At 42.8% G+C, this 113,398-nt stretch overlaps 3 protein-coding genes and 1 long non-coding RNA gene across 4 annotated transcripts; 2 read left to right on the top strand and 2 right to left on the bottom strand.

Annotated features, from left to right (window-relative positions):
- The first annotated feature begins 7,880 nt into the window (after positions 1 to 7,880).
- LOC123730523 (uncharacterized) lies at positions 7,881 to 31,656 on the top strand. Its single transcript, XR_006761979.1, has 2 exons — positions 7,881 to 8,163; positions 31,179 to 31,656. It is a non-coding gene; the product is annotated as an uncharacterized lncRNA (long non-coding RNA).
- Positions 31,657 to 39,516: 7,860 nt separating this feature from the next.
- gdf-8 (myostatin 1b) lies at positions 39,517 to 43,595 on the bottom strand. The gene is given in 3 exon segments (NM_001123634.1): positions 39,517 to 41,004; positions 42,210 to 42,577; positions 43,106 to 43,595. Coding segments are annotated over 3 exon segments (1,122 nt in total). The 5' UTR covers positions 43,479 to 43,595; the 3' UTR covers positions 39,517 to 40,623.
- A 1,484-nt stretch (positions 43,596 to 45,079) lies between these two features.
- Positions 45,080 to 47,453, top strand: cssa25h2orf88 (chromosome ssa25 C2orf88 homolog). The gene is made up of 2 exons (XM_045707703.1): positions 45,080 to 45,633; positions 46,976 to 47,453. Exon 2 carries the CDS (start codon positions 47,174 to 47,176, stop codon positions 47,441 to 47,443), a length of 270 nt encoding a protein of 89 aa, XP_045563659.1. The 5' UTR covers positions 45,080 to 45,633; positions 46,976 to 47,173; the 3' UTR covers positions 47,444 to 47,453.
- A 14,692-nt stretch (positions 47,454 to 62,145) lies between these two features.
- On the bottom strand, positions 62,146 to 109,760 carry hibch (3-hydroxyisobutyryl-CoA hydrolase). Its single transcript, XM_014173027.2, has 14 exons — positions 109,603 to 109,760; positions 103,612 to 103,654; positions 103,201 to 103,332; positions 102,095 to 102,179; positions 101,883 to 101,963; positions 101,589 to 101,641; positions 85,015 to 85,093; positions 76,686 to 76,831; positions 76,164 to 76,250; positions 73,406 to 73,464; positions 65,789 to 65,870; positions 64,213 to 64,335; positions 63,960 to 63,993; positions 62,146 to 63,768 (listed from the first exon to the last, which is right to left on the bottom strand). Exons 1-14 carry the CDS (start codon positions 109,632 to 109,634, stop codon positions 63,653 to 63,655), a joined length of 1,152 nt encoding a protein of 383 aa, XP_014028502.1. The 5' UTR covers positions 109,635 to 109,760; the 3' UTR covers positions 62,146 to 63,652.
- Between the last annotated feature and the right edge of the window lie 3,638 nt (positions 109,761 to 113,398).

Below are 113,398 nucleotides of genomic sequence, written 5' to 3'. Positions count from 1 at the left end.
TGGCCCTGTCCGGGGTATCATCGGATGGGGCCACAGTGTGTTCTGATCCCTCCTGTCTCAGCCTCCAGTATTTATGCTGCAGTAGCTTATGTGTCGGGGGGCTAGGGTCAGTCTGTTACATCTGGAGTATTTCTCTTGTCTTATCCGGTGTCCTGTGTGAATTTAAATATGCTCTCTCTAATTCTCTCTTTCTTTCTTTCTTTCTTTCTTTCTTTCTTTCTTTCTTTCTTTCTTTCTTTCTTTCTTTCTTCGGAGGACCTGAGCCCTAGGACCATGCCTCAGGACTACCTGGCATGATGACTCCTTGCTGTCCCCAGTCCACCTGGCCGTGCTGCTGCTCCAGTTTCAACCGTTCTGCCTGTGGCTATGGAACCCTGACCTGTTCACCGGACGTGCTTGTTGCACCCTCGACAACTACTATGATTATTATTATTTGACCATGCTGGTCATTTATGAACATTTTAACATCTTGAGCATGTTCTGCTATAATATCCACCCAGCACAGCCAGAAGAGGACTGGCCACCCCTCATAGCCTGGTTCCTCTCTAGGTTTCTTCCTAGGTTTTGGCCTTTCTAGGGAGTTTTTCCTAGGGAGTTTTTCCTAGCCACCGTGCTTCTTTCACATGCATTGCTTGCTGTTTGGGGTTTTAGGCTGGGTTTCTGTACAGCACTTTGAGATATCAGCTGATGTACGAAGGGCTATATAAATACATTTGATTTGATACAGTTTACAGCCCACCCGTTCCTTCTGAGAGAAAATAGGCCTTTATTATTGTTTAATTCAAGCTGTTGAAAGGTCTCAAGGATTGTCCAATTCGATTTAACAAAGGTTGGGGCCATTGGATCAGTTAAGGTCATAGTTCACAAATAATTTAGAAATGTCAAACATAAGAGCTGGAGTAACAGGATTATGGTCAATTATTTCTGACAGAGTTGCTATGTCAGTATTGGATTAGCAGTGGATGAGACAGAAAATATAAAATGTTACCCCAAAATGTTTCCACCGTATGCAACATGTTAGAGTTGATGAAGGGATGTTTGTATTCTCACATGAATCTTGTCTAGGTGCTGACTTGGGACCAAATTCCCCCTGGTGGAAAGCGCTAAATAAATCCAACCTGTTATTATGAGTCATAGTTGTAATCCCTTGCCATCAATTACGGAGGGGCAAAATTCCAGTTAAGATTCAAAGACCACAGATTTACCATTTGTATTAGCTTTTTGATAGCTTTCCAATGTTTCTATTTTTTGGTCAATATGTGTGTACCGGTATTCTTTTATCTGGGCTTTATTTGTAAATCGGGAGGTGGCAGAACACAATTGATCATGGGGGGGGGGGGTGAACCGGGGGGTTCTGAGGTACTGGAACGAATGAAAAAAAGTGTCAAACACAACATAGCAGCACAAACAGCCAGGTAGCCTACTATATAGTTGTGCTGAAATGGACAGCGCTCTCCGGTGCTGATTAAAAGACAATTTATGCTTGATCCGAAAATGTGGTCGAAGGCTCCATATGGAGGGTGTGACGCAATTGCGGAGCATCCGGAGGCATGCAGAGGCCAAAATAAGTTCTGTACTCATTCGCCGTGTGCCTCCCAAATTGTGTAACAATGCAGAGAGCTCCGTATAGCTGTGCATTAACATGATTGGTTGATGGTAGGTGGGGGCGGGAAGTCCTATATAAACACAGACTCACTTCCTTGACAACTTTCTTCATAAAAGCGCTGCTTAACAGCTCTGCGCTGCTCTGCAAAGCGCGAGAAGTATGAATGCCCTGACTTCTGCAGAGGCTGTATCACCGTAAATGCTGCACGACTAATGCAGATGTAGGATTGACCATGCAGCGCCGCCTTTTATTCACAGCATTTTATACTGAACAAAAATATGAATGCAATATGTAAAGTGTTGGTCCCATGTTTCATGAGCTGAAATAAAATATCCCAGAAATCTTCCATTGGCACAAAAATATTATTTCTCTCAAATGTTTTGCACAATTTTGGTTACATCCCTGTTAGTGAGCATTTGTCCTTTGCCAAGATAATCCATCCACCTGACAGATGTGGCATATCAAGAAGCTGATTAAACAGCATAATCATTACACAGGTGCACCTTGTGCTGGGGACAATAAAAGACCACTCTAAAATGTGCAGTTTTGTAGCACAATACAATGCCACAGATGTCTCAAGTTTTTTTAGGGAGCGTGCAATTGGCATGCAATTGCAACAAAATCAAAAGTAACAGTCAGTATCTGGTGTGGCCACCAGCTGCATTAACTACTGCAGTGCATCTCCCCATGGACTACACCATATTTGCCTGTTCTTGCTGTGAGATGTTACCCCACTCTTCCACCAAGGTACCTGCAAGTTCCCGGACATTTCTGGGGGGAATGGCCCTAGCCCTCACCCTCCGATCCAACAGGTCCCAGGCGTGCTCAATGGGATTGAGATCCGGGCTCTTCACTGGCCATGGCAGAACACTGACATTCCTGTCTTGCAGGAAATCACACACAGAACGAGCAGTATGGCTGGTGGCATTGTCATGCTGGAGGGTCATGTCAGGATGAGCCTGCAGGAAGGATACCACATGAGGGAGGAGGATGTCTTCCCTGTAACGCACAGCGTTGAGAGTGCCTGCAAGGACAACAAGCTCAGTCCGATGATGCTGTGACACACCGCCCCAGACCATGTCGGACCCTCCACCTCCAAATCGATCCCGCACCCGAGTACAGGCCTTGGTGTAACGCTCATTCCTTCGATGATAAACGCGAATCTGACCATCACCCCTGGTGAGACAAAACCACGACTCGTCAGTGAAGAGCACTTTTGCCAGTCCTGTCTGGTCCAGCGATGGTGGGTTTGTGCCCATAGGCGACATTGTTGCTGGTAATGTCTGGTGAGGACCTGCCTTACAACAGGCCTACAAGGCCTCTGTCCAGCCTCTCTCAGCCTATTGCGGACAGTCTGAGCACTGATGGAGGGATTGTGCGTTCCTGGTGTAACTCGGGCAGTTGCTATTGCCATCCTGTGCCTTTTTTAAATTTATTTCAGCTTTGTTTAACCAGGTAGGCAAGTTGAGAACAAGTTCCCATTTACAACTGTGACCTGGCCAAGATAAAGCACAGCTGTTCGACACATACAACACAGAGTTACACATGGAATAAACAAATATACAGTCAATAATACAGTAGAGAAAACAAAGTCTATACAGTGAGTGCAAATGAGGTAAGATAAGGGAGGTAAGGCAATAAATAGGCCATGGTGGCGAACTAATTACAATATAGCAATTAAACACTGGAATGGTAGATGTGCAGAAGATGAATGTGCAAGTAGAGATACTGGGGTGCAAAGGAGCAAGATAAATACAGTATGGGAATGAGGTAGTTGGATGGGCTGTTTACAGATGGGCTATGTATGTCCCGCAGGTGTGATGTTCGGATGTCCCAATCCTGTGCAGGTGTTGTTACACGTGGTCTGCCACTGCGAGGACAATCCGTTGTCCGTCCTGTCTCCCTGTAGCGCTGTCTTAAGCGTCTCACAGTACGGACAATGCAATTTATTTCCCTGGCCACATCTGCAGTCCTCATGCCTCCTTGCAGCATGCCTAAGGCATGTTCACACAGATGAGCAGGGACCCTGGGCATCTTTCTTTTGGTGTTTTTCAGAGTCAGTAGAAAGGCCTCTTTAGTGTCCTAAGTTTTCATAACTGTGACCTTAATTGCCTACTGTCTGTAAGCTGTTAGTGTCTTAACGACCGTTCCAGAGGTGCATATTCATTGGTCACTGAACAAGCATGGGAAACCGCGTTTAAACCCTTTACAATGAAGATCTGTGAAGTTATTTGGATTTTTATGAATTATCTTTGAAAGACAGGGTCCTGAAAAAGGGACATTCTTTTTTTGTTGAGTTTACATTTGCCCATACTCAGCTGTGGGGCAAACAGCCTAACAGCGCAGAAGACAAATGAAACAGCCAGGTAGCCTACTACACACTGAGTGTAAAAAACATTAAGGACACCTTCCTTATATTGAGATGCCCCCCCTCCCCCCAACTTTTGCCCTTGAAACAGCCCCAATTCGTCGGGGCATGGACTCTACAAGGTGTTGAAAGTGTTCCATGTTGGCCCATGTTGACTCCAATGCTTCCCACATTTGTGTCAAGTTGGCTGGATATCCTTTGGGTGTTGGACCATTCTTGAGACACACGGGAAACTATTAAGTGTGAAAAACCCAGCAGCATTGTAGTTCTTGACACAAACCGGTGCTCCTGGCACCTACTACCATACCCCATTCAAAGGCCATTCTCTGAATGGCACACATACACAGTCCATGTATCAATTGTCTCCAGGTTTAAAAATCCTTCTTTAACCGGTCTCCTCCATTTCATTTACACTGATTGAAGTGGATTTAACAAGTGACATTAATATGGTCTCATAGTTTTTACCTGAATACACTCAGTACAATGGTACTAAAATGGACAGCGCTCTCCAAGGTGCTGATTAATTCCAAGCATTTTAGACGTCACTGCAGAACACTCACCATACGCATATGCCCACATACACAGCTCTGAGCTTTACATGCCCGAACTTCATATATAATTAAGCAATAAGGCCCAAGGGTGTGCGGTATATTATATACAATGCTACGAGGAGTGCCTGGATACAGTCCTTAGCCGTGGTATATTGTCCATATACCACAAACTCCTGAGGTGCCTTATTGCTATTAAAAACTAGTTACCAACGTAATAAGTGCAGTAAAAAAAATTATAATCATACCCGTGTTATACGGTTTGATATACCGTGGCTGTCAGTCAATTAGCATTTAGGGAACAAACCACTCAGTTTACAATTTCTAATAAAATATGTCAATGTAGAATACAGCAGAACACACATATCAAAATATATAGGTCTGCCGCTTGCCTATGTGATGATATGAAGCGCATATTCAGATTAACTTCACAGTACAGAACAAGTTTGTCAAAAACAACATATGTGCCATCCTTAGTTTTCCAAAACCTCCCACAAGACAGCCATTCACTCGTGTTTCTTCTCCCAGTTTTTTTGCCGGTGTTTCTGCCACATCTTTGTCCTTTAGCAATCCATGACCTCACATAAGGGGTTGAATTTGGTCAGGGGTAGGCCAACAAGGTTCAGAAAAAGTTGTCCTGATATGGTCAAATTCTAATTTATTGGTCACATACACGTGTTTAGCAGATGTTATTGTGGGTGTAGTGAAATGCTTGTGCTTCTAGCTCCAACAGTGCAGTAATATCTAACAAGTAATATCTAACAGTTTTACAACATACACCCAAAATACACGTAAATCTAAGTAAGGAATGGATTAAGAGTGTATATATACACATATGTCAGAGCGACATTGGACTAAGATACAGTGGCATAGTATACAATACACTATATACATATGAGATGGGTGACGCAATATGTAAACACAATTTAAAAGTGAGTAAGATACCGTAGAATAGTGTGGAGTGCAGTTTATACATATGAGATGAGTAATGCTAGATATGGAACATTTATTAAAGTGGCTAGTGATCCATTTCTAAAAGTGGCCAGTGATTCCTAATCTATGTCTATAGGCAGCAGCCTCTGATGTGCTAGTGATGGCTGATTAGCAGTCTGATGGCCTTGAAATAGAAGCTGATTTTCAGTCTCTCGGTCCCAGCTTTGATGCACCTGTACTGACCTTGCCTTCTGGATGATAGCGAGTGAACAGGGAGTGGCTCGGGTGGTTGATGTCCTTGATGATCTTTTTGGCCTTCCTATGGCATCGGGTGCTGTAGGTGTCCAGGAGGGCGGGAAGTTTGCCCCCGGTAATGCGTTGGGCAGACTGCACCACTTTCTGGAGAGCTTTGCGGTTGTGGGCGGTGCAGTTGCCGTACCAGGCGGTGATACAGCCTGACAGGGTGCTCTCAATTGTGCATCTGTAAAAGTTTGTGAGGGTTTTAGGTGTTAAGCCAACATTTTTTTGCCTCCTGAGGTTAAAGAGGCGCTGTTGCACCTTCATCACACTGTCTGTGTGGGTGGACCATTTCAGTTTGTCGGTGATGTGTACGCCGAGGAACTTGAAGCTTTCTACCTTCTCCACTGCGGTCCCATCAATGTGGAGGGGGGGCGGGGGTGCTCCCTCTGCTGTTTCCTGAAGTCCACGATCATCTCCTTTGTTTTGTTGATGAGTGAGAGGTTGTGTGGGGGGGGGGGGCTGAGCACACACCCTTGTGGGGCCCCAGTGTTGAGGAGCAGCAAAGAGGTGTTGTTTCCTACCTTCACCACCTGGGGGCAACCCGTCAGGAAGTCCAGGATCCAGTTGCACAGGGCGGGGTTCAGACCCAGGGCCTCAAGCTTGATGATGAGCTTGCAGGGTACTATGGTGTTGAATGCTGAGCTATAGTCAATCAACAGCATTCTTACATAAGTATGCCTCTTGTCCAGATGGGACAAGGAAGTGTGGTGGCGATTGCATTGCCTGTGGATCTGTTGGGGCGGTAAGCAAATTGAAGTGGGTCTAGGGTGACAGGTAAGGTGAAGGTGATATGATCCTTGACAAGTCTCTCAAAGCACTTCATGATGACAGAGGTGAGTGCTACGGGACGATAGTCATTTAGTTAAATTACCTTTGCTTTCTTAGGTACAGGGACAATGGTGGCCATCTTGAAGCATGTGGGGACAGCAGTATGTAATGGGGAGAGATTGAATATGTCCGTAAACACACCAGCCAGCTGGCCTGCGCATGCTCTGAGGACGCGGCTAGGGATGCCATCTGGGCCGGCAGCCTTGCGAGGGCGAACACGCTTAAATGTCTTACTCACGTCGGCCACAGAGAAGGAGAGCCTACAGTCCTTGATAGCGGGCCGCGTCGGTAGCACTGTATTATTCTCAAAGCGAGTAGGTGTTCAGCCTGTCCTGAAGCAAGATGTCGGTGTCTGTGATGTGGCTGGTTTTCCTTTTGTAATCCGTGATTGTCTGTAGACCCTACTACATACGTCTGGTGTCTGAGCCGTTGAACTGGGAATCAACTTTGTCCCTATACCGACGTTTAACCTGCTTGATTGCTTTGCGGAGGGAATAACTACACTGTTTGTATTCTCCATCTATCCACGGTTTCTGGTGGTGTACAGTGAGGTGCATATCAGGTTAATTTGAGAAAATCCCATCTTGCATTCTGCACTGGGGATGGTGCTAACTGTCACAAACCGCTCTTTCAATCCATCTGGAATGTCTCCTTTACCTTTGGTGTCCCTGTACTGTCTGTAGGCCCACTTGGAGTGTCAATTCCAAACCGCTGGCAGAGAGATTCTCTCTCTGTTTCCCTGTACAAAGTACCTTCAGCTCCTCGATGAACTGGCATTGTCCTGTATTGTTCACTGCCTGTCCTTGAGAGAACATTCTAGCCTCCAAGTTCCTCGCCAAGCTCTCAAAAAACTCCCTTTGATTAAGGACTCTTTTGCTGGGTCTTCCGCCATTCAGTTTGACGCCTTGGAAAGAGTTCTCCTGAGTTCCTGTCTGGCTGAGTTGTGTGTCAGCCTGGCTGCTGTGCCGTTGCACTGACCACCCTTGTTTCTCTGAAGACAGCCCTGTGTGCATTAATAATTGTGCGGTTTCTCTTTTGCAGCTCGAGTGACAACTCAGTTATTGAAGTACATTACACAAGGCCTAGATTGTTAACGCATGCGAGGATATGAGCATAGCAAGGCCACTATAGCTCTGACGAGTCACGCCGTCGCGGGAGGCATCCTCAGCTGCTGTGTTGAAATGCTTCCAAACAGTATCTACAGTTCTAAAACTGGATGCCACCCATCTAGTGTCCAGGATCCTGCCAAGTTGCACAGCTGAATGTCTAAACTATCTACGCACTGCCTCAGCTACATTTGGTTTTTGTTAGATACGCAATAAAGTGCATATAGTTTGTCCATCACTATTTTAAAATGATTGATAGCTCCCATCTCTTTTACCACATTGCCTGGAGCCTGGTTGCTACTTCACTCTTGCGTCCCAGCATGACAGGCACACCATCATACATTATTCCAATGAGCGTTTTGGATCGAAAGTTCTCAGTCAACTTCACACCCTCTAATGCAGATAACAGATTACGGACTAATCCCTCTGCAGATAAATCATCCAGTTCTACAAGGTCAAAACATTTTTTTGCAGGTATGTCCGTATTTGCCAGCTGAAGTCTGATATATACAATCAAGGCACTTTTCTTATTCAAACTAGTAGCCTCATCCAGCATTAAGCTGATTTTGGGAGCGCCCTGTACTATTCTTTCAAATAGTTTTCGCTTCATTTCGGATTAAATATGTTGCTGTGTGTTGCAGCCAGCGTTATTGGAATGGAGAATTCTCCCCATGTCAAGTCCATTTAACTCCTGACAGTTGATTTCTTGCTTAAAGTCATGAGCGGGCCTGTGACGTTTAGCCTCCTTTGTAAGCTGTTCGGAAAACTCTTGTAGTGCCAATTTTTTTTTTGAGTGTTAAGTATGACATCTGTTAAAGGGCAGCTCCACCACTTTTCAACCTCATTTTAATTATCTCCAGTACAATACCAGTGTCTGCATGCATTTCTGCATTTTGTAGAAAAAAAATAGTACGGTAAAATGATGGCTACCTTGTCCCGGACCTGCTGTTTTTTGACACTCTCTCCCTTTACCGCACCTGCTGTCTCTAACTCTGAATGCTCGGCTATGAAAAGCCAACTGACATTTACTCCTGAGGTGCTGACCTGTTGCACCTTCTACAACCACTGTGATTATTATTATTTGACCCTGCTGGTCATCTATGAACGTTTGAACATCTTGGCCATGTACTGTTATAATCTCCTCCTGGCACAGCCAGAAGAGGACTGGCCACCCTTAGAGCCTGGTTGGATGTCTAGGTTTCTTCCTAGGTTCCGGCCTTTCTAGGGAGTTTTTCCTAGCCATTGCTTGCTGTTTGGGGTTTTATGCTGGGTTACTGTACAGCACTTTGACATCGGCTGATGTAGAAAAGGGCCTGACGAGATCATCAAAAGTTTAAACATTTTAAAAACAGTGATATTCAAACATTATGAGATTCTCAGTGATGTGGGGAGCAAGAAAATACCCTCCCTCTGGCAAGAAAATCATTGCAGGTTTTGAAAATCACTGTTTTTTTCTTACTTTTAATCCTACCCTGTGATGTCACAGAGAAGCGTTTTTCTAGAAACGCTCAGTTTTCACATTTGTGACCCGTTTCAGGAAACTAGGCATATGTTGCGGGTCACTACTTCACAGGAGAGCCGTTTGAACATAACCTTTTTTTTTTATCCAAAATGTATTTTTGGGCAGAAATGTCTTCTCGAACATGTGAACTTTCATGTGCCTTAATAACAAACTTGTATGCCATCTGTAAATACGAATACAATTGTTAAATCAAGAGCCTAGTTGGTTTAGCCACAGAAAATTTAAGCAACCTTCCCACTGGCCATGATTGGCTGAGATAATGAGTGGGCTGGACATGCCGAGAGATGAGTTTGAATTGGTCTGCCATATAGCACGCTTCTGTCTATTTGAGCTGGTCTGTATTTCTAGGTAAACCTGTCTAACGGGGCTTTTTTTTAAAATGTATCGCGTAGTAAAACTGCATAAGCCTAATGTCAAGTTAAAGTGTACTGTTAGCTAGCTAACGTTACATGTATGCTCTCCACTTTCTGGAGGCCCGAGTTTTGAAATCAGTGGAATTCGAGTATGATAGCAAAGTAGATGGAGAAAACACCTGTCTCCGGATTATATCTTCAAACTAAGGGCAACCATGGCATCTGACAGGAGACCCATCCATCCATGATGTATACGGGTAAGATAGTCCAGCTAGCTACACGTTTCTAATTTTGACAGAAAGTGGTTTTATTTCAAGTTAGTGTTCTGTTAGCTAGCTAACGTTACGTGTATGACATGTCTTAACAAAGGACTCCACTATGTAAGTATCCATTTCAATAGAATATCACCAACAACTGTTGATAGGTGTACTAGCTGGTAAATTTGCTCTGGCTATCTACTCTGATTTCAGACCACGGGTAAGATATTCTAGCTAGCTACATTTTCAGATATTACATGTTTCTAATTTTGACATACACTTTAACTTGAAATGAAAAGACTATTGTTAGCGAGCTAGCTAATGTTAGCTGGCTGGCTTGCTAGCTAACGTTACGTGTATGATCTTATTATTCGTATCTCAGAGCCATTTGCTTGACTAGTTATAGCCTTATGTTAGCTAGCTAACATTGAACTTGGTTGGTTAGCTACCTGCAGATTCATGCAGGGTAGTAATGTCATGAGTTGGGATTGTGGTTCATTGTTTACCTAGCTAGCTAGCTACATATCTATTAAAAGTCTGTCTTGTTTGAGTGTGCCAGAGCGCAGAATAACTGATGAATATACGAACGCTCAACACCCGTTGAATATTGCCGTGTCAGTAAGCGTCGACAAAAAAAACGTAATTCAATTGTTACCAGCAACACAGTTAGTCACCAACGCTCTGGATAACATGAAAACAGCCTAACCAGCTCTGCTAGGGCGAGGAAAATGCTCAGTGGGGTGTTCTCTCATTTGTGTCTGGAAGTAGCTAGCAAGCTAGCCAATGTTAGCCAGTTAGCTTGGGTGCTTGACTGCCGTTATGAGGTCAGACCGTTCGGATCAACCCTACTCATTGGCCAGTGTGCGCTCTGGCGAAACGCTCTGAATTTACGAATGGACAATCTGACAGCACAGTTGTAGTCACCAACGCTCTGGGTAACATAACAGCCTAACCAGCTCTGCTTGGACGAGTAATGTTCAGTGAGCCGTTCTCTCATTTGTGTCTGGAAGTTGCTAACAGGTTAGCTTGGGTGCTTGACTGCTGCTGTTAGTACAGAACGCTCAGATCAACCCTTAAATAGATGGGTGGGGCTAAAGCTTAAGAGGGTGTGAATGATGCTGAATGGGTGTCGACAAAGAACGGCTCTCCAGTAGTAGTACCAAAACATTCAAAGGCAATTTTCTAATAAGTTTATGAACTTTCAAAGCAATATTACTTTCCCTTTGTTCCTCAACTGTAGTGTGTGATATACCATGTTGTAGCTCTGGATAAAAGCAGAGACTCAATGTAAAAAAAAAAGCTTTAAATTTGACATAAGACCGATTTGAGCCAGTTGGTCACATATGTAGACCCTGCTTTGGTGCTGGAGATAATGAATATGCGGTTGAAAAGAAGGTGAATTGCCCTTTTAAGGTGTCCTCTTTAGCTTTGTACAATGCTTGCTGCCGCTAAATGGGCCTTGGTTTGGGCATGTTCAGCTTTCTTTCTGAGGGCTCTTTGTTTTCTTGTAATATTGGAGGTTACTGTACATTCCACCCACTCTGTTGCGAGTTTCATCCCTCCAGTCTTTTCCGGACCCAAGCTCCCTACCTTTTTGCATGTTGTACAGCCCAGCCTCGAATTTTGCATGACAGGCCAAGGGTTATAGTTTTGCTTGTTCTCGAACAGAGCCTCCATCCAAATTGAACCGGGTCCGGGGACTTCATTGGTGGATGCACTATCCTTCCTGTTTCCCGTTCCCGCGAAGTCGGACTCGCTAGTAGGCCTAATAGCAAGTGGAGGTGCCGTGGTGATACTGAACTGGCAGCATTAGAAGCGCTGTTAGCTAAGGCATCTCCATCAGGGGCAGCTTGCCTCTCACTCCTTTCCTCTGGATCTGGCAGTTCTTTGGCTTGATTCGGGTTAGATGTTTCATCTTTCTGTGGATTTTTGTTATTGAAAAAGGTCATTAAACTAGATAGCCTCCTTTCATAACAATTGATAAAAGGCAATCTCACTTTTCAAATTCAGAATTAACAGTAGACTAGGGAGACTGCTAGCTACCCTAGGCTACATGACGTGATTGCGTAGGGACCTCTTCACTAGGGCTTTAATCAGCTTTTTGATATGCCACACCTGTTAAGTGGATGGATTATCTTGGAAAAGGAGAAATGCTCACTAACAGGGATGTAAACAAATTTGTGCACAACATTTGAGAAGCTTTTTGTACATATGGGACATTTCTGGGATTGTTACTTCAGCTCATGAAACATGGGACCAACTTTACATGTTGCCTTTTATATTTTTGTTCAGTGTAAATCATGCCATGAGAGGTCAAATCTGAGGGGTGCCTGATCCTATTCCAGCAGATTCCAATTCAAATAAACCACTGGTTTTAGCGTTTTTCATATGACGTCTGCACATTTTATCTGTACTGTAATGTGTATATTTGTAAAATTGTGTTTGTGTTTGTATAGAATAGTCTCAAATGCTGTGAATGCCTGCGAAAGCTCAGCCTACTCCCCTCCCCTTGTCCTTGTCTGACCTTATTTCGCCTTGCGGTTGAAAAGTGCACACAAGGCCTTCTCCAAATTCAAATCCTGGTTGTGTTGGTGCCTGTATGGGTCACCTCAGTTGACGTTGGCATTATGCCAGGCACTGTGCCCTCACAGTGGGTTTGTACCACAGTGTGCAGGTGAACAGAATGGCTGCCCTTTAGAGAGGGAAGAATTTCTGCCAATCCCAGCAGGTGGGTGTGAATGTTAGTTGAGGTAGCCAGGGTGTAGAGTGCCAACGGTAGCTATATCAGATAGATATATTCTGGAAAGAGTAATGTAATATTGCTTGCATGTTTGGCCATAGGAAAAGATGAAAACTGGTTTTATAATGACCATAGTGACCATGACCATGTTCCATCTTACAAAATTGCTGAGTGGTGACTTGTTGCTTGTTGACTCAAATTTGATCTCTTGCCAGTGCGGCCCCTATTACATTTGCTTTCCTTTGGCCATGTTTTTCCTCATTGTTGAGTGATTAACACTTAAAATCATGCAGTGCACAGACCTTTCAGGGGGCAGGTGCACAAAATGGAAAAAAATAGCCAAAGAGCTCTATTGTCATGTCATCCAACGAATGTAAATGCCTGGAGTTTGCTAAACATAATTGGCACTTGGATTGGAACCGATGCAATGGTCAGATGATATGAAAATATAGTTCTTTGGCCACGCACACCAGTGGTGTTTTTGTCGAAGTAAGGATGCATAAGCAGAAAAGAACCCCATACCAACTGAAAAATATAGTGGTGGATCTTTGATGTTACAGTGTGTTCTAAAATTTTGTTATGATACATCCTTATTCTAAAATTGAATAAATCGTTTTTTTTTCTTTTCTTCTCATCAATCTATAAACAAAAACCTAATAATAATGTTGGTGCATTGGGGGTTCTTGGGGGTGGGAATGGAATTCATTGTATTTTTCTTCCCACAGTCCCCCCGACTGTGGGAGGGGTCTAGAATGGTTGAGGGACAGCTATTGGGGAACTGTGGGGGGGATCTTGGAGGGTTCGGGTTCACGTTTTTTCGCCTGGTGGTAGATCGGTCAACATGCCCTTGAGCAGGGCATTGACCCTGGATGCTTCTGTGTGTCGCTCTGAATGGAAATCTGTTGGATCACTGGTATGATGTAGTTGTTGAGTGGCTTCACTGCAAGTATATTGTATGTTTCGTATATTCAATAAATAAAAAATACAAAAAAATTAAAAGACAATGACGAGCAAAAACAGGTTTTTATAACATTTATAAAAACCTGTTTTTTGCTTCATCATTATGGGGTTTGTTTATAGATTGATGAGAAGGGGGGAAAACAATTTAATCAACAACAACAAAAACAGAACTATCACATTTACAAACAGTACCAGTCAAAAGTTTGGACACCTACTCATTCAAGTGTTTTTCTTTATTTTTACAATTTTTTACATTGTAGAATAATAGTGGACACATCAAAACCATGAAATAACACATATGGAATCATGTAGTAACCAAAAAAGTAGCCACCCTTTGCCTTGTTGACAGCTTTGCACACTTGGCATTCTCTCAACCAGCTTCACCTGGAATGCTTTTCCAACAGTCTTGAAGGAGTTACCAGTTATGCTGAGCACTTGTTGGCTGCTTTTCCTTCACTCTGCGGTCTAAAATCATCCCAAACCATCTCGATTGGGTTGAGGTCGGGTGATTGTGGAGGCCAGGTCATCTGATGCAGCACTCCATCACTCTCCTTCTTGATCAAGTAGCCATTACATATCCTGGAGGTGTGTTGGGTCATTGTCCTGTTGAAAAACAAATGATAGTCCCGCTAAGCTCAAACCAGATGTGATGGCGCATCACTGCAGAATGCTGTGGTGGCCATGCTGGTTAAGTGTGCCTTGAATTCTAAATAAATCACTGACAGTGTCACCAGCAAAGCACCATCACACCACCTCCATGCTTCACGGTGGGAACCACACATGCAGAGATCATCCATTCACCTACTCTGCATCTCACAAAGACACAGCGGTTGGAGCCCCAAATTTCTAATTTGGACTCTCCAAATACTACCGCTGCACCATTGAGGGTGTCCTGACTGGTTGCATCATGGCCTGGTGTGGGAATTGCTCCGTCCACGACCGCAAGGCAATCCAGCGGGAAGTGAAGATGGCCCAGTACATCACTGGGACCGTGCTCCCACCCATCCAGGACATCTTCTCGAAACGGTGCCTGAAGAAAGGCCCTCAGAATCATCAAGGACCCCACAAACCCCAGCCACAAGCTGTTTGCTCCCTTATCGTTGGGCAGACCATATTGGAGCATGAGGTCTGATACCAACAGGCTCAGAGAGTTTCAATCTACAAGCCATCAGACTTCTGAACAGTTGAACTGGACTGACCACCTGCTTTGATTCTCCGCATCTTAGCACAGATGCACTCATTCACGCAGGCAGATACAGACATACACATTCATGCTACACACACACTGCTACCAGACTCTTATTATGATTGCTAAATACTGCAAAATTTAAACACTTGTCACTTCCCCAAAACACGTTGAAATATTGGGAGTATAAATTGTGCCTTCCTGTATTATACTTCTGCTAAAATGTTTATTCTATTCTAATGAGACATGTACTTTATGTTTGTGGTCTTCTATTTTATTGTCTTATTGTTGTCTTACTGTCGAGAAGGAACCTGCAAGTAAGCATTTCATTGGACGGTGTATACCGTGTTTATCCGCAAATCCGACAAATAAAACATGAAACCTGAAACTACACTGAACAATAAATAAAATTATATATACAGTACATTCGGAAAGTATTCAGTGCCCTTGACTTTTTCCCCATTTTACGTTACAGCCTTATTCTAAAATTGATTAAATCGTTTTTTTCCCCCTCATCAATCAACACACAATACCCCACAATGACAAAGCAAAAACAGTTTTTTTTACATTTTTGCAAATTATTTTGAAAATAGAAAACTGATATCACATTTACATAAGTATTCAGACCCTTTACTCAGTACTTATTGAAGCACCTTTAGGAGCGATTACCACCTTGTGTCTTCTTGGCTATGACGCTACAAGCTTGGCACAACTGTACAGTGGCTTGCGAAGGTATTCACCCCCTTAGCATTTTTCCAATTTTTTTGCCTTACAACCTGGAATTATAATTTTTTTTGCGGGGGGGGGGGTTGTATCATTCGATTTACACAACATGCCTACCACTTTAAAAATGCAACAACAATTCACCCCCCCTCCCCCAACTCAATACTTTGTAGAGCCACCTTTTGCAGGAATTACAGCTGCAAGTCTCTTGGGGTATGTCTCTATAAGCTTGGCACATCTAGCCACTGGGATTTTTGCCCATTCTTCAAGGCAAAACTGCTCCAGCTCCTTCAAGTTGGATAGGTTCCGCTGGTGTACTGCAATCATTAAGTCATACCACAGATTCTCAATTGGATTGAGGTCTGGGCATTGACTAGGCCATTCCAAGACATTTAAATGTTTCCCCTTAAATTACTCAAGTGTTGTTTTAGAAGTACGCTTAGGGTCATTGCCCTGCTGGAAGGTGAACCTCCGTCCCAGTCTCTAGTCTCTGGGAGACTGAAACAGGTTTCCCTCAAGAATTTCCCAGTATTTAGCGCCATCCATCATTCCGTTAAATTCTGACCAGTTTCCCAGTCCCTGCCGATGGAAAAATATCCCCCACAGCATGATGCTGCCACCACCATGCTTCACTTTGGTGTTCTCGGGGTGATGGGAGGGGTTGGGTTTGCGCCAGACATAGTGTTTTCCTTGATGGCCAAAAAGCTCAATTTTAGTCTCATCTGACCAGAGTACCTTCTTCCATATGATTGGGGAGTCTCCCACATGCCTTTTGGCGAACACCAAACGTATTTGCTTATTTTTTCTTTAAGCAATGGCGTTTTTCTGGCCACTCTTCCGTAAAGCCCAGCTCTGTGGAGTGTACGGCTTAAATTGGTCCTATGGACAGATACTCCGATCTCCGCTGTGGAGCTTTGCAGCTCCTTTCAGGGTTTTATTTGGTCTCTTTGTTGCCTCTCCGATTAATGCCCTCCTTGCCTGGTCCGTGAGTTTCGGTGGGCGGCCCTCTCTTGGCAGGTTTGTTGAGGTGCCATATTCTTTCAATTTTTTAATAATGGATTTAATGGTGCTCCGTGGGATGTTCAAAGTTTCAGTAATTATTTTATAACCCAACCCTGATCTGTACTTCTCCACAACTTTGTCCCTGACCTGTTTGGAGAGCTCCTTGGTCTTCATGGTGCCGCTTGCTTGGTGGTGTTGCAGACTCTGGGGCCTTTCAGAACAGGTGTGTGTATGTGTGTGTGTATTATGTATGTATGTGTGTATATATATATATATATATATATATATCAACTAGTAATGTGACTTCTGAAGGTAGGTGGTTGCCCCAGATATATTTAGGGGCTTCATAGCAAAGGAGGTGAATACATATGCACGTGAATACTTTATGGCCACCCTACCATAAAGGCCTGATTGGTGGAGTGCTGCAGAAATGGTTGTCCTTCTGGAAGGTTCTCCAATCTCCATATAGGAACTGTGGAGCTCTGTCGGAGTGACCAACGGGTTCTTGTTCACCTCAGCCGGGCAGCCAGCTCTAGGAAGAGTCTTGGTGGTTCCAAACTTCTTAATTTAAGAATGATGGAGGCCACTGTGTGTTATTGGAAAGTTCAGGAAAACATAAAGGGAAGATCATCAGGCAATAATTGTGTGTGTAGAAAAAATATCTGCATTGCTTTCAACTGCAGTTTTGTCACAGTCCCTCTTCTAACATGGCTTGTGCGTCTTAGAGGGAAACAGAATACACATACATGTTCCTGAGAGTCTTAGCTTCAAGGAAGGGGGTTATTTAGCTCGAGCCAAAACCGTATGAAGAAAACAAAAACCACTCAGTTTGCCCCAACTGCTATTTGCAGATATCAAAGCTAACTCACGTAACTACGGTTCTATGAGCTAAGCAGCACATTGTTGACTACAGAACACTCAGTTTGTCTCCGCTGCTAATAGGAGAGATATTTCAGTTCCCAACATCAGCTTTTGTTTCCACATCGGACTGATGCCGATATAATATTTTTCATTTCTTATCAGGCGACTAAGGATGAATTGTGCATCCTTAGTCCAAACCTTTTTAAAATGTATTTTAACCTTTTAACTAGGCAAGCCAGTCAAGAACAAATTCTTATTTACAATGACGGCATACCCCAGCTAAACCCTAACCCGCCCTATGGGACTCCCAATCCCCACCGGTTGTGATACAGCCTGGAATCTAATCAGGGTCTGTAGTGACGCTTCTAGCACTGAGATGCAGTGTCTTAGACCGCTGTGCCACTCGGGAGCCCACAAGAGATCGTTAGGTGTTGTACTATGTTCGCGACAATACTCAGGAACGTATTAGTCTCAGCTCTGTAGAAAACACTTAGTTTATTGTGCTGAAAATAATGTATTCTAAAATGGACCTTAGCATATTTGTTATATTTTGTAATGTATTTCTCTATTTGTTTCTTACAGTGAGTGACAATTACTGATAAACATGGGATGTGATCATCCAGTATTTTAGTTGTGATGGTATTTTTGAACTCATTAAACAATGGGCTGTAAAAGAGCTTAATATTAGTGAGATGCTTACTATTCAGAGATACTCACTGAGTTAGACTTTAGATTTAAAAATACAGTTTTTACTATTGGCCTTGTTGACATATATAATTTAAAAATCAAAAACAGAAGAATCATTGACCCCACTGAAGATGCCATTGACCCATGAAATTGATGTGGTGTGTCTAAAAATTCTCCCACTCCTGCAAACTAGTGCCTTTTAATGCCATCACGGTGTGTACTTGATGCCCATAAAATGAAAGTAGTTGCTTCTCTGTGGTTGGCCCAAAAGTGCAGTCACAGCGAGACACCTCCAATTACCTTGCTGAAAATAAAGCTCAGATGCAGTAAGAATTTAACAGTTGGTGCCCTGTGGACATATGGTTCGTGGCTTTAAAATGTTTTGATCAACTCCACATGAGCAAGGTGGTGGTGGTTATCATGGGGTTTAGCACCGGAAACCTTAGGGTTATCTCTCCACACTTACTTAATATAGAACATTGTGTTACTATTTCCATTTACAACAATTTACCCACTTCTTTCTTATGTGTAGCAATGCTTAATATTTGTATTCCTGCAGTACTTTTCAATAGATTATTATTTTCTTGGGGATACTATTTAATAGCCCTGTTACCCATCAGTCATGGCGCCAAGTGGTGAGTTTATGAGAGAAGTGGAGCAAGAAGTAACTGACAGATCCACAGTGGAATAGATGTAGCCCTCTAATGCAATGTTTCCAAGTAGACTAAATCCTGATGGATCCTCACCTCTACACTTTGATGCCCCAAAGACATGTGCTCTGTGTTTGTCATTGGTGTGAAAACATGTTTGACTTTTATTTCATTTAGCTTTCTGAAGCTTTTAAAGCCAATCTTCATTCGTGAAAGGAAATTGAAGGGGGTGTTGAGTAGCTGAAAACCTTGTCTTGAGAGCATTACATTTTTCTACATGAAGTGTTGCGGAAAGCCTCTCAAATGCGGCCCTCCAAAACCACAGCAAATTGAGGGTTAACGTGTTGATTTGGCAAAATAAAGAAAATGTATCTTGAAGATGGCAAAGGACTTGGCGCCTGTTGGCAGTTGTCTCATGAGTATTTAAGAGCATTTTCAACTATACTGAACAAAAATATCAATGCAACATGTAAGGTGTTTGATGCTCTCAATTGTGCATCTGAAAAAGTTTGAGGGTTTTAGGTGACAAGCCAAATTTCTTTAGCCTACTGAGGTTGAAGAGGCGTTGTTGCGCCTTCTTCATCACACTGTCTGTGTGTGTGGACCATTTCAGTTTGTCTGTGATGTGTACACCAAGGAACTTAGAACTTTCCACCTTCTCCACTGCTGTCCTGTGGATGGAGGGGGGGGGTGCTCCCTCTGCTGTTTCCTGAAGTCCACAATCATCTCCTTTGTTTTGTTGACGTTGAGTGAGAGGTTGTTTTCCTGACACCACACTCCAAGTGCCCTTACTTCCTCCCTGTAGGCTGTCGCGTCGTTGTTGGTAATCAAGCCTACTACTGTTGTCGTCTGCAAACTTGATGATTGAGTTGGAGGCGTGTATGGCCACGCAGTCATGGGTGAACAAGGGAGTAGGCTGAGCACGCACCCTTGTGGGGCCCCAGTGTTGAGGATCAGCGAAGTGGAGATTATGTTTTCTACCTTCACCACCTGGGGGCGGCCCGTCAAAGTCCAGGACCCAAATGCACAGGGCAAGGTTGAGACCCAGAACCCTGAGCTTAATGATGAGCTTGGAGGGTACTATGGTGATGAATCATTAGCTGTAGTCCATGAACAGCATTCTTACATAGGTATTCCTCTTGTCCAGATGGGATAGGGCAGTGTGCAGTGTGATGGTGATTGCATCGTCTGTGGACCTATTGGGGCGGTACGCAAATTGAAGTGCGTCTAGGGTGACAGGTAAGGTGGAGGTGATATGATCCTTGACTAGTCTCTCAAAGCACTTCATGAAGACAGAAGTGCGTGCTACGGGGCGATAGTCATTTAGTTCAATTACCTTTGCCTTCTTGGGTAAGGAACAATGGTGGCCATCTTGAAGCATGTGGGGACAGCAGACTGGGATCGGGAGAGATTGAATATGTCCGTAAACACACCAGCCAGCTGGTCTGCACATGCTCTGAGGACGCAGCTAGGGATGCCATCTGGGCCTGCAGCCTTGCGAGGGCTAACACGTTTAAATGTCTTACTCACTTCGGCCATAGAGAAGGAGAGCCCACAGTCTTTGTTAGCGGGCAGCGTCGGTGGCACTGTGTTATCCTCAAAGAGGGCAAAGAAGGTGTTTAGTTTGTCTGGAAGCAAGACGTCGGGGTCCGTGATGTGGCTGGTTTTCTTTTTGTAGTCTGTGATTGTCTGTAGACCCTGCCACATATGTCTTGTGTCTGAGCCGTTGAATTGTGACTCCACTTTATCTCTATACTGACATTTTGCTTGTTTGATTGCCTTGCGGAGGGAATAACTACACTGTTTGTATTCTTCCATATTCCCAGTTACCTTTCCATGGTTAAATGCGGTGGTTCGCGCTTTCAGTTTTGCGTGAATGCCGCCTTCTATCCACGGTTTCTGGTTAGGGTAGGTTTTGATAGTCACAGTTGGTACATCTCCTGTGCACTTCCTTATAAACTCACTCACCGAGTCAGCGTTTAAATCGATATTTATTCTCTGAGGCAACCCGGAACATGTTCCAGTCCGCATGATCAAAACAATCTTGCTGCTATGTATGAATTTCTCATTGACATTCTAAACATAGAGTGGGAAGGATGGTAAATATAGCACATCATTTATTTTGGATTGGATGACTTTGTTAAAGGAGTTAGGTTACCGTTCTGCAAAATAGGTGTACAGTTGCCCCAGTTTCCAAATACAACCTGAGAAGTAGAGGCCTTGCACATTGGCACAGTGATGTGAGATTATATAACTTGTGATAATGTTCCATCTGGACAGTCCACTGTGTATAATGAGGAGCTAGTTTGCTGTTTGCTGTAAACGCAACATATAAAGTGTTTGTCCCATGTTTCATGAGCTGAAATCAAAGATCCCCGAAATGTTCCATATGCACACAAAAAAAACGTATTTCTCAAATTTTGGGCACACATTTGTTTACATCCTTGTTAGTGAGCATTTCTCCTTTGCCAAGATAATCCATCCACCTGACAGGTGTGGCACATCAAGAAGCTGATTAAACAGCATGATCATTACACAGGTGCACAATAAAAGGCCACTCTAAAATGTGCAGTTCTGTAACACAACACAGTGCCAGAGATGTTTCAAGTTCAGAGGGAACGTGCAATTGGCATGCTGACTGCAGGAATGTCCACCAGAGCTGTTGCCAGATAATTGAATGTACATTTTTCTACCATAAGCCGCCTCTAACGTCGTTTTAGAGAATTTGGCAGTACATCCAACCGGCCTCACAACCGCAGACCACATGTATGGCATTGTGTGTGCGAGCGGTTTGCTGATGTCCATTTTGTGAAGAGAGTGCCCCATTATGGTGGTGGGGTGGTATAGGCAGGCATAATCTTTTGACAACGAACACAATTGCGTCGATGGCACTGTGAATGCACAGAGATACCGTGACGAGAGGCCCATTGTCGTGCCATTCATCTGCCGCCATCACCTCATTTTTCAGCATTATAATGCATGGCCCCATGTCGCAAGGATCTGTACACAATTCCTGTAAGCTGAAAATGTCCCAGTTCTTACATGGCCTGCATACTCACCAGACATTGAGCATGTTTGGGATGTTCTGGATCGACGTGTACGACAGCCCTGTTCCAGTTCCCGCCAATATCCATTTTATTTATTTCAATCTTTGAAATTGTTTCTTGTTTTGTTTATATTTTTGTTTAGTATAATGCATTATTGGCTGTCTGTGACTGCGCTATGATAATTACTGCACTAACTATTAGTAATAAACTATAGGCTCAGGAAAACAACACGCAACAACATGTCAGGTGGTTTGAATGACAGCTGGTAAAATAAATCATGACTGACCTTTTTAACTGACTGGTCAGGTTCAAAAGATGATCATTTAATCCCCAGTAATCAGCCTGATACGCCCCCCCATGTGCCAAAGGCAGCACATATGGGGCAGATTCTGCTGCTGCAGCAGTTCTGGAAACGAGCGCCTCAGCATACCCACGGCTCTAATCGAAGTTTCAAACAAGGGTAAGGCAGGGTCCAGAGCCAAGATGATGGCACCTTGGGAAGGCTGTCAGCCCTCCTCCTGCACCCCATAGGCTCTTAAGAGAATCTTTGCCCTGCAGCAATGCTGAAGCCATCTGTGGAGTCACAGCAGAGGCCATGAAAACTAACATGTGTGCTGCGGTTTGACCTTTCCCTGTGGCAATAATAATATTATCATAGGATAAGCTATTGGGTGGCACTCCCCCCCGTGTTTGTATTGAGCATCAAATCAAAATCTAATTTTATAAATCACATGCGCCGAATACAACAGGTGTGGACTTTACCGGGAAATGCTTGCTTACGAGTCTTCCCTTCCCTAAAAAATAAAATATGAAAAATAGATATGAATGGGGGTGTCTCCCCCCTCCCCCCAGACATTCATGTGTCCATAAGCATGTTTCTTAGTTTAGTGTAATCCGGTTCCTTAATTGTATTTTGATTATTGATTCAGACTCAGATAAGCAAGCATGAGAGCAGGGATGCAGTGTCAGATTTAGCACATTGTAGTGTGGCACGTGCTTACACAACTATTTCACTGGTGCATCCTGGGATATTTGTAAGCATATCTGGAAGTAGTACTAGACAGCCATATTCGTAGTAATCAATATATTATAAGTTATGGTCCCAGCATTGGGGCCGATCAATGACAGATGGGTAACTGCAGAAATAAAGGAAACACCAACATAGTGTCTTAATAGGGTGTTGGTGCACCATGAGCCAGAACAGCTTCACTGTGCCTTGGCATAGATTCTACAATGGTGTGGAACTCTGGGGTCGCATCTGGTGTCGCAATAGTCTTCCACAAGAAATTCCATCATTTGGTGTTGAAAAACGCTCACAGCCACTGCTCCAGAATCTCCCATAAGAGTTCAGTTGGGTTGAGATCTGGTGACTGAGACACACACACTCCCTTTAAACCCCCTATCCTACTTTTGAGACACCTTTTTCCAAGTCACTGAGATCTCTTCAAACCATTGTAGCCAAAATAATGGGCAACTGGGTATTTTTATACACGACCCTAAGCATGATAGAATGTTAATTGCTTAATGAACTCAGGAACTCCACATGTGTGGAAGCACCTGTTTTCAATATACTCTGTATCCCTAATTTTCCTTTATTTTGGCAGTTACCTGTCAGCGCAGTTACCAAATGTTATTTGTCACATGCGCTGAGTCCAACAGGTGTAGACCTTACAGTGAAATGCTTACTTACAAGCCCTAAACCAACAAAGCAGTTTGAAGAAAATACCAACAAAAAAAAGTAAGAGATAAGAATAACAAATAATTAAAGAGCAGTAGTAAATAACAATAGCGGGGCTATATACAGGGGGTACCGGTGTCGAGGTAATTGAGGTAATATGTACAGTTGAAGTTGGAAGTTTACATACACCTTAGCCAAATTCCCTGTCTTAGGTCAGTTAGGATCACCACTTTAAGAATGTGACATGTCAGAATAATAGTAGAGAGAATGATTTATTTCAGCTTTTATTTCTTTCATAACATTCCCAGTGGGGCAGAAGTTTACATACACTCAATTAGTATTTGGTAGCATTGGCTTTAACCTGTTGAGGACAGACGTTCCGCTAGCGGAACCCCTAGCCAACAGCCAATGGCATCGCACGGCGCGAAATACAAAACCAACTAAAATACCACAATTCAATTTTCTCAAACAATCAACTATTTTACACCATTTTAAAGATAAGACTCTCGTTAACCTAACCACATTGTCCGATTTTCAAAAAGGCTTTACAGCGAAAACAAAACATTAGATTATGTTAGGAGAGTACACAGACACAAATAATCACACAGCCATTTTCCAAGCAAGCATATATGTCACATAAACCCAAACCACAGCTAAATGCAGCACTAACCTTTGATGATCTTCATCAGATGACACTCCTAGGACATTATGTTATACAATACATGCATGTTTTGTTCAATCAAGTTCATATTTATATCAAAAACCAGCCTTTTACATTAGCATGTGATGTTCAGAACTAGCATACCCACCGAAAACTTCCGGTGAATTTACTAAATTACTCATGATAAACGTTGACAAAATACATAACAATTATTTTAAGAATTATAGATACAGAACTCCTTTATGCAATCGCGGTGTCAGATTTTAAAATAGCTTTTCGGCGAAAGCTCATTTTGCAATATTCTGAGTACATAGCTCGGCCATCACGGCTAGCTATTTTGACACCCACCAAGTTTGGGGCTCACTAAACTCAGAATTACTATTAGAAAAATGTGATTACCTTTGCTGTTCTTCGTCAGAATGCACTCCCAGGACTTCTACTTCAACAACAAATGTTGTTTTGGTTCCAAATAATCCATAGTTATGTTCAAATAGCTCCGTTTTGTTAGTGCGTTCAGGTCACTATCCGAAGTGTTATGCGCAAGCGCATTTCGTGACAAAACATTTCTAACTATTCCATTACCGTACTTAGAAGCATGTCAGATGCTGTTTAAAATCAATTTTTATGCAATTTTTCTCGTAAAATAGCGATAATATTCAAACCGGGCAACGTTGTATTCATTCAAAGGCTGAAAGAAAACAATTGAGTAGTCTCGTGACTGCGCATCTCAGTCTCACTGTCCCCAGGCTGACCACTTACAAATTCTGCTGCTGTTCTTTGCCCAGAGACAGCAGACACCCCATTCCACTGTCTGGCGGCTTTAGAGAGCCAATGGAAGCCTTAGAAAATGTCACGTTACAGCACAGATGCTGTATTTTCGATAGAGATGCAACAGAAGGACAACAAATTGTCACACAGGGCACTTCCTGTATGGAATCTTCTCAGGTTTTGGCCTGCCATATGAGTTCTGTTATACTCACAGACACCATTCAAACAGTTTTAGAAACTTTAGAGTGTTTTCTATCCAAATCCAATAATTATATGCATATTCTAGTTTCTGGGCAGGAGTAGTAACCAGATTAAATTGGGTACGTTTTTTATCCGGCCGTGAAAATACTGCCCCCTATCCCAAAGAAGTTCAATTGTTTAACTTGGGTCAAACATTTCGGGTAGCCTTCCACAAGCTTCCCACAATACGTTGGGTGAATTTTGGCCCATTCCTCCTGACAGAGCTGGTGTAACTGAGTCAGGTTTGTAGGCCTCCTTGCTCGCACACGTGTTTTCAGTTCTGGCCATAAGTTTTCTATGGGATTGTGGTCAGGGCTTTGTGATGGCCACTCCAATACCTTGACTTTGTTGTCCTTAAGCCATTTTGCCACAACTTTGTAAGTATGCTTGGGGTCATTGTCCATTTGGATGACCCATTTGCGACCAAGGTTTAACTTCCTGACTGATGTCTTGAGATGTTGCTTCAATATATCCACAATCGGCCACTCTGATTAATTGGTCGACTTCTAGTACGCAGGCAGTGATGCAACCCATCAGGTTGCTCTCGATGGTGCAGCTGTAAATCATTTTGAGGATCTGAGGACCAATGCCAAATCTTTTCAGTCTCCTGAGGGGAATAGGTTTTGTTGTGCCCTCTTCACGACTGTCTTGGTGTGCTTGGACCATGTTAGTTTGTTGATGTGGACGCCAAGGAACTTGAAGCTCTCAACCTGCTCCACTACAGCCCCGTTGATGAGAATGGGGGCACGCTCGGTCCTCCTTTTCCTGTAGTCCACAATCATCTCCTTTGTCTTGGTCAAGTTGAGGGAGAGGTTGTTGTCCTTGCACCACACGGTCAGGTCTCTGACCTCCCGATAGGCTGTCTCATCGTTGTCGGTGATCAGGCCTACCACTGTTGTGTAATCAGCAAACTTAATGATGGTGTTGGAGTCGTGCCTGGCCGTGCAGTCATGAGTGAAGAGGGAGTACAGGAGGGGACTGAGCACGCACCCCTGAGGGGCCCCCGTGTTGAGGATCAGCATGGCGGATGTGTTGTTACCTACCCTTAACACCTGGGGGTGGACCGTCAGGAAGTCCAGGATCCAGTTGCAGAGGGAGGTGATTAGCCCCAGGGTCCTTAGCTTAGTGATGAGCTTTGAGGGCAATATGGTGTTGAACGCTGAGCTGTAGTCAATGAATAGCATTTTCACATAGGTGTTCCGTTTGTCCAGGTGTGAAAGGGTAGTGTGGAGTGCAATAGAGATTGCATCATCTGTTGGTGCTGTATACAAATTGGAGTGGGTCAAGGGTTTCTGGGATAATGGTGTTGCGAGTGCTACGAGTCGGTAGTCATTTAGGCAGGTTACCTTAGTGTTCTTGGGCAACGGGACTATTGTGGTCTGATTGAAACATGTTGGTATTGTAGACTCAGACAGGGAGAGGTTTAAAATGTCAGTGAAGACACTTGCCAGTTGGTCAGTGCATGCTCAGAGTACACGTCCTTGTAATCTGTCTGGCCCTGCGACCTTGTGAATGTTGACCTGTTTAAAGGTCCTACTCACATCGGCTGTGGAGAGCGTGATCACACAGTCGTCCGGAACAGCTGATGCTCTCATGCATTTTTCAGTGTTACTTGCCTCAAAGCGAGCATAGAAGTTATTTAGCTCCTCTGGTAGGCATGTGTCACTGAGCAGCTCTCGGCTGTGCTTCCCTTGAAGTCTGTAATAGTTTGCAAGTCCTGCCACATCCGACGAGCATCGGAGCCTGTATAGTACGATTTGATCTTGGCCCTGTATTGGCACTTTGCCTGTTTGATGGTTCGTCGGAGGCATTGCCGGATTTCTTATAAACTTCCGGGCTAGAGTCCCGCTCCTTGAAAGTGGCAGCTCTACCCTTTAGCTCAGTACGAATGTTGCCTGTAATCCATGGCTTCTGGTTGGGATATGTACGTACAGTCAATGTGGGGATGACGTCCTCGATTCACTTATTGATAAAGCCAGTGACTGATGTGGTGTACTCCTCAATGCCATCGGAAGAATCAAAGAACATATTCCAGTCTGTGCTAGCAAAACAGTCCTGTAGTTTAGCATTTGCTTCATCTGACAACTTTTTTATTGACTGAGTCACTGGTGCTTCCTGCTTTAATTTTAGCTTGTAAGCAGGAATCAGGAGGATAGAATTATGGTCAGATTTGCCAAATGGAGGGTGAGGGAGAGCTTTGTACGCGTCTCTGTGTGTGGAGTAAAGGTGGTCTAGCATTTTTTTCCCCCTCTGGTTGCACATTTAACATGCTGATAGAAATGAGGTCAAACTGATTTAAGTTTCCCTGCATTAAAGTCTCTGGCCACTAGGCGTGCCACCTCTGGATGACCCTTTTCCTGTTTGCTTATGGCGGTATACAGCTCATTTAGTGCAGTTTTAGTGCCAGCATCGGTCTTTGGTGATATGTAGACAGCTACGACAAATACAGATGAAAACTCTCTAGGTAGGTAGTGTGGTCTACAGCTTATCATAAGATACTCTACCTCAGGTGAGCAAAACCTTGAGACTTTCTTAGATATAATGCACCAGCTGTTGTTTACATAAATGCATAGGCCCCACCCCCTGTCTTACCAGAGGCTGCTGTTCTGTCCTGCCGATAGAGTGTATAACCTGCCCAGCTGTATGTTCTTAATATCTTTGTTCAGCCACGACTCGTGAAACATAAGTTATTACAATTTTTAATGTCCCGTTGGTAGGATATACATGCTTTCAGTTCGTCCCATTTTGTTCCCAGCGATTGAACGTTAGCTAGCAGGATGGAAGGCAAAGGCAGATTAGCCCCTCGTCGCCTGATCCTCACAAGGCACCCTGATCTTTTTTTCGCGAAATCTCCGTTTCCTTCTCCAGCGAATGACGGGGATCTGGGCCTGGTTGGGTGTCCTGTATTATTTCCCTCCCGTCCGACTCATGGATGCAAAAGGTGTTAATACTGTACTGTCATTTTAGCCAGCGCTAATTTGTAGTGTTGGTTCTTTATTATAAAATCAGTTTTACCAAGCAGGTCATACTATTAATATAAATAGCCTAGTTCCTACTTTAACTCATTTTACATCTATGTTGAATTGCAGTGTTAAAAGTGCATAGCTATTCTGTGTCCACAGCAGATAGCAACACTAGAAGTGTCAAGGCTTTGCTAAACCTAACTTTGCGGTCACAATCACAGTGTGCAAATCTCTGAGCCATCTTGTGCATCCAGGGACTATATACAAGTATCTGTCATTAATAAAGATCCCAGCAGCTGTCACTAATTGAGGGAAGGGGATTGTGGGAGAAGCTGGCATACAGTGGGCCACTGCACGTCCGAGTGGAGAAGCTTGCCAAATAAGACCTATTCCAACAGTGCCACAATGAGGCTCAGGGGTGGCAAGCTTCTGGAGCTTCGGATGTGTCAGGAGTCAGACTGTGTGTCAGGTGATGCTCTCTGTTACTCAGAGACGCAAGAGTATTTCAAAGAACAGCATTGGTGGAAGAATCCAATTATGTTCATTGTACTCCAATGACTTCCTAACGTTTAACGTAGGTAGGCGCAGTGACCATTTAAAGATGACATTTTAAGAAATACATTGACAATATCAGAGACCACCTGTGGAAAAAAGGCCCATATTTAATGATTTTGTTTGGCTATGGGATACATTTTTATTTAGCTTTTTTTTTAAATTACAACTTAGACATAGTGTATAATTTCCAGACCCAGATAGATTCAGAGCCACATCAACTCAGAGGTTATTTGTCTCCACCAGTATTAAATAACTCGAGCAGATTACCAATGCCCTGTGTTGTTATTCATCTATTGCTTGCTACAGTAGTATGATAAGATGCAAAGGAGATCCAGTGGCACAGACTAAACCCTTAAGCTTGTCCAAATGTTCTCCAATGGGGATACAATACAGGCTAATAAATTAAGAGGTTGTATCCATTACTGAACAAAGCTGACTTAACAGGGCCTCATTCATTTAACATATCATTTTTGGAAAACGCTCCGTTGTTCCAAGTACAATCAGAGGGGTGTGTATCATCCTAGAAAGTAGGGTCAGCAGTGCCCCCCGGCAGATGTAATAAAGTGGAGACAGAGCCAAAGTTAACTCCTTCATATGCACTCCTCAGCAACTTTGTCCAACTCACTGAATTTGACCCTCACCCTTAGGGGGCCTGTGGAACTTGGCAGCTTCCCCTACATATACATTTACTTTGGCCCTCACACTTTCTTCATTAACTTCATTAGCCTAAAATGTATGTGTTAGGACAACGGTAATCTTTTCCCAAGCACAATAAATGAAACATATTGAATGTAACTACTACAGAACCTGACAGCTTAGCTCTTGAGAGGTTCGGTTCAAACACCCTCTTTCTTGGCCACTGGAGGGAAGGAGCAAAATGTTTCTATGTAATTTTTTTATTTTACATTTATTTCATTAGCAAGTCAGTTAAGAACAAATTCTTATTTTCAATGACGGCCTAGGAACAGTGGGTTAACTGCCTTGTTCAGGGGCAGAACGACAGATTTTTACCTTGTCAGCTCAGGTATTCGATCTAGCAACCTTTTGGTTACTAGTCCAACTCTCTAACCACTAGGCTACCTGCCACCCCATGTGATGGTCTCCCTGTGAGGAGCCTGTCAGTCTTTTGGCCTTGACTTCAGCATTGCAGATATCAATTGTGTGTACATAATTTATAGATCTGAGGTAGACAACTGCTTAATTTTGAATACTAAATAAATATACTGCTCAAAAAAATAAAGGGAACACTTAAACAACACAATGTAACTCCAAGTCAATCACACTTCTGTGAAATCAAACTGTCCACATAGGAAGCAACACTGATTGACAATACATATATATATGTGTATGTGTGTATATATATATATGTGTATGTGTGTATATATATATGTGTATGTGTGTATATATATATATATATATATATATATATATATATATACATATACACACACATACACATATATATATATATATATATATATATATATATATATATATATATATATATATATATATATATATATACACACATATACGTATATATGTGTGTATGTGTATATATATATATATATATATATGTATATGTGTGTTCCTGGCCTACACACAAGCTGGTTGTTGATCATTAACACCATTTTCAGGTCTTGCCATAGATTTAACCCCTTTATGGTGGTTGGGCACACACAGCTGTCGTTGCTGGTCATCCAGGTATTTCTCGCACTACCCAATCCATCGCTGAGAAGTAATGGTGGCCCACCTTGGCGCAGGACGTCACTTGTTACGTCAAGTCCTGTTCCATATGTGTCCAAACCAAATCCCCCCGGAAAGCTCCAGCAGGGAAACTTCTTCCCCTTCCCATGCCTCAGTGTCCCTGGTCCCATCTATCCATTGACTTTGTTACTGATCTCCCCTCCACCATTTTGGTGGTTGTGGATAGATTTTTTAAATCCTGTCGTTTAATCCCTATTTCTGGTCTCCCTACTGCTCTCCAGGTCGCTGAGGCACTATTCCAGCAGGTATTATGGCATTCCGGAGGACATCGTCTCCAACCGTGACCCCCAATTCACATCACGGGTATGGAGAGCCTTTATGGAAAAGCTCGGGGTCACGGTCAGCCTCACTTCCAGGTATAGGCCTCAGTCCAATGGGCAGGTGGAGAGGATGAACCAGGAGCTGGGGAGGTTCCTGAGGAGTCACTGTCAGGACCGGCAGGGAGAGTGGGCTCGATTCCTTGAATGGGCGGAGTACGCCCAGAACTCGCTACGTCACTCCTCCGGTGTGTTCTGCCTTTTCAGCCGGCCCTGGCTCTGTGGACCCCAGGGCAGACCGAAGTGCCTGCGGTTCATGAGTGGTTCAGGTGCGCAGAAGAAGTGTGGAGCGACGCTCACATGAGACTCCAGCGCGCCGTCCACCGTCAAAAGGAGCAGGCAGACCGCCACCGCAGTGAGACCCCCGTGTACCACCCTGGGTATTGTGTCTGGCTTTCTACCAGGAACCTCCCATTCCGTCTGCCCTGCAAGAAGCTAAGCCCCCGGTTTGTGGGGCCTTTCAAGGTTCTCCGGAGGGTCAATGAGGTGACATAGGTTGCAGCTTCCCAGTGACTACTGTATCTCACCTTCTTTTCATGTCTCCCTTCTCAGGCAGGTGGTTCCTGGCCCCCCTAGCTGATGCTGACCCCCATGCCGTCAGATCTCTACTGGACTCCCGGCGTCGTGGGGGTCGGCTCCAGTATCTGGTGGACTAGGAGGGGAATGGCCCAGAGGAGCGGTAATGAGTTCCGTTGGAGGACATTCTGGATCCCAACATCATCCGTGATTTCCACCTTTGCCGTCCAGCTCGGCCCGCTCCTCTGGTTGGTGTCGTCCTGCGGCTAGTGCCGCGCGTCTGGCATTCGACATCACCGGTATACTATCCACCGGTCCTGGGATCCATCATTACGCACACCTGGCATCAATCATTACGCGCACCTGCACGTCATCATTATTACTTCCCCTATATCTGGCACTCCCTTAGGTTCTTTCCCAGTCACTATTGTTTGTGTTTCATGTCTATACTCTATTCGTGTTTGTTATATTGTTTGATGTTCCGTTTAATATTAAACTCACCACCTGCACTTGCGTTCTGACTCCCAGCGTATACATTACAACAGGCTTTCTTCTTTTCACTCGATAAGGTTAGTATTGTGGAGTAACTACAATGTTGTTGATGAATCCTATGTTTTCTCCTATCACAGACATTCAACTCTGTAACTGTTTTAAAGTCACCATTGGCCTCATGGTGAAATGAGCAGTTTCCTTCCTCTCCGGCAACTGAGTTAGGAAGGATGCCTGTATCTTTGTAGTGACTGGGTGTATTGATACACCATCCAAAGTGTAATTAACTTCACAATTTTTATTGTATTTATTTATTTAACCTTTATTTAACTAAACAAGTCAGTTAAGAACAAATTCTTATTTACAATGACGGCCCACCAAAAGGCAAAAGGCCTCCTGCGGGGACAGGGGCTGGGACTAAAAATAAATGAAATACACAATTAGGACAAAACACACATCACGACAAGAGAGACAACACAACACTACATAGAGACCTACGACGACAACACAGCATGGCAGCAACACATGACAACACAGCATGGTAGCAACACAACACGGCAGCACAACATGGTAGCAGCGCAAAACCGGGTACAAACATTCTTGGGCACAGACAACAGCACAAAGGGCAAGAAAGTAGAGACAACAATACATCACGCAAAGCAGCCTCAACTGTCAGTAAGAGTGTCCATGATTGAGTCTTTGAATGAAGCGATTGAGATAAAACTGTCCACTTTGAGTGTTTGTTGCAGCTCGTTGCAGCTCGTTCCAGTCGCTTGCTGCAGCGAACTGAAAAGACGAATGACCCAGGGATGTGTGTGCTTTGGGGACCTTTAACAGAATGTGACAGGCAGAATGGGTGTTGTATGTGTAGGATGAGGGCTGCAGTAGATATCTCAGATAGGGGGGAGTGAGGCCTAAGAGGGTTTTATAAATAATCATCAACCAGTGCGACAGGTATACGGAGATGACCAGTTTACAGAAGAGTATAGAGTGCAGTGATGTGTCCTATAAGGAGCATTGGTGGCAAATCTGATGGCCGAATGGTAAAGAACATCTAGCCACTCGAGAGCACCCTTACCTGCCGATCTATAAATTACATCGCCGTAATCTAGCATGGGTAGGATGGTCATCTGAATCAGGGTTAGTTTGGCAGCTGGGGTGAAAGAGGAGTGATTAAGATAGATGAAACCAAGTCTAGATTTAACTTTAGCCTGCAGCTTTGATATGTGCTGAAAGGGATATTCAATGTCTGTTTTATTTTTATTTTTACCCATCTACCAATGGGTGCACTTCTTTGCGAGGGATTGGAAAACCTCCCTGGTCTTTGTGGTTGAATCTGTGTTTGAAACTCACTGCACGACTGAGGGACCTTACAGATAATTGTATGTGTGTGGTACAGAGATGAGGTAATCCGGTGAAACACTATTATTGCACACAGAGGGAGTCCAAGCTAATTTTTACTCCTGAACTTATTTATTCTTGCAATAACAAAGGGGTTGAATACTTATTGACGCAAGACATTTAATTCATTTTTAAAACATCATTCCACTGACATTATGGGGTACTGTGTGTAAGCCAGTGACACAAAATCTAAATTTAATCCATTTTAAATTCAAGCTGTAAAAATGTTGAAAAAGTCAAGGGGTGTGAATACTTTCTGAAAGCACTGTCAAGGGGTGTGAATCCTTTCTGAAGGCACTGTCAAAGGGTGTGAATACTTTCTGAAGGCACTGTAGGTGACATTCCTCTTCATCCATTGGAATGACGGTGGGAGACATTCAGTTTCCGTGAGCCAGACTTTTCCTTGTCACCTTAGAGGAACATCTATCCTTCATCATTGTCAGTCCACAGCCCCCTGAGAACACATGCTTAATTGCCTTGGACTTTGGCTGTCTTTAAGATGAATTTATGTTAGTCACTGTCCTCTTCATAAACCAAGATAGATATTTAGACGTTTTGTGAACACGATTGTTGCAGATGATGGAGCTCTGTGATATCAGAGAAATGACAAAACATTTGCAATTTAAATTTTTCTTGAATGGATACCAACAATATCCCATCTGCCAACTTCCAGTAGCTTTACAATGCCATTAATCATGTGATGGTTTCACAGAGGTCAGTATATTTTGGTATGGGAGCGCTGATTCTTCCGCTAAGTGAAAAAGCAAGCAGCAGTATGGACGGGAAGGATAAATCATTGCAGCCTGATGACAGGCAGCTTCACATCTGGCTCCCATTGTTCCAGACTGGCTCCTTTTATTGCATTTCATTGGTTTCTTTGGACCCAGAGAGACTTTAACAGACAACCTTTCAGCTGGCCCCTGATTCTCGTCCTCTCCTGGTTATTTTAGTGATTACTACGTATCTGCAGGTATCTGGATTCCAAGCAGTGTGAGGATTGAGAGGCTTTCCAGGATTAAGAAGCTTTCCCAGTCTTCTCTGTGGTTGATTGGCCCATCTCTTGCTGCAATTTTATGCCAGTGTCTAACCTATCTACGTTGATTCAATTCATTACTCACACTTGCGTAATGAGTAACCTTGAGACCTGAATACTTGCTGGTTTGTAGGAGACCCAGGTTTGAACCCCACTGTCACATTGGTGCTGTGACCTGGACGGGTCTCTGCATGAAATGAAGTGTAGGTGGTTGAGTGGTTCACTTGTGTGATGAGTAACCTTCCTGAGACCTGAGGACTTGCATTAGCTCCCCGAGTCGCATTAGCACAGGTCTTAGCTCCTTTGAATCTGTGTCTGATCAATGAAGTGCAAAGTTGACACTTTGGCCCCTGAGAACTGGAGCTGACGCCCCTGTTTTAAACCATCTCATGTGCCACTTAGGAATTAGACAATGGGCAGTCAAGATTTCCCATACATAGTCACGAGATAAATAGACAGAGGATAAAATCCACACCAGTTACCAAAGAGCCAGAACAAAGTGCTTGTCCCTCTAGTATGGCTGCCCAAAAGTCTCCTTCACACCTGAAATAGTAGTGATTAGCCATTGACGACAACTCAGCCATTAGACATTCCCCAATCAGTTAGAGAACACATGCGAAGACTCGCAACACGGAAGGGTTTTGTCAAGTGCGACAGCTTCATCCTCCCTATCAACCTATGTACCTAACAAGGGTGTCCTTCCATCCCACAGAGGTGCCTGCCAGAGTGTTCCACAGATGTTTATTTTAGCAGATTCCGTATGTCTTGCACGTCTGCCGAAGGCTCCAGATGTTGGATTGTTCGTGGCCCTCTGCCCCATCTGGGACTGGTAGGAGGTGGACCAGACGAAGGGGAATCCTGAGCTGTCTCCCTAGCCACCTCTGGGGTTCCCCCCACCTCCCTTCCTTCCACTTTTCTCACTGTCACTTCCTCACCTGTCAAGCACGGAATGTTGTTGACAGCATCACTTCTCTGGAAAAACTAGCAGTGACAGATGTAGGAATGATTAGTCAAAACATTTCACGGCTGCTGTTCACCCCTGTTTGACACTGCTAATAATCACTCAAATGAAAGCTAGACAATCAGGGAGCATTAAAAGATCCTAAAACGATGGATAGAGAAAAAAAAACATTCTGACAGCAAGGAAATTGTTGAAGACCGAATGCAGCCCCCAGGGCAAAATAAGTTTGACACCCCTGATTAAGCAGCAGACCAGGAAAACAATCCAACACGTGCAGTATTATTGCTAACGCGACAGAGCAGTCGTGGAAAGTACTTAAGTAAAAATACTTAAGTTGTTTCTTGGGGTATCTGTACTTTACTTTTTTATAACTTTTACTTTTACTTCACTACATTCCTAAAGAAAGTAATGTACGGTTTACTTTTTCCTGAAACCGAAAAGTGTTACATTTCAATGATTTTTATTTAACTAGACAAGTCAGTTAAGAACAAATTCCTATTTACAATGACGGCATACCCCGGACGACACTGGGCCAATTGTGCGCTGCCCTATGGGACTCCCAACCACGGCCGGTTCTGATACAGCCTGGAATCGAACCTGGGTCTGTAGTGACACCTCTAGCACTAAGATGCAATGCCTTAGACCGCTGCGCCACTCAGGAGCCCCAAATGCTTAGGATAAAAAATGGTCCAATTCACACACATCAAGAGAACATCCCTGGTCTTCCCTATAGCCTGTGATCTGGCAACTCAAAAAACACAAATGCTTCGTTTGGAAATGATGTCTGAGTGTTAGTGTGACCCTGGTTATCCGTACATTTAAAAACAAGAAAATCGTGGTGTCTGGTTTGCTTAATATAAGGAATGTGAAATGATTCTGACTTTTACTCAAGTAATATTTTACGGGGTGACTTTTCACTTTTACTGGAGTCATTTTCTATGAAGTTATCTTTACTTTTACTGAAGTATGACAATTGAGTATTTTTTCCACCACTGCGACAAAGCAAAGTGTTTTTTGGAGATTCTATAGAAGGGTGCTGTTTGGAGTAGAGGTCGACCGATTAATTGGAATGGCCGATTAATTAGGGCCGATTTCAAGTTTTCATAACAATCGGTATTTTTTAAATATTTTTTAACTAGGCAAGTCAGTTAAGACCACATTCTTATTTTCAATGACGGCCTAGGAACGGTGGGTTAACTGCCTTGTTCAGGGGCAGAACGACAGATTTTTACCATGTCAGCTTGGGGATTCAATCTTGCAAGTTTACGGTTAACTAGTCCAACGCTCTAACCACCTGCTTTACATTGCACTCCATGAGGAGCCTGCCTGTTACGCGAATGCAGTAAGAAGCCAAGGTAAGTTGCTAGCTAACATTAAACTTATCTTATAAAAATCAATCAATCATAATCACTAGTTAACTACACATGGTTGATGATATTACTAGTTTATCTAGCCTGTCCTGCGTTGCATATAATCGATGCGGTGCGCATTCGCGAAAAAGGACTGTCGTTGCTCCAACGTGTACCTAAGCATAAACAACAATGTCTTTCTTAAAATCAATACACAAGTATATATTTTTAAACCTGCATATTTAGTTAATATTGCCTGCTAACATTAATTTCTTTTACCTAGGGAAAATGTGTCACCTCTGCAACAGAATCAGGGTATATGCAGCAGTTTGGGCCGCCTGGCTCGTTGCGAACTGTGTGAATACTATTTCTTCCTAACAAAGACAGCCGACTTTGCCAAACGGGGGATGATTTAACAAAAGCGCATTTGCGAAAAAAGCACAATCGTTGCACGACTGTACCTAACCATAAACATCAATGCCTTTCTTAAAATCAATACACAGAAGTATATAATTTTTAAACCTGCATATTTAGCTAAAAGAAATCCAGGTTAGCAGGCAATATTAACCAGGTCAAATTGTGTCACTTCTCTTGTGTTCATTGCACGCTTTTGCCAGTGCAGACAGTTTAGATATGGGACGATAGTTATCCAACTGGGACGGATCTCCACCCTTATGTAAAGGCGTGACATAGGCTGTTTTCCAGACTTTTGGAATGGTATTACTCGCCAATGAAAGATTTAATATATGAGTGAGTGGGGCAGCATTGATCTCTGCACCAATTTTTTTTAAATAATGGTTTAATTCATCCGGGCCAGCTGCTTTCTTAATATCAATAGATTTGAGTTCCTTTACAACTTCTGAAAGCTCAATCTCGGTAAAATGAAATAGATGAACCTGGTGGAAAATATGTGATGTTGGCATAAAGAATACTCAATGCTTTGTAACATAATTAATAATGTATTTGTGCTAACTACAGGATTCATTTGTGTTCATGAATCTCTTAGTCTATTTTGTAAAGTGTTACATCAGGTATTACATTGAACTAGATGTTATTTTTCGACAATCGTAAACATTGTGGAAAATCGCCATATATAATGTTGCCATTTTATTCATAACTTTCAATGGGGTGTTATTTGTGTGAATGTCATTTTATTACATGTTTTAATTGAATTGATCACATCTACCTCTGAGAATGATTTGGATGTGGCAGGATTTCTTAAATATTCTACCTTCCTACTACTATTTGTGGTCTTTCCTAGAACTTCCTTGCATTGCTATGTAGCCTATATGCACACTATTACAGTATAGGGCCCATGTAATGTGTAGAACTTGCTTCCTTAGATCTTTCCTTCCTGGAAATGCACCTGTTACGTGTCCGTATGCGTGAGTATGGGTGGCAGTGGGCAAGGGAAAGCTTTTGAAAAACAGATTGACTCTCAAGGAAAGCTGTTCTGTGAATCCACTGCACCCTTCTGTTAGAGTCCCACCTGACTGTCATGGCAGGCCTCCAACTCACAGCAGGAAAGGAAGTCACTCTGGGCCATTGCTCAGTTCGCCCTCTGCTGGGCGGAAGTGAAGCCTCCATGAAGCCATCAGTCCAATAAGTCATGCTGACAGAATGCAAGAGTTCACATCCTCTCATTAGACCGCAATGCCTTCTGACCACAAACTCAAGAACACACAAACTCACACACCTCCTGTTGCTTATCCATCAGTAGAAGACATCTGTTGAAAGAATAAGGGTGGATAAACTCAACTGAATGAGACATCCAGTGGGGTCTGAAATTATTGATACGCTTGATAAAATTGACAAACATTTCTGTATAAAATAAATTATTAAAATACTGAGCTATATTTTATGCTAAACATTTTGGAGAAATTATATTTTATTCTAATACAATTGCTCAGAAAAATAGTAATATCAAGTAATAATCATTTTTCTTCAAAATTATTGACACCGTTTTCAATACCTCACCTTGCGAGGATAACGGCACTGAGCCTTTTTCTCAAATGTTTTATGAGATTGGAGAACATGTTGGGAGGGATCTTAGACCATTCCTCCAAACATAATACTTCCAGATCCTTTTCTATCCTTTGTCTTCGCTTCTGGACTTCCCTCTTCAATTCAAACCACGTTTTCAATGTGTTTCAAATCCAGAGACTGAGATGGACATAACAAAATGTTGATTTTGTGGTCAATTAAGCATTTCTTTGTTGATTTTGATGTGTGCTTGTGGTTATTGTGCTGGAAGATCCACCTGCGGCCAAGTTTCTAGTGTAAAATTGTACTAGTATAAAATATTTTTTGGGTGCTTACAATATAGCTCAATCTTTTAACTACTTATTTATATGGTACTTTTTGCTCATCTTTATCAAGGCTGTAAATAATTTCGGATCCCACTGTACGTTATCCAGACTACTCTGATTATTTTATGTTGTTTTGATGATGAAACGAAATGGTAACACCAGGTGTGGCTGGGTCTGTGTGATTGGTCAGCTGAAAAGCACCATGTTGTTCCAATCATTTGAAAGGGTATGGTAAGAGCCATGCTGTTCCTTAGCCTGGGCACACTCATTGGGACCATGGATGGGATGGTTTTGTGGCTTGCGCTCTTTGACTAAATTGTCTGTGTAGTGGATGAGAAACTTGACTGTAGCATGTTGGCCAGAGTGTATCGGTGATGTCCCCGTCCATGAGATCTAAAGCCAATTGTCACTCATGGAATGACAGACCTGTCTCTTGCTCTGATGGCTAAGACAGTTGGCTATAAGTTGTGCTGTGCAGAACATTGTAAGTTTGAGCCCTATTTGGGGCAGAAAATAATGAACTATATTGCTGTCTATAATGTACCATGTTTATTGTATGCGAATTGGAACCGTATGGATAAATTAGTCTTCATGTGTTTATCACGAGAACCTTCCTCTTATGATTAGATTTACATGACTGAGGCTTGTGACCAAATGCACATGGACAAGAATGTTATAAATGACCTCTATATGATTCCACATGTCACTTGTGTCAGTCAGTACACATTGCTGAAAGAGCACATTGTTTAGAATGCATTCACATCCCCTAGTATTCCTTGTGCATTGAAATACCATTACCAAGCTATTGTATGAAATAACTGAACTTAACATATAAGCAAGCACCTTTATTTGTTTAACAGGTATACAGTCGCTATTGTAAAGTTTTCTTGCTAGTTTGTGATCTTATACATTTACTAACAGTGGTTTAGAAAGGCAACTGCTAATGGAAAAAATGGCATATACAATACAAATTAGCAAACGTATCAAAATCAGTTTTTACAACTTTTGTAGCAACCAATTCTTTCTATTGGTTTGCCATAGTGCAAACTGTGTTATTTGTAAGACAGAGTTTAAACGTGGTTTTAACATTCAAAATATATTTCTCTGTCTTAAACACATCTCAATGTGTAGACTGCACTCATTGTGCTTCCGATTCAAGTCCTCCTGTCCAGTAATGTTGATTTACAATAAGAATAATTCAAGTGAGTAGGGCAGTTCAGGCAGTTGAATGGTGGTAAAGCTATGATTAAAAGTTGAATAAGAATGCACTGTTGCTGTGTGTGTATATGGTGTTTATGGCATTGTGCATGAAGGCCAGTTCAGACTGAGTCCTCAGCTATAGTTTTCCAAGCCCTTTCAAAAGTCCTTGAGGATTCCCGGTTTCACTCTCAAACATTGCTTATATGATTATCACACCGATAGTTAAGCGTACGCTGTAAAAGCTTGGGGGGGGATTAGTCTATGTGTGTCAGACCTGGGTTTAAATATGATTTGTTTTATTTCCAATACTTAAGCTGCACTTGATTGAGCTTGCCTGGTTCAATGGAACCAATGGATTATTCCCCAAAGTGCAAACCCCACCCTTCTCCATTAAACGTTAAAGTATTTGCAGAAAAAAAAAAATACTATTTGAACCTAGGTCTGGTGTGTGTCCATGTCAAGTCCAACAGGCATTGTGTTCCTACATCCTTCTGACTTTAGGCCATTGTGGCGCGAACATGTGATTGGAGGAGAGAAGAAAATGAAAATGAAAAAAACTAACGAGACATGTCCGTGGTTGAAGCCTGCTCAGCGAATGGACAGGCATTTCTTTAGCCGCTAGTGTGGCTCTATTGCACTGTGTTCTGCAGAAAGCACTGGTAGTGATGGATGGATCTGTCCCAAAGTCCAGGGTGGAGACCCTGGCTAAGCCCCTCCCCTTGCCCAGCAGAACTCTCGCTCACGAGCAGCCGCAGCGGTCCACCACCATGGAGGGGATCTTGCCGTAGATGATCTGCTCTTTGCGGTTGAAGTAGAGCATGTTGATGGGGGACATCTTGGTGGGGGTGCAGCAGGGCCCCGCGGTGCCGCGAGGGTTAGCCTTGTTCACCAGGTGGGTGTGGGGGTACTTCTGCAGGTGCATGTACTCGCACTCACCAGAGCAGTAGTTGGCCTTGTAGCGCTTGGGGGCAATAATCCAGTCCCAGCCAAAGTCTTCAAAGTCCACCGTGAGGGGGTACCGGCAGCAGCGGGACTCGGGGGAGTTCTCATCACAGTCCAGGCCCGAATCTCTCCTGGAGCGCTTCGGGCCCTCCGAAATCTTCACCTCCATGAAGGGTTGCTGTGAGGACACAATACAGAAACATGACACATTGGGAAACATATTGGAGTTTGTTACTCCAATCTAATATTGCTGATCCTTTACATCAAGGTTTCAAACTTGGGTGTTGTGATACTTTGTGCCACTGAAATTATTGCATTTTTAAACACTACTTTAATGCTTGGTTTGGTAAAAAGTATTCTAATTGCACCAGAATGTATGTGTGTGTGTGTGTGTGTGTGTGTGTGTGTGTGTGTGTGTGTGTGTGTGTGTGTGTGTGTGTGTGTGTGTGTGTGTGTGTGTGTGTGTGTGTGTGTGTGTGTACATGTGTGTGTGTGTGTACACGTGTGTGTGTGTGTACGTGTGTGTGTGTACATGTGTGGATGTGTTTAACTATACTTGTATAGAAGTCCAGAAGTCCCCACAAGAATAGTAAACAAACAAATATTTGACCAACTGGGGACATTTTTGTTGGTTCCCACAAGGTCAAATGCTATTTGTAGGGGGTTTAGGGTTAATGTCAGAATTAGGGTTAGAATTAGGTTTAGGGTTAGGGGCTAGGGTTAGTTTTAGGGTTAGGAGCTAGGTTCAGGGTTATGCTTAAGGTTTGGTTTTCAGGTTAAGGTCAGGGTTAGGCTTAAGGTTAGGGTTAGGTTTAAGGTTAGGGAAAATACGATTTTTAATGGGACTGAATTGTGTCCCCACACGGTTAGTTGTACAAGACTGTGTGTGTGCGTGTGTGTGTGATAACAGAGGCTGTAGGCAATTACTCTGATTAGCACAGTCACACAGAAGACTTCTGGAAGTTCTGGCCATGTGAACAATGTGAATTTTTATGTAATCAGGTGATAGGACATGAGATTATTGGTGGCAAGGGCAAATATTCTGTCACAGATGAACTCCTTAAATTAGGTATGTGTGTTTATATTAAAGCTTCTAAGATATTTTAAAATATGAGCACATGAGAGCAAATCCACAGAGTGCCAAAACCCCTCTGATCAGTAGGTATCTATAAACAACTGGTATTTGAAGCCCTGGTTCTAAATTAGTCTGGTTACACAATTTGACACAAACATGAATTTGCCCTCTTGCCAAGGGTGTTAAATGTTGATATTGCATTATTATGCATTAATAAATTGGTTATGGATTACGTCCCATAGATCCCACGAGGATAAACTACAAACCTATTTGTAAATTGCTTCGATGGGAGATAAATCTAAACTCACCAGTCCTTCTCCGGCTTCAGTTGAGGTAACCGCCAGATCATTTCCCTTTGAGTCCAACGCATTAATCTCGATCCCCCAATTCGTGTCCGGTTGCCGCAGCCACACCGACAACACTTGTTTCACGTCGATACTCTGCCAAGAGCTGACTCCTGCATTCACGTCGATCTTTAGAGACCGGATCTGTATGTTCCTGCCCCCGTCCGTGACAGGGATCAGGCGGGAGATTTGCAGCAACACGGTGGTGACTTCGTCAGCTGGCTGAAGGTGCACCCATAGCTGTGCCCGAAGTATGCGGTTCGCCTGAATCTTCGAACTGAAGGAGAAAAAGCAACACTTGGGTTTCCCATCGATTTGGACGATGGATTCGGCTGGAGGAGAGAAATTAGAACTTGAATTATAATATGCAAATGTCTTATCTATTTTCTCAATTAAACTACATTTCTAAACTAAATTAAATGACTGCTTTTTTTTTGCGGTTGTATGTAACACAATTCACAATTGTGTTTTCGTTACCGAAACCCCTTGGAAAACCACTTTCAAAATATATATTTAAAGTTACAATGTCATGACACATTGACACAGCCTATATAGTTTTAAGAACCGCCACACAACAACAGAGCCACTAGCACCTCGTAAGATGGAACTCGGCTCGTACGTCAAGTTATATATTTGTTTCAAGTCAACATGAAATGACAGATAAGCAAATCATTAATAATTCCTATGAAGTGTCAACCTATTTCCAACATAGTGGTGCAAGTAGCCTAATACGGGATCAGACATGAAGGTGCGCTCTGTGCCCCATGCGTAAAAAAAACCCAGCTGAGCTCTGTTGCCTTTTCAAAGTTATTAAATTGAGACATATAGTGTTGCATTGAATAATAGCATATACAACTTACGTTCAGTGGCCATTGTCATGATTGTTTCTGTGATGGCATGTTCATCATCATCTTCCATAACTCCATCCTTATTGTCATCTCCAAGTACATCATACTGGTCAAGAAGTTTCTGCAAAGGTGGTGCCTTAGGCAAGAGCTGCTTGACAACATCTCGGCTAATATTGGGCGCGTGCTTGAGTCGCAGTTTGCTAAGAATTTGTGACTTGATGGCGTGTAATCTCATGTTTTTGATCTGCTGTCGGACCTCGCAGGTTGAGCACTGCTCACCGTCATCCGTGGCCGGGGATTGGTGGTGCGCCGTTTGATCACCAAGACCCATTGAACCGAAAGCAACCATAAAACTCAGAGAAATTAGAACCTGCATCACATGCATTATCTAAGGTGCGGAGTTTGCTATTTAAAAAAAAAAAATCCCAAAGTGAATATGTATTTGCGTGAAGGCGGACTACAGAGTTGCCTGTGTTTAAAATCAGGCTCTACACTGATAGGTGGCATACTTTAATTCGTCAGCCCTTTTTATACTGCAATTTTGGCCTCTCTTTTGTGTCGTCAAAATCGATGATTGGTTGGGCTGGCAACAATGAGTTTAACGGACAGACATCAACTGTATTTTTCTGTCAAACCTTAAAAGAGGTATGGCAAGGTTCGGAATAGTTTTGAGACAACTACACTATCAATCAAAGACAAGACTGTTCTGCAAATGGTCAAATAAAATTACGGATGCGGTTATATTGATTAATTGCATAAACTTAAATCCGCAGCCTGTCACCATAGGAACGCCACTGAGGAAATGCGTTTATTCCGCTCATCCCATCAACGCGACAGGGTTAAAATTAATCGGTGTTATGACTTCCCTTCATTACGATCAGTTAGTTATATGACCAGTCTGCCTAACTCTCTAAATCTGGTTCTCTCGAAAATGTAAGGTATATTAATTTACAAATATGACAAGGACCACTCTTTAGCCTATCTTGATATAGGCTACATGGAGTAGACCTACTTCTTTCTAAACTTGTTTCCAAATGCTAAGTTATTTTATCAATTGGCTATAGGATAGATACTATTGCATTGAACATTTATGGCGAAATGGGTTCTTCTGTAGGCCTACGATACTGTATTAAACTATAGGCTACTGGATATTGTTGTCTTGAGGTGTGTTTGTGCTTACTATTTACGAAAGCTTTTTAGTCCAGACATTTAGTGCCATCGTGCGGTTTATCAACAACAGTTGCAAAATTACGCACAAGTTATGAGATATTACTTTCCTTCACAAATAAACAGTAACATATGGATTCAAATTTAGATCAATGCAACCGACATTTAGAATATGTGTATGGCTCACAAGAGTCAATCAAATCGCCCACGTTATGCACATGTTACGCAGCAATATGAATGTCATGGCACTATGTTAGGTCAATGAATGGTTTAATTATAGCCTATTATCGTTATCGAATTTGAGACTGGAACCCTTATGTGAAAGAAAATGTACCATACTGTATTTACAAAAACATAAACGAATGTAACTAATGTACATTATACCGTTTTACGCACACTCGTCCAACGAGTTTTACAGTTTTACGAATTCGTCATATATATATTTTTTTTAAATGACACTAATTGGTTTTGAACATATCCGATAACTCATAACTGAAAATCTGACACAGTGCGACTGCAGTGGCTATTGGGAAAGCTCGCTAATATACCTCGTGCCATAATGGTCCAGACCTCTCGGCAGACGCATTGGTAGCCTTAGAAAGGTTTGATACAAGGAAGCTAAACGTGGGTACACTTCCATCAAAGGCAAGAGACAGGAATATAATCTATAGATAGATAGCATTATAGAAACAACTGACTATATTCCTTACTATAAACATTTCAATAGTCACTGAGGAGTCAAGCATGGAGCCACCATGCTCCACAAGAGGGTGATATTCTACAAGTAACAGTAGCCTGTGTGAACGCGCACAATTTATCTCCACAACCCGTTCTGCACTTTACTAACTGCTGTTTAATACATATAAGAAAATATGTCCTACAACTGCCTTCAGAACGTTGAGTCAAACAGGCAACACTTTCAACGATGATGTATGTAAAATCTCCAGCAGAATGATGGCAAGAAGAAGGTATAGTCCTCCATGTCCGACTATTCCAGGATTTAAGAGTTTAATTAAATCGATGTTTGTATTTAGTGGGATTACTGCACAATGTGGTATGGTGGAACATTGAATGCCCAGTTTGGTAACTTCGTGGAAATGTCGTGCTGAGAGAGAAACCTGACCAATGTGTTCGCTGCCTTGACAAGTTTCACGTTCAAGCCTTGGACGCATATTCGGCGGTTTGAGACGGAGTAGATACAGTCCGAGAGGCGGCACGTTTGGTGATTTCGGTTCACAAACCGTGTGGATGTATGACACTTCTTTATTGAAACGTGTCGTTCAAGAGAAAACGATGTGTTTTCCTACTGGATGAATTTGATATTCATGGAGGGAAACGCATCCGGTCCTACTTTTCCAAGAGTCTTCTTGAAGGTAGGCTCCCTATCCCACGCTTCAGCAATATTATATGTACCTATTTTTCTGGTAACTGTGTATGAAATGGACTAGACGCTACCTCTAAACATATGGTATATTGAACAGAAATACGCTCATGTAGGAATTCTCAGAAGCCTATTTCCAACGCTGACAACCATTTCGCCCTTCCTCCACCCGGGCTAGTATTTCTCCTGGACCTTTTATGTTCACATTTGAATAGTGACATTCTTCCATATATGCCTTTATTAATTCAATAAAGGTGGGTTATAGTTAAAGGTGGGGAGAGGGTTTCAAGGGTCGCTTCCCATGATATCAGGGCTAGAGTGACGTGCTTGAGATATATGTAACAGACAATATCCTATTTTCCCACAATGTGAAATGATGTGTACATGTAACAAAAATCTGGTTGACGTTTTATGGCTCAGCACTGTATTTAGGTAAGCAGTAGCCTCTGTCAAAAAGCACAAGCTACAATGGCATCATTTTTGCAGCTTCGGTAAAAAGCTCCTCCTATGTAAGAGATGAACAGGATGATATAATAGTGTGCTGCTCTGTCTAATATAAATAATCACACGCCCGCCGCTGTGAGTCTGGATCAGGAAGGACTGAGGCAACACACCAGGACAGATGGAGACTACAGCAAATAACATCAGTGTTTTGTGCGTTAAACCTAGAGTCACGTGGTCTATTTATGAAGACTGAAAAGACTTGAGGATGCAAACAACAAGATCATGGGTAATACATACAAGTGATGTTCAAAATAACTACTGTAAGCCCAAATAGCAGCTGTCATAGACTCACCTTTTCCCCAAAGGTCACTACAACTGCCTAGTCTAGGCTTTGTGTGCTAGGTGATACAGGTAACTGCCATGGAAACACTTAAGTAAATTAGGGATACAAAGTGCATTGAAAGCAAGTGCTGCCACAAAGGTGTGGTTCCTGAGTTAATTAAGAAATTCACATCCCATAATGCTTAGGGTCAAGTATACCAATTCTAGGCAGGCCATTATTTTGGCTACTGTGGTTATGCCCCCATAGGATAACAATGCCCCCATCCACAGGGAACAAGTGATCACTGAATGGTTTGATGAGCATAAAATCGATGTAAGCCAAGGTGCATCAAAGTTGTTCTGACTCGTGGTGGCTTCATGTTAGTGTTTTCCTTTATTTTAGCAGTTACCTGTAGCTACTGCTGCTGTGTGGTAATAGGGGTAATGATGCTAAGTCACTGTCTAAATAGTAGGCCTCTCAATTCTTTCCTCTGCCATTTGGTAATTTTAGGCAGATTCTGATGGAAAATAAATCACTGAAATCCTTTCCCTCTTCTCTCTCCTTACAGCACAGGGGAAGATATAAGTAGGGCAGCATAGGAGCATGGCTGACTGTCTGGACTATTTCAGCGCAGCTCAGTTCAGACAAGAATCGGCTTCCTAGCCGTCGCTTCTTAACCAGGGGCCAAGCCCCCCTCCGACACATTCCTCCTTCACCACCTTCTCTCTCCCCTCCTCACTGAGATCAATGCTCCATTATTTATATAATGGGATGCGTCAAATCCAAGAAGAGTGATCCGATCCAGTACGCCAACTCGGTGAAGGCGGACGGCAATCCTGGGAAGTGGCAGGGCGAGAACACACTGCTGGTCCACTATGAGACGGGGTCCGCGGTCGACTCTGCCCGGGTGGACCCCATCCTGCTGGAGTATGCCCAGCGGCTGTCGGAGGAGATAGTGGCCCGGGCCGTGCAGCAGTGGTTGGAGGTGGACAGCCGCTACATTGACATCCCCTACATTGAGTGTGATGTGCCATGAGGGGGGGGGGTGGGGGCCAACTGGAAAGGCCAACTGGAAAGGCATTGCCAGAGAGTGGTATTTCTGTTATGGGATTTACCTTGAACCTCTGGGGGAAAAGAGGACTACTGGATGCCAGACAGACAGACAGACAGACAGACATCACTCTCATTCAGGTTGAAACAATACACTACGAAGATCTACTAGCTGATGCAAGATGTTGATGCCATTCTATGGTCCAAAGCCATTTTTCTGTTTAATTCATACTTGGACAAAGACCTTGGTTAATCCTCTCATTTTCAATCCAGACCATGTGCTTGTCTCCATCGTTAGCTAGATGAGAGTTCCGAGCTGGGGTGTGTGATAGCTTTGTCTTGGGAGCCGATAAAGAAGAAGAGTATCATTGAATCCTGCTTTGAAAATGACCGGTTCTGCCTTTCAGTGAATATCTATCGTTTCCGCTTGACGCGTGCCATCCTGTGGCCAAATAGCAGGTCCGATGTAGGAAGTTATTTATTAGCACCTCAAATGGCCAATGTTTTTCACTTGAGATTTTTTGCTGGAGTCAGCAGGTACATGCCTCCCTCTCCATCTGTCTGCCCAGACAGAAGCTCCCAGTTCAGGGTTCTTGGATAATGGCATCCCAGGGGGCCTGTGGTCAACCAACAAAGGAGAGCTCATTATTCATCCTGCCCACCTACCCATTAAGCATGTCCGATGACGAGCTGCAGCAACCAAGGACCTGACAACGGTCACTTTGACGAAATGATGCTCTACGAACATGGCCGTGGGAAGATGTTTTGTGTTGGGGGTGCTGATGAGTATTTTTCTCCACTCATACAGGAGTAATAAAGGCCAAGTTCACTAATTATGTTTTTTCGATTTATCAGGGGGTGCTGCAGCACCCTCAGCACCCCTACTTCCTGCGGCTATGTTTAGGAATGTTTTACAGAGGTTCAGCACCCTCCCATTCTATGAATTTGAATGCCATTGACAATAGGACATCCCTGAGGGCTGGCTAAGTCCCCCATGCCTTGAGGAAATCAGGGCACTAGGATGGATTGACACACTTTTACTGGGACTTGGCTTTTGTACACAAAACGAGCTCCGGGTTCACAAATACATTTTGCTTTCGCCAAAATGTCTTGGGCCAAGCACCCTGGTTTTAACATACTGTATTCTACATAATGAGGAACTACTGCCATCAGCCCCATAGAATTTACAGCACAAATATGCAACTCTCAAAGGCCATGGTATTTTTATTGAGAGCAAATGGCTTCTCAAAATAGTATGATGCTATTTTAACAGGCCATAGACACACATACGCACAATGGAGAGTGGAGTTGTTTGGAAAAGGAGAACAACTGTCAAAGTCCTTAATGAATGGTAATACAAGCACAATACGTTTGATGGGCTTTCCTATGGCATTTATAAGATAGAAGGTCATATCAGTGGGTTTTAGTCAGTCATGGCAGGTCAGTTCCTACCATACCACAACTGATGTTCAAGAAGCTTTAAATGGCGGTTTAGTCAAGGCTGGGCAACGTACACAGAGCATTAAATCAGGGTGCTATTGTATACACACCACAAAGAACAAGTAGACATTATTTCACTGGAAAAGGACATTTGACGTGTGTATCTCAAGTAAGATTCGGCTGCTAATCCATTAGGTATGCTCAGTAAAGAAAATGGTAGTGGTGTGCTTCAAATGCTACCCCCGAAAATCCGTTACAGTTAAAAGCTTGAACCCATTCAATTATGTAAACAAATTGAAAAGCTTAGCGGTGACAATTTTCTTTCCCATACTGTACTCCTAAATCTAAGAACTGGAAGGTGGAGAGTTTAGACCTGGGGTGTCAAACTCATTCCATGGAGGGCCTAGTGTCTGCTGGTTTTAGTTTGTTTCCTTTCAGTTAAGACCCAGGCAACCAGGTGAGGGGAGTTCTTTACTAATTAGTGAAATTAATTCATCAATCAAGTACAAGGGAGGAGCGAAAACCTGCAGGGAATGAGTTTGACACGTGGCTTAGAAACAGAACACTTATCACTGCTTCAGCTAATGTTTTAAACAATTTACATATAACACTGCAAAAAACATAATGAATAAAAAAAAAAATCCAAGCTTGCTTTTCACTCGGATGAATTGGTTGATAACAAGTTATGTTTTACTATGCAGGAGACAGCTAGCACTGCATGCCATATATCAAGCCCCTATCATCATAATAAAACTGTGATAGCCGTCTATGGTAGTGGTGTTATCTCTGCCTTTGAAGCTATGTCAAACACAGAATTGAAATGCTTTGTATAATATGGTTAATGTTGCAGTTCACAATGCTTACAGCTTGAAAGAAACACAAAGGTATACCAACGCATGTACAAAATTAGGTATACCTGGATTCCTTCCTTCTAAATATTTCAATATCGGGAACAGTAACATCTTGTAACATCAGTCTTCCAGTCAAGCCTTTAGTTTGATTATGGGCAAAAAAAAAAGTATGTTGGGAGATCCTAATGCTTCTTTTTCCCCAGCATCTAAGGACTCATCTATATTTATATCATATACATTTAACCTGCAGCACTGTACAGGTCTGTAAATAAATCAATGACAAAAATGTGATGACAATAAAGCTGAAATCTATGCCTTCTACCATTAATAAAGTGACTTCATCTCTTTTTTTGAGAAAGGGTATTGGCGAAAGGGGGGGGGAATCATTTTTGGGTAACAATTTAAGTACCTTACTGTAATAGATTTCCATTAAAAGAAAATTTCTCAAGCACCACGCATCCCACTGTTGGCCTGCCTCTGAAGCTAAGCAGAGTCTGTCCCTGGATAGGAGACCAGATGCTGCTGGAAATGGCGTTGGAGGGCCAGTAGGAGGTACTCTTTCCTCTGGTGTAAGGAGATCCCAATGCCCCAGGGCAGTGATGGGGGGGACATTGCCCTGTGTAGGGTGCCGTCTTTTGGATGAGACTTATTGTAAGAGTAGGAGTGTTAACCCCGGTGTCCTTGCTAAATTTCCAATCTGGCCCTCATAACATCATCGCCAACTAATCATCCCGAGCTTCCTATTGGCTCATTCTTTCCCAATCCTCCCCCGTGTAACAATTCCCCAGGTCGTTGCTGTAAATGAGAATGTGTTCAGTCAACTTACCTGATAAAATAAAAGTGAGAATGTTACTAGGACTGTCTGGGAGTGGTCTGAGTGGGGAGGGGAAACTGATAACTAGCTGTTATGGGCAGAGAGGTTTGGACCAATTTACCGCATGGTGATGTCACCATGGAAAGCCAAAACTCCCACCCATGCAAATCTGCTGATTAGAAGGTCCTGTGTAGATTGTATTTTCAACTAGCAACTATCAAGAAATGACACTGATTTTAAAAAAAGCACACTTTTACAACGTTAGCTTCATTAGCACAATATGATATAAAACACAGGAAAACCTCATTTTGAATGCACTGTGCCTTTAATATATTATACAGTGCCTTCAGAAAGTATTCACCACACCCCTCGACTTTTTCAAAAAAAATTGTGTTACAGCTTGAATTTAAAATTGATTAAATTTAGATTTTGTGTCACTGGCCTACACACAGCACCCCATAATATCAAAGTGGAATCATGTTTAGCTAAATGAACGAAAATGTCTTGTGTCAATAAGTATTCAACCCCTTTGTTATGGCAAACCTAAATACATTTAGGAGTAAAAATGTGCTGAACAAGTTCCATAATAAGTTGCCTATACTCACTGTGTGCAATAATAGTGTTTAACATGATTTTTGAATGACTGCCTCCTCTGTACCCCACACATACAGATCATTTGTAAGGTCTCTCAGTCGAACAGTGAATTTCAAACACAGATTCAACTACAAAGACCAGGGAGGTTTTCCAATCCCTCACAAAGAAGTGCACTTATTGGTAGATGGGTAAAAATAAAAAAAAACTGACTTTAAATATCCCTTTGAGCAAGTTATTAATTACACTTTGGATGGTGTATCAATACACCCAGTCACTACAAAGATCCAGACGTCCTTAATTGAGTTGCCAGAGAGGAAGGAAACCACTCAGGGATTTCACCATGAGACCAATGGTGACTTTAAAACAGTTAGAGTTTAATGGCTGTGATAGGAAAGAACTGAGGAAGGATCAACAACACTATAGTTACTCCACAATACTAACCTAATTGACAGAGTGAAAAGAAGGAAGCCTGTACAGAATACAAATATTCCAAAACATGCACCATGTTTGCAACAAGGCACTATAGTAAAATGGCAAAGCAATTCACTTTGTTTGTCCTGAAATACAAAGTATTATGTTTGGGGCAAATCCAATACAACACATTACCACTCTCCATATTTTCAAGCATAGTGGTGGCTGCATCATGTTATAGGTATGCTTGTAATCGTTAAGGACAGGGGAGTTTTTCAGGATACAAAATAAAAGGAATGGAGCTAAGCACAGGAAAAATCCTAGAGGAAAACCTGGTTCAGTCTGTGTTCCACCAGACAGTGGGAGATGAATTCACCTTTCAGCAGGACAATAACCTAAAACCTGGAGTTGCTTACCAAGAAGACAGTTAATGTTCCTGAGTGGCTAAGTTACAGTTTTGACTTCAATCTGCTTAGAAATATGGCAAGACTTGAAAATGGTTGACTAGCAATGATCAACAACTAATTTGACAGAGTTTGAAGAATTTTGAAAATAATGGGCAAATATTGTACAATACATGTGTGCAAAGTTCTTAGAGACTTACCCAGAAAGACTCACAGCTGTAATCACCGCCAATGCTGATTCTAACATGTATTGACTCAGGGTTGAGAATACTTATGTAAATGTGATATTTCTGTATTTCATTTTCCCCCCAAAAATCTAAAATATCTAAAAACACATTTTCACTGTCATTATGGGGTATTATGTGTAGATGGGTGAGAGAAAAAAATGTATTTAATCCATCGAACCAATCAATTCATCCCGACTACTTCCGAAATGGTCAGGAAGACCTGATCAATTTCAGCTATTTTAATCATCTACACCTTTTTAAAGATGTGGGCACAATCAGAATGTGGGCAAGATCAGGACACAGGATGCCAGTTAGCACCCTGTATAAATGGGGCCATTGATCCAGAGCATCATCCAAGGTTATTATCCAATAATGATCCTAACCCTTACCCTAGTCTCTTTTTTACCAGATCTCAACACTGCAGAGGAGGCGGTGGGAGGAGCTATAGGAGGACGAGCTCATTCCATTACAATGAGCTCGTCCTCTTTTAGCTTCTCCCACCAGCCTCCTCTGCAACACTGTATTCGCATTTGAGAATGGCTTGACACACTTAGGGCGGCTGGAATCAAGGCTACCTTTACACTAACCTAAACCAATTTCCATATAGCTATTGCCTAACCTTAACCTTTGGATCTGACGTCTGAATATCCACTACCTACGGTTTGAACTCAGATTTCATCATGTGGTCAACCCTTGCCTATGCAGATCCAACAGCTCCCTCTGCACCTGTATTATGTCCCTGTAACATTTATTTCATCATTAGATTAGCTGATAGACGGTCAGGTCCAGGAGATGTCTAAATGACTTAATGGAATTAATGGATCACACCAACTAGCTTTGATATAATGGTTCAGAAGCTTTAGGACAGGTTTCGTCAACTAGGTTTGGCCTCGGGCCAAATTTTGTCTGGGCTCATAGTCGGCAAGCCAGAACATAATTAACATATAATATTAGCACAATTAATAGGCCTACACTACAAATTCAACAGAACAACATTAACACGTCGTATTAGTACATCATTAATTCAGTGAAAATAACAATAATTTAGATTTGATTAAGCTCATAAAATCACCAATGTCTCTATTAAATTATTATTTTTAGTCCATTTCTCTGTGCGTTGATTGGTGGGGAAAAACAGGTCTGCTGTACGTAGCCTTGATGTTCTCCACCAACATCAAGGCGGTGACCCGATCCTGTAGGTTCATGCTCTACAACATTCGCAGAGTACGACCCTGCCTCACACAGGAAGCGGCGCAGGTCCTAATCCAGGCACTTGTCATCTCCCGTCTGGATTATTGCAACTCGCTGTTGGCTGGGCTCCCTGCCTGTGCCATTAAACCCCTACAACTCATCCAGAACGCCGCAGCCCGTCTGGTGTTCAACCTTCCCAAGTTCTCTCACGTCACCCCGCTCCTCCGCTCTCTCCACTGGCTTCCAGTCGAAGCTCGCATCCGCTACAAGACCATGGTGCTTGCCTACGGAGCTGTGAGGGGAACGGCACCTCCGTACCTTCAGGCTCTGATCAGGCCCTACACCCAAACAAGGGCACTCCGTTCATCCACCTCTGGCCTGCTCGCCTCCCTACCTCTGAGGAAGCACAGTTCCCGCTCAGCCCAGTCAAAACTGTTCGCTGCTCTGGCACCCCAATGGTGGAACAAGCTCCCTCACGACGCCAGGACAGCGGAGTCAATCACCACCTTCCAGAGACACCTGAAACCCCACCTCTTCAAGGAATACCTGGGATAGGATAAAGTAATCCTTCTAACCCCCCCCTTAAAAGATTTAGATGCACTATTGTAAAGTGGTTGTTCCACTGGATATTATAAGGTAAATGCACCAATTTGTAAGTCGCTCTGGATAAGAGCGTCTGCTAAATGACTTAAATGTAAATGTAAATGTAGTCCACAACTTTTTTTTTATGCCAACATTTTTAACCTCATTGAGCGTTCTGCACTGTGCTCTTGCAGTCATCTTTGCAGGACAGCCACTCCTAGGGAGAGTAGCAACAGTGCTGAACTTTCTCCATTTATAGACAATTTGTTTTACCGTGGACTGATGAACATCAAGGCTTTTAGAGATACTTTTGTAACCCTTTCCAGCTTTATGCAAGTCAACAATTCTTAATATTAGGTCTTCTGAGATCTCTTTTGTTCGAGGCATGGTTCACATCAGGCAATGCTTCTTGAAACAGCAAACTCACATTTTGTGAGTGTTTTTTATAGGGCAAGGCAGCTCTAACCAACGTCGCCAATCTCATCTCAATGATTGTATATATATATTTTTTCTTCTTCTAAAAACTCAACCTCAAAACACTTGTCTGCAACCCGCCTCACCAATAAAAAATCAAAAAAGTATTATTTACCTCAAATCTGAAATCCACAACAGAAGCTAGCCAGAGGTTGGCCAGTTCACTGGCTTGAAAATCTATCGCCAGTTTTGTACAGCGCGACTCAGACCAGAGCATACCGGAACTATTCTCTCTCCATATCCCCGGATTTCTACCGCAGGCTCTGGACATTTACACCTGGATCTTGCAGCTAGCTAGCTGCTACCTGAATGACTATTGGCAAACGTCGGTCCCGGAGCTAACATAAATTATTCCGGAGCTAGCCAGCTGAAGAGTTCCATCAGCCACTCCTGGGCTACAATCACCTATCCGGACCCGTTTTACTGCCGATGCGGAGCCCCATCGGGCCTTCACGACTGGACTACCGACGTTATCTGCCCGAGGGAGTTATCCAACTGGCCCCTCCGTCGCGACGTAACCTGAACGCCCATCTGCGGCCCGCTAATCGTTAGCTGTCTTATCGGCTGCTATCTGAATAGGTCTATCGGTCAATTTTCTTGGGCCACTATAATTATAACTATTTTGCCAATTTGACTGGTCCCCCCTACCACACGGAACCCCACTAATCTACAGACGGAAACGCACGAGGTGGCTAAAAACAGACCTCCCTCCATCTTCCACCAGCTTGCTACCTATGGCTCGGCTAGCTGTCTAATTCTCACTGGACCCTTTGATCACTCGGCTAAGCATGCCTCTCCTTAATGTCAATATGCCTTGTCCATTGCTGTTCTGGTTAGTGTTTATTGGCTTATTTCATTGTAGAGCCTCTAGCCCTGCTCATTATACCTTATCCAACCTCTCAGTTCCTCCACCCACACATGCTATGACATCTTCTGGTTTCAATGATGTTTCTAGAGACAATATCTCTCTCATCACTCAATGCCTAGGTTTACCTCCACTGTATTCACATCCTACCATACCTTTGTCTGTACATTATACCTTGAAGCTATTTTATCGCCCCCAGAAACCTGCTCCTTTTACTCTCTATTCCGGACGTCAAAGACGTCCAATCCTCATAGCTTTTAGCCGTACCCTTATCCTAGTCCTCCTCTGTTCCTCTGGTGATGTAGAGGTGAATCCAGGCCCTGCAGTGCCTAGCTCCACTCCTATTCCCCAGGCGCTCTCTTTTGATGACTTCTGGAACCGTAATAGCCTTGGTTTCATGCATGTTAACATTAGAAGCCTCCCTAAGTTTGTTTTATTCACTGCTTTGGCACACTCTGCCAACCCGGATGTCCTAGCCGTGTCTGAATGCTGGCTTAGGAAGTCCACCAAAAACTCTGAAATCTTCCTCCCTAACTACAACATTTTCAGACAAGATAGAACGGCCAAAAGGGGCGGTGTTGCAATCTACTGCAGAGATTGCCTGCAGAGTTCTTTCCTACTATCCAGGTCTGTACCCAAACAATTTGAACTTCTACTTTTAAAAATCCATCTCTCTAAAAACAAGTCTCTCACCGTTGCTGCCTGCTATAGACCACCCTCGGCCCCCAGCTGTGCTCTGGACACCATATGTGAACTGATATGTGAACTGATCTATCTTCAGAGCTCGTACTGCTAGGTGACCTAAACTGGGACATGCTTAACACCCCAGCCATCCTACAATCCAAGCTTGATGCCCTCAATCTCACACAAATTATTAATGAACCCACCAGGTACCACCCCAAAGCCGTAAACACGTGCACCCTCATAGATATCATCCTAACCAACTTGCCCTCTAAATACACCTCTGCTGTTTTCAACCAAGATCTCAGCGATCACTGCCTCATTGCCTGCATCCGTAATGGGTCAGCGGTCAAACGACCTCCACTCATCACTGTCAAACACTCCCTGAAACATTTCAGCGAGCAAGCCTTTCTAATTGACCTGGCCCGGGTATCCTGGAAGGATATTGACCTCATCCCGTCAGTAGAGGATGCCTGGTTATTTTTTTTAAATACCTTCCTCTCCATCTTAAATAAGCATGCCCCATTCAAGAAATTTAGAACCAGGAACAGATATAGCCCTTGGTTCTCTCCAGACCTGACTGCCCTTAACCAACACAAAAACATCCTGTGGTGTTCTGCATTAGCATCGAACAGCCCCCGTGATATGCAACTTTTCAGGGAAGTTAGAAACCAATATACACAGGCAGTTAGAAAAGCCAAGGCTAGTTTTTCAAGCAGAAATTTGCTTCCTGCAACACAAACTCAAAAAAGTTCTGGGACACTGTAAAGTCCATGGAGAATAAGAACACCTCCTCCCAGCTGCCCACAGCACTGAGGATAGGAAACTATCACCACCGATAAACCCACTATAATTGAGAATTTCAATAAGCATTTTTCTACGGCTGGCCATGCTTTCTACCTGGCTACCCCTACCGCAGTCAACAGCACTGCACCCCCCACAGCTACTCGCCCAAGCCTTCCCCATTTCTCCTTCTCCCAAATCCATTCAGCTGATGTTCTGAAAGAGCTGCAAAATCTGGACCGATTTTACCGACCATTTCGAATCCCACCGCACCTTCTCCGCTATGCAATCTGGTTTCAGAGCTGGTCATGGGTGCACCTCAGCCACGCTCAAGGTCCTAAACGATATCGTAACCGCCATCGATAAGAAACAATACTGTGCTGCCGTATTCATTGACCTGTCAATCACCACATCCTCATCGGCAGACTCAATAGCCTTGGTTTCTCAAATGACTGCCTCGCCTGGTTCACCAACTACTTCTCTGATAGGGTTCAGTGTGTCAAATCGGAGGGCCTGTTGTCCGGGCCTCTGGTAGTCTCTATGGGGGTGCCACAGGGTTCAATTCTTGGGCCAACTCTTTTCTCTGTATACATCAATGATGTCGCTCTTGCTGCTGGTGAGTCTCTGATCCACCTCTACGCAGACGACACCATTCTGTATACTTCTGGCCCTTCTTTAGACACAGTGTTAACAACCCTCCAGACGAGCTTCAATGCCATACAACTCTCCTTCCGTGGCCTCCAACTGCTCTTAAATACAAGTAAAACTAAATGCATGCTCTTCAAACGATCGCTGCCTGCACCTGTGCGCCTGTCCAGCATCAATACTCTGGACGGTTTTGAATCTGTGGACAACTACAAATACCTAGGTGTCTGGTTAGACTGTAAACTATCCTTCCAGACTCACATCAAACATCTCCAATCCAAAGATAAATCTAGAATTGGCTTCCTATTTCACAACAAAGCATCCTTCACTCATGCTGTCAAACATACCCTCGTAAAACTGACCATCCTCCCGATCCTCGACTTCGGCGATGTCATTTACAAAATAGCCTCCAATACCCTACTCAAACTGGATGCAGTCTATCACAGTGCCATCCGTTTTGTCACCAAAGCCCCATATACTACCCACCACTGCGACCTGTACGCTCTCGTTGGCTGGCCCTCGCTTCATACTCGTCGCCAAACCCACTGGCTCCAGGTCATCTACAAGACCCTGCTAGGTAAAGTCCCCCCTTATCTCCGCTCACTGGTCACCATAGCAGCACCCACTTGTAGCACGCGCTCCAGCAGGTATCTCTCTCTGGTCATCCCCAAAGCCAATTCCTCCTTTGGCCGTCTCTCCTTCCAGTTCTCTGCTGCCAATGACTGGAACGAACTACAAAAATCTCTGAAACTGGAAACACTTATCTCCCTCACTAGCTTTAAGCACCAGCTGTCAGAGCAGCTCACAGATCACTGCACCTGTACATAGCCCATCTATAATTTAGCCCAAACAACTACCTCTTCCCCTACTGTATTTAATTATTTATTTATTTAGCTCCTTTGCACCCCATTATTTCTATTTTGCACTTTCTTCTACTACCATTCCAGTGTTTTACTTGCTATATTGTATTTACTTTGCCACCATGGCCTTTTTGCCTTTACCTCTCTTATCTCACATTGTATATAGACTTATTTTTCTACTGTATTATTGACTGTATGTTTGTTTTACTCCATGTGTAACTCTGTGTTGTTGTATGTTGTCGAACTGCTTTGCTTTATCTTGGCCAGGTCGCAATTGTAAATGAGAACTTGTTCTCAACTTGCCTACCTGGTTAAATAAAGGTTAAATAAAAAAATACATTGTAGTCCAGGTTAGCTGACTCCTGACCCCAATTAGCTTTTGGAGAAGTCACTAGTCTAGGGGTCCACATACTTTTTCCAACCTACACTGTGAATGTTTAAATGATGTATTCAATATAGACAAGAAAAATAGTGTTATTAGTTTAAGCACACTGTTTATCTATTGTTGTGACTTAGATGAAGATCAGATCAAATTTGATGACCAATTTACGCAGAAATCCAGGTAATTCCAAAGGGTTCACATACTTTTTGTCTGTTATTTTCATGGAAATAACTTTAAAGAAGAGCTACTGGCACTGATTCCCCTCGAAGGACACGCCACCAGGGACATCCTATTCACAAAGCTGGAAGAATTGTTTACGCAGCATGGCCTGTCATTTCGAAAAAGTCAACTTTGTGTTCATTGATGGGGCTCCTGCTGTGGTGGTCAGACACAGAGGCCTGGTCAGCGGGTTGAAGGAAATCGCCCCAAAAATGAATGGCTTGCATTGTCTCATCCATCAGAGTGTGCTGTGTGCCAGACTAAACACTGAGCTAAAAGATGTGATGGATAAAGTCATACGCATAATCAACTTTATCAGGGGGACATCAAGCACCTAACATTGATTCTGTCACAAAAAAAAAACACAAAAAAAGACAGAGGCCACCCATGATGATCAAATCAAACTTTATTTGCCACATGTGCCTAATACAACAAGTGGAGACTTTACCGTGAAATGCTTACTTACAAGCCCATAACCAACAGTGCAGTTCAAGAAGAGTTAAGAAAATATTTACCAAGTAGGCTAAAATAAAAAGTAATAATAAGTAACACAATAAGAATAACGAGGCTATATACAGGGGGCACCGGTACAGGCTAGTTGAGGTAATCTGTACATGTAGGTGGGGGCGAAGGTACTATGCATCTCCTGCTTCACAACAACGTGTGCTGGCTGAGTAAAGGAAAATGTCTAGAAAGATTCTATGAGCTACATGACCAGGTTGTGGGTTTTCTCAGAAAAAGCTAAATGAGGGAAGTGACCACCTTCGTATTCTGGAAATGAAAGGAATTCCTCTCTAATGTTGCTTTTTTTTGGGCTGACATATTCTGTCACTTAAACGGGTTAAATCTGCAATTACAAGGAAGAGGGACAACAATCGTGGACATGGTGGAAAAACTTAAGGCCTTTACTAGGAAGCTCGAGTTCATCTGGAAGGCTACTGCATTTCATCACACTGAAGAAACGACAGGCAGAGGGACCAGGCCACAGCATTTTCAGAGGTGATGGAAGATTTCATCAAGCACCTGAGGGACAATTTCTCCACCAGATTAATTACAACAGATTAATTTACAAGAGCATGCCCAAGGATATCATTGCGTTTGTATGTGATCCTTTCACAGCCCGCCCTGGTGGAGAATTCACCTCCCTTGCTAAGAAAACGATACCCTCGCTGGATGAGGCCGCAAATCAAACTGAGCTGATTGAATTCCAGACGTCGAGACAAATCGGATGCGCTCAGGAGTGCGGAGTCATTGTGTGTGTTTTGGGTAGCATGCTCAGAGGAAAACACTAAGTAACCTAGTACTTAATAAATAGTCATATAGGCTACTAACATTATTGTGATTATTGTTAGTGCTTATCCATGGCTATTTTAGGTCTCATGCTGACAGTATTTTCTGTTCGTTTTGTAACAGGAGCAGGTTATGCCGAGACTCCCGATACAGACATTCAGACACAGACGTTGCCTTTTTTTCTTTAAATGATTGTTTTATGTAGAACGCTACCTTTTTGGCCAGTTGCAATTTTAAGTAGGCCTAATAAATAAAATAAACAGTCCTGTGAAAGATGCTTTTAAAAGTAACATAACTGGCTGAGGTAGGCTAAGTTATTTTATATAGACCTTGGCTCAGAAGAAATACTCCAATTAAGCCCTCTTGTTTTTTATTTATTTAACTAGGCAAGTCAGCTTGTTGTTTGTGAAGTCAAATTAAAATGAAGATTATTGTTGAAATGAATTACTCGACTGGTAGGTTTTCTCCATCTGTTGCTGTGCAACACTTGCATAACAAGTTAGCTATATTTTCAGCACCAGGCGGTGTTCACCTATTGATTGCGCTGCGGTTGCAGCTTTACATTTCGGAACAACAAAATGGTCTGCTGCCTGCTTTATTAGTTGACTGTCTCCTGCATTTGGCCTCCTCATTAATTAAGTTCAAATGTAACTTTTGCATTATTTAGGTAGTGCCACTTCTTTCTTGGGACATTGCATTTGAGACTTTTTGCATCTCTGGTCCAAGATTATAATATTTTTTTTAATGAAAAAAAATATTCATAATGCATTTGGGGGGCTTTGGCGGGCCAAATAATATTTGGGGAACCCTGCTTTAGGAGCTCAACGCTACAGGCTTTGTACTCAAAGCTGATGTTTAACATCCCACTTTAGAAATGGAATATCCAACTGGGTCTCATTTTACTGTAAATGTCCCTAGGTAATTCATACTCAAATATAAAACGCAACATGCAACAATTTCAAAGATTTTGCTGTTACAGTTCATATAAGGAAATCAGTCAATTGAAATAAATAAATATGGCCCTAATCTATGGATTTCACATGACTAGGCAGGGGTGCAGCCATGGGTGAGCCTGGGAGGTCATAGGCCCACCCATTGGGGAGCCAGGCCCAGCCAATCAGAAAGTGTTTTTCCCCACAAAAGGGCTTAATTACAGACAGAAATACTCATCATCCAGTTCTCCCCCTTTGATGATCCCGCAGGTGAAGAAGCCAGATGTGGAGGTCCTGGGCTGGAGTGGTTACAAGTGGTCTATGGGTGAGGCCGGTTGGACGTATTGCCAAATTCTCTAAAACGATAAAATTCTCTGGAAACAGCTCCGGCTTTTGTACCTTTTACACCGTTTTCGTTATATCCAAATTGGTAGTTAGTCTTCTCCCATCGCTGCAACTCCCATACGGACTCGGGAGAGGCGAAGTGCGAGAGCCATGCGTTCTCCGTAAAACCGTATAGCTGGCGACCAAAGTCAGTGTGCATGCACCCGGCCCGCCACAAGGAGTCGCTAGAGCACGATGGGACAAGGACATCCTGGCCAGCCATAACCCTCCCCTAACCCGGATGACGCTGGGCTAATTGTGCGCCACCTCATGGGTCTCCCAGTCGTGGCCGGCTGCGACACAGCCTGGGATCGAACACTGATCTGTAGTGACGCCTCTAGCACCTCGATGCAGTGCCTTAGACCGCTGCGCCACTTGGGAGGCCCTTCCGTTGGACATTCCTGCAGTCAGCATGCCAATTGCACGCTCCCTCAAAACTTGAGACACCTGTGGCATTGTGTTGCATGACAAAAGTGCACATTTTAGAGTGGCCTTTTATTGTCCCCAGCACAAGGTGCACCTGTGTAATGATCAGCTTGTTGATATGCCACACCTGTCAGGTAGATGGATTATCTTGACAAAGGACAAAATGCTCACCAACATGGATATAAACAAATGTGTACAGAACATTTTAGAGAAATAAGCTTTTTGTGCATATGGAACATTTGTGATCTTTTATTTCAGCTCATGAAACATGGGACCAGCACTTTGCTTTTATATTTTTCTTCAGTGTAGTTACATAGGCAGGGACAACGTAATTATGCTTTTATCAACGATGACGTCAAACAATTAAATCAAATGACAATTTTTACAATCGGGTTTTCATACACATCTTTATCAACATATGTCTTATAGAAGAGATTTTTTACAGCTATTAGTTGAGAAATTGTATCCAATGAATTGGACACTGAAGAGCGCACGATGAATTGAGAACTTCTGGCCTTTGCCATACAGTAATGCAATGAAAAATGCAACGCCGAGTGATCACTCCAGCTACATGACAAAGCTAAAAGGCATTAAGAATGACACCTGGCTGGTGCCTTTTGAAGGGCAAGTCCTAAACCATAAAAGCTTATCTCTGAAGCCAAGATAATTTCTGAGCCTGTGTTCTCCAGGAGAGTGTTTATGCTGGTTCATTGTTTACTTAGCAAACTTTGTGGTGGGTCTTTTAGCTACTGACCTAATTTCTCTCTGGGAGCCTGCAAGAGCTCTTAACTGTGTGCTGAGGGTTTGAGTGCTGCAAATGGGATTTCATATAATCAATGATTTGAGCTGGGTAGAGAAACGCAAAAGGCCAGATTCAGTCGAAGACACACGGCAGAAAAATTACTAAGCACTGCAAAATCCCCCCTTTCATAAAAATCCAAATTAGTTAGAAATTAGTCTGTACATATTAACGTGGTGTTTTCCCAGTCCAGGCTTCCAGCAATGTGTATTTGATTGAATCCCTAGGAAATGTATTGGAGAGACAGACTGACTGAAAGACAGTCATAAACAGGACAGTATGACACTCAACAAGGGCCATAACAACCACCTGACAGTACTCTCCCAAGTTATATGACACTTCAAACAGGACAGAACCTCTTCCTTACCCAGCTACCCACCGAAACAAACATTTTGTTTCTTGGCACCACCAACTGTACCGAGAAATATTGTTTTTTGCAAATAATACTGTACATCAGCACAGCGGAGATACTGTACACATTGTCTGACTCAATGTCTATATAACTGGTCAGGTATCCATCCAACTTTAGCCTTTTAGCCTGATGCTAGCTTTTGAGAAGTCATACTTGAAGAGTCCATTCAATTTGTTTAAAAATGCATTGCAAAATGGGCACAGTACTGTGGTGTGGTCTTGCCAATGTCCTGCTGTTGTGATAGGCCACAGTGACTGGTGTACCATGTCTGACGGCTGTGACCAACTACTCTAGAGTAGCTTCCTTTCTTTGTCTCCTCTCCAACTGTATGACCACTGATGGGTGAAAGTGGTGGCTTATTTCAACGATAAAGCTCTCAGTGAGAACATGGATTCTGATGAGTGGCCATGAAGGAAAGGATACAAGGGAAGGAAACAAAATTTAGGCAACTAGGACGTTTCCTATGAGAAGGCCTCATGAGCGGCAAGTGGTGTCCCTTGACCCCTTGTTCTATTCTATGGAGGTGTCCTTACAGCTTGAGGTCACGGTCCCCCAGAGACGAGAAGCAGTCCTCCACACTCTGTTCTGAAACCTCCTTCAGTGTGGATGGACTCCACTTGGGGCTGTGGTCCTTGTCAACCAGCACTAGGCACACAAAACAAACAAAAAACTAATTGCATACTGACAGAAACATCCTAATAACACAGAAATCCAAAAGGGACGTGGAGCAGTTTTTGCCAATTAGTACTCAATATCATTGTACAGAAATAAGAGTTCAATCTGTAAAATCTCAAAAGGGATTTATTAATGTGTTTTGCAAGAGTCAAACACCTTACCTGCCCTCACACCCTCGTAGAAGTCACTGCCCTTCTGCAAAACAACAAGAATCAAAAATCCTGACACATATATGCTTTAAACTAATAATACCAGGAGACGGGTACATAGCTGTTGAGGGTCTATCCTATTCAAAACCCAGTAAATGAGTTGCATTACCTTCAGATGGAAAAACTTTTAAACTAAGATAAAGTAAATCAAATGTGACGGGGAAGAGGAGGTAGTATTAAAGGCCTGGGGCCTTTCGGCACGTACCACCATGCAGGCCTGACTGAGTCTGTACTCCATCACCAGAACCTCCTGCAAACTCATGGCGCCTCCGGCCTGAAGCTGCTTGAAGGTTATCTTCAGCGATGTGGGAGACATCTTGGCGAGGGTCTGTGAAATTCACAAATACAAAAAAACCTGCTTAGCTGTAGCCCAGGTGGTTATTAGCCAGCAGAACCTAATGTTCAATACACTAGCAATTCTTTCATGTGATATTGTGAGTAGCCTATATCATTGTGGTCACCCACAATTACTGCCATTGCATTGATTAGTGTAACTCTCGTACCATAATTGGCAGTGACGAAATAAGGGCAGAATTTCCCTCCAAAGCCTGCATAGATACTTTAACTATTTTTCTCTTATTAGTGCCCTTGAACCAATTGTGCTTATGGACAGGTCTATACCAATTGCTGCACTTTCCACTCAGCAGTTACAACATCCAGCTTCATAAGGAGAGTTGCTTCATTATCATCTCTCTCTTTCAAGAAGAGCGGGCCCATTTCCTGTTTTACATAACCAGTGTCTTCCACCCAACTCATACACCAGCTGGATTCAGGCATGTTTACGATCAAGCACATCCTCTCTCATTAACGACACCATCTGTGAATAAAACGTGTGTAGACACTGCACATTATGAGGCGATCGTATCAGTTTTCTCCACACTGAATCTGCACTTATGATCACGCGGCAACAGGGATGGCAACACCGTACAATGTCATTTCAGGCAACATGGAAATGCGTCGCAATCCTTGTGTACATCTCTCTCACATGGCATCCAGGTTTACAGAGCATTAGCTTCCAATCAAACAAGGACAGCTTGGCTTTTGCCACTATTAAAGAGGTATTTATCATTCAGGATAAGGTTGTGCTATGGTGTTTGCCCAACAGGGGACTTTGGACAGAGAGAGATTGGGCATTTGGGAGAGATTGGGCATTTCTGACCCGATGGGACAGTTCGGTCAAGTGATCATCCTTAATAAGGGTGTTTTTTAGAGCCTTTCATTGAGCCACTGTGGTAAGCTTAACCATATTAAGGGCTTACAGAGTGGCAATTACTACTGTTAGCAGAGCCCTGAATGCTGGACTAACGGCCTGGGTTATGTTCTCATACTCTCAGACTGGCTGGCTAGCTGGGTTTCATTCACATTGAGAAGGAGAAGATAAGAGGAAGTCATTTAGGAAAGGGAGATCCCTAGTCAGTTGTACAACTCTCTGAATCAAGGCAGTTAACTCCTCTGAATCAGAGAGGGGTGGGGGGCTGCCTTAATCGTCATCCACGTCTTCGGCGCACGGGGAACAGTGGGTTAAGTGCCTTGTTCAGGGGCACAACGATAGACGTTTACCTTGTCAGCTCGGGGATTCGATCCAGCAACCTTTCGGTTACTGGCCCAACGCTCTAATTTAGAACATAGTCCAAAGACATTTCTACATAGCGACAGATTTAGTTCCTCTATATCCCCTCTCTCTGCTAGCCAAAGCTCCCACCTTACCTCCAGTTAGCGTATGTGTGGGAGATGGGGGATGGAGGTCGCGGTGATGCTAACTAGCTTGAGGCTGGACCCACCTCAGCTTGTTTCTGGGCGAATGGAGAGCCGTCTGTCTTTAGGTTGTGTACAATCCCCTCCACGCTGTTGGACTGGAATAGCCTAAGGGCCGCAGGAGTACAGGGATGAGACATGGTCAGTTGAAGTACATGTGGCTGAATGCACATCCAGATAGACGCACACACAATGCAGCACTCACTTGGTGTTTGTGAGGGGCTGCACATGGAATTTACAGATGGCGCTGCAGTGGAGAGCAGCAGTCTTACGGGCTCCTGACAAATTCTGCTATTTTGTGTGTTCTTTTACTCTGATCGAACCTTTTTTGTACATAATGTCTCCGCCATCATTTTCTATGACCGAAAACAGATTATCAACACTGGGACCCTTCGGGGGGGCAGGGGGGGTGTAGTCCCCTCCTGTACTCCCTGTTCACCCATGACTGTGTGGCCTCGCACGACTTCAACACCCTCATCAAGTTTGCTGACAACACGACTGTGGTAGGACTGACAACGATGAGGCAGCCTATAAGGAGGTCAGAGACCTTGCAGTGTGGTGCCAGGACAACAACCTCAGCAAGACAAAAGGAGCTGATAGTGGACTACAGGAAATGGAGGGATGAGCACGCCCCCATACACGTCGATGGTGCTGTAGTGCAGCGAGTCGAAAGCTTCAAGTTCCTTGGTGTCCGCATCACTAAGGAACTAACATGGTCCACACACAGCCATACAGGTTGTGAAGAGGGAATGACAGAGCCTCTTCACCCTCAGGAGGCTGAACAGATGTGGCATGGGCCCTCAGATCCTCAAAACGTTTGATTTATTATAAAAAAATAAAAAAAATACCTTTATTTTACTAGGCAAGTCAGTTAAGAACAAATTCTTATTTACAATGACGGCCTACACCGGCCAAACCCAGACGACGCTGGGCCAATTGTGCACCGCCCTATGGGTCTCCCAATCCCGGCCGGTTGTGATACAGCCTGGATTCGAACCAGGGTGTCTGTAGTGACGCCTCAAGCACTGAGATGCAGTGCCTTAGACCGCTGCGCCACTCGGGAGCCCAAGTCGAGTTCTACAGCTGCACCATTGAGAGCATCTTGACTGGCTGCATCCAGGATCTCTATACCAGGTGGTGTCAGATGAAGTCCCCCAAAATTGTCAAAGACTCCAGCAACCCAAGCCAGACTGTACTCTATGCTACCACACGGCAAGTAGTACCAGTGCACCTGGAACCAACCGGACCCTGGCCTGAACAGCTTCTACCCACAAGCCATAAGACTGCTAAACAAGACTGCTAAATAGCTAATCAAATGGCTACATGGATTACCTGCATTGACCCATTTCTGCTCTAACACTTGCACTGACTCTATGCACACATACTGGACTGTACCCAAACACACACACAAACATTCACACTAACCACCTACGCTGCTGCTACTGTCTATTATCCATCCTGTTGCCTAGTCACTTTACCCCTACCTACACTCTATATACAAAAGTATATGGACACCCCTTGAAATTAGTGGATTCAGCCATTTCAGCAACACCCATTGCTGACAGCTGTATAAAATCAAGCACACAGCCATGCAATCTCCATCGACAAACATTGGCAGTGGAACGGCTTTACTGAACAGCTCAGCGACTTTCAACGTGGCACTGTCATAGGATGCCACCTTTCCAACAAGTCAGTTTGTCAAATTTGTACCCTGCTAGAGCTTCCCCGGTCAACTGTTAGTGCTGAAATTGTGAAGTGGAAAAGTCTAGGAGCAACAACGGCTCAGCCAGGAAGTAAAAATGTCCTCGGTTGCAACACTCACTACCGGGTTCCAAACGGCCTCTGGAAGCAACGTCGGCACAAAACCTTTTTGTTGGGAGCTTCATGAAATGGGTTTCCATGGCTGAGCAGCCGCACACTGTACCGCACACTAAGATCAGCATGAGCAATGCCAAACATCGGCTGAAGTGGTATAAAGCTCGCCGCCATTGAACTCTGGAGCAGTGGAAATAGTTCTCTGGAGTGATGAATCACGCTTCACCATCTGGCAGTCTGACAGACGAATATGGGTTTAGCGGATGCCAGGAGAACGCTACCTGCCTCAATGCATAGCGCCAACTGTAAAGTTTGGTGGAACAGGAATAAGGGTCTGGGGCTGTTTTTCATGGTTTGTGCTAGGCCCCTTCGTTCCAGTGAAGGGAAATCTTAACGCTACAGCATACAATGATATTCTAGACGATTCTGTACTTCCAACTTTGTGGAAACAGTTTGGGGAAGGCCTTTCCTGTTTCAGCATGACAATGCCCCCATGCACAAAGCAAGGTCCATACAGAAATGTGACTGACTGGCTCAAATCGTTCTTATGTAGCAAAATGTGAAATTGTGTTTTTTTCTTACATTGGATAAAAGTAGAGACTCAGAGCTACAAAATCGTATATCATACACTACAGTTGAGGAACAATGGGAAAGTAATTCTGCTTTGAAAGTTGATAACTTGTAAACTCACTTTTGAGAAAATGGCCTTTGAATGTTTTGGTACCACTACTGGAGAGCCCTTTGTCTGCACCCATTCAGCATCGTTCACACCCTCTTAACCTCTATGGGCTAGGTGGGACGCTTTCGTCCCACCTACTCAACAGCCAGTGTAATCCCGTGGCGCGATATTCAAATACCTCAAAAATGCAAAAACTTCAATTTTTCAAACATATGACCATTTTAAAGACAAGACTCTCGTTAATCTAACCACACTGTCCGATTTCAAAAAGGCTTTACAACGAAAGCAAAACATTAGATTGTGTCAGCAGAGTACCCAGCCAGAAATAATCAGACACCCATTTTTCAAGCTAGCATATAATGTCACATAAACCCAAACCACAGCTAAATGCAGCACTAACCTTTGATGATCTTCATCAGATGACAACCCTAGGACATTATGTTATACAATACATGCATGTTTTGTTCAATCAAGTTCATATTTATATAAAAAACCATCTTTTTACATTAGCATGTGACTAGCATTCCCACCGAACACTGCCGGTGAATTTACTAAATTACTCACGATAAACGTTCACAAGAAACATAACAATTATTTTAAGAATTATAGATACAGAACTCCTCTATGCACTCGATATGTCCGATTTTAAAATAGCTTTTCGGTGAAAGCACATTTTGCAATATTCTCAGTAGATCGCCCGGCATCACAGGGCTAGCTATTTAGACACCCAGCAAGTTTAGCACTCACCAAAGTCAGATTTACTATAAGAAAAATGTTATTACCTTTGCTGTTCTTCGTCAGAATGCACTCCCAGGACTTCTACTTCAATAACAAAATGTTGGTTTGGTCCCAAATAATCCATTGTTATATCCAAATAGCGGCGTTTTGTTCGTGCGTTCAAGACACTATCCGAAAGGGTAAATAAGGGTGACGAGCATGGCGCATTTCGTGACAAAAAATGTCTAAATATTCCATTACCGTACTTCGAAGCATGTCAACCGCTGTTTAAAATCAATTTTTATGCCATTTTTCTCGTAAAAAAGCGATAATATTCCGACCAGGAAATCGTTTTTTTATTACAAAGAGAGTGAAAGTAAAAGCATGCTATCCCCTCATGCACGAGCCTCAGTCTAATGGCCCTCTGATGAGCACTTGCCAAACGCGCTAATGTGTTTCAGCCTGGGGATGGAATTACATCGTTCAGCTTTTTCCCGCCTTCTGAGAGCCCATGGGAGCCGTAGGAAGTGTCACGTCATGCCAGAGATCCCCTGTATTTGTTAGAGATGATCAAGGAGGGCAAGAAATTGTCAGACAGGCCACTTCCTGTAAGGAATCTTCTCAGGTTTTGGCCTGCCAAATGAGTTCTGTTATACTCACAGACACCATTCAAACAGTTTTAGAAACTTTAGGGTGTTTTCTATCCAAAGCCAATAATTATATGCATATTCTAGTTACTGGGCAGGAGTAGTAACCAGATTAAATCGGGTACGTTTTTTTTATCCGGCCGTGCAAATACTGCCCCCTAGCCCCAACAGGTTAAGCTTTATCCCCACCCACCTATTTAAGGGTTGATCCGAGCGTTCTATACTAACAACAGCAGTCAAGCACCCAGGCTAACATGCTAGCTACTTCTCCTGTCGGATGCCATGTTTGCCCTTAGTTTGAAGATGTAATCTGGAGTTTGCGCCATCTACTTAGCTATCATACTCGAATTCCACTGATTTCAAAATCCGGTCCTCCAGAAAGTGGAGAGAAACACTTTCTGTAGTTTTACTACAGAATTTAAAAAAATATGTAAAACCGCATTAGACAGGATTACCTAGACATACTGACCAGCTCAAATAGACAGAAGCGTGCTATATGGCAGACCAATCCAAACTCATCTCTCGGCATGTCATTATCTCAGCTAATCATGGCTAGTTGGAAGGTTGCGATCTTTTTCTGTGGCTAAACCAACTAAGCTCGAATTTAACAATTTTATTCGTATTTACAGATGGCATACAAGTTTGTTATTAAGGCACATGAAAGTTCACATGTTCGAGAAGGCATTTCTGCAAAAAAACGCATTTTGATAAAAATGAAGAAGTTCACGTTCAAACGGCTCTCCTGTGAAGTAGTGACCCACGACATACGCCTAGTTTCCTGAAACGGGTCACAAATGGTTTATCGAGATCGGTGTGGAAGAGCTTGACTGGACGGCACAGAGCCCTGACCTCAACCCTATCAAACACCTTTGGGATGAATTGTAACGCTGACTGCGAGCCAAGCCTAAAATCGGCCAACATCAGTGCCCAACATCACTAATAATCGTGGTTGAATGGAAGCAAGTCCCCGCAGCAATGTTCCAGCATCTAGTTTAATGCCAATGATTTTGGAATGAGACGTTCGATGAGCAGGTGTCCACATACTTTTGGTCATGTAGTGTACATGGCTACCTCAATTACCTCGTATCCCTGCACATAGACTCAGTACTGGTACTACTTGTATATAGCCACGTTATTTTACTTGTTTTTGTTATTCACTGTGTATTTATTCATTTTTACATTTACATTTTAGTCATTTAGCAGACGCTCTTATCCAGAGCGACTTACAGTAGTGAATGAATACATTTCATTTCATGCATTTGTTTTTTGTACTGGCCCCCCCGTGGGAATCGAACCCACAACCCTGGCGCTGCACACACCATGCTGGCGTTGCAAACACCATGCTCTACCAACTGAGCCACAGGGAAGACATTCCTCGTGTCACTACTTATATTTTCTTTTTTATCTTCAACTCTGCATTTTTGGAAAAGGACCTGTATGTAATAATTTCACTGTTAGTCTACGCCTGTTGTTTACGAAGCATGTGACAAATACAATTTGATAGATTTTTGTGGTTGCCCCTGACAAACTCACCTGATTAGTTGACAAGTTTGTAATAATACTTGGAAGATAAATACACAACGCAGGGGACGAGAGGACTAGGATTAACGATCAATGGGATACTTGTTATTTGACCATTGGCCAAGTTGTCCTGCAAGGACTTCTGATTTGTTAAACCCAGGCTAGGGTGGGTGGGGGTATAAGTGGCATCCTGTCCTTCGTTCTGTGGAGAAAAAAAAAGTGAAGGACAGGGAAGACTGAACGTCTACTTTTCAGCACAGCACCTATCATTTGTCCTGCTCAAATAGATCCATTTTCTCCCCCTGATTTGCTTTGGGGAAATGTGTTATTGAAGAATAACCTCAATTGCTAACAAATTGAATCAGGTGTGTTTGTCCAGGCCTACAACTCAAATGTGTGCTGTTAGGGGTACTCGAGGACTGGCACATTAAAGTGCCAGTCCTCGAGTACCCCCAACAGGGAAAACACTGACCTAGCGTATGTCGGCACCTGAATGTGTTGGGGTCACTCTTTCATTTCATTATGTGCAAAATGTTTAAAGCAATGCAACTACTCACTGAAAAAACAATTTTAATGAAATATGCACTTTCTTGGCACGAGACCAATGTTATAATACCTAGTGAGCAGGTGGGATTGACATCCATCGGGGCCTTAATTGTCTACAGTTAAACATCACATCAATCATCCTCTGAGAGACATTAGAAGGAGTATGTGTGTCAGTAAAACAGCAAACAGCCAAGGACAAATGTCAAAAATAGCCTACATTACACAACAGCATTTCATAACAAACACATACGGTAGACAGGGCCAGTGATGATGATAAGTGAAAATGAAGGGTGTACTCGATAAGAGGGCATATAAATAGCGACTAGGGGCGATCTCTTTCTCAGCTCAAAAGGAAGCGCTCTCTCTCTCTCTGTGCTGCAGGCCCCCAACTGTGTTAGCAGTGCACCAATCAATGATGTATATAAACCCTGGATTGCTGATGCTATGTATTGGCCAATGAGAGGCTTTGAAGCCACCGGACAGCCATACTGGCACTCCTCAGATGAAACAGTCCTCCATAGGAATTAATGGAATTCTACAGTATTTAAGTATTTGTTGTTGATGTGGGGAAAGAAACATTAGTACTTAAAAAAAATCATGCTTTAAGAAAATGTTATATTTTTTCATTTTATATTTTTGACATTTAGCTCACATAATTTAAAAGTATGCATTAAGGGGTCTGTAATAGAATACATTTGGTAAAAACATTTTTTTTACATCAATAAATGCATTTCTCTAGCTTCCAAAATATATATTTTTTTTACAGCGGTGGAGGAGTGCCAAGATGGAGGTGCTGTGGTTTCAAAACAGCACCCCCTGTCTGTCATCTAGTGTATATATATAAATCATTGGCACCAATGCTCAATGTAACAGAACCGTTTGTTGTGCAGTGTGCTTTAATGCTGTTCCTGGAAACGCACATGGTGTGCTGGCTTTTGTTCTAGCCCAGTACTAAAACATCTGACACCAGTAATTATCGAGCCCTTGATTAGATGAATCATGTGTGACATCATTTAGAGCTGGGCTGGAACAAAAGCCTGCACACCCTGCAGGTACCTAGAACCATGATTAAAGAACACTGCCGTCAAGCTACCACAGGGCAACTAACAGAGAGAAGCGTTTAATGCTAATAACAGTTGGCCTACTATGACTCAGGCTTACGTCCTGCTCCAAGGGCTGTGGTTACACCACGGCCCAATGTCCTCTAGGCCAGAGTGTGCCTCTGTCACACATGGACACATATTGTAAATCACAGAGAAAAGTAATTAGTGCTAAGGAAATGTTCTGTAGCTGTTTGGTATGGGAGGGAACACAACCTGCCTTGCCAGTGTGTTATTACAATAAATAGGGCTACACTCTGTAACGGGGCCATGCTTTTGAAGAGCTGGGTTTCATCTCGGGGTGTATGTGAGCACACAAGCAGAGGTGCATAAGCCAGCGGTAAAACAAGGACAGCGTTGGCAGGAATCATTAATCAGCGTGAAGACACTAGAAACGTCGCACTCGTTTTTAATACAATCTGTTCCTGGAGTCTGCTCACAAAGGTTTACAAAGGGACTTTTGTTCTCCAACATACTGTATTATAACTAGCAAGTTAAAAGCTGTATACACTTCTCTGACCCTCACCCAACTGGTTTCTAAATTGTGTGGCTCATGGCTTCGTCAGTTAGACCACCTAGGAAAAAAAGAATGGAGGCTGTGGTATTCAGAGGACTTACTTATCAATCAAGTCTATGTGCTGCTCAAGGACAAATGGTTTCTCTGCATCCAGACTGCTCTGTGGACAGAATTCATGGATATTAGTTAAACACATACATACACTTTCTCATTTTCACATTCTTCCTCTTGGGAGTGTATTACAATGTTAAGGACTGGCAATGCAGATATTGATGGCATTTCCAATTAATTCCATTTACACTTTGGGAAATCTCAGGCCAGTTGGCACAACACTACGCCACACATACTGTTGTGTTCAACTCCACCGGCTTAATGCAGGTCCAAGTTTATATTACCCCTGTATAAACCCACATAGGGGGCTATAAAAACCCTAGCCCTGAACACACCAAACCAAGGCATAGACCAACGGTACGTGAACACACACACAGTAGATCCTACATATATATGACTAACAACCCGATTAGTATGAAGCAGAACATTTACACAAAACGGAAAAAAAAGCAATCAAATGAAATGTATTGGTCGTGAAATGCTTGTGTGCTTGGCTCCAACAGTGCAGTAATATCTAACAATAAACACAAATCTAAAGAAGGATGAGCAATGTCTGAGTGAGTGAGTGATGGTGAGTGAGTGAGTGAGTGAGTGAGGTGAGTGAGTGAGTGAGTGAGTGAGTGAGTGAGTGAGTATGTACACAGTATATATGGGATGTATAGAAATGATGGACGGTATACAGATGTAGAATATGTAGTATATCTGAAGTATACGTAGGATAGAATAGTATATGTACAGCATTAGTTAAATAGGATAGGCTATGACTAGAATACATTATTATACATATGAAGTGGGTAAAACAGTAAGTAAACATTATTAAAGTGACCAGTGTTCCAGTGGAGTGCGCTGCGATTGCTGACGGTGCAGTTGTCGTACCAGGCGGTGATACAGCCCGACAGGATGCTCTCAATGGTGCATCTGTAAAAATTTGTGAGGGTCACAGTTTTTTGGGCCGCCTGAGGTTGAAGAGGTGCTTTTGCGCCTTCTTCACCAAAGTCTGTGTGGGTGGATCATTTCAGATTGTCAGTGATGTGTACGCCGAGGAACTTGAAGCATTTCATCTTGTCCACTGTGGCGCCATTAATGTGGATGGGGGCGTGCTCCCTCTAATGTCTCCCGAAGACCACGATCAGCTCCTTCATTTTGTTGATGTTGAGGTTATTTTCCTGGCACCACTCCACCAGGGCCCTCATCTCCTCCCTGTAAGTTGTCTCATTGTTGGTAATCAGGCTTACCACTGTGGTGTCGTGTTGATGATCGAGTTGGAGACGTGCGTGGCCACGCAGTCATGGGTGAACAGGGAGTACAGGAGGGGGCTGATCACGCACCTTTGTGGGGCCCCTGTGTTGAAGATCAGCGTTGTGGTTGGCCCGTCAGGAAGTCCAGGACCCAGTTGCACAGGGCGGGGTTCAGACCCAGGACCCTGAGCTTAATGATGAGCTTGGAGGTTACTATGGTGTTGAATGCTGAGCTGTAGTCTATGAACAGCATTTTTACATAGGTATTCCTCTTGTTCAGATGGGATAGGGCAGTGTGCAGTGTGATGGTGATTGCGTCATCCATGGCTCTATAGGGGCGGTGTGCAAATTGCAGTGGGTATAGGGTGTCGGGTAAGGTGGAGGTGATATGATCCTTAACTAGCCTCTCAAAGCACTTCATGATGACAGACATGAGTGCTACGGCACAATAGTCATTTAGCTCAGTTACCTTCGCTTTCTTGGGTACAGGAACAATGGTGTATATCTTGAAGCAAGTGGGGACAGCAGACTGGGATAGGGAGAGATTGAATATGTCCGTAAACACTCCAGCCAGCTGGTCTGCGCATGCTCCGTGGACATTGCTAGGGATGTCGTCTGGGCCGGCAGCCTTGCGAGGGTTAACGTGCCTAAATGTCTTACTCACGTCTGCCAGGGAGAACGAGAGCTCATAGTCTTTGGAAGCAGTGATGGCCCGCGTCGGTGGCACTGTTTATTTTCCTTCGAAGCGGGCGAAGAAGGTGTCTGGTAGCAAGACGTCGGTGTCTGAGACGTGGCTGGTATTCCCTTTTTAATTCATGATTATCTGGAGTCCCTGCCACATACGTCTCGTGTCTGAGCCGTTAAATTGCAACTCCACTTTGTCTCTGTACTAACGCTTTGTCTGTTTGATTGCCTTATGGATGGCATAACTGGACTGTTTGTACTCAACCGTATTCCCAGTCACCTTGCCGTGGTTAAATGCAGTGGTTTACACTTTCAGTTTTGTGCGAATGCTGCAATCTATCCACGGTTTTTGGTTTGGATAGGTTTTAAATCGTCAAGGTGGGAACAACATCTCCTATACACTTCCTGATGAACTCAGTCACCGTGTCAGTGTATACCGTCAATGTTATTCTCAGAGGCAACCCGGAACATATCCCAGTCTACGTAAGCAAAAAATCTTGAAGCATGGATTCCGATTGGTCAGACCAGCGTTGAACAGACCTTACCACGGGTACTTCCGGTTTGAGTTTCTGCCTTTAGGAAGGGAGGAGCAGAATGGAGGTGTGATCTGATTTGCTGAAGGGAGGGCCTTGTAACCATCCCGGAAAGGAGAGTAGAAATGTTTGAGAGTTTTTGATGCGCGAGTATCGCAGGCAATGTGTTGGTAAAACTTTGGTAGTGTTTTTCTCAGATTTGCTTTATTATAGTCCCCAGCTAAAATAAATGCAGCCTCAGGATAAACAATATACTACAAAGTTGGTTAGGAGCCAGGAACCAGGCAACCTACCCGTTTCTGATAGGAGTCCAACACTCTGGAGACGTCTTCAATGGAGGGAGTTTTCAGGTCCACCAGCTCCTTCTCAAGGGCTGCAATCTGTGGAAAAAGAGGGAAGAGAATGATCCATCTTGATCACAAGAGTTTACTTTGACTCATGATTGAAGACTTATGATTGAAGACTTTCACCTCTCCAAAATGGAACCCTCTCAGGTCAATATGATTTTCCTCAGTCGGGGCTACAGCTATTTGTATTACACACAGGTAAAATGTTTTTGTATTCAGGAAATCTGACCCCTGCTGCTCTCCTGCATCCGTTCAAGGTTGTAGTCCTACATGAACTCTAGTCCCTACTGATAATAGCCTCACACCAACAGTGTCTTGGCAGCTATAAAAAGGAGAAGCCATTTTGTGCCAGGAGTTTGTTGGCACCTGCAGACGTTGGCCATGGACCCACTGACTCAGCACCCGGCTCCCCACTGGAGCCCTGACCTCCCACCCTCCTCCCAGCCCCAGCCCTTAGCCCAGCAGTACCTTTTGAGACTCCACAAAGTGACTGGCAACTCCTGCTCTCTGGACATCGCGTCCTTTGAGGCGGAATCCCGTCAGGGCCAGGAAGAGGCCCAGCTGGCCCTGTAGCCTTGGCAGGAAGTAGCCACCGCCCACATCAGGGAACAGTCCTGGCAAATCAAGACAAATCAAGTCATGGTGCTGTAAATTAGATTTAAAAAAACAAAGCAGTGAAACATATCTAGTTGGGAGAGTGGTTGGCAACACGTTTCAGTCAATTATTGATTAGCTAATTAACCCAGTACAAATAGCAGGTGCAAATATGTTGCAATAAAAAAAAAAAAAAATAATTATATATATATATAAAATCGCAATAAAAATGAAATGTCATTGGTACACAATGTTGGAAGCTCTATCCCAATTTCTGGTAAATACAATAAGTTGAAAGGGCAGTGTGGAACCTGTCAATCTAGTCACAGATCCTACACCCACAAGTGACAAAAGGGCCAGAGATTTCCTCCTCAGCGAGGTCCTGGGTTGTTGCTGTGAGGCCCAGAAAGACTTCCGCTCAGTAATGAAAACACTAGCAGACAAACCTCCCTTGATACAGATGGTGTCTACAATAGCGTCTCTCAGTTGAGCCACTTCAATACATGGACAGCACCTGGAATCAAGCTGGTGCTAGTTGGCCACCAGAACAAGAGACTCAAACAGGCCCTTTATTAGACAGCTTTCCAAAAATCTGTAATGGAGGCTCAATTGTGGTGAGGGGTAAAGCGGGTGATGGGGAAGCGTCACTGTTCAGATCCTTGCCATAATCTGCATGTTATTTAGGAAACATTTCAAGGATGTCTCAAATTGTAAAGGATTTAAGTATTCCTGTCTTAAATTATGCAACGCGGCAATCGTTTTCAACAGCAGAGCAGATATAAAGAGAGCTTGGTTTCTCCAAGGCATGATGACGCTAGTGGGAGAGGAAGAGAGAGAGAGAGAGTAGGGTCAGGGATTAGAATCTCTGACCTGATTCTGGGCTGAAAATGTAATATCATAAATACCAGATTATAAATCCTGTTGAAGCCTAAAGCAAGGAGGGTTAAAGACAAACACAATCTCTTAATCCTATAGTGGAGGGGGTTAAGGTACTGGCGGTGGATGATGGGGGAGGGACGTCCAAGTGAAATCCCAGATCGACAGCACATACAGTGATGATATCTTAATTGAGCTGGGAAAGTCTAAACCCGTGTTAAAAATTGGCTTCCCTTTCTGTTTGGCTCTTATTTCTGGTCAAAATGGAGAAAGACTGTTCCATTATAATGTTTCTCACAGGTTAAAACAAAATCACTGATTCATTTGTGCTTCTCTTAAATTCTGGTCAATGTGCAGAAAGACTAGTGAGACTACTTGCTCTATAGCACCCACTCTGCATGAAGCATTCAGAGAAGCATGTGTGGACATTGGAAGGTGTCTGAGATAAATCGTTGGTCTTTCCTTGTCACTGCTTTTTGGATAATTGGACAAGTGATTACGAAGACACCAGCCAAGTGGACTGCAATGGTGGGATAAGGGGCAGGGGGTGGTGGTGAGAAAAGAGGATATTACTAGGCCAATCATCTCAACTGAGTCATTGATTGAAAGGGCCTGGGCGCGGTTGCATAAAACATCTTAAGTGACATTTTCCCCTCATCCGTTCGCTTAAAGTTTCCTTAACTTCAAGTCAGTTGCACAAAAAATGAAGGTGAATTTACCCCCTTATGCGAAAAAGTTAAGGGTGCCCATGAGGTCCCTTAAGTGCTTCATTCAGCATTGATATAAATGTAAACAGCATTTTAGGAGGTGAATGTTGCTTTCCTCTGCCCTAACCAGCTAGCTAGATCTATAGCTATCTAGCTACTTAGCTAAATGATGGAAAGTGCACAATCCATGGCTAGCTGGCTAATTACTCTGTAAGTTAGCTTGACGTGCTAGAAAGCGGTGTTTTTCCAACCTACTTTTTCCAACCTACACTGTGAATGTTTAAATGATTTATTCAATATAGACAAAAAAATACAATAATGTGTGTGTTATTAGTTTAAGCAGACTGTGTGTCTGTTGTTATGAATTAGATGACGATCAGATCTAATTTTATGACCAATTTATGCAGAAATCCAGATAATTACAAAGGGTTCACATAGTTTTTCTCGCCACTGTACGCCAGTGGTTCCCAAACTGTGGGGTGCGCCCCGGGTCGGCAAGGGGGGGCACGGGGTTCCACCTCCCCAAAATAATGTCAGTCATTGCATACCTTAGAGAGCTATTTATAATTTGTCAGAATTATCCAGCTCAACCAGCCCATGTCAGCTAATGTTTTTAGCTAGGTTTTTTAGCCTATAGATTTTGTTGTAATGTTTGAGTCACTCAATTAGGCATGGCAAAATGTGTAGAATTGCAGGAAATAAGCTTTAATCCTGCCAAGTTGTCTCTCCGCCAACAAGATGTGAACAGTTTGTGTCCTGAACAGTGCTTCTGCCCATAGAAATAAACGTGTCGCACAGCAAGGGGGGTGCGGGATATTCCCCAATGCTGGAAGGGGGGCCCGAGTGAAAAAGTTGACACCCCTGATATAGGCTACACATTGCACAAGCGACTCTCTTGCTTCCCCGTAATCACTAGTCACCAGCCGACTATTTTTGCTTTGCCCGGTAAAGAAAAACTGCTTTTCAAAATTTAAAACAATAGTATTGAGTTAAAAAGTAAAATAACAGTCTAGCTATTGGTCTCTCTCCCATTTAGTGTAGAAAGGTAGCATGTCTGAATTTGTCATCTCGCTCTACCCTCCCATTTCCCCCCTCCATCCCATACCCAGGTTCTGACAAGTGTCCATTTAGTTTTCACTCTGCAATAAAAAACCTACACAAATAGGGCCTCCCAAGTGGCGCAGCGGTCTAAGACATCACTTCAGACCCGGGTTCAATCCCGGGTTGTGTCGCAGCCGACCGCAACCAGGAGAACCATGAGGCGGCACACAAATTGGCCAAGCATCGTCCGGGTTAGGCAAGGATTGGCCGGTCGAGATGTCCTTGTCTCATCACGCTCTAGCGAGCCCGGAGCATGCGGGTTGGGCGCATGCACGCTGACTTCGGTCGGCAGTTGTACAGTGTTTCCTCCGACACATTGGTGCGGCTGCCTTCCGGATTAATCGAGCAGTTTGTCAAGAAGCAGTGTGGCTTGGCAGGGTCGTGTTTCGGAGGATGCATGGCTCTCGACCTTCGCCTCTCCCGAGTACATACGGGAGTTGCAGCGATGGGACAAGAATGTAACTACCAATTGGGGAGAAAAAGTAGCTGAGAGCCTGTTACAATTATGCAAATAATCTTCTGGTCAATCCGACCATTGGGCAACAGAAGGGAAATCTTTGCGTTACTTCAATGCTCACATGAAAATCTTCCCGCAAGCCCCCCACTAGTTGTTGCTAGGCAGATCCGGCCAAAATCAATGCGCCGATGTAGCAACAGACGAGCCTCAAACAAGCAGTACGAACGAGCAAAAAAACAGCAGTAACCAAAATCCCAAATCATTTGTTTTCCTTTCCAAAGTTTTTCAGCAGATGCTGCAGAGTGTGGCACAAAATAGAAAACACCGGAACATTCCCGGGAACTCTCAGAATGTTGCGTCTCTGGGTTTAGAAACTCTGTGCCTTTACCTAAGGAAAACATTTGAGGGGCTCTATGCAACGCCCTTTGGTAAGGGAAAATGATTCCTTAAGGTAAATCCCTAAAGGCCTGTTCTTAAAGTTCCTTTTACTATAACATCAAAGAAGAACCTTCCAAGCGGATGGAAGCAGTGTTGGCCTACCATTGGTGTTAGCATTCAAATGCAAGAGAAAGTGTAAAAAAAAATGAATTCAGTTCTGAGAATTTAAACTTGAGCTGTAGCTTTAAGCTTTGGCCCTTCCACTGTAGAGGTAGAGGGGTGAAGAGAAATGCACTGCAGCTTGTGGCTCTGGGCCAGAGAAGTGTGACCAAGCAGCAGGGTAGAAAGCCAGGCAGCCCAAAAGAGGATTATTCCCTCAGTTCTAGATAAAGTCTAACGCCGCCCGAGAAGCTGTCTCTGCTAATAGCTGGTCTGTACTGTCCAGTCACGCACGCACGGGTCTCAGTATGTGCAATTGAATGATTATCCTGATTGTTATTTTTCCTCTGCTGTCTTGCCAGTCCCGGGGCACATGCCATGTGTTCAAAAACGACAAAATATGTAGTGTTTTTCTTCTATGAAAAACTTACGGCTTTACTTCAGTGGTAGCCTATCCGGAAAACAATGGGACCCTTGGAAACACTCCATTACTTTCGAATTCAGAGTCGTAACTGACAATGACTGCTCCATCTCTAAGAAAAAGATAGACCTTGACGCGCGCGTGCACACACACACACACACACACAGCGAGAGATCAGAGAACTTCCAGAGACAGTCCCATCTCCAGTGGGAGACAGCCTCTCTGCAGTGAAGGACACCACGCAGCTCAGGTGGAGCACAGTCAGGAAGTAATCATTGAGACAGCTCAACCAGCACACGGACGTGTCCTTTTGTGTGTGTACATGTGCGTGCGCAAGAGAGAGACCGTTAACTTCGTGTGTGTGTGCGAAAGGGAGACAGGGACAGAGAGGGAGAAAGAGAGTGACTATATGTGCGTCTCAGGATGTGTATTTGTATGCAAGTGTCCGTGAAAAAGAGGATGTGTTTGGGTGTAGTAGAGTTGGGGCAATGTCAACCTTTGTCCTCCGCTAAAACGACAGTTGGGCTATAAAACGAAATTGAATGCAACTGGATGAATCATGACGAAAGATAATGTTGTTGAAAGCCTGGGCAGAGGCTAAGTGCAGGCAATGGCAAATCTTTTCTAATATTCCTTTCTGGTGGAGCAGTGACTGATGAGTAACGGGCTGTGTAACCATAGTGAGCTAGATGATAGGCCTACATTATGAGTTGGACAGTCTTCTAATCTCTCGTGGACTGATTCTCATGGACAGATGAAACGTTGAGAATCTGTCAAGGCTCAAGTAGAATTATGTGATTACGAATCACTGAGCTATAATAGGTTACGAGCAGCTGTAGTTCCTGGTTCTGGGCTTTCGTCGTTGATTATTTGGAGGAATCAGGATTGGGTGAAGGCAATGCTTAAAAATGGTGCAGTGATTTTGAAGCCCGTGTGTGGAGGATAAGCAGTTTCCACTACATTCCACAGCCACAAAATCTAAAAATTCCAGTTTTTTGTTGTTATTGTTGCTTTTTGGCCATGATAAACATAGGTGAAGGGAGGGGTTGGGACGAGAGATTCCGTTCGCGAGGGAGGAGACCTCGCTTCCTTCACAAAAGTTATTGGCCATTTTTGTTTCAACCTTGAATGGAGGGATTTTCCCGGCGCGCATGGATCATTTGTTGATTAAACTTGTCATTTGATTTTTCTATAGGCTATTGACATTGTCTGTTCTTTCTCATTAATTAGTCCTCTGGCTACCTTATGTTTCTAGGCTATTCAAATAAAATGACATTCATTGTTTGATCTGGAGAAAGCCATGAATAAAGTGTATCCTTAAGTCATATTCATACTGTAGCCTATCGAATGGCGAAATATACATTTACACACTATGAGGTTGGAATGATACGATGACAACGCCCTTTTGGTGTAACAGCCGTTTGAAAATAATTAATACAACAATAAGATAGTAAACCTCTGGCAATAAACAACACACTGACATCACGTACAGATGCATGCGACTCTTGGCGGCAGTAAGAAAACACTGACGTCCGCGACAGTAAGAAATCCATTGCCATCTGAAGCCCATTCAACATTCACGTTTTTATTACATTAAACTAAAATCACTTTTTTTGGGGTCCTCATACACTTACAATTATGTTCTGATTCTTGCTTCAACAGTCGCTGAGATATATTGGTTGTGATCTTAGCAAAAAAAATGGTTTTGCCTGTAGAAAAAGCTAGCCAAAGAGCCATTTTACTGGTGTAAAGTGCTCTTTAAGTATAACACAGTTGATTTTAGATAATGACACAAACATTATATTAAGCAGGATATTCATAAGAGACTTAAAATTCAATTATGATCCAAAAGTAATGTGAAATGCACTCCTAAGCAAAATGTAAATTGAGAAGAAAAAAAAATTGCTGGCGTTCTTTAAAAGAACTTGCTCGCATCGTCCTCGTGTGACAATGTTTGTAAACACAGAAAGGAGTCTATAATAGCTCATTTTCCATTTCCCCCTCCCCACTCAGACCACTCATAGACAGTCCAAGCAAATTTCTTGCTTGAGAAATTACTCTTTTAGACAATTTTAATTGAAAACAATCACATTAAGGTACTTAACTGTTAGCCAGAAATGATTTGATATTGAGATAAAAACGGCTGTATGGGCTATACCAAATGCCCATGCACTGACAGAGAGAGAAAAACAATATTTTCTGACTGGACATTTTGCGCTGCTTTGGTGGAATTCTCCACTCTGTCTGGTCTACATTCTCCTCTTGCGTTCTGTAGGCGATATGACATATTTATTGAAATAGGCTCTAGTAAATAGGAATAGGCAAATTACTCGGAATGACACTTGTGTGCTGCTCTCCTGTGCACTGCGAGACTCGAGTTCAAATAGGCTAAACCATCGTCTGTCACATCACAACGTTGTCACCATCGACGATGGCTGTCAATCATCGTTGACAGACAATGCTATTGTAATATCGCCCAAACTTAGTGCGTAGAGGTGATTGATACAGACCTAGCACACACCATCCTTCAGAAGAATTACTGACAATATACAAACTGTCACAGTCCAAAACATAAAGACATCTCAATTTGATTCAGAAACATGCACTGGGTTCAATATATGGCCCTCAAAGTTTGTGAAGATTATTTAGATTTTGGGACAAATGCCCTATAGCATGTGTACAGACTGTGCGGGTTCCAAAAGAAACAAACAATTCCAGCTTGCTTGCATGGAGTGGACAACCACCAGAACTAACTTAATTGCTGTGAGAAACCCTGAGATGAGACTAGCAAACGTAAGAGGGGAGGCTCATTAACCATAGAAGAAGAGTACCATTTCAGACATTATGCATCTCTATGGCCTATTACTACTGGGTCGATATACAAGATGACCCCTTTCACAGCAAACCACACTGATAATTACAGGCTAGTACAAAACCTGCCAAAAACACAGCAAAGCATCTGGATCGATTCAGAACATGCCCTCCGTCAATAACTATGCTGTTCATCTTTGTACAGTATAAGAGCGCCACTACGGCATCAGCCAGTATGGTGCGATTAGTAAAGACAATCATCAAAACATAACAGAGAAGCAAAGAAACTCCCGAAATTATCTGGGACACATTATCACGTGGTGCCATGAAAGCTTTCTATTGTTCATTACAATCGATCGTTTCAGGAAAAGTGGCCCATCTTCGACAATCGAGACGGTAAGGTAGAGTGTAAGGTGTCCATTATGCCTAGTGGAACCGTTTCTGGGCAACCTCACACCTGGCAACAAGGCACAAAGTGCAAGCGGGTATGAGTGACTGTCCGAGACCAATGATCGACACTGAGGCTCTGTGTGAGACTGGCCTCAAGCATTTTAATGACCGTTTGATTTGCGGTTGGCCACGTGGCGAGCATTCCTTCCTTCCATCGCAAGTAGTACCCACTAGGACCTAGTGACTAGGTGATCATTTCACACGGCATAACTTTATATTGTCAGTTTCCACATAAAACAGTATTGTCCTATGGTTCCCAAGGACCCCATAACCATAAACACTTAAAATAATAAGACTGATACAGCCAAATCAATTTGTGCACTTAGGTTTATATTCAGATTTTAGATACTTACTGTAGTTTGAACAAATAAGACAGATTTTGACCTCGGGGTTAAACAGGTAACAAGCTATTGCGTAATTAGCTAGGTGTTAAGATTTTTTTTTGCTACTAATTACTTTGTCACTTGATAAAGAAAAGCCACACACACTAGGAGCTTAGATGCAATAATTTAATAACCTAATAACCAACTAATTACTTTTTCACCTGAAGTGTGACCATATAACTGAGGAAATATGCTGCTTGGTGGTATGAGACGGTCAAATAACTTTTTCATGTTTACATAAAAACGGCAGAGAAACAGCTGCAGAACAGCCTGTTGGCCTGCTCATATCTGGCTGATGATGATGATGATGCTCTTCTTGCAATGCTTAAGTCTGCATGGCCCATTTATTATTAATGCACTGGAGCGACCGTGCAAAGCAAGGCAACACACTCGCAATAACATGAGACCAAACATGGACCTCGGGGGAAGAAAGGGGCGGATGCCAGTGCGTCCGGCTTACCGATTGCCGTCTCCGGCATAGCGAACAGAGTCTTCTCAGTGGCCACCCGAAACCGCCCATGGACCGAGAGGCCCACACCCTGAAAAGCAGAGACAGTGTTAGAGTGTGAGAAAGAGAGGGCAAATGAATTCATGATGACTAGAGACAGAGAGTGAGGCAAGAAAGAGGGAAAGCGAATAGATGAGAGAAGATGAGAAAGAGATGAGAGCAAGAGAAAGAAAGGTTAAGTGAGGGACATGCAACAATCCATCAATGGATATGAGTGATGTGATTGACGGAGACGTAGGTAACAGATTGGAAATGTAGACTGAGGTAAAGGCCAGGCTATGCCCTTTGACCTTCTGTGTGTGTGTGTGTGTAATGAGCCTCCTAGAGCACTAATGGATAGAATGGCGCTGGAGGGGATGGCTGCAGTTTAACGGGCTCCAAACCAACTGTGCTGTTTTGTGTGTTTGTAACTTATTTTGTACATAAATGTTGCTTGAAGTGGACAAAGATGTTTTTCTTTAATGAGTTTGACGCGAAGGATATACTGCTTCTCTGAGACCAGGCCCAAATCCCCGTCATTCGCGTTAAGACGGAAATACAGGGGGCGGCGATCAGGATGCCTTGTGAGAACTCGCTGGCGAATGGGTAACCCGCCCCTACCATCAGTTCTATTGGCCAACGTGCCATCACTGGAGAATAAACTCGATGATCTCCGTTCGAGACTATCCTACCAACGGAACATTAAAAACTGTAATATCTTATGTTTCACCGAGTCGTGGTGGAACGACGACACGGAAAATATACAGTTGGCTGGATTTTCCGCGCATCGGCAGGACAGAACAGCTACGTCTGGTAAGATGAGGGGTGGGGGTGTGTCTATTTGTCAATAAGAGCTGGCACGCAAGCTCTAATATTAAGGAAGTCTCAAGCTATTGCTCACCTGAGGTAGAGTAACTCATGATAAGCTGTAGACAATACTATCTATATTTTTCGTAGCCACCTATTTACCACCACAAACGATGCTGGCACTAAGACCGCACTCAACGAGCTGTATAAGGCCATAAGCAAACAAGAAAATGCTCATTCAGAAGTGGTGCTCCTAGTGGCCGGGGAATTTAATGCAGGCAAACTTAAATCCGTTTTACCTCTGTGCAGAGGGGGAAAAAAACTACCTCTAGACCACCTTTACTCCACACACAGAGACGCTGACCATAATGCTATCCTCCCGACTCCCGCTTACAAGCAAAAACTGAAGCAGGAAGTACCAGTGACTCGCTCAATACGGAAGTGGTCAGATGACGCGGATGCTACGCTACAGGACTGTTTTGCTAGCACAGACTGGAATATGTTCCGGGATTCATCCAATGGCATTGAGGAGTATACCATCTCAGTCATCGACTTCATCAATAAGTGCATCGACGACGTCGTCCCCACAGTGACCGTACGTTCATATCCCAACCAGAAGCCATGGATTACAGGCAACAGCCGCACCGAGCTAAAGGCTAGAGCTGCCGCTTTCAAGGATCGGGACACTAATACAAACACTTAAGAAATCCTGCTATGTCCTCAGACGAACCATCAAACAGGCAAAAAAATACAGGACTAAGATTGAATCCTACTACACCGGCTCTGACGCTCGTCGGATGTGGCAGGGCTTGCAAACTATTACAGACGACAAAGGGAAACCATGCCGCGAGCTGCCCAGTGAGCCTACCAGTCGAGCTAAATGCCTTTTATGCTCGCTTCGAGGCAAGCAACACTGAAGCATGTATGAGAGCACCAGCTGTTCCGGACGACTGTGTTCACACTCACCGTAGCCGATGTTAGCAAGACCTTGAAACAGGTCAACAATTACAAGGCCGCGGGGCCAGACGGATTACCAGGACGTGTACTCAGAGCATGCACGGACCAACTGGCAAGAGTCTTCACTGACATTTCCAACCTCTCCCTGACCGAGTCTGTAATACACACATTTCAAGGAGACCGTCATAGTCCCTGTACCCAAGAAAGGTAACCTGCCTAAATGACTACTGCCCCGTAGCACTCACATCGGTAGCCATGAAGTTGTTTGAAAGGCTGGTCATGGCTCAGATCAACACCATCATCCTGGAAACCCTAGACCCACTTTAATTCGCATACTGCCCCAACAAATCCACAGATGACGCAATCTCAATCGCACTCCACACTGTCCTTTCCCACCTGGAAAAGAAAGGAACATCTCATCACTAAGCTAAGGACCCTGGGACTAAACACCTCCCTCTGCAACTGGATCCTGGACTTCCTGACGGGCCGCCCCCAGGTGGTAAGGTTAGGCAACAACACATCTGCCACATTGATCCTCAACACAGGGGCTCCTCAGGGGTGCGTACTTTGTCCCCCTCCTGTACTCCCTGTTCACCCATGACTGCGTGGCCAAGCACAACTCCAACACCATCATTACGTTTTCTGATAACACAACAGTGGTACGCATGATCACCGACAACAATGAGACAGCCTTTTGGGAGGTCAGAGAACTGGCAGTGTGGTGCCAGGACAACAACCGCTCCCTCAACGTGAGCAAGACAAAGGAGATGATCGTGGACTACAGGAAAAGGAGGGCCGAACTCGCCCCCCATTCACATCGACGTGGCTGCAGTGGAGCAGGCCGAGAGTTTCAAGTTCCTTGGTGTCCACATCACCAACAAACTATCATGATCCAAACACACCAAGACAGTCATGAAGAAGGCACAACAACACCTTTTCCCCCTCAGGAGACTGAAAAGATTTGGCATGGATCCTCAAAAAGTTCTACAGCTGCACCATCGAGAGCATCACCGCCTGGTATGACAACTGCTCGGCGCTACAGATGGTAGTGCTTCCTGCCATCCAGGACCTATATAAGAATAATAGCGAAGACATAAAAACTATGAAATAATACATAAGGAAACATGTAGGAATTTTTTTTTTAAAGTGTTAAAAAAAACTGTTTGAGCCAATCAGTTGTGTCATGACAAGGTAGGGGTGGTATACAGACGATAGGCCTATTTGGTAAAAGACCAAGTCTTGGCAAATGGCAAAACAGCTCAAATAAGCAAAGAGAAACGACAGTTTGTCATTACTTCAATGGCCAGCAGCCCAGTATGTTGCACTGAAGGATGATTTATATACAAGGACCAAATTAGCTTGTAGTTAGGGACTTTTACAACATATTTGACCTCTAACTAGCATGAAATTGTGTATGAATCTATATTTCATGAAGTTCTGATTACATTTTTTTATAGAATGTGAAGGGTAAGGCTTATTTATGAAGTGTTGTGCGTGTAAACGGCCGTTGAAGGACATTCTCTTCTTGTTTGGTTCTCCGAGTCATTCCTATCGAATCAGGACACCAGAGATAGAGAAGCCATTAACAAATGGATGGAATAAGAGTTGTCTGTCTAGCCAGCTCTAACCAGGCTTTCCTCCGAAGTGGAAAATACCACCCATTGACATGGCTGTGCAGACTCTGGAGACGGGAGTGGAAAAGCAGATTCCCCCCACCAAGGTTCAAGGAGAATCCTTAACAGGATGGAATCTGAGGCTGTATATCTCTCGCCTTTTTATAACGACGGGAACTGCTGGTCGGAATGAAGAAGCATGAAAGGGAAGCGCTTCATTTAACATTCCATGAAATGAAATCATACCCATAAAAGTAAAGGAACAACATGATCTATCGGTACCACCAAATTACACATCCAGGGTACTCGGATTCCTGGGAACATAGGATTTGTCCCCAAAAAAAACGTGTCAAATACACAGTGTAGCCCAGGCCTAGCAAATTTCGTTCTTCACATTCTATGACTTCATCAGGAGTCACTGAGGTATTCTCATCTACAGTATATAGCTATTAATACTCTGCAGAAGTGTTTTTCCACACCTTTATAGGAAAAAACTTCTCCATAAAACACAATGAAATATCCATGTGGATGATAGAAGCGGACACTTCCCCAAAACAAATCACTGACTCTTTATTCCACTTTCACTCAGCTTTGCATCTTTACTTTAGTAGTTAAGTTGTAGTAGCCTACTGCTCACTAGAATGGCATCAGAGGCAAAGACAATTGCTAAGTCATCAAAAAGAAAGGAGGACCAAGGCACTCTTCATATAAAGAATTAAAATGCCTTTATTAGTATGGCATGTTCAATAGAAACAAGGTTTAAAAAAATCCAACGCGTTTCAGCTGCATGGCCTTCGTCAGGGAGTACAAAGAAATAATACAATGTCCTCTTTTTAACAGCTTTTCCAATTAGCCCTAATTTGAAGAGGGAGTGGTTACAAAATTGATTGGACACACCTAGTACGCAATACTATACACATAAAAAAGTGAAACACTGTAGCTGGTGCCATCACAAAAAAAGGAAGATAATACAACTCCAAGCTAGAGGCACTAGAACACCCAGCAAGGTAGTTCCAACCCTAAACATGTCTGGGAGAGATGTCAAGAACAAGAAAGCAATATATTCCCTAGTACACAACAAAACATGAACAACAACAACAGTCTAAACATAGCTGAGGGCAATTGAGAAAAAAGACCACTAGATGACAGCAAATGGACCTATCACAACCCTACAGGAATGGTGAGAAATCCAAATCTTCATTTAAACCAGGGTATTTAGTGGCCTGTAGTTTGTAAATCCAAAAACTTTCCCTTTGGTTTAACTGTTTAAGACGGTCCCCTTTTCTAATAGAGGCCGGGATATGATCAATACCCATAGCTTGTAGGGAGGCAGGGTTGCCTTGGTGTAAGGACTTATAGTGCCTTGCCATGGGGTAGTCGTCATTGTATGGCGTACTTGTGTTCCGCTAGGCGGTCTTGAAGGCGTCTCTTTGTCCGTCCAATGTAGAACACCTTGCAAAGTGGACATTCCAATCTATAGATGACATGAGTGGTTTTGCAGTTAATTAAATGCTTGACGTAATACTCCATTTTGGAAGCTGTGTCTACAAAATACTTTTTCTGTGCAATATTTCTGCAGTGGTTGCACTGGTTACATTTAAAAGAGCCCTTGGGTTTGTGCTCAAGCCAAGTTTGAGAGTCACCCGGAAGATAACTGTGTACTAATTTGTCATTTAGGGTAGGACATCTTTTAAAGCTTATGACTGGTGGCTCAGGAAAGACTTGGTGTAGTAGAGTATCACTTTGGATGATTCCCCAATTATTTTTAATGATTCTTTTAATGTTCTCTGCTTCAGTACTGTATTTTGTAACAAAATACACTCTCTCTGATGTATCACGAGGCACTCCTCTTCGCAACAAGTTCTCTCTGTCAAGTAATCCAGCCCTTGTACCTGCATCTTTTAGGACCTGAACGCTGTAGCCCCGATTCAAGAAGCGATTCTCCAATTCAACAGCTTTGACACTGTAGTCTGTTTCCACTTTGCAAGGTGTTCTACATTGGACGGACAAAGAGACGCCTTCAAGACCGCCTAGCGGAACACAAGTACGCCATACGGGTAGGCAATGACGACTACCCCATGGCAAGGCACTATAAGTCCTTACACCATGGCAACCCTGCCTCCCTACAAGCTATGGGTATTGATCATATCCCGGCCTCTATTAGAAAAGGGGACCGTCTTAAACAATTAAACCAAAGGGAAAGTTTTGGGATTTACAAACTACAGGCCACTAAATACCCTGGTTTAAATGAAGATTTGGATTTCTCACCATTCCTGTAGGGTTGTGATAGGTCCATTTGCTGTCATCTAGTGGTCTTTTTTCTCAATTGCCCTCAGCTATGTTTAGACTGTTGTTGTTCATGTTTTGTTGTGTTCAAGTGTACTAGGGAATATATTGCTTTCTTGTTCTTGACATCTCTCCCAGACATGTTTAGGGTTGGAACTACCTTGCTGGGTGTTCTAGTGCCTCTAGCTTGGAGTTGTATTATCTTCCTTTTTTTGTGATGGCACAGCTACAGTGTTTCACTTTTTTATGTGTATAGTATTGCGTACTAGGTGTGTCCAATCAATTTTGTAACCACTCCCTCTTCAAATTAGGGCTAATTGGAAAAGCTGTTAAAAAGAGGACATTGTATTATTTCTTTGTACTCCTTGACGAAGGCCATGCAGCCGAAACGCGCAGGATTTTTTTTTAAACCTTGTTTCTATTGAACATGCCATACTAATAAAGGCATTTTAATTCTTTATATGAAGAGTGCCTTGGTCCTCCTTTCTTTTTGATGACCAATTCACCCCCTTTACCAAAGAGCACCTTCTGTCTACCAAAATGTACTATTGTGTACCTCAGTAGCGCTTCCCTTCCTCCTTTTTCTACTAGACAATTGCTAAGTATTCCCTTTGAAGTCAACAAAAAGCTGCAGGATTTGACAATAGTTCATTACAATCCTCTGGTCTTTGTGTGGAATTATCTGACTATCCCCATTATCTGATGAATGCATGAGAGAGAGGCAGGCTAATCTAACTATGACTGAAACAAGGTTAAGGGATTTCCTTGTCTTTTCAACAGGAGTCTAAATGAAAATGAAAGGAAAACCCCCTAAGGAGAAACTAAGGGTCTCTGTTAGAGTCGACTCTCCCTAAATGAAACACACAGATAGTATTACAGAGACATTAACGAACAAGAAGGCTTTTCTCCGGGAGGTAGGTAAAGACTGCATACACACACAACTAACCAGGGCCAAATCTCAATCAATGAGCAGCCATTACTCCCAAGCTTTAGCCACAGAACAGTCCTCTCTGGTCTTCCCACAATATTAGAGCCTTTCAATAAATATGGAAATGTACCGCACTCTTGAGAAGGAGCTGAGTGCACTCTACCAGCCATTATTGTGGTGTAAGCACTTCTCACACAACCACTGTCTTGCTGTTTGAATGTAAGGCATAGATTTAATAGTGGCTTTCATAGTGTGACTGGTTTTGGATTCGGAGTTTGTGTGTGTGGTCTGACCTATCAGGATGATTCAATCCCCTATTTCACCCTTCAGACTATAAAAAGGCATACTTGCAGAGGGTTGTTAATAAGATTATCAAAAGATCTGCGCTTGATTGCGCAGAGCAACTCAAATCGTTAGTGAAGCATTGTATTGCATCAGTATTTACCTGTAATATTCTATTCAAGGGAGACATTTGAGTACCGTTACATGATGCGTCATCATGACATCGTCAGCTTTTTTCTTACTAGCTCAGACTTTGCTGATATCTACTTTATTGAGGGAAATGCACTTACTATGACTGCGGCGTGGTTTTCCCACCTAGCCGTCTTAAGATGAACGCACTAGGTGTAAGTCGCTCTGGATAAGAGCGTCTGCTAAATGACTAAAACGTCAACCTGACGTCGTCTTTCCTGTAGCTGTACATCCTCCGTTTACATAATAGTTAGGAGACACAGGATAAGGAACAGGGATGATCTAGCTAGAACGTCACTAAGATATTACCCTCTGAACGGAGTTGGGCATTCATCATGCCATGGCATTAGATCATCTGGTATTCATCACCTTCGCACACGTGCCAGCAAGCCTTTACATCACAAGGAAAATTAGCCTGGTGCTAACACGGCATCAGTGCAAAGTAACTGAATACAGTAAAGGATCCCCTTGGACACGGAAAGCAACGAAAACGTCACACTTACGTAAGCCCCTCTACCTGCTACTTTACTAACGCTGATAGGAAGGTCCTGATAAAAGACTCCATCTCAGGTAGCAATAGAGGGGGGGGACAGTTGTTAGCATGGAGCTTTATTTAGTCCCAATGGAAGGGCTTAGGTGTAGTCCTCATTCTGCAGCCTCACCCTAATCAGACACAGTCATATCACTACACGTGGGTTGTGTTCATTATGAAACACGGAGGGACTACATGGAGTTGTCCAATAAGAAATTCTCATTTACAGTTGAAGTCGGGAGTTTACATACACCTTAGCCAAATACATTTAAACTCAGTTTCACAATTACTGACATTTAATCCTAGTAAAAATCATGTCTTAGGTCAGTTAGGATCACTACTTTATTTTAAGAATGTGAAATGTCAGAATAATAGTAGAGAGAATGATTTATTTCAGCTTTTATTTATTTCATCACATTCCCAGTGGGTCAGAAGTTTACGTACACTCAATTAGTATTTGGTAGCATTGCCTTTAAATTGTTTAACTTGGGTCAAACGTGTCGGGTAGCCTTCCACAAGCTTCCCACAATAAGTTGGGTGAATTTTGGCCCATTCTTCCTGACAGAGCTGGTGTAACTGAGTCAGGTTTGTAGGTCTCCTTGTTCGCACACGCTTTTTCAGTTCTGCCCACACATTTTCTATAGGATTGAGGTCAGGGTTTTGTGATGGCCACTTCAATACCTTGACTTTGTTGTCCTTAAGCCATTTTGCCACAACTTTGGAAGTATGCTTGGGGTCATTGTCCATTCGGAAGACCCATTTGTGACCAAGCTTTAACTTCCTGACTGATGTCTTGAGATGTTGCTTCAATGTATCCACATAATTTTCCAGCCTCATGATGCCATCTATTTTGTGAAGTGCACCAGTCCCTCCTGCAGCAAAGCACCCCCACAACATGATGCTGCCACCCCCGTGCTTCACGGTTGGGATGGGTTCTTCAGCTTGCAAGCCTCCCCCTTTTTCCTCCAAACATAACAATGGTCATTATGGCCAAACAGTTCTATTTTTGTTTCATCAGACCAGAGGACATTTCCCCCAAAAGTACAATCTTTGTCCCCATGTGCAGTTGCAAACCGTAGTATGGCTTTTTTATGGCAGTTTTGGAGCAGTGGCTTCTTCCTTGCGGAGCGGCCTTTCTTCCTTCCTGAGCGGTATGACGGCTGCGTGGTCCCATGGTGTTTATACCTGCGTATTATTGTTTGTACAGATGAACGTGGTACCTTCAGGCATTTGGAAATTGCTCCCAAGGATGAACCAGATTTGTGGAGGTCCACAAAAAAAATTCTGAGGTCTTGGCTGATTTATTTTGATTTTCCCATGATATCAAGCAAACAGGCACTGAGTTTGAAGGTAGGCCTTGAAATACAGGTACACCTCCAATTGACTCAAATGATGTCAATTAGCCTATCAGAAGCTTCTAAAGCCATGACATCAGTTTCTGAAATTTTCCAAGCAGTTTAAAAGGCCCAGTCAACTCAGTGTATGTAAACTTCCGACTTCAACTGTACATCTTCCGTAACGACTATGACCCAGTTTTGGGAACTGTTTTGACCTCACTAACAGATTAATCAAACATCCGAATGCGAACCATTCCAGAAAAAGCATCTGGAGGTTTGGGATGAACACGGTCTATGCCTGATTTGATAGACTACAACGTCTGGCAGCCACCAGCAGTCCCTCCACATCCTAATAAAAATTTCAATGAACAAATGTCCAGAGAACTGCTGAAAAATCATGCAGATGTAGTAAAACAAGCAGTTCAAGGCCAGAAATATGCCGTTTATCGATCCAATACAGAGTCAGCTAAGATCAATTGTCACATGCAGTAGCGAATCATCAACCTGACACTACATCAGTAAATTATCATCATCAGCAGAAGACAATGCATGTTGCTGCAACATCAAACGCTCAATACAATGTAAATGCAAACGGAAGTGTGTCCTCCTCTCCTTGACAGCCACCTTTTGTCAAGGATAGTAATGTGTATCTTACCGGAGTCCTTTGCAGAAGAGTTTTGAAATCTGCCACACCCCCTTTGAATCAGATTTTGTTTTGTTCGGAGAAGAAAACCATGCACACGTTTTTTTTTTATATGATACTTAGCATTTTATCTATATAGTGTCTTGAACAACGAACTTAATTTATTTTGGGATACGCCCCTGTAAACGTAATTTGCCTGATGACAAGCGAGTGGAGAAGGAGAATCTAATTTCATACTCATTTCAAGCTCATTTTTCCATCCACGTCCCTCTCCGCCTCTTCTCGATAACCTTTGAAAAGTAGGCGAGAGAGGACACAGGAGTTGAACAAATCCAAATGAGAAAAAACCCTATGTAGATATTGCTGGGTGAACATTGCAGGCAAGCACATCAAACAAGGGGTAAAAGCAAGGGCTAAGGGCATGAAATGTAACAATAGGAATACACCTACAGAGTGATTCCTCACAAAACCAGGACAAAAGACAACCATGATTTTGGAGATTTCATGAAATGTTATCCATAGAATGTTATTTTGGAGGAAGGATTGTTGACATGTATATGTAAAAGCATAATTGAGAAATAATTTATCAAAGTTGGCATTCAGTGCCTTCAGAAAGTATTAATACCCCTTGACTTATTCCCCCCAAAATTGTTACAGCCTGAATTGAAAATGGATTCACATCATTTTTTTTCTCACCCATGTATATACAATACCCCATCATGACTGTGAAAACATGTTTTTAGAAGTTTTTGCAAATGTATTGAAAATTACATAAGTATTCAAACCCACCAGTCAATACGTTAGAATCACCTTTGTCAGCTGAGTCTTTCTGGGTAAGTCTGTAAGAGCTTTGCACACATGGATTGTACAATATTTGCACATTATTCTATTTTAAATTCTTCAAGCTCTGTCAAGTTGGTTGGTGTTCATTGCTAGGCAGCCATTTTCAAGCCTTGCTATAGATTTTCAAGACGATTTAAGTCAAAACTATAACTAGGCCACTCAGGAACATTCAATGTTGTCTTGGTAAACAACTTGAGTGTATATTTGGGCGTGTGTTTCGGGTTATTGTCCTACAGAAAGGTGAATTCATCTCACAGTGTCTGGTGGAAAGCAGAATGAACCAGGTTTTCCTCTACGAGTTTACCTGTGCTTAGCTCCATTCCGTTTCTTTTCATCCTGAAAAACTCCCCAGGCCTTAACGATTGCAAGCATGCATACCCTTAACATGATGCAGCCACCAATATGCTTGAAAATATGCAGAGTGGTACTCTGTAATGTGTTGTATTGGATTTACCCCAAACATAACCCTTTGTATTCAGGACAAAAAGTCAATTACTTTGCCACATTTTTTGCAGTATTACTTTAGTGCCCTGTTGCAAACAGGATGCATGTTTTGGAATACTTTTATTATGTACAGGCGTCCTTCTTTTCACTCTGTCAATTAGGTTAGTATTGTGGAGTAGGCCAACAATGTTGTTTATCCATCCTCAGTTTTATCCCCATCACAGCCATTAAACTTCCTTTCTGGCTTCATGGTGAAATCCCTGAGCGGTTTTCTTCCTCTCCAGCAACAGTTAGGAAGGACCCCTGTAAATTTGTAGTGACTGGGTGTATTGATACACCACCCAAAGTGTACTTAATAACTTCACCATGCTCAATGGGATCTTAATGTATGCTTTTTTAATTGTCTACCAATAGGTGCCCTCCCTGGTCTTTGTGGTTGAATCCATGCTTGAAATTCACTGCTCAACTGAGTGACCTTTCACATAGTTGTTTGTGTGGGGTACAGAGATGAGGAAGTGACTCAAACATCATGTTAAACACTATTATTGCACACAGAGTGCAACTTGCACATTTTTACTCCTGAACTTATTTAGGCTTGCCATAACAAAGGGGTTGAATACTTATTGACTGAAGACATTTCAGCTTTGCATTTTTTATTGATTTGTAAACAATTCTAAAAACATAATTCCACTCACATTATGGGGTATTGTGTGTAGGCCAGTGACAAAATATCTCAATTTAACCCATTTTAAATTCAAGTTGTGAAGTTGGTGTTACCCAGGCCTTCTTTAAAAGGTGCAATATGCAGAAATCGCTCCATCATTTCCCGGTTGCAAAAATTCTAATAGTTTGTCTAATTCCAGTTTATGTGACAAAACAAGCAAGTATAGTGTAGAGAATCATTGTACCATCAAAACCACTGAGAAATATTTTCAAAAACATGTATTTTCAGCTGGTGTACAAAACAAAGTAAAAGACGCAAAAACGAAACATAAGAACCGAAGCATAGAAATAGCGCACATTGAACAGATCTACATGTTCTTAAACTTGCTTTCAATGAGAAATCTATAAATCCATTTCTATGTCAATTTGGTCAGCTCACCCAAAAAGTTACATATTTTTTATGTTTTTATTTAACCAGGCAAGTCAGTTAAGAACAAATTCTTATTTACAATGACGGCCTACCCCGGCCAAACCCTAAACCAGGACGATGTTTAGTCAAATGTGCGCCGCCCTATGGGACTCCCAATCATGGCCGGTTGTGATACAGCCTGGAATCAAACCAGGGTCTGTAGTGACGCCTATAGCACTGAGATGCAGTGCCTTAGACCGCTGCGCCACTTGGGAGTCCCAAAATAATATTGCAGCTTTAAGACTCCATAATGTTTTATCTGTTAGTGCTACAAAGCAGACATTGGTGCCACATGAAGCTTTTCCGCTTGCTCTGTAATACGAGTATTGTTTTGATTCCCTTAACATTTTTTTTACATTGATTCATAAATATTGAAAAAAAAAATTTGGATTTGGCTAATGTTTCAATATATTGTTTAACATAACATACTGTATGGGCATATCAAAGTTCTAGAGTGGGATTTCTTCTACGTTTACAGTTATGATCCAATTTGTAAGCATTGCCAACAGAGTGAAGGTGAAAATGTATTAAAAAAAATGGTCCCCCTCTGCTGGTGATTTGCAGAATTTGCAATGATACAAGTAAAAAGGAGGGCTGCCTACTATCCCAATTTTTATGTATACAATGGGCCATAACTTTAAAACTAACACTCTGGAACTTTGATACGCCCGTAGAGTATATTATGTTCAATAATATATAGAATAATTTGTCAAAATGTGTCCAATATTTTCAATAATTTGTCCAATATTCATCTTTATATTTTTTCTATATTCATAAATTAATGTAAAACAAAGGGGGAAAAAAATACTGCTTGCTCTTCAATATGAGTAGTAACGCTTCATACGACACCAATTTATACTTTGTAGCACCTACAGATGAAACATTATGGAGTCTTAAAGGAGGCCTGGGTAAGGCCAAAATGTCACAAATATACTAACTTTTATTAATTATTTTTCAATTATGCTTTTAGATACAAATGCATGTCAACAATCCTTCATCCAAAAGGACCATTCAATGGATTGTATTTTGTGGAAAAGTGAGGAATCGCTCTACAATGTAAGACCGATACTGTCTTCCAAATGCAGGGATCGGGTGAAATTGTGAAAACACAATTTGAAAGTGTGTTTTGTGATAGGCAGGCAATGTTTAGTGAAAAGAGGTGTGTGAGGTGTGTGGATGGAGTGTCATCGGTTAACAGTGCTAATAAATTGTGTCAGTATAGCCTAGCCCAGTGGCTCTGTTGTGTTTGATTAGGCCAACAGGTAGTCCTTGTTTGCTGCGTTAGACCGGGATGTGGGAACACACTTAAAAATCTGAAAGGGCAATAAATCAAGCCCTCATTCAGGACAGATGGTTCTGATTGGACAGGGCTAAAAACTTCCATTAAACTACTGCTTTCCACCATCCAACCACTGAATTTATGCCTTTTCCCAGTCGTCTATCGCTAGACATCCACACCTTCACCCCCATGGAAATATGCAGAGAACAAAAGTGAAGCCCTAAAGTATAAACAATAGTGATAAAGATGATAAAGCGCCCCTTACTGGTGAGTAAGTCATAGACTGTTCTCTCTGCTACCGCACGGCAATCGGTACCGGAGCGCCAAGTCTAGGACCAAAAGGCTCCTCAACAGCTTCTACCCCCAAGCCATAAGACTGCTGAACAATTAATCAAAATGGCCACTGGATTATTCACATTGACCACCCCCCTCCATTTGTTTTTTTACACCGCTGCTACTCATTGTTTATCTGTGCATAGTCACTTTACCACTACCTACATGTACAAATGACCTTGACTAACCTTACCCACGACATTGACTCGGTACCGGTACCCCCAGTATATAGCCTCATTATTGTCATTTTATTGTGTTACTTTTTATAATTTTTTACTTTAGTTGATTTGGTAAATATTTTCTAAACTCTTTCTTGAACTGCACTGTTGGTAAGTAAGCATTTCACGGTAAGGTCTACACGTATTCGGCGCATGTGACAAATAGTTTGATTTGATTTGTTTTAAGTCTGACCCTGTACAAAAAGAGTTATCTGAATGAGTCCAACCCTTTCATATTCCACAAGAACATTGACATATCTGTGTGTGTGAGAGAGAGAGATTTCTCACAGCTTTCTGTGACTCCACCCTGCCAGAGGGATACCGAGAACAAACACAAGACACCATTCTACCCGATGGACACACGCATCTCGTCTGTGCTCAGAGACCTTGGTGGGCAGCCGTGAACATGCATGACACAAGAGGACGGGCAGGGACCAGGGAGGAAGCGACACACAGCTGACAGTCTGACAGCTGGGTGGGACTACTGTCACAGTGTCTCGTCCATCATACATCACTTAGAGTGACAGGCTGGGCAGAATAATGCACTACTGCTGTAGAATTACAGACGTGACTTGACAAGGATCTGTGTGGATCGAAATGTGTTGTTACAACAAGGTACGTATAAGTGAGACATTCTATAGTCCTATATTCCAAAACAATCTACTCATATAAAAAAAAAAGATGGTGTGGCTTGTACTCTAATATCAGAAAGACCTATAACGGTATGCTTTCATGGCTGTATTGACTGCCTTAGGCATCAGCTCAGGATATGACTACCATCTGTGTAATTCTAGCTAGTGTCTCTCCTCCTCTAGCAAACTGCAGGACAACAAGGTATTCATTCCCATTCCAAGCGAGTCTAACAGGAGGATGAAAGAAAGAAAAAAACAAGTGGCAGCAACATGCTCTGGTCTACGCCACTTCTCATCCTAACCAATGAGAGCCCAGCTAGGTATCAATTCACAATAAAAAAAGGAGCTGGTCAGGACTACAGGATGTAAAGCATATGACTGACACCTGCAGGGTGGTCTGTGTATTACCGCTCGCAATGAAAGATTAAGCTTCGGCCATGGCCCCTTTTCAGTACAGACACACTGACCTCAGGCACTGATGCTCTCAATTTTTGGATGCTGAAAGACCCCCATCGCTATCTGTGCCCATTCAACATACCTACGTAAATCTAGGCTATTACTTCTCATACACTTACGATTATTGCTTGAACAGTTGCTAAGATTATATTTGGTTGTGATCATTGCAAAATACCTATTTTGGATGCAGCAGTTGTTAGCTAGAATGCTGACTCTCATTAACCTAGCCAAAGAGCCATTTTACTGGTTGAAGTTTAAGTATAATGCAGTTAATTTGCGATGATGACACAAAGCTTATATTAAGTACAACATTCATACGAGCCTTAAAAGTCAATTATAATCCCAAAGTAGTGTGAAATGCACTCATAAGCAACATGTCAATAGAGGCTTTTTTGTTGCCGGTCTATGAGAACTCCCCCATCTTCTGCAACCAATATGGCTCACGTCGCTCTCGTGCAGCAATGTTTGCAAACACACGAGGGTGATGTGAATTTATAGGGACAAATTATACTCTAGAGCAACTGGCGGCCCATGGGTGATTTTACTTGGCCTCCCAAGTTCTCTGAGCAAAAAAATAAATAATTATGCAAATAATATCTATTATTTTTGGGGAAATAAAAGACTAAAAACACCAGCAAATCAGCTCAAAGTGATTTTAATTTTGAAAATAGGTTCAAAATTATTCCCACGCATAATAGAGAGATGTATGTGATAGTATACAAACGTAAGCAAGGTTTGAAATTATTATGTTTTAGTCAAATATTATATTGGTTTGGTCTTCTTGCGGTCAATTTGCAGTCTGACTTGTAATTATGCGCTAAAAAGAAAATCGTCCCGTGGCTGAATCTAGTTTATGATCCCTGCTCTAGAGGGCTTCATGTAAATTAGTTGTATACAGTTTAGCTATGATCAAACCTGAAAGTACATTTTAATTTGAAGTGAATGAAATACAAGCACTTGTGAAATACACGAGTACTCCCTTGACAGATTGAGGGCCGCTGAATCAAAACAACAAAAATCTATCAGTATTTCTTCCACCTCAGTCCCAAAACTTAGCAAATTAAAGAACTGTAACACTGCTGTGGACGGTAATCTAATGCACACACAGTACAAGTGTTTTCCACCAAAGGAAAAATCAGTCCATGTTTGTGGTACATTGTCATTTCAAATAAACCTGAAACTGGGTCACTGGCAATGGCTCAAAGGCTTAGCATTCTCACTTTATTTCTCCACACAAAAAGGGACATGATATTCACGAAATGACAGCATATTCAAATACCCACTCTAGTTTGGGAACCAACCGGTTACCCATTTGCCATTTTGTTGGATTTTGCCAAACCACATTTGGGTTGAGAGGCCCTACCCTTCTACCCCTATGTTTTTATGTTGTTCCATCATTTTCCCCCCTCCAAGAGAGATTACAGAGACAAGCTGCCGTGACAGAATGACCACCAGGATCACAATACATCCCTGCCACTCTGATCCCAGCAAATCATGTTAATCAGGCCCTCTCATGATGCCATCTTGTGGTGAAAATGTGCACCACAGCAATAACATGCAACGTCATCTGTCTGTATGATTAGAGATCTGGCCCAGAAATTGTAACCAAAATGGTTTGTTTTTTAAAGATACTCACCCCTCCCATTGTTATCCCATCAATAAGGGCCACATATGGTTTCTGATATGTTCCTTAAAAGATCAAAAAAAATATAAGTCAAAATAGAACAGATAGCCAAAGGAGGGAAACTGGTGCTCCCAAGATACTAAACATAACTGGTCCCATCAGAGAACATGGATGTACAGAATGGTCTGTCCTCGTCGTAGATTCATAATGAAAACCAAACGTTTTGTGATACACAGGCATATTGTTTGTTCTAAAAATGTTTCCCCTCTAGCAGAATCATGGAAGAGGCGAGATCGGGACACGTACCAATAGTATTGTTCAGGATGTATTCTTCACGGAAGAAGTTCTTAGCAAGGGCATCTCCTCTCTTCCCTGCTTCAGTCACAGCTAGGAGGAAATGTGATTACAAAATGCACTCAGTAGAGATAAGACCCTTTTGAAAACGAAGATGACATGCACAGTACAAATCAAGATGCTGTGTGAGTATGCGTGTGTACTCTGGACAATCTGTTATTTACCTATGATGTCTCCACCAGCACAGAAGGCTTTCCCACCGGCTCCTTTGACAATAACAATATCAGTCTCCTTGTCCGTCTCCCATTTCTACAATGAAACATGCAGTAGATTCAAAACAGTTTGAGTACATTATGTGGATCAAGTCAATTCTGACTGCTATCCAAGTTTACACGTGGTACATTATAAGGTATTACATTGCCCATTGCAATGCCCATGTAACCCTGATCGCATTCATGCTATGTATGTGTGTTTAGACATTGAAGCATTTCCAAGTTCCACTTTCCATTGCCATTAGCCCTTTACAGTCGTACCCGTATACGGGTTAGAAATGGCAGATTTGGGCACTGATAAACACCTAAATTAAATTGGAACGTAGCGGCGGTACAGTAACATGCTATACATGACGTCAGAGCTCTGGGTTTTGACTGACAGCCGATCTGAACTTGAGCCCCCATCCCTCCAGGTAATTGGGCAACTTTTACACATTTTTTGTTTCCTAAGTGAGGAAAACGCTGTAAATTCAGATTACTATTTATTTTCAAAGATGAAACATTGAGGATTATAATAAATACCGTTGCACCTACCCCACATTTTTCAGAAATAGTCTTATGTTACTGAATCTATCCAGAGTTTTTTCAGATTTCGTTATCAACAAATGCAGCGAAAAGTACAGTAAATGTAAAATGCACATAAAATCAACAGTGTAATGTTTTGGATTCAGTCTTGTGAACTGTTGTGTACTCACCGTAATCATTTTCGCATCATCGCCAAACTGTTCCCTTTCAAATGCTACCATGGTTATGCATATGCTTTTCATATTTGTTCTGTAAGACACTCTTCAATGTATTCTTATCCATTTAGGCCAATTCCCACTAGTGTAAAGGGTTAAAACAGGTTCTGAAACATTTGAGATGTTGAACACAACCTTACCTCGCCCTGTGGCCAGAGGCCTTAACAGTAAGCCACATTTAACAATTTGCCACATTTAATGAACTACTCCTACAAATGGCTGCTGTTGTTGTTCGCAGCAGGACTGATATGGTTGCCTGTCCTTGCCCCCTGTCCCAGTGACAGGTAGCCTAGTCAGTGTTAACTAACTATCGCTCACCTTGAGCTGGGGGTACATGAGTCGTATCATGTTCATGTTGAGGGCGTTCAGGGCTTTGGGGCGGTTCAGGGTGATCACCCCAGCATTCCCCACTTTCTCCACCAGTATCTCGGCTCCCGCCTGGCTCGTCATCTGCCACCAAACACACACACACAGAGAAAAAAGGCAATGTAACACGAGCAAACACATGTAGGTATAGCAGTAGGATGAGCATGACAGGTTTGACTTAAACTCCTGAACCAAAGGAAGAGGATTTCTATTCTATACAATAAAGTGGTGCTGTTACCTACCGTAGCTATAGCTTAACGTGTGTGTCCATCTCTCTCCCCTTCACTTCTGTGGAGGGAGTATTACCACACATATAGCTGCATAGCTAGCTAACTGTCTTACAGAAGAATTTTAAGTGCTTACCATTTGCCCTCGAATTCTTTGCAATCTGCAGAGGGACCTAAATCTAAAGACAATACAAGAAAGATGTGAAAATGGTGACAGAGATTAAATGTGATTAAACCCTATGAACACTAAACTTGGACATACTGACCTCTGTTATTAGGCAGGGCAAACCTGATTTGGTGATTTCTGCTATATCGTCAAAATAAATCAAATCGCAACACGTTTTTTGGACTCATTCAGCAGTTTTTACCTGATTAAGTACAATACCATAATGTTGAAGGTAGGATGCGGCCATCATTACTTGTATTTTTTTAAAAGCATCTTATAAAAATGTACAAGCACCAAAAGCCCTATCGTTTTGACGAGTGGCAATAAATCACGAAATAGGTGGAAATCTGGTTATATACGCTGTTGAAACTAACACAAGAAAAACATGGAAACAGGAGATTTTTTTCTCTTCTCACAGGTTAGAGGACAACTGGCAGAAGACAGTCAACTATAGTTCAGAGTGTTAGATTTTGATTCGCAGCGCTGTTTTGTCAATTGCTCATATCAATTTCACATTGAAATCAATAGAGAGAGGGCGGAAAATGAGGATGGACATCCTATTAAAACTAGCACAGCTCAAAAACCACACGGAATCGGGGTATTTTATATCACTGGTAGTGGACAACTTGTAGAAGACAACCAGCCACACTTTGAAGTGTTGTATTTTGAATGAGGTGGGTCACCAACGGGGTAAGAGTAACTCAACACTTTTGTGTTAATCACTCATATGATTACATATTGAAATCAATAGAACGAGGGCAAAATGTTTTGGTTGTATGTTCTGTTTAAACGTACATTATACAAAGGTCACATGGAAATGTGGAATAACTTATATGTTACCCTTCCAATGAGCTTATCATATAAACTACAACGCGAAAAGTACGGTTTACTTCCCTTTTAATCATGTCAGCACAGGTAACAGCCGTTTAGTCTTTCTTTAGTTTTCATTCTTACTCTTCCCAATTCACTTAAACTATATTACTTTATTTCCCATGGGCTTCACCAGAGTACTCCCTAGTGGCTGGAATACAACTGTATTAAGCCCCTTACATATACATTGGGTTTATCTAACAGGTTGGTTAGATAAACATTTGTTGAAGGCTGCTATCTATATTTTGGAATGGCAGATGTTGATTTCGGGAGTCTGCCAAAGGGAACAAACCACTTTTTCTGTTAGTTAACTCAAACGAATCACGACCCACCTTAGAATATCAACAGTGACTACGGTTGGCTGCTATTTTAATGACAGTTTGACTGTCAAATCCGTGTATTAGTATGTGGCCAGCGACATTTATGAGAGACCACCCCGAATTATTCGTGAAATAATAGAGTAATAGAATAATATAATTTTTTATAGAGTTCTAAGTCCTGCGACCCCCCCATCACTAGTTTAAGCATTCAGAGATTTAAAAAAATGCTCTGATGCACAATTTAACCAGGTGCTCTAGAAAGAGCTCCCATTGTGACTGTGCAGCAGCCAATTCATTCGCCTTCCCTACTGTTACATTGGCTCACAATGTAAGAGGTGAGGTAGATGACAAGGCTTGATTTATTTAAAAAGCTGTTTATTCTAACTTGCATTATAATAAGGACTAGCTAGAAAGTACAGTCTCTTTGGAGAAACACAATTTGCAATTGGAAGACTAAAGCCTTGTTCACACTGCAGAGCTTAATGCTCAAATCAGTTTGGTTTGCTTGCTAGGACACCAGCACACACTAACCTTCGCCGCCGCACCCACCGCCTGCCGAGTTCTGCTCTCCTGCAGTTATTTGAACGTTACCGCGTGGGTAATCACTACCCAGTAGTGCCACACGAGAGTGGAGTTGGCTAAACTGGCTAGCTACTTACCTCGCCCTAACGTTAGCAGAATTGCATGAAAGCGGTGCATGGCAGGCGGGGGTCGAAGGATACTGTGTACCGGTGTCCCCTAGCCCAGCCTCTTTCTTCTTCGGTGGTGGGTTTTCAGTGGCTGGCAGGGCTTTACATTAACTTTTTTAGCCACAAATTTTTTACTTGTCCAAATGCTGAAGTCACTTGTCCCAACGAAAAAAGGTATGTAACACCATCAGCCAAAGGGGTGACTGAAAATGAGTGAAGTATATAGTAGGGATCAAAAATTACTTTTTATTTTATTTAACTAGGAAAGTCGGCTAAGAAAAAATTCTGATTTACAATGACGGCCTACAGACCCATAGTCCACTTGTCAAACTTGTTCCACAGAGGGCTGAGTATTTGCGGGTTTTCGCTCCTCCCTTGTACTTGATGAATTAAGGTCACTAATTAGTAAGGAACTCCCCTCACCTGGTTGTCTAGGTCTTAATTGGCAGGGAAACAGAAAACCCAGCAGACACTAGGTCCTCTACGGAATGAGTTTGACAACCCAGCCATAGACGATGTTATCGCCCCTAGCGGCCATCCAAAATAAAGAAGAGGGCAGATTATTTTTCCTTTTTTTCACACTACAGACGGCAATATCGGTCACTAATACAGGACTAGTAAAGCCCCAATGCAGTACTTGTGAGAAGAAAAAAATATATTACTTTTTTATTAATAATAAAAAAAAATATATTCAGATTTTTCAGAGGGTGCTGCAGCACCCTCAGCACCCCTATTTTGCGCGGCTATGCCAATCTGGCTACCTGTGTGTGCAGAAGCACGCAGATGAGCCAGTGACACAGTCAACGAGTCTCGCTGGCTGTGCGTCTTGTGAAGGGTTGTACAATCATCATGGGTTGCAGAGCAACCCTGCTGTCCTCAGAACTGGATAATTAAAAACTGATTTCACATTTTTCCTGTCATCCTCCTCTCATATTAGGCCTAGGCTACTATATGTGTTGTAGGTAGGTTGCATAATGCTAAAATAATATGGAAATAGGCCTAGCCCAACTATACATTTCTTTCATAAGCATTCCTCAGCTGTAACCTAAATTCTTTTGACTCCTCATTTCATTTTTCCATCTTGGCATTGTTTGCTCAATTTCACTTCTTGTGGCCTAAAATATTTGTAATTCAAAATAAATATGCGAATGAGAATAGCATATACTCCGACTAATTATTCCCATTTAAAAGCTTCAACTTTAGGTCATTTAACACTATTAGTATAGTTTGGAAATTCCTCTTCATAACTTTAATTTCTCTTAATGCTTTAATGATATTTCAGTTAGTAGGATTAGGCTTTTGGTCGTTTGGTTTGCAATAACAAGGAAGGATTTATTTTCTGGACACGCATGCGTAATTTCTGTCTGAAGGTTTTTTTATTTTTTTATTTCTCATTCGATTTTTATATCTTGCTATTGCTTCTTTTGTCTCTCGTATTCACCTTAGGTCTCCCATATTTTGGAGTTATTAAAAAAAGCACTTAAAACTTTGAGGTAGAACTAGAACTCCGTTTGATTAATTCATTGTTTGATCATGAAGCAGCATGGCAGGAGAAATCTAGCATGTAATTAAACTGAAAGAGTTTCTTAATAGGCCAAGTCATATTCATTTCAAATTGAGAGGAAATAGAACATTTGGGCTTTTACAAAAATAAGACACCGGAGTGTCTGCTATAAAAATAGACTTTGGCTATTGGCCCAGATCATCCAACATTCGAGAGGAAGAAGAAGAAAACAAAACAATTCTGACCGGATATTTTGCGCTGCTTTGGTGAGACTCTTAGCTCTGTCTTTGTTCTCTTGCTTTGTGTAAATATAACATATTTATTGAAATAAGTTATAGCAAATAGGAATATAGGCAATTTACTCAGAATGTCAACCATACACTGCCCTGCGGCAGCACAGCTGCCTGATCAGAGTAACTGTTTGATATTGTGTTGTTTTTTTTTACTTGCTCCGGACCAGCCTTAATGTCGAGCCCTGGTTGGCATCCAAAGTTGGTGCATTTCCGCCACCGACTGTGCTGGAGTATGAGCCAGAGAGCGATAGCAGCCTCAATGGTAGTGGGCGCAGCATAGTAGGTGTGGCATGTAGTAACCGCAGTCAGCAGATAGACATTATTGGTCCAAACAGCAAGTTACTTTTGACCAAATAGGATGTGTGTGTGTGTTCAGACAGCAGTCATTTGCTGGCATGTCTACGCTAGTTATCATAGTAACAACAGGTGTGCGTGCAGTGGTGTAGACTGATTGGTGGTGGTGCTCATGCTTCCTATCACCCACAAGTTATGTAGCAAGCCAAGGTGACAACAATGCCTGCCATGAACGTTTCCCAGTTGCTTTGAATGTTAAAAATCATAGTGTAAGACCACTTTTAAAGCCTCAAAAGGATAAGATGATTGAACTTTCAAAACAAGTAATTTTTTGGCTAGCCACAGCAGTCAATTAGCTAGCTAGGTAGCAGTTTAGCTTTTTAGCCCATTCACTGATGTGTCTGTAAATAATTAAGCTAGTTAGCAACCACATGTTTTTTTCAAAACTGTCTGAGTAGCTAGCAAGTAACAAGATATGCCAAATAACAGTCTAAAAACCACTTGTGGGCAAAATAAAATCAGATTTTCGCATGGCCAGGAATCAGATTTGTATCGGATTTCAAACCTATGAAGGTGGTTTGAAATGTGGCTTGAAATATGATTCCATGTGCTTTTTGGCTGTTAACACAGCAGGAAAAATAACAGATTCAAATCAGATAAGCTCATTTTTTTTATTTGAGTCACTCCAATGTGAACAAGGCTTAATGGGTTGACGAATGCAATGTCAAGATATTAGCTACTGTAATCATGCATGGAGAGTTGAAGCACCATTGGGCAGCAACACAACAGTCTACTCACACAAACTATTATTTTTTTTAAAGTATCACTTTTTCTCCCCAATTTCATGGTATCCAATTGGTATTAAAATCTTGTCTCATCGCTGCAACTCCTGTATGGACTCGGGAGAGGCGAAGGTCGAGAGCCGTGCGTCCTCCGAAACACAACCCAACCGCAGTGATTCTTGACACAATGCCGACTTAACCCGGAAGCCAGCCACACCAATGGGTCGGAGGAAACACTGTACACCTGGTGACCGTGTCAGCTTGCACTGCGCCCGGCCCGTCACAGGAGTCACTAGTGTGCGATGGGACAAGGACATCCCTGTCGGCCAAACCCTCCCCTAACCCGGGCGACGCTGGGCCAATTGTGTGCCGCCCCATGGGTCGCGGCCGGCCGAACCCAGAATCTCTAGTGGCACAGCTAGCACTGCCTTAGATCACTAGATCACTGCACCACTCGGGAGGCTAGACAAACTATTCTGACAGTGGATTTGTCAGAAGATACAGAACCTACTGTTATGCTTGTTTACACTGAGCTGCACTGGGGTCGGAACGCAATCATGGTTACATCTCACGCCGGCACCACGGCAATGATGAATATAAACCCTGGATTGCGGATGCTATGTATTGGCCATTGAGAGGCTTTGAAGCCACCGGTCGACCATATTGGCACTCCCAAATAGAACCAGTCCACCATTACAATGAATGGAATTCTATAGCAACTCTATGAAATGTTTCAGGGACAAAATTACATGTATTTAAGTATTTTTTTGTTGCAGTGGGGCCATAACATTTGTACTTAAAAAAAAGATACTTTAAGGAATATATATATATATATTAGGCTTACATAATTAAAAAAAAAGTATGCATTAAGGTATATAATAGAAAATGAATGTAGACAAATGCATTTCTATAGCTTAAAAAAAAAATACAATTGAGGAGTACCAAGATGGCTGTGTGGTAGCTTCAATACAGAGCCCCCTGTCAGTCATCCAGGGTTTATACACACTCTTTACATGGTGTCTCAATGTAACCATGATTGCGTTCAGACCCCAGTGCACCTCAGTGTTAACAAGCGTAACGGTATTGTCAGTATCTTCTGAAAACACCCCACATAAAGCTAGCCAGCTAACGTTCAACTCTAGCTACATGCACGGCGTCCTCATCGACTAAACATACATTTAAAATCAACGTTTGCAGACGTATGCCTACCTGTGCGTAGAATTCCAAATAGTTATTGACATTGTGTAGTTTTTCCTTCTCTGATTAGCTTGAAAAGCACACAGCTTGCTTCAAGAAATGGTTCAAGTTTACGAAATGTCCTTCCTGTACAGCAGGCAATAGACTATTCTTGATTGGTTACTTTCGTAAGCGTCATTGGGGGCGTATGCAGCATCAAATAAACGCTCGATGCATTTAAAAGCTGAGATTGACTACACTGCCATCTACTGAGACAATATATACATACACGCACCAAATTGGATTTTAGGTTACTACAAATCACTGTTTAGGCATGCTTGACTTTATGAGGATACTAGGCAGGGTTCAAATTATAGACCGGCTTGGATAAACAAATACCCATAAACAAATTAGCATTCCCCCAGGCCCACAATAACTGAAATATCAAAAACATAATTGGACAGCTATTTTATTAATTTTGGCATACAACAAGAAATGAGATGTTCTCCTATGGGAATCATTTAATTATTCTACATAAAACAAACCAGATACAATATTTTAAACAGACAATATTCACTATTCCCTGACATTACTATGATAGAAAAAAAAATCATATGAGCAAGGAGGGACATGGTTTTGTAGAGCGCATACAATGCCTTCCGAAAGTACTCAGACCCCTTGACTTTTTCCACATTTTGTTACGCTTTGTTATTCAAAACTGGATTTTAAAAATCCTCAGCAATCTCCATTGATCATCCTTGAGATGTTTCTACAACTTGATTGGAGTCCACCTGTGGTCAATTCAATTGATTGGACATGATTTGAAAAGGCACACACCTGTTTATATAAGGTTCCAGAGTTGACAGTGCATGTCAGAGCAAAAACCAAGCCATGAGGTCAAAGGGATTGTCCGTAGAGCTCCGAGACAGGATTATGTTGAGGCACAGATCTGGGGAAGGGTACCAAAACCTTTCTGCAGCATTGAAGGTCCCCAAGAACATAGTGGCCTCCATCATTCTTAAATGGAAGAAGTTTGGAAACACAAAGACTCTTCCTAGAGCTGGCCACCCCGCCAAACTGAGCAATCTGGGGAAAAGGGCCTTGGTCAGGGAGGTGACCAAGAACCCGATGGTCACTCTGACAGTGCTCTAGAGTTCCTCTGTGGAGATGGTTGTCCTTCTGGAAGGTTCACCCATCTCTGCAGCACTCCAAAAATTAGGCTTTTATGGTTGAGTGGCCAGATGGAAGCCACTCCTCAGTAAAAGGCATATGACAGCCTGTTTGGAGTTTGCCAAAAGGCACTTAAAGACTCTCAAACCATGAGAAACAATATTCTCTGGTCTGATGAAACCAAGATTGAACTTTTTGGCCTGAATGGCAAGCGTCACGTCTGAAGGAAACCTGGCACCATTCCTACGGTGTAGCATGATGGTGGCAGCATCATGCTGTGAGGATGTTTTTCAGCAGAAGGGACTGGGAGACTAGTCCTTTATGAAAACCTGCTCAGGACCGCAGACCGGGGCGAAGGTTCACCTTCCAACAGGACAACGACCCTAAGCACACAGCCAAGACAACGCAGGGGTGGTTTCGGGACAAGTCTCTGAATGTCCTTGAGTGGCGCAGACAGTGCCCTGACATGTACCTGATCGAACATCTCTGGAGAGACCTGAAAATAGCTGTGCAGCAACACTCCCCCATCCAACCTGACAGAGCTTGCGAGGATCTGCAGAGAAAAATGGGAGAAACTCCCCAAATACAGGTGTGCCAAGATTGTAGCGTCCTACCCAAGAAGACTTGATGCTGTAATCGCTGCCAAAGGTGGTTCAACAAAGTACAGAGTAAAGGTCTGAATACTTATGTAAATGTGATATTTTTATTAAATTAGCAAACAATTCTAAAAACCTGTTCTTGCTTTGTCATTTATGGGGTATTGTGTGTAAATGAGGGGAAAAAACTATTTAATCAATTTTAGAATAAGGCTGTAACAAAAGTCAAGGGGTCAGAATACTTTCAGAAGACATTGTACGAGACAATTTGAACAAACACAATATTTTAAATTCACTCTTTTTACCTGCGTTTTCCTTGGGCCAATAATACTTTGTTTTAAGTCCGGTAACACTTTGTAAACAAAAGTACTCAACGTGATACATGTTAAACTACATAAATCAGGTCTTAACAGATCTCTTTTAAAACATTGAAGTTTCAAAATGAGGCATAGCATTTAGAAGTAGCGTAGTTACTGGGATGTAGTTCCAGGAAGCGTTGTCTGCTTGGCTTCCCAGAGGAATCCTTCTAATTTACTGTGCCATCAAAGTATTCATACCCCTTGACTGATCCAAAAGTTTGGACTGATCCCATATTTTCTTGTGATACTGCCTGAATTCAAAATAGATTATATTTTTTTCTCACCCATCTAAACACAATCTATAACGACACACTGAAAACATGTTTTAAGAAATCCTAGAAAAAATGATTGAAAATGAAATACAGAAATATCTCCTTTACATAAGTATTCCACCAAGAAGAACCACCTGTAATGGAAGGACTACGAAATTAATGGACTTTTGCATTGAATGGATTTTGAAACTTGCACAGACGACTCCTTGATCATTAATTAACTGTCCATTTCCAAAAGTGATAGCCACGGACCATGTCAGCCCTTTTGTATTGTTGATGGACTATTACCTACGGAACTAGACAGACAACTCTATTTTCACAATCAAACTGCACTACTGACTGTGGACACTACTTATAACTCGACATTGATGACAATTTTTAAAAAATTCACATACATTTTTATTAAAATGCGCTCTAGGAAGAATCAAATACTGGAGCCTGAACAACTAAAAAGCTCTGCTAATCCACTTTGCTTTCCATATCAGACACTCACGTCAACGTGAAACCCGTTCAATCTCCTCACTTAATGCAAGCAGGAGACCAGAAAATAGCTAGCCAAACCCTAATCTTAGTAAAAGCATGTCTAAAAGATGTGAAAACTGGCCTTGTCAGATGGAGAAAAAAAAAAAATTGTGAGGAGACATCTGAGCTGGCAATTTTTAATTCTTTGCTAAAATATTCTTAAAAATAAACGCAACATGTAAAGTGTTGGTCTCATGTTTCATGAGCTGAAATAAAAAGAACCCAGAATTGTTCCATATTCACAAAAAGATTATTTAGCTCAAATGTTGTGCATAAATTTGTTAACATCTGTTAGTGAACATTTCTCATTTGCCAAGATAATCCATCCACCTGACTGGTGTGGCATATCAAGAAGCTGATTAAACAGCATGATCATTACACATGTGCACCTTGTGCTGGGGACAATAAAAGGCCACTAAAATGTGCAGTTGTGTTATACAACACAATGCCACAGAAGTTGAGGGAGTGTGCAATTGGCATGCTGACTGCAGGAATGTCCACCAGAGCTGTTGCCAGAGAATAGAATGTTCATTTCTCTACCATAAACTTCCTCCAATGTCGTTTTAGAGAATTTGGCAGTACATCCAACCGGCCTCACAATGTCATTTTAGAGAATTTGGCAGGATGTGAAACCAGCCTCACAATCGCAGACCACGTGTATCCACACCAGCCCAAGACCTTCACGTCCGGCTTCGTCTGAGACCAGCCACCCGGACAGCTGATGAAACAGGAGTATTTCTGTCTGTAATAAAGCCCTTTTGTGGAGAAAAACCTAATTCTGATTGGCTGGGCCTGGCTCCCCAGTGGGTGAGCCAATGCCCTCCCAGAACCACCCATGGCTGCGCTTCTGCCCAGTCACGCGAAATCTATTGATTAGGGTCTAATGAATAATTTTCAATTGACTGATTTC

The sequence above is a fragment of the Salmo salar genome, chromosome ssa25, assembly GCF_905237065.1.
Source record: "Salmo salar chromosome ssa25, Ssal_v3.1, whole genome shotgun sequence".
NCBI classification, from domain to species: domain Eukaryota; kingdom Metazoa; phylum Chordata; class Actinopteri; order Salmoniformes; family Salmonidae; genus Salmo; species Salmo salar.
The sequence above is the reverse complement of the archived record's forward strand: the minus strand, read 5'-3'. Positions and strand labels throughout refer to the sequence as shown.

Coding starts and splice junctions, on each gene's coding strand:
- hibch (XM_014173027.2), bottom strand. CDS start 109,634: ATGTCAATAACTATTTGGAATTCTACGCACAG. Junction 73,465..76,163: donor TGGACTCCTATCAGAAACGG/GTAGGTTGCCTG, acceptor TTCTGTCCACAG/AGCAGTCTGGATGCAGAGAA. Junction 63,994..64,212: donor TCAGTCAGGCCTGCATGGTG/GTACGTGCCGAA, acceptor GTTGTTTTGCAG/AAGGGCAGTGACTTCTACGA.
- cssa25h2orf88 (XM_045707703.1), top strand. CDS start 47,174: ATGGGATGCGTCAAATCCAAGAAGAGTGATCCGATCCAGTACGCCAAC.